Here is a 144,179-nt window from a genome sequence, read left to right as displayed (position 1 = left end):
ATAAATGATGAAGAAAAAGGAACCAAGGGATCAGAGGAAGGGCTGGGAAATTAATAATTTAAAAATGATAAGGACAGATCCAATTTTGCTTCTCAACTCTAGTATTTAATAGCTTGTTTACTTGGAGAAGCTACTTAATTTCTTTGAGCTTCAGCTTCTTTATCATGAATGTAGATTGTAAAAATAGTATCTACTGCAAATGTTTATTGTGATGATTAAATGAGAAAATTCAGGTAAAAAAACACTTATCATTGTGCCAGACACACATAATTTATCAAAAAAAAGTAGTTTTCTCTATTATCATTTTCATCATCATTGACACTAACAGGGACAAGATAAATGTATAGAAATTAAGATATGCAAAAGGAATAGGAAGAATAGCAAATTCTAGTACTTTAAAAAAGGCAAGAATCAGAAGATTCTAGAGTGCAAAAACATTGAAAGGAAGTTTAGAAATCATCTAGTCAAACACCTTTGTTTTATAAATGAGCAATGCAACAGTAAAAATATCTCATAGCACAACTACTTTTGAAAACATTTTAGTGGTCATGTCTAAAGCACAGGCTGGATTTACCATGTTTACATGGACAACCTAGTAATTCTATTCCTAAGTTTTTTATCCAAGAGAAATAAAAACGTATGTCCACACAAAGACTTACATATAAATGTTCACAACAGCTTTATTTTTAACAGCCCAAACTGGAAACAATTAAATATCCATCAACAGGACAATGGATAAGTAAATTCCATACAATAACACACATTCAACAACGAAAAAAATGATGCTTTACTGCTACACACAACAACATGGCTGAATCTCAAAAACATTATGCTGAGATAAAGAAACAGTACAAAATAGTACATACTACCTGATTCTGTTTACATGAAGTTCTAGCATATATAAACTAATCTACAGAAATCTAAAGCATATCAGTAGTTGTCTGGGCTTGTGGATGGGGATGGAAGTGAAGAAAATATTTTATATCTTGATCGTGTTTGTGGTTGTACAGCATATAAATCTGTCAAAATTTATTAAAACTGTATACTTTAAATAGGTGTATTTTATTATATTTTAATTATACCTAAGTAAAATTAATTTTAAAGGAGAGAGAGATATGGCTTGATATCTTTTTTTTTTTTTTTCAGGGACAGAACTAGAATTCAAAGCCAGGTTTTTGTTAGCTAGTTAACTAAGGTAGCACTTAGTGATCATTAAGCTGAACTTTTTTAGTAATTAGCGTAACATCTTGCCATTCTTGCTTTCATTCTGAGAACTAGCTTGTTAAAATGGCATAGCCTTACTTTGGAGTAACAAGAATGTGGTTTGGTGTCATGACTTTCTTTCTTACTAGCTGTGTGGGCTTGACCAGGTTGGTAGACCTCTCTGAGCTACCTTTTACTCATCTCTCAATTGGGGATAAAACTCCTATCATAGGATTCTTATAAAGATAAAATAATATCATCTAAAAAGTGACCAGAAAATGGCAGGCATTCAATAAATTGTAGCTATGGGTACTATTAATTTCTTCCAAGGAAAGTGCCAGACCTAGAGCTGTGCCATAGGTAATTCTTGTCTTGTGAGGTTGAGATAATGCCCCAGGCTGGATTTATTCATTAATTCAACAAATATGACTCAGTACCTATGGTGTGCTAGGCAGTGTTCTAGACTCTTATAATTCAACAAAGAACAAAAGAGTTACGTTTTAGTAGGGAGAGACCACAAATCCATAAAGCCAATTCCTGTATAATAAGTCAGGGGACAATCTATGCCAAAAATGGAAGAAAAATCAAAACAGTAAGAGGGAAAGAGATGGATTAGAAATGATAGAAAGTGCTGTTTTATGTAGGGTGCTTAGAAGCAGCTGATCTCTTGACATAACATTTGGACAGAAACCTGTAAACAGGGAGAGAGGGAGTTATACAATAAAATAGCTGGATGGAAAGTATTCCAGGCAGAAGAAAGAGCAGAGAAGAGGCCTTGATGCAAAACAATCTGCTTGGCACATTTTAGAATCAGCAAGAAGACCAGGCAAGATTTGGGAAAATGACAGTTATTTGTATTGTGTGTGATGATACATGTAATTTACTAACCATTCAGAATGTTGAACTCTATCTCTTCATCATTTGTACTTGGATCGTCCACATAGACATAAATCTTCATATCGAATTCCTATAGCTATTGTCATGCTTTGTGGACAACTTTGGTGCCAGAGGAAGTAGTCACTTATCTATGTCTACTTCGTAAATAGGAAACATTTATTAAAATAAAATAAAAATCAGTAGATACTGGTCCAAATCGGTTGCCTCTTTGAGAGAGATGTAAATCCACACACTCAGTCTAAGGATGAACAGCTGAATTCTAAGGTGCTATTATTATTCACCAACATGAGAAATAATGTTTTTCATTCCCACAATGCACTGGGAACAGGGAAGAAGCTGAAGGGGGTGGGGAGTCAATTGGAAAAAGGAAGCGCACAGTTTCACTATGTCTCCTCATTTCAATATTCATTTGTGTCTATAACAGTGAAGAGCACGACATCCAAAACACTCTAAAATAGTACTTAAATTAGCTCAGGTTTTCTCTATTGATCTAGGTCCACAAAGTACAGTGAAACAAGCTCAGTACTAGTACTGGAAGAGCAGAAGGTGAATGTCAAGGCTGAGGTCAGTCATGGACATTGTCCTCCTTTAACAAGTAACAGTAAGCTTTGAACCCAGTCCTAGTAGCAACCAGTGCTTTCTCTTACACCAACAAGTCATCTGATGTTTTCTTCCAAGAGAAATCTACAGGGAAGGACAAAGACTGGGAATTCTTCCTTATCTTCTGGTACCAGCACAATCCGCTTGAACACTGTAATACCCTCTAGCCGCATACTAGGACAGAATATAACCTCAAAAATCCTCGTGTTATTCCTAGGGAGAGCCAGTCAAAAGCCAATCAGATAATGGCCCAGTGTGGTTAAGAAGTGTAGGCAGGGTGTTAGCAGGCAAACCACAAAAATCATAAAATGTTGGCATCAATGGCAAATATGAGTAAAATCAGAATCCATAAGCAAAACAATGAAGACACAGGTGGAGATACGAGAGAACAGTCTTTCTTAGTGCTCAAGAAAGACTATTTTAGTTAAGATCCTTAAAGACAGAGAAAGCCCCTTTTCAATTATATTTTTTTGTACTGTAAAGTAACTTTTCACAGCTAATCTTATTTACTTCAGTAATCAGCATCTAAGCTCTGCTTTTATTAGTAGACTGTTAACAAATATTCTAGAAAAAAAATAATTGAGAAAGAGTACAGTGAGGGACTCACTTTTCCTGCTGAAATATTTTGAGTGTTTAGTCAATTTGGCTCACTAACATTGGCTAAACATTAAATAAACTGATTGTCTACTATTAAAGTACAAAAGCACTGAATTGAAATTCAAATTTAATTTTAGACAAGCATGGAAACATGACAGTTTAGTTTCCTGAAGTTCACTGAATGTCATCTATACCTGTCCCACACATGGCCTAACAAATGATGATCACAGTACTTCTCACATCTGTGGGTAAAGATCTAATAAAAATGTCTGCTGAATCTACATTGATTCATATATAAAGTTAGCAAAAGCCAGAAAATTCAGAGGAAATAGAATGTGATAAAGCATTACCTAAGTTCAATGATATTTATTGCTTCTATAAGAAACTCAATACATAGCAAGCTCTGTATTTAAAATTTTTAATTCGAAATTGAAAATGGTCATAATAGTATTAATGTATAGCAATAGACACTGACTACGTGTTTTACATTTTTATAAGTACTCCCATATACCATTTATCAAAAATAGCTCATATTTGTCAGTACATTAAAGTTCCAAAATGGTATTAGAGAAATTCATTCTTTTAATTCTCATAAAAACCCTAAAAGAAAAATATCATTATTATACCAGCCATTTTCCTGAAGAAACCAAAACTTCAATATGGTAAATTATTTTCTCACGTTTCTGCAGGCAAGTGCCACTGGCACACCAAAGTTCACACAAAAGGCCTTTGATCCCAAAGTCCTTTCCAGCTTTCTCATTCTGCCTTTTCAGTAAAACCTCAAAACAATTTGACACAAATAAAACTGATAAATGAAGACTCTTCACAATGCAAGTTATAGTTCATGGTCATAAATATTAAATATAATTGTTTCGTTTATGTGTGAGCAAGAAAGGGAGAGAAGGAAAGAGAGAGAAGCGGCCCACATGGGAGGAGAGAACTCTTTTATTTAGACCCTCATGACTTTCTTTGTATTCCCCTCAACTCTTTCTTTTTTTAAAATCACTTTTGTGTCTTGGAGCTACTTGTTGCCCTTGCTGAAATCCAAAGTTGGTTAGTTGGCATATTCTGGGATTCATGAAATGGTAGCCTTCCACATGAACGGGTTTCTGCTGAAACATGGGTTTCTGCTATAAATTGAATAGTACATTTTAAGACTGGTTCTCGCAAGCGATGACAATTATACACTCTAATTAACCATCCACGCTTAATGTTTTTATTAATTTCAAACATATTGTTTTTTAGGGTATATCATACACATAGGACAATATGTGAGAGGATCCTATTATATATATCATAAAATAAAATGTCATGTAGTAAAAAGACAGTAAGGAGGCTTCGATTACAATCCTATTCCAACCAATTGATAGTAGCCATCTGGAGCACTGTTTTGTAAATTATTCTGAGGCCAAGAGCAAAACCTAAGGAAGGGAGTACAGAAATTGATTAATAATGTCTGCCATGGCTTCAAGAGTGGAGAGTAACACTTCTCATCCTGACTGAAAGTATTATATCTTGCCAGACTAAGAAATAAAATATTAAAATGTCTTTCATTAAAAGGCAAATTTATAATTTACATGTCAGTCTATAAAGAGAATCACATACTTATTTCAAACTCCTTGAGGAAGACTTCTGAATGGGCTACAAGTGATGGTTTTAATCAATGGTATATTGGGTAATTTTAGAGCCTGAAACAGTCCTAGTCTGACATCTGACTGGGTGTGTTTCAGTATGTGGCGCAGTAAAACAGAGATGCTGGGAAAAAGAAAAAGGAAGGGAAAATATTGGACTTCAAAACTGAGCAGGAAATTTATAAATATGCTGGCTAAATATTGGCAACCTCTTACTTGGTTGCTGCCACATTAATTTCAACACATCTGGCCAGTCCAAGTGTTTAGCATGCCACTCATTCATTCCTATCTCTATCCCTGCCTTCTGTGCCTGGACAATTTCTCCATTTCACTTGTGACCCTGTTTGAATCACCAGAGATTCAGCAGGAAGTTCATACATTAATATATAATTATAAAACGGTTTAATTAAATGAAAATTGTAAATAACTCTATGTTTTTCTCTGTGTCATTTCATTAGGCCTATTCAATTTTGGTTTACTTTCCTAAAACTGCCTACATTTGCAGAGTTAGCCTTTAGCTTTCTTATTGGTTTGGACAGAGAGTTGTTTATTTGTTTGTAATATCTTAACACCTAGGAAACAAAGAACATCAATGAAATACTCCATGAATATCCAAGCCCTTCTTTCTCTTCCAATTACCAAGAGAATAAGAGCCTCTTTCCCCCTTTTTGGCATTCGGGAATAAGAGCAAACTCTTTTTAGGAGTTGGTATAAGGCGACAAAGTCATTTAGATGTGCCTAACTTGAGTTTTAAATGTACCACTTTGACAAAGTGAAGTTTTGGAATACATTCACCTTCTGATCATTTCAGCTTTCAAGATTTTGGATGCTGTAGGTAGTTACAGGACTATTCAGTACACAGATATGATCATTCCTGTTTGTAAAATTTCTGTAAGAAAAGAAAGCAGACTAAGACTTCCTACTATAGATTGATGATGGAAATATGTTTAGCCAATAAAAATGTGAGCCACACAAAACACTGGGGGTGAGGGGATAGTATGTATTTCTTGGCCAGAAAGTCACTGGGCCTTGAAATGCAAGGAGTTAAGAGGGAAATTTGTTCACTGCAGTCTTCTCCAATTAAAATCCCAGGAAAATACTCTCATTAATCACCAGCTACTTCAGATATGACTTTCTAGCCTATTGTTTGGTGTTCATAATCATATTTCTCTTTTCACCATACAATCATCTTTTGGGTACTGTAAATCTGGAAGCATGTTGGGGATACATAATAAACCAAAGCCTGCCTTTAAAAAAGAGATCACATGTTTTGTGGTGCAGAAAATAATGTCATTTAGTTAGGTCCATGCCCATCTATACCCTCCTCGGAGCAGCCTTCCATTACTCTGTGACATAAAAGAACAACTCTATTTTCTTCTTCTGCATTGTTTTTCTTTGATACACTTAGAACTTCCTGGAATTATATTAATATATTTATGCATGGGTTTATTGTCAGCCTTTCCCAATAGAATCCAAATGCCATGAAGGTAGAGATTTTATCTGTTTTGTTTACTGTTGTATTCCAGGGCTAAGAGGTTCCTTGTGTATAAGAAGATCTCAATGAATATTTGCAAGATGGATGGATGAATGAATGAATGAATGAATGAACTGTGGACAGCTTAAATAGTAGTGAAAATAGATTCTTAAGTCAGATGCCTGGGTTTGAATTTTGCTTAGACAGATTACCGTGGGAGAATTAAAACTTAGCTAATGTCTCAAGTTTATCTCCTATCTGAAGATCACAATAATTTTTAGCTCATAAATTGGTTGTGCCTGATTTTTAATTAGTATTCAATGAATATCAGATATTATTACAATAGAGGCATGCACACAACACAAGGAAACACAGAGTCAGAGAATATTCCAGCTGTGTCTTAAAGAGAGGGAAGGTTACAACCCATAGAGGTGACAATATAGACAAAATTACATGGACATAAAACAATTCAATGCTTTTTAAGAGCATTTGAATGCAAAACCTGAGCTGGCAATACGGAGTGCCCAATTATTCAGAGCCGTCCCAGAGCAATATCAAAATTCTGACAGCATCATAGCCTCATTACACACTTTCGTCAATCACAAAAAGAAAATTCCATCTTTTCTCTTCAACAATAGAATTCAGCAATATTCAATAGATTGGGAAGCTCTGGAAGAGTCTGCTCTATAGCTAAATTCATATTTGTTCTTAAGACTTAAGATGATGAAGTGATGGGGGTCGGTAAAAGAGAAAGGATCTGAACCTGTCCCACTGACTAGAGGCCCATTAAGCTTGCTTGAGTCTCCCCACCCCAGGCTCTAGACATCTGAAGAATGTGAGTTAAAAAGAGCAATAATAACTGAGATTCATCTAGAATTTCCTCTTGACTGTTTTTGACCTGCTTGCCCTCTGAACTGTCTTCAGCTAATTGAAGTATTTCAGTCTCAATCTCTACTTCTTGCTTCTCTGACCACTGAAGTGCGAGCCTCCTTTTTTTAATGGAATCTTGGCTTAGTCCTTTGGCTTCCAAGATCCATTACTACATTGAGCAGAAGCATCTTGCTGGAACCTGAGACTTGAGACTCCAGTCTCTACCTCCATCTATGCAGTCTACATCCAAACTACTGGCCCCAGACATTATCTTACAACCTCAACAGCAAAGAAGAATGTAGAGTGAAGGGCATAGGTTCAATTTTAGTTATACCTCTTATAATTATATTCTAAGACCAAAACGAGCTTTTTCTAGTTAAAGACTACTCACAGGCAACACAAGAGAGACCAAGACCTGAAACTATTCCCTACCTTGGAGTGTGGGAGGAGCAGGCACTGAGGCCCAAGAAGACGGACCCTAATTGTCTATGTTTAAACAAAGTCTGGTTGGGCAGGTAGAATGTGGTACCCTGAGGAACTGCAGCAGGAAATAGGTAAAGCCCAATGCATCAGTTGCTATTGGGGGACTTTAAAACTTAGTCAGAGGGGCCCTAGAAGGTTTGGTAGCCTGGGATAAAGGGGACCTGAGACACAGTACTGCTCAGATTGTGGGGCAGGTAAGCTGGAGAAACAGAAACATGGATCAGTAGGTAATAGAATTCCAGCTTCCTGCTAACATGAAATATCTTTTTTTTTCCTTGTGGGATTAGTTTCCTTGTAGGGCACTAGTTTAAGGTACCATGTTACCAAGGAAAGGACTTCAGCACAGGAGGTAGAGTTAAAATTTTTTTGCAGGATTGAAACATGTAGGTAATACACAGATGATAACCTTGATTCCTCCAGGTCATCTGCTCTGCTTCTTGGCTGTGGTTTCTAACCCCTTTGCTTCCATTTCCTTATCTATAAAGTAGACTCAAAATATTTTCTGAGTTTTAAAAGTGTAAATGATATTCATGTAAAACATTATAACGATGCCTGGATTATATAAGTACTCAATAACTATTTATCCTCTTTATTACGTTTGCAAGAAATAGTTTATAAGATATATATATATCATTAATTAATATTAATTAGCCATTACTTTTTGCCAGCCATTCTTCCAAGTGCATTATACAAATTACTTTATTAAATCCCTAAACAACTTTATGATATCTGTACTATTATCACTTCCACTATGTTGATAAAGGTACATCGAGAGAAAGGTACTTTGAGTGAAAGCAACTAGTAGTCCTAGGTCACACTGTTAGCAAAAGGCAAGCTAGGATGCAAAACCAGACACCTAATTTCAGAGCCTGTACTCTAAACACTCTGCTTTCTCTGCTGCTTTTATAAACAAAAAACATAGAATTTCCTTATGGGAGTTAAGCTATTAAATCAGCACAGAGATATGCAGAATCTTTCCAAGGAGTCAGAATGACTATCTAGATAGAGTAGGCCTTCCCTGTAAACTCATTAGAATTATTAATGTGATGATCTTAAAAGGGGAGTTGGTCAACCATGGAACACAGAAAAATGAATGTCCCAGAGACAAAGATTAGTAGTGTGTATACAGTCCTAACCAAGGGAAAGGGTTCTTTGGTCACCAAACAAAAGCAATAAAATAGTCTAGGTGATACCCCTATCAAAGAGAAAAAGGTCTCCCAGCAGTCATAGTTGAGGTATATTTCTTAAGATCACTCAATTCTCTTTGCTCTGATGTGATGCTCACCAAGTAAATATTTGATTAGTTTTCTTATAGGGAGAAAATGTGTCACTCTGAGGATTATAATATTTTGGGTAACTATAAAAAGTAGTATTCTAGCTTCAACCTCAGTCTTTCTGTATTTATTTTATGTATTCTTCCTCTAAAAGCCTTCTCTACTCACACACAACACAAAATCAGGTCTTTCAAGTGGAAGGCGAGACATATTCAATAACACAGAGAATCCACTGAGGTGAAGGCCATTTCACAAGGGCTCTTACAGCTGGATGGTCAACCCTCCGTGATAAAATGCCTTCATCCCCAACAACCGTCTCTGCGATTTCATCATGGCTCAAGGCAGGACCCAGTCAGCCACAAGATTATTAATGCTGAATCTTGATATTAGCCTAGGACATTTTAAATTCCTAAAATAGTCTGTTCTAAGATTAGGGTTGGTGAGACTAAGCCTATACATGGGTATCTGTGGCTTCAAAAATTAACTGTGACTGCAAATAAGGAGTTAGAAATTAAAATTAGAGAGGACCAGGTCCCTACTCACTGAGTGGCATTGAGAAAGTCATTTAATTGCTCTGAGCCTTAATCTTCTCTTAGAGAGCATTTTAATTGAAATATCTATTTTACTCATCTATTGGGCCACTATAAGAATCAAAGTCCATGTGAAATTGTTTTGTAAATTGCATGTAAATAAATAAAGCTAAAGATTGCTAATGTGGACCTTGAGTATATGATGTCTCTCATTTAGGCAGCACTTATATGTTCTAGTCTTATTTTGTATATTAACTTATTTTATGCTCACAATAACCCTGTAGTAAATGCTGTAATGTGTCACCTGCATGACAGACAGGCAACCAAGAAATTATTCCCCAGCTACCAAGATAGCGTTGGCAACTGACTGCTCGGAGAGACGACACTTTCAAGAAATTGCTAACAGCCAAAGAAACTGCTTCAGTAAAAGTGATGACCTCTCCCTGGGTATAGTCCACGTCCAATAACTAGTTTTGTGGTGAGAGGAGACAAAGAATTAATCCCCTTTGCCTTAACATAAGACTACTCTGGAAGGCCATCCAACTCTACAACTTCCCATAAGAAGAGCTGAGTCCTCAGTTGTACCTGCATCACAGGGCAACTTTTCTCTCTGTCCCATCCTACCCATTCTCACTCCCTTACAATGCTGTTCCTTAGAGTCTCCCCAGTGGATCATCTGTACTCTGCCTCGGAGTCAGTTGAGGTGAGGGACACCAAACTTGAGACAGAAATTATGCATTAGTAGTAGTAGTAGTAGTAGGAGGAGGAGGAGGAGGAGGAGGAGGAGGAGGAGGAAAAGGAGGAGAAGATGAGGTAAAGTAATCCTCTCAAATTCACACGCCTAATAAGTAGCAGAGCCAAAATTTGAAACCAAGCCAGCTAGAAAATGTTCTTACCAGTAACATTTGGCACAGGAATTTCTTTAAGTGAATGGGCTGTTTGTGTTTGACATGTACTTTGATTAATAGTTGGGTTAACCTGAGCCTTAGAACCTAGATGTTGCTTGCTGCCACAACTTCACAGGAAGGATAAAGCTACTCCAAAAAAAGTAGTGAGACATATTTGAAGGTGGGTATCTCCTACATCTCCCAGGATGTAGGAGATGAGAAGGAGAAAGAGTAGAAGGTGAAATGGACCAATTTGATTGGGAGGATGCTGTAGGCTATGTGATGTGATTCCTTCCTGTGACATGCCTACCCTTAAATATCTTCTGTAAAATCTAACCAATTCAGGAAATGGCTGGTGGATGGTTCATAACAAAGTACCACAAACCAAGTGGCTAAAAAAACAGAAATTTATTGCCACAGTTCTAGAAGCTAGATGTCCGAGGAGAAGGTGTTAGCAGGATTGGTTCCTTCTGAGGACAGTGAGAAAAGGATCTGTTCCACGCCTCTTCCCCAGCTTCTGGTAGTTTGCTGGAAATCTTTTGTGTCCCTTGGTGTGTAGAAGCAACACCCTGATCTTTGCCTTCATCTTCACAAAGTGTTTTCGCTGTATCTTTATCTGTGTTTAAATGTCCTCTTTTTATAAAAACACCAGTAATTACTGGATTAGGAATCCACCCATCTCTGTATGACCTCATCTTAATTCAACTGCATTTGCAACAACTCTATGTCCAAATAGGGTAACATTTGAATATCAGGAGTCAGGACTTCAACATATGAATTTTTGTAGTCTACAATTCAACCTGTAACTAGTGTAGATTGGCTTTCTAGTGAAAACCTGTGAGGGGTTTGACTTTGATGTCTAGGTTGACATGAAGTACATAGAAACTATGAGATGTGGACAATAGGACTGTGAGAAAAATTTTGGAGTGGCCTAGTGCTTTCTCATTCTGAAGCATTGGGATTAGAGACAAGCCTGCCCATGTTTCAAGGACTGGCAGATCCAGTTAAAACTGGGATGACAGTGTTTTGAAATGAAGTAATTTCAAGGGTTACTATCAATTGCCTTCCCACTATGACCTTCAGACTTTATAGAGCCAACCCTATCCTCTCAACTCACCAAGAAGATCACCTACTCTTATAAATTTTCAGATCCATTAAGAAAGTATGTCTTCTACTTATTTTATATTTTCAACATGTCTAGAGAAGCAACTTGGTAGAGACTGATTGCTAGAAGATTTTTGTGAGGGAGTTCATACAGTCTAGGTACTATGATGATGTAGCACTGCCATGTCTAGACTGATGCATATCTTTTTTCTGATTAAAGAAAAGATTATAGTACAAAAGTATAGTGTTCCATAGTATAGAAATTTTCTACTCAAATGATCTGAGCTATAAATCCAGCCCTGCTGCTTACTAGCTATATGACTTTGGGCAATTTACTTAATCTTTCTGTGCTTTAGTTCCCATGTCTGTAAAATGGGGATAATAACAGATTTCATCTCAATGGGCTTTTGTGAAGACTAAATGAGTTAAGCCAAGTAAAACAAAGTATTGGCTCTCACATGGTAAGCCTCTCAATAAATGGCAGCTATCATAATATCACAATAGCAACTGTCTTTTGCATTATCAAGATGTGATATATTTGTAACAGTTATAAGATATAGTAGAACAGAGGAAATAGTTTGCTTTGTAAGACTCATTATAAGCATTGAGTGAAGCTTTAATCATTGGTCAGAGGCCAGACACTGTTCACTAGATACTTGGACCAATGTGCATATTAAAGATAAAAACTTCCTTAGCCCAGTACCTACAGCCAAGGTAACTACATAATCAAAAATAAGAATTCAGGGCTCAAACTCTAATTAAAATAATTTAATCATATGTTTAGTCCATTAACATCATCAGACAATTTGATGGCTTATGAATATAAATACTAAGCCAAGATACAATTTCAGTGTAATCATTATCTTTTTCTCATTTCAAAAATATCTTGGGGAAAAACAAGAATGGCACCACATAGAGCTGTTATGAAAAAAACTGTAATGTTAGCGAGGTTTCTACTAGACAATAAAAAACAAAGATTTGATTTATTCACCAAATGTGGCTCTTTCAAAAAAAAAAAAAAAAAAAAAAACTCCAGAAGAGTGGCTTCCCCAGCATAGGCCACAGTGCCTGTGCTGAGACTGCAGTGATGGCCCCCAACAACCCAAACATCTGTGGGTTTCTCCAAGAGCTTTCTGCCATTGGCCAGGCTTTTTGAAAGCCATTTAAGAACAATAAGGAAACTGAAGCTTAGAAAAATAACCTGCCAAATGTAAGTTTCCAGCCAGGATCAAACACGACCAGCAACACAAATAGAAAAACCAACTGTAGAAAAAAGAAAACAAATTATTTTGACCTACTAGTACTTGTCATGAAGCTGTACCAGACGCCTTCTTGAAACACTTCTGTCTTGCTCTAAGATCTGTGATGGAACCTGCTGTGTCAGGAAGGCACCTTTTTATGGGCTCTGTGCTGGACAATACTGTTGTGCGCTAAAAACAGTGTACATTTTAAAAATGTTTTAGGCTCGAGAAGGATTCTGGAGTGGTGGCAACAGTGACATAGATTTAAAAAAAAAAAAAATTCTCCAAATCCCCACATAACGACAAGTAGAATCATTAGGTAGCAAAATCTAAAATATTTACAATAACATTAGGTGACAAGATACCTACAGAAAACCCAAAATGCAAGCAAATGAGAACAAGCCACCAAAATACACACCTGTGTATTTTTGCCACTTGTGTGGGTGAAAGCAGAATAAAGCAATAAAGCTGTTGATGAACCTGAGAACAAAGTAGAAAAAATAGCCAATGGATATTTATTGGAAAGTGCAAAAGACCAATTTGAAAATAGCAGCTGAAACTGAGAGATTTTTCTCCCACTCCAATAGCAGATGAATATAAGAGGCCTACAGTGAGGGTAGAAGGGATTAGAACAGTTTGGTACCAATGAATTCATGAAACTGACCAGCCAGGGTTCTTTTCCAGAATAGAGCTTGGCCCCAACTTTCTGAGAGTGGATTCAGAATTGATAAACAAACAAACAAACAAACAAACAAACAAATAAATACAACAGAGACAAAGGAAAGAGTAATCCACAGCCAAAAAAATTTCAAAACATAAGCAGTTAACATTTTAAACTTCATGGAAACAAAAGAGGGAGCTCTGTGAAGTTATCAAAGCTACCTTAAACCATGCCTCCTTCTAATTATTCAGAGAAACTATTCTCACATAGAAATGAGCAACAAATCAGTTACTATATGAAAAAAAAGGAATAAGGAGCAGAATGACATCACTTCAGATAATGAAAGACCATAAATAAAACATGTGCTCACAGAATACATCAAGATTATAACCTTTAATTTTATAATAATAAAAAAGGTGTTAAGAAAAAATAATCAAAAAGATATTAAGGACTTCTGGTCAAGATGCTGTACAAGGTAGCTGCTGTGCTCACAATCACATCAAAATTATAACAAAACTACAGAACAATCATCATTGAGAGTCACCTGAGGTCTGAGTGAGCCGAAATTTTACAACTGGGGACATACATAAAAGGCCATCTCGAGACTGTTATGAGGGGGCAGACACATGAAACAGGCTAGTATCACAATTGCATGTGGTGGTTGAGAACCAGGAGGGTTACCTGGGCTGCAGAGATCCCTCCAGGGAAGTGAAGGGTCCTGGCTCTACAGTGGATGCCCCAGTCCAGGGTTCCAGTACCAGGAACAGAAGTCCCCATAATCTCTGGTTGTGAAAACCAGCAGAGATTATGGTAGAGTGAGAAAGAAGGCTGCAGGAGTCACAAACATTCCTCTTAAAGGGCCCATGCATAAATTTACTTGGTGATAGATTCTCTCACTCTGAGCTCCAGCATTGAAGCAGCTGCTTGAGAAGTACCAGGGATATACAGGGAGGAACTAAGTTGTCTGGCTTCAGGGCAAGGACTGGAAGAGAGGTATTCTTACTGACTCAAGTGATGAAAGAGTCCATTCCTTTGTTGGGGCCTCCCCTCTTCCAGCATATGAACTCAGGTGATCACCATATCTGAGTTTCCATCAACCTGGCTAACATAGGTCACCCCACCTTGGTGATTTCCTGAGACTCTGCCCCTCCTAATTTGTGGGCCTACTCAAACTGCCTCAAGTGGTTTCTTCTATACAAATAACCTGTCTTGGCTTATGCTCTGGGCTTTCCTAAAAGCTCTCAGAGGCTCACAAAACACAAAGAAGTAGTACCTGGCCTCTGTATGCCCTCTTGTTGAACAGCCGCACTCCTGGCACTTGCAGCAGCTGGCCTCAGTTCCTCATTTGGCCTCTTGAGGTACCTCTAATCCCAGCATGGGTGGTGGCCATCTGCAGATTGCTTATTACTCTTGCCTGGGGGACTTAGAAATGCACAGGCTATGGCTGAAGTTGGCCTGCTGCTGGACTCTTCCCAGAAGACCCTTGGGTGAGCACACCCAGTGGCCTGCCTCTACCAGAACGGTAGACACAGCACCACTCAGGACTGCATCTGAGGAGGACACACCCAAAGGGCAGATTTGGCAGGCATCAGAATCTTGCTAAAGTGAATCTTGCTTCATAGGATCAGCCCCTCACCAGCCAGCCCTCACAACCAATCAGCCCAAGGGTCAAGCTCTTCCATCAATGTGCAACTACAACAAGGCTCAACTACAACAGGAGGGCACACATAACCCACACAAGGGATATACCTTGAGCACCTGCCTCAGGTTACCAGGGAAGACTATGTCTTTGAGACCCACAGGACACTTACTATGTAAAGACACTCTACTAAGAATAGGAGACTTAGGTGTCCTACCTAATACATAGAAATAAAAACAGGGAGACAACCAAAATAGGGAGACAAAGAAACATGCCCCACATGAAAGAATAAAACAAAGCTTTAGAAAAAGAACTAAACAAGATGGAGGCAAGAAATCTACCAGATGCAGAGTTCAAAACACTGGTTATAAGGATGTTCTATTAACTTGGGGGAGGAGTAGAGAAACTGAATGGATTAGATGAAGCAGAGGATCGAATCAGCAGTTTAGAAGATTAAGTAGCAGAAGACACCCAAGACAGCACAAGAAAAAAAAAAAATTAAATGTGGATATTTTAAGGGGCTTCTGGAACATTAAGTGTACCAACATTCACATCATAGGAGTACTAGAAGGAGAAAAGAGAGTGAGTAACTGAAAACCTATTTGAAAAAATAATGACAGAAAACCACTTCCCTTATACAGTGAAAAACAAACATACAATGCCAGGGAGCTCAGAGAGTCCCAGAAAAGATGAACTCAACAAGGTGCACACCAAGACACATTATAATTAAAATGCCAAAGGTTAAAGACAAGGAGAGAATCTTAAAATCAGCGAGAGAAAAGCAACTAGTTACCTACAAGAGAGCTCCCTTAAGACTATCAGCTGCTTTCTCAGCAGAAAGGAGCAGTATGGATTAGCATGAAATATTCCAAATGATGAAAAGCAAGAACCTACAACCAATATTACTCTACCCAGCCAAACTATTATTAAAGGACAGATAAAGAGCTCCCCAGATAAGATAAAGCTAAAAGAGTTTATCACCAACAAGACAGTATTACAAGAAATACTGGTGAGTCTTCTTCAAGAAGAAGAAAAAATATGTATCAGAAATATTAATAATAAAATGGTAATAACTACATATCTATTAAGAAGTACTTCAAATGAAAAAGAGTTAATGTTCTAATCAAAAAATAAGGTGATTGAATGGCTAAGAAAGCAAGACTCTTACATATGCTGCCTACAAGAGATGTACTTCACTTCAAATCAAAAGACACACACAGACTAAAAGTAAAGGAATGGAAAAAGATTATTTCCTGAAAATGAAAAAAAAAATCTAGGGTCACAATACTTATACCAGACAAAACAGACTTTAACACAAAGTCTGTAATAAGAAACAAAGAAGGACTTAGTAATTCCACTTCTGGATATTTATCCAAAGAAATCTAAACACTGCTTTGGAAGTACAAGTGCATTCATATGTTCACTGCAACATTATTTACAATAGCCAAGATATGGAGGCAATCTGAGTGTCTGTCAATGGATGAATGGATAAAGAAGTGGTACATATATACAATGTACTATTACCCAGCCATAAATATAAATGAATGAATGAGTGAATGAATGAAATTTTGTCATATGCAACAACATGGATAGAACTAGAGGATATTGTGCTGAGTGAAATCAGACAGTGAAAGACAAATGCCATGTAATTTCACTTGCATGTGGAATCTAAAGAACAAAAAAAAAAAAAAAAAAAAAAAAAAAAAAAAAAACAGAAACAAACTCATAGATACAATGGACATTTTGAGGTTTCCAGAAGGATTGAGGATTGGAGGAGTGAGAAAGGGGATAAAATTAAGAAGTATAAATTCGTAGTTACAATATAGTCATGGAGATGTAAAGTATAGAATAAGGAATATATTCAATAATATTCTAATAACTGTATGGTGTTAAATGGGTACTAGATTTATTGGGGTGATCACTTTGTTAGTTACATAAATGTCTAATCACTATGTTATATACCAAAACTAATATAATAGTGTATGTCAATTATAACTAAAAAATAAAAAATATTATAAAAAAGATATTAAAATATTTTTAAATCAAACTTTATTTTAAATAGAGAAATTAGATAGAACTCAGAGCATTAAAGATAACTTTAGAAATTATCTTTATTAGAAAGACCACAAGAGAATAAACATACAAATAATACCTTAAGAGAAACAGAGTTTGGAAAAATAAAAATTTTAAAAATAAAAAAAAGTTGTTAAAAGAGATTAAAAAAATTCAAGAGAATTGACAAATTAAAGGCAGAGAAGAACCAACATATAGATAATAGGAAGCCCTCAAAATAAAATCAAAATGAGAGAACAAAACACATACTAAAAAATATAATGGAAGAAAATTTTTCTGAAATTAAAAAATGAATTTAAATTGCATATTGAAACAGTATCTCATGTATCTGAGACTATCCATCCAGAACAATCAACACCAATACATAATTTAGTAAAATTATTGGACTTTAAAGAAAAAGGGGTAAAATCCTTTACACGTCTAGGCAAAAGGAACATACAATTTATATAACAAACACAATTAGATTATCATCGAACTTGTCAACACTTCATGCCAGACAAAAATAGAGTAACATATTTAAGGCACTCAAAGAAAACAAATGCAAACCAAGGATTTTATATTTGGCAAAACCGTTCTTAGGTATAAAAAGCAGAGACTAATATTTATCAACGTGCAAATCTCGGGGAAAATTGCCCTTATTTTCTCTCTAAGGAGTCTCCTGGAGAACAAACTTTAGACATTCAAAATGACTGGAGAGACATTGACATAAGCTCTGCTCATGAGCATTAAACAAATAATTATATGTAAAACTAAGACTAAATCATGACTAAAAGGGAGAGTATGGTATCTAATGGCTATCTGACAATGTAGATACAGTACAACTACTAAAATAGAGGAGAAAATGAGAGACCATGCAAAAAAAATTTAGCTGTACACAGTTAATGTACTTGCACGTTTCTGAGCCTGTGATACACACAATATGAGATAATGTAAACACTAATTATAGTATATTTGAATTTTATTTTACCCTCTGTCCTGGAGAAAGAGGATTTTGCAGTGTGCGAAACTAAATATGGAAGGGGTTAAATTAAAAGCTTATAGTCCTGAATTCAAGTTAAAAATATCAATATTAACAGATATTTTATGTTCAAAATGCACATTTTTCTAAATCTTCCTTTTTTTCCCTTCCTTCCTTCCTTCCTTCCTTCCTTCCTTCCTTCCTTCCTTCCTTCCTTCTTTTCTTCTTTCCTTCTTCCCTTTCTTCCTTCCTTTCTTTCATTTTAAAGTATTAAGGCTGTAAAATCCTTGGAAATTATCTAGATCCAACCCACTCATTATGTACATAGGAAAATTGAGGCTAAGAATAATTAATTGACCTAAAAATACAGATGGTTATCATTAGAGATTAGAACACAGAGCCTATAGCTCCCAGCCCAACCCCCTCTAGCACATTGCTACTCAGAATGTATTCTTTGGACCAGCAGCATCAGCAACCCATGAGAACTTGATAGGCCTGCAGATCCTCAAACCCTAATCCAGGCATACTGAATGAAAATCTGAATTCTAACAAGATTCTTAGTTAACTCATATATGTATTAAAGTTGGAGAAGCTCTAGGTTTCCTAACAAATAGTTAATGGATGAAACCTAAAATAACTTGTTTCATTTAGAAAATATTCCTATGGCTATCTTATCACCGAAACCATTTTCTTCTACAAAACTCTTACCAATTCATTTTTTTTAAAACATTCCTTGAGTATTTCCTCTGCCTGAGGTGTTGAAGAAACATCAAGAGCAGGTCCTTGCCCTCCTGGAGCTCCAAAAGGGAGTCATAGGCCCTTCCTTTTTTCTCAAATCCTCCTCTCTTTTTATTTATTAAAAGTATTGGGATGACATTGATTAATAAAATCAAATAAGTGTCAAGTGTACAATTTAACAATATGTCATATATGTGTGTGTATATGTGTGTGTATACATATATATATGTATGTATGTATATATATATTGCATTGTGTGTTCACTACCCAAAGTCAGACTTCCTTCCATAAACAAACATTTCACCCATTTTACTTCTATCTACCTCCCCTTTTTCTATGTACTCTCTCTGCTTTTTGCTTTCCCAACCTCCTCCTTCTCTCAGTCATGTTGATTTCATGACTAAAATCTAATTTCGGAAGTTGTTGGTTTAAGAGCAAAGTATTTTATTCATTTAAAATTCCAATTTCAGAATAGTGATTTCAGAAGTTGGAAAAATTTTATTTGGCTCACTTCCAAGCAGCTTACATTATAATATCAACATGACCCTAAAAATGTGTATAAAGAATATTAAAGTACTGTGAACACTTTGGGAGGAAGTTCTATATGATATAGTACAGGTGAGTCATACTCTTTATTTTGTGATTTTGTTTTTTTCTAATGCAGTATTTTCTTTAAGAATAGCTGAGATATGGAAACAAAAATATAATAAGATTGTATTTTTCTTCCTCAAATATTTAGAGCTAGTGCATCTACATCTATAATAAAACATTTCTTTATTCATTGAGAAGCGAAGAGAAAATATTCAATGTCAACAGATTAATTTAACTTAAGAACTTAGTATGAAAGAGAGAAAAACAGAAATCCAATAAATTAACTATTTTCCGATGAATAATGTGTAGAATTGAGTTTTTGTATTAAACAATTGGATCACAGGTAATGATTATACGATGCTACTTAATTCCTTTGAGGCTTATATGTCTGGCATTTTAAGTTCCAGTGATAGTATTCTCTCACTCTCTGCCTCTCTCTCTGTCTCTGTCTCTGTCTCTGTCTCTCTGTTTCTCTCTCTTCACACTCCCTTACAGTCCCGAGAAGCTCTGAGCTCATTTCATTTTTCTTTTCTTCCCTTGTCTTCTCACTCTTGAAAGATATTCCATAATGACTCCACTTTTCAAAATCAAGACTGCTTGAACTTAAGCTCAGAGTAATGAAATGTCAATCTTTCATACAATGGCAACTACATCCTCTTTTTGCTGTCTTGGTGTAGTCAGAATAGCAACTGCCCAGCGTGAACAATAGGACTACTTTTCAGTTCTAAGGGTTTGGCTGCTGCTGAACAGCAGTGCATAGAAATAATCCTTGGCAATCCCATGGGTGACATTTCTCATTCCTTATCACCCATGCTGCACACAGCCGGAACTTGATAAGACACCCAGAAAGAAGATAATGGCTGCTATCAAGCTGTCTAGGTAGAAATAATAATAATAATCTGTTTATGGAAAAGCAGCTGTCCTATTGTTTTGGATTTCATGAAATCCCAGAGTCAGATCCTCTCTCCCATGCCAGCTCCAACCCTATTCCTCATGCCAATCCAATCACTTTGGAGTTTTAATGATAGACATTTTTTTTTCATGATCTTTTGATACAACAGACAAGGATGCATGTAAATATCCTATAATCATATTCAGTCACAGGATGTATTTAAAGACTAGAGCAGAGGCATTTTATAGAAATATTTGGGGACTGGGAGGACTTTGTAGTGAATATGAGAAAGCCTTGTATCCCTTTTAAAAATATGTACAAAATAGAATTACTGCAAATGAACAGTTCAGTGATTATTTCAGTCTAAAATCTTAACCCACAAAATTTCAAAATAGATTTCAATTCCTCAAAGTGAAATTTTAAAGAACCATAATATTGTGGTTGCCAACAATGTCATCTATGTTCACTGCTTGTCTTTTGTCCCACAGCATCCTGACTGTAATGTCATTGTTTTTTTCCATTTGAGCCAGATTGCTCCACACTGAACCAGATTGCTGGCCAGGACTGAATAGGTGGTCACTATATTTCCCATTGTTCTGATAGAGTATTGCCTCTATCATAGTCATCTTCATGTAAGGTTGTCTGCGGATGCTATATTCCTTTATTTATCTGTCTCTCTATGTCTAGTGAAAGAACTAAGCAGTCATGCTCTTCAAGATGAAACAAGGCAATTGAAGAAAACTAAGTATATCAGTTCTCCCCTCCGCCCCCCCCCCTTGTGGTAGTAAGACATGGACAATGTCTGCATTTTCATTTTTAGGACTGTAGATACTTTCATCCCACAATTATAGTGAGCAGGGGACAGGGTTACCTTTGTCTCTCTTTCATGGGGTTTTTATATCATCATCATCTATAATTTACTCAGGCTCTACTCACTTTTTCCCTGTATATCCTTTTAGTAAAGCATGGCAATACCATGGAGAACAAAGGGGACAAAGATATGGACAGGGCAAGTGGAGAAGTAACCTTGAAAAATTTCCCACTGCTGAGTTCCTCTGTTGTGTATCATAGAATTACTCTGCAAGCTAGAAGTCTCTTCACCTTTGAATAATTCCAGATCTCTTTCCACCTAACAAGCACACATGCCAACTGAATTTCTCTCTCTCTCTCTCTCTCTTTCTGTCTTTGTCTCATCTCATATCCCATTTCACAGACGCATAGCTTAAGTACTACTTTCTCCTTGGAGCCTCCCTCTACCTTCTCCCACTTTCTCCTGTTCGGTAACAAAATCAGTTAATCATGATATTTTTTACATAGCTATGTTATAGCCTTTTTCATTCTGTATTACATATCTTTCTCACAACCAGAATGTGAATTCCAAGAAATTAAATAAATGCCTTTTTATTTTTTATTAACCTTTAGAAAGGTAATTTCTCAAAATAATAAGGGAATGGGTTTTGTATCAAACAAATTTGGATGTGAATCCTAGTTCTGGCATTAACTGCCATCTGTCCTTGAGTCCTAGGACTACGTTTACTAATATGTAATATGGATACTGGAGTGCACCAAAGAGTTTCAGAAGGAGGTTAATCTATGTTTTTCAGACTAGAGTAACTCCTTTGACTGCATTGATAATGAAAAGCTATGAGCTGCTCTTAAAGAAACGAGTGTGCCTCAGCACTTTGATGTTTCTAATAAGTAACCTGTATTGTGGTTCAGAAGCCATTTTCAGACAGAATATGGAGATCATCAGACAAGGGTGCATTTTATCCCCCTATTCATATGAATCCATCGTATTAGAAACTGGGCTAGACTCAAAGGAAAGAGGAGTAAAAATTGGTGGAAAAAATATTAACTACTTGAGATATACAGATGACATCATCTTATTGGCAGAAAGTATCAATGATTTGAAATGAATTCTGATGAAAGTGAAAGAAGAAAGGGCCAAAGCAGGACTGTATTTTAACATTAAAGAGACAAAAATCATGACTAAGAAAGAAATTCACAACTTTAACATAGATAATAAAGATATCAAAATTGTTAAAGATTTTGCTTACCTTAGTTGAGTCATCGACTCAGATGCAGACTATAGCCAAAATATAAGAGAAGGCTAAGACTCAAAAGAACAGCAGTGGAAGAATTAGGAAAGATCATTAAAAACAAAGATGTGCCATTAGTGATCAAGGCTAAGATCATTCACATCCTTACTTTCCCAAGTACTATTACAGATACAAAAGCTGGACAGTAAAGAAGGTTGAGAGGGGTTAAAAATGATTCATTTGAAATATGGTGTTGGAGGAGAGCTCTGTGTATAACCTGGACTGCCAGAAAGACAAACCAGTTGCTCCTAGAGCAAATTAAGCCTGAAACATCACTGGAAGCAAACTGACAAAATGGAAAGATAGGTTTCTTTGGATAAGACAATGATGCTGGGAAAAAATAGAAAGCATCAGAAAAAAAGAGAAAGACCGAATATGAGATGGATTGATGTCATTAAAAAAGCCATAGGCCTGAATCTACAGAAGCTGAGCATTGTTTTTGAGGACAGGACATTGTGAACATTACTGGTAGGATTGGCAGGAATCAGAGCCAACTCAGTGGCATGTAAAATGAAGCTATTTCATAGCTTTTTAAAAGAATTAAGTGAATTAAAGTATGTGTATATAAAATGTTTAACAAAATACTGACCTGCAATAAGTACTCGATAAATAGTTACTATTACTATAATTGTAATTATTTCAGTGTCCACAGCCACCCCACAAAAGACTATTAATAAATATATATTAAAGAGTAAGCTAAAAGAAGACATGAACCACACACACACTCACACAAAAATACCTATACACATACTGTCATCCTCTCACTATAAATTGCATTGCACCTTGATCATCAGAGCTCTCAAAATGAGCCACAAAACAAATCTCAACAAATTTAAGAAGACTGAAATAATATCAAGTGTCTTATCTGACCACAATGGTATTGAAACTAGAAATAAATTATAAGAAAAAAACTGGAAAATACACAAACACTAGGAGGCTAAATAACATGCCACTAAACAATGACTCGGTTAACAATGAGATCAAGAAAAAATTTAAAAATACCTAAAGGCAAATAAAAATAAAACACAATTCAAAATCTATGGGACACATCAAAAGCAGTCTTAAGAGGGACATTAATAGCAGTACAGGCCTATCTTAAGAAATAAGAAAAATCTCAAAAATGATCTAATCTTAGATATAAAAGAGCTAGAAAAATAACAGCAAAAAAATAAATAAAGAAAGAACCCATAGCAAGTACAAAAAAATAATAATAAAGATCAGAGGGGAAATAAATGAAACAGTCTAGAAAAACAATACAAAAGATCAATGAAACCAAGAGCTGGTTTTTTGAAAGGATAAACAAAATCGATAAACCTTTAATCAGATTAATAAAGAAAAACAAAGGAGCTATATGAAGAAAATTAGTAATGAAGAAGAAGTAACTATGGACCCCACAGAAATTCAAAGTATTATAAGAAAATACTATAAGCAATTATATGCCAGCAAATTAGACAATCTGAAGGAAATGGATACATTTCTAAAAACATACACACTTCCAAGATTGAATCAAGAAGAAACAGACAATCTGAACCAACCAATTACCACCAACAAAATAAAATCGGTAATTTAAAAACTTTCAAAAAATAAAAGTCCTGGACCGGATGGCTCTATAGTTAAATTTTACCAAATATTCAAAGAACTAATACCTGTTCTCAAACTATTCCAAACATTTCAAGAGGAAAGAGGGCTCTCTAATTATTTTTATGAGGCCACCATTAATCTGATTCCTAAATCAGACAGAGGTTACAAACAAAGAAAATTATATGCAGGTATTCCTGATGAATATTGATGCAAAAATTCTCAACAAAATAGTAGCAATTCAGTAATACATCAAAAATATTATACACCATGATCCAGTTGGATTTATTCCTGGGATGCAAATTGGTTTAATACTCACAAATTAATTACCATAATTCATCACATTAACAAATTGAAAGATAAAAATTTTATGATCATATCAATAGATGCAGAAAAAGCATTTGACAAAGCGCGGCATCCACTTATAATAAAAACTCTCAGCAAAGTCAGAGAATAGAGAGAACATATCTTAACATAATAAAAGCCATATATTACAAACCCACAGCTAACATCACACTCAATGAGGAAAGGCCAAAAGCATTTCCTTAAGATCAGGGACAAGACAAGGATGTCTACTTTCACCATTCCTATTCAATATAGTATTGGAAGTCCTAGCTACAGCAATCAGACAAGAAAGAGAAATAAAAGCATCCAAATTGGAAAGGAAGTAAAATTGTCGTTTTTTTCAGATGACCCTAAAGATTTAGAAAACCCTAAAGATTTCACCGAAAAACTTTTAAAACTGATAAATTAATTCAGAAAAGTAGCAGGATACAAGATTAATACTCAGAAGTCAGTTGCATTTTTATATATCAATGATGAACTACTATAAAGAAAAATTAAGAAAACAATCTACTACAGTTGCATCAAATAATAAAAGGCCCAGGAATCATATTAACCAAAGAGGTAAAAGATATGTTCTTTGAAAATTATGTCATTGAAAAAGGATATTGAAGAAGATTCAAATAAATGAAAGCCGTGCTTCTGGGTAGGAAGAATCAATATCATTAAAATGACCATACTACCCAAGGCAATCTATAGATTTAATGCAATCCCTATCAAAATACCAATGGCATTTTTCAGAGAACTAGAACAAATAATCCAAAACTTTATATGGAACCATAAAAGATTCAGAATAACTTTGGAACTCTTGAGAAAGAAGAACAAAGTAGGAAGTATCACAGTACCTGACATCAAACAATACTACAAGACTATGATAATCAAAACAGCATGGTACTGGCATAAAACAGACACATAGAACAATGGAACAGAAGAGAGAGCCCAGAAACAAATGCACGCTTATATGGTCACTTAATCTATGACAAATAGTGTTGGAAAATTGAATGGACATATGTAAAAAAATAAAGCTGGACATCTCCTCACACCATAAACAAGAATAAACTCAAAATGGATTAAAGATTTAAATGTAAAACCCGAAACCATAAAAATCCTAGAAAAAAACATAGACAGTAAACTCTCTGATATTTCTATTAATAATGTTTTTTCTGATATATCTCCTCAGCCAATGAAAACAAAAGAAAAAATAAACAAATGGGACTGCATCAGACTAAAAAGTTTTTGTAGAGCAAAGGAAACCATCAAAAGAACAAAAAGAAAATCTACTGAATGAAAGAAGATATTCACCTATGATACATCTGATAAGGGGTTAATTTATAAAGAACTTATACAACTCAACACCAAAAAGAACAAACAATCTCATTAAAAAATGGGCAGAAGGCCTGAATAGGTATTTCTCCACAGAGAAAATACGGATGGCCAACAGACATATGAAAAGATGCTCATTACTAATTATCAAAGAAACAAAAATTAAAACCATCATGAGATATCACCTCATGACTGTCAGAAGGGCTATCATCAATAAATCAAAAAGCAACAAGTATTGGTTAGGATGTGGAGAAAAGGGAACCCTCATACACTGTTGGTGAGATTGAAAATTGGTACAGTCACTAGAGAAAACAATTTGGAGATTCCTCAAACTATTAAAAATAGAACGGCCTTTTGATCCAGGAATAATTCTTCTAAGTATTTATAAAAAAAAAAAAAAAAAAACACTCGTTCGTGGTCTTTGCACCCCTACGTTCAAGTCAGCACTATTCACAATAGCCAAGATATGAAAGCAACCTAAATGCCCATCAATAGATGTTTGGATAAAGACATTATGGTTCATATATACAACAGAAAATTACTTGGCCATTAAAAAATAAAATCCTACCATTTGCAATGACATGGATGGACCTAGAGGTTATTAAGCTGAGTGAAACAAGTCAGACAAAGATAAATACTACATAATTTCACTTATATGCAGAATCTAAGGAACAAAAGAAAAAACAAATTAAATGAAAACAGACTACAGATATGAAGAACAAGCTGATAGTTACCAGAAGGGAGGAGTGTTAAGGTGAAGGGAAGAAGTATAAATTAGTAGTTACAAAACAGTCACAGGGACGCAGAGTACAGAATAGGGGATTTAGTCAATAGCATCGTAATGGCTATGTGTAGAGCCAGATGAGTACTAGAGTAATCAGGGGATTACTTCATAAATTATATAAATGTCTAACCAATGTACTGTACTTGAAACTAATATAAAATTAAAAAATGTTTTAAATGGATACCGTCTGTCGACCTACAACATATATAACAGTAGAAGAAACTGATCATAAAAACATTTACAGAAATTCTTCTTTCTAGCAGCTTTACTGCACATGGAAATCTCAAAGAGCCCACAGAATCCTCTGTTGGTGCTGAATTTGCCCCTCTCCTTGTGACATCCAGCTGAAAACACAGAAGGTGAGGTAACAAGAGCAGCATGCCTCTCGCTCGCTACCACCAGGTCTCCAAAGGAAAGAGTAGAGGTGATCGAGTCCATTTCCACTTGCCAGAATGAGTCATTGCAGAATTGAGGAAGCAAGGAGACGTGGCCTTGAACTTGTACTTCCTTCTCACAATAGCCCTTTTTTGCACAAGTCATTATAAATCATCTGGTCTTGTATCATGAGTGACTTAAAATCCTGGAAGTATCTGTATTTGTGACTTGGCATTTCCCCCATTAGACACCAAAGGAGTTAATGTCTGGCCAGTAATCAAAGTCTGTCAGCTCCTACCACACACATAATGGGCATTGTTGTTCCTGAGAGTTTGTCTGTTTTTTCTGGCAGGCTTTGCTATTTGGAACCAATTCTAAAACAGAAAAGGAAAAAGTCAGTCTGTTTTTTTTAAGCACACATGCAACAAAACATAAGGCTGGTCACAAAACTGTTGTTTTGCTAGATTTTCAAGAAACTTGTTGGCTTCCTGTTTAGAAAAGATCAATTAACGACTTAAAATAACTTTATGTCAAAAAGGAATTAATTTATACATGTACGTGAGACGCACATAATATTCTGGGGCAACTGCCTTCTCTTAGATATGAAACAACACATTACGAATATATTAGCTGATACATGAACTATGGCTGGACAATCTATCTGCATAGGAAATCCATTTGCATGACGTGATTAACGGGTTCATTCATCGACCTTACCAGGTCACTTGCAATATCAGGACCTGTTCGTTACTCCCATCTAATGAGCTCCCCACTGAACCACATAAATATGTCTAAATTACCAATGAAACAAAATTCTATTACAGAATTCTATTCCAGTGGGAAGGGCCAAAATTATTTTTTATTTTATCTTCTAATCTGTCATAAACTGACACTTGTCATAATCTGTCATAAATCATGCACTTGGATGTCAACAGCACATCAATTTGTTATAGAAGATTTTAAACACTCTTAGTTTCTGTACTTACTTTGTCACTGGTCAGTAACAAACAGTTTGTGGATCATACTGGTCCATGGACCACACTTGGCTAGGCTTAGATTTAGTTATGGTGTCGATTGACTATATTCAAGGTTCACAAACTTTTTCTGTATAGAGACAGAGAGTAAATATTTTAAGCTTTGCAGGCCATATAATCTCTCGTAACTACTCAATTTTGTTGTTGTAGTGACAAATAGTCTTAGAAAATTTAAAAGGAAGAAAGGAAGAAAGGAAGAAAGAAAGGAAGGAAGGAAGGAAGGAAGGAAGGAAGGAAGGAAGGAAGGAAGGAAATGAGGGAGGGAGGGAGGGAGGGAGGAAGGAAGGAAGAAAGGGCATGGCTATATTCCAATAAAATTGTTTTCATAAAAGCAGACCGAAGGCTGAATTCAGCTATAGTTTTCCAAGCCATGGATGAAGATAGTGGTGATGATAATGATGATGATGATGATGATGATGATGATGATGATGATGACGACGACGACGACAAAGACGATGATGTTGATAGCTAACATTTACTGATCAGTTATTATGTACCAGGCCCTTCCTATTCTTCCACTATAGACATGAGTTAGGTAACACTGTTTTAATTTTATAGACAATAAAAATGTGACATTAAGGAATCAAGAAATTATTTTAGTTCATTCTGAAAATAAGTGTATGGTCCAAGACCTAAACCATCATTCCTAGGTTCATACTGTACTACATATATATAATGAGTGAGGTGTCTTTTTCATTATGAATATGAAATTTAAAATATTAGTGTCATCTCGATCATCTTTTTTCCTTTCTCACCTCCTCACCTGTCATCAGCAGTACCAAGATCTTACTGTTCAATCATGCTGTAAAGTCCATATGAAATCAGAGTTAGGCATGGATAGTCTATAGCAACCACACTTATCTAAATATTCATTTATTCAACAAATGTGTTGAGTGCTCATTCTCTGCCATACACTGTTCTAAGCAGTGGGCTATAGCAGTGAACAAAATATGCAATACACAATACTCCGTCTTTAAAAAGTTTACATTGTAGTAAGGGGAAGTAGACAACAAGCAAAGAAATATGTATCATGTGGGGGTTGGGGATGGGTAGTCAGACTTTGAAAAAAAATAAAGCAAAGTAAAAAAATAGAGAGTGACAAAGAGATGTCTCCCTTTTATTCAATTCTGTATCTATTCATCACCAACTAAGGTATGTCAACTAGGTGTAAACATAGTATATTTTTAGGATTCTATAATTAGGATTATAGAATTCTATAGTTATTTTTCCTATAATTGTTTGGGAAAGAACACTGAAGAAGAAACTATTCCATTCATTTATGCTGCAAATATTTATTAAGCGGGCACTTTGTGCCTGGTTCTGTTTTTAAAACAGAGAATTCAACAATGAGCTAAGTAGAAAAAGATTCTATGTTATCGGCTTCCGTTATAGACAGCAGAGTTGGAGAAAAAACAAAAAACATAACAAACACATATTAGAAATTGATAAATGGAGTAAAAGGGCATAGTGGGATAAGAAGACCAGGACTGTGGAGGGGAAGGGGCCAGTTTGTAATTTTAGTAGTAAAACAACTTTTCCTCAATAGGGTAATATGTGATGCAAAATTTGGTTTTATGTTCACCCATTATTGCAGTCAGAGTGTCATTAATTAAAAGAAAACACAGGATGTTTTGTGTGTGTTCTATTTAAGTCCATAGAAAGAAATGTTATTCTTTCAAAGTCATTTTTGCCCTTCCCTTTTCCTTGCTTCAGAGAAAATATTAAAGGCCTGGCGGCTGAAACAATGTAGGGATGGGATTGGAGAAAGGAAGGAAAAACTAAAGGCCAGCATTCACACCGGTGACTGTTTTAACAAGGATGTTGCTGTGACTCAGCCCTCCTGGGTCCCAAGACGGCTTTCCTATGGAACCCACAAAAACAGAGCTGGCAGATACTTAGCATTTTCCATTAAGTATGGTATTCACTTTTTTGAAAAATAATGAGATATTAATATAGATTTTAAATTTAATCACTTTCAACTTGGGAACAGGGTGTTTTCCTGAAAATTTGAAATAGTTCTAGGCTTTTAGAAAATTGTCATTCATATAAAGGCTAACTATTGTTTTACATATAAAACTGTGATTCTTCATGGATTTTTAGAAAAGAGAAAAATATAATAATAAAATAAAATATTGCTACAAAGACTTATTTTCTCATGAATGTTAATTGTTTCTGAAGGTTTTTTTTTTTTTTTTTTATAACTCTTACAAACTAGGAAGAGTGCTTGTAAGCTTAAAGAGAGATTAAGGGATTTCAGTTCATAAATCATGAAAATAGACATAACCAAATCTATTTCTTGATTATAATAGTATTAAAAGATCCCAACAAATTATTTAAAATATTATTTACTTAGTACTAGGAATTCCAATATCAAAGTTCTGCCCGAAATCAAAAAGGATTCAAAGTCAAGTCTGCTTGCCTGAAAAGCATGTGTTACCACCACACTATGCTATCAGCAATAACAATACTGTGAGCTCAAATGTATTTCGTTAAAAATCATTCTACATAAAATATTTTGCTAAATCATCACAACCATGGAAAAGAGATACTATTCTCATTTCACAGATAAGAAAACTGGCTCAGAATGTGAAGTAACATACTGAGGGCATACAACTACTAAGGGTGGATTCTAATCCATATCTCTTTGATTCTAAAATTAACAATCTAGTCAAAACTTTCTTCCTTCTTATTTTTTCTACAGCTCTCTTTTCCCCAATAGTCTCTTCCATGGGTATGTACTTCTTTTACAATTAAAAAATGTGTTTTGAAAATATTTGTTATATATTCACTACGTTTAGCTAATCACTAGTTTATTCTGTCAACTTCAGGGGAAAAAAGTCCTCTGGGGTATTACAGAGGCAAGTTCCATTGAGTGACCATGTTTGGAGGATAGGCCTTTCCTGCAAGCTTGATTTTTTCCATCTGTGTCTATATTTAAATGTCTAAACATGTGTTTCTAACATACAGTCCTATTATTAAACATCCAGAATAATAGAACAAATGCATTGGAGGGAGGCGCATTTATTTACTCTATTAAATGATTTTTCACATAAAAATATAAATCCCTATTGCATTTGTTTGCAAAGAAAATTGCCTGAAACTATGAAATGCTGTTATTGTGTTTTAGAATAAAGTCCTCTGGGTGTTAGGGGCAGGCTGGGTTCTGGGAGACACTATTACTTCTCTTGGATAAATCAAGCTGTTTTCCACATGACAAGTCTATCCCCTAATCCATTGGTCAAACAAGGGATAGGAACTCCCCCATACACACACACAGTCCACTTCCTACTCCCGCCCTGAAATTCTCTTAAGACCACTAATTTATTTTTCCTAACCCAGACAGGACAGACAGACTAAGAAACTAAACATGGGTATTTATGGCAAAGGGGAAAGGGAATGTCACAAATGGGAAGGAGATCTGACAGATGCTTTTAATAAGCCCCTCAAATAACCACCAGCCCAAAATGTCTTAAATGAATTTCCATTATTATAAAATAAATGTATCGATTTTTTTAAATATCACACATATTACCTATAGACAGATCCACCTAGGCAGTAATTTTGAATATTTGTGTCAATGAAGGAGAACATTGGACTATGAGTGTCAAGTTCAATGTGCATCAGAACTTGGAGTGATTTTCAACTTATACAATTTGAGCATCACAGCTGAAAATTCAGATTCATTGAATCTGGGAGGATCCAGGCATTGGCATCTTAATAAGTTCTCCCCTCCTACCTACTGACCACCACACACACACATGTACATAAACATGATTATGAATCTCACCTAATTCAGAAAAGCCCTGGGCTACTTACTGGAAAATAAAATACAATCCTTCCATATTGGAGAGGATAAAGAAGACATTCCACAAGACAACTGACAGGCAATGAATCACCTCTGACTTTTCCACAATGCTGACTGAAAAGGTGTGTACAGCCTTTATAAAGAGAAACAAGGCTACACAGCTCTTTAACATAATATACTTGGTTTAAAATTAAAAGGAGTATCGGTATTCATCTCTTGAACCCCCTCTGTCGCTCACAAACTCTAACCCTAATTTTGTACTACATTATTCATTCTCCATATTTCTTTTATTATAATTTCTAATACAGAATTTTAGGTAAAGATCAATAGGCACTTCTAAGGAAAAGCAAGAAATGAAAACACTATCCCTTCTCAGAGCTCCTGTGCACTGTCAGCTCAGTCACAACAAAATAACATAATCTGGCAGCTTAAATGCCAGTAATTTATTTCTCACAGTTCAGAGACTGGAAAGTCCAAGATCAAGGTACCCTTTGGTTTCTGGTCAGGGCTCTCTCTGGCTTGCAGATGGCCACCTCTTCACTGTGCCCTTACATGGCAGAGACAGAGGGTGGATAAAGAGATCTGGTATCTCTTCTTCATCCTATGAGAACACTAATCCCATCATGGGAACCACATGAATTCTTTTAAGCCTAATTATCTCCCAAAGGTCTCCCCTAAATACCATAATATTGGGGTTTAGGGCTTCAACATAGAAAATTTGAAGGAATACAGACATTCAGTCCTTAATACACACAAGGACAAATTTTATATTCTTCAGAGGAGAAGCCAAGAGCAACTGCCTACACATGGATATGTCATTATTCCCTTCAAATGAATCATTCAAGGTGAGAATGTTGACTTATTTGAGAGACTGGAAATCAATCTTATTTCTAAAGCAAAGATGCTGGTGTCAGTTTCCACCATGCCAATAATCAAGTATTTGTAGAAACATAACAATAACACGAATGAAATTCTAGAATCTAGCACACGAGTTGTTGTTTACTTGGTGACAATTGCTTGATTAGTGGCATAGACTATTCAAAGTGAAGCAGCGAAGAATACATTGTTATCCAACCACCTTTTAATTCTGTAATCCTATCCATAAATTATCCATTCTACTCCATATAATTGTCTTTGGGAATATATACAATTTTCCTATTTCATTTCTTTCTCTTACTTCAGATACCTTATACTGCATATTTTATAGAAGTGCTATACAGGCTGATAAATTCGAAAGATGTTGCTGTTTAGACATGCCAGAGACAGGACAGTTTTCTTCTTTTCCTATATTTCCATTAATTGATACTTAAAGAGTCTAATGAAATAGTGCATATTCTGTCATTTTATCATCTGCTTGCTCCCCTCCAGCCATCACTGGGAAAATTTTGAGCACAGATGAGCTATCAGATCTGTACTCCTGAAAATGAAGAGTTTGTGCAGTGAATAGCAGTTACATTCTAATTATATTAATTCAGACTGCAATTTCTTTGATATATAAAGAACCTGCTGTCAGGGTGGTGTGGACAATGGAGAGGCTGAGCGTGTCAACGACATGACAAATTCCTCGAACAGAGTGCCAGATGTATTGTTGCCCGGGATTCTTTTCTGAAAGCAAATTCCACATGCACTATCAGTGTCAACTCCGGAGTAAGGAACTGGTTCATTTGTTATCTTTCCAAGCTGCAGGTACATCTGCCAGAAGAGTCTGCCAACAGATGAATTGGTAATTAAAATCATTTCCGTGGTTGGAGGAGTGATTCGAAAATTGTTCCTCTTTTCTTTCTTTCTTTTCCTGTGCAGGGAAAAAATCTTTGGTCAATGTTGATACTGATTTGTTATGTGCAATACCAGAATGGTGTGATTCACTAGTGCCTTGATGTCCCCTTTAGTGTTTGAACACCTTTACTGGGACTTATCTATTGAACTTTTCCTATAGAATGTTAAAGTTCTGTTCCATGCTAGTGCTGTATCCTCTTTTGTCTTGTAAAAGTTCGTTGCAGATGTTAGCAAAACCTACTATGGGTCAAATACACCTGCTAATATTGCTCAACTCATCCATAAAAAAAAAAAAAGATATATTGAATCCCTTCCCTATATCAGTTACTGTACTAAAATAAATAATAAATAATGGTAATAGATTTTTAAAATACTAAAATTGATAATAAATTATAAATAATACAGGTTCCAATCCAGTACCTGTACCTAGTAGTTACCCAACAAATATCAGTTTACTCTTCTTGTCTGTGTCCAGAGAGAGACACTACTTAGCCATTCACATATCTATAATTATCATCATCACTATAACAACATCAATTAGCATTTACTGAGCAATCTGAGCACTTTCTATGTATTCACTTACTTTATCCCTACAGGCCTAAGCTGTTTTATTCCTGTTGCACTGATGGAGAAGCTAAGGCAGAGAAGAAACTCAGGCAATCTGACACAACTAGAAAGTACCAGACCTGGAGATTTCATCCAAGCAGTCTGAATCTCAAGCCCTCAAGCTTAACCGCTTCACAATAATGCCATATGACACTGTATAGATATATTAAATCCAATAATTTTCCCAGACTATGCAATAGCTTATTAATTAATCAGCTTGTTTTTTAATACTCATTTGTGTATTCTTTTCTTCTTCCCTCCTTTGTTCTTTCCTCCTCTCATATCTATATAAACAGTTGCTTCTGTTTCTGTAGCAATAAAGCAAAGTTTTCTATCATCCTCAGAGACTCGGGAATCTTTATAAGTCAGTAAATGGAAAAGGGTGCTTTAAAATAAAATTTTAAACCACTTTAAGAATTACTTTCTTCAAATTGAGACAGCAAAATAATGTAAATTCATAGACACTGGTGGCCTAGAAGCTTACCATCACGTTATTAGTATGTATATATACATATATGTGTGTATAAACATATGCACATATATGTATATATAATAGTGCACTAAAACACATCAATTATGTTCAAATATATAAATTCTTAGTGATATTAACAATAAAGACAAAAACAATTTATGTTCACTGTAGAAGATACTAGAGAGAAGGAGCTCATTATTCTGCAACTTATAGGTAGAGGAAAAGAACGGAGTATTTATCCTGAGTTTCTTATATGAATTTCACTTCACCTAACTAAAAAGGTGGCAAGGGGGAAGTTTCGCCTCATAGGGGTATCCTAGTTAATAAATAAAAAAGAAATTATTGACAGATACATATCATCATACATTTTTAAAAACCTATTGAATATACAACACTAAGAATGAACCCTAACATAAATGATGGACTTCGAGTGGTAATGATGGGTCAGTGTAGGTTCATTTGTTGTGCCAATGATGCAGTATGTTGACAGTGAAAGAGGCTGGGGTGGAGAGATGGGGTAGGCAGAGACATATGGGAAATTTCTGTACTTTTCACTCAAGGTTGCTATGAATATAAAATGGCTCTAAAAATAAGGTCTATTTTTTTTAAATCATAAAATTAGGATATTGCAACTTTGCAATAGCTAAAAAATTAGTGGATCCAGGCAAAAATCCTCAATAGTTGATAACATTACAAACACACACATTTTTATTTATGGAAATATATACTACTGCTTATGACATAATCTTTCCAAAAACATGAAACCAGAATCTGATAAAATCTCTAGCTCTAACTGTATGGTACAAGGAATACATATATTTGAGAACACCTCAGGAGATGGAATCAAGAATATTTAGATTGTTAGAAAATCTTCAGAAAAAAACAATCTCATTTCTTCAACCAAAAATTAAAAAAAAAAAAAAAAAAAGAACTAGAGATGGAGGGGGCTTAGATTTATATTTAAAGAGACCTTAAAGTCACACCAAGCAATCACAGTATGTGGACATTTTGAAGATCTGGATTCAAACGGTCTGTTTGAAAAGATTGTAAAACAACTGTGGATAGGGAAACACTGACTGCATATTTGATATTAGTAATTATTGTTAATGTTTTTAGGTATAATAAAGATATTGTGGTTATTTTATTTTAAACAATCCTCATCTCTTAGAGACACATTACAAGATGTGCAGATGAAATAATATGTCTGGTATTTGCTTCAAATCAATGGACTACAGTAGATGTTAATGAGGAAGAAGAATAAAGTAAAATAAAGACAAAGGTTCATTATAATATTTTATCCTCTTTTGCATATGTTTGAAATGTTTTGTAATAAAAGTTTGAATTTTACAAATTTAATTGACTTGCCTGAGACTCAGTTTCCTTGTTTGTAAAATAGAAATAACAATATCTACAGTAGAGATAATATCTCCTTACAGGTTTTTCTGAAAAATCACATAATGTATTTTAAATGCTTGGCACACAGTAGATAATTTTTTTGGACTCATTTTGATCTACTTATTACTGAACTGACTAGTCTAAGCTTAGTGGCATTTTCACATTGTCTCTAGGGTATAAGAAGGCTGGAGAAAGAATGAAAGGGACGAGAAGGGCCTATGTCCTCAGGTGCCACTCTTTCAGGTACCACAGACATGCTTGTTGGAGTTGTTGGAATTTTTAAAATTTCAATCTTGTACTGAGTTACTATTTTTAGATTTGCCAATACTGGAACACATGTAGATAGCCTGGTTTTGCTAAACATTTATTAATTTCTAGGCAACTCCAGGTGCAGCAAGAGAGGGTGAAAATATATCGCATCTTTTAAAGCCATTTATTCTGGTTTCACCCTCACTTCCACAGGCAATTTTTTTTATGAAATAACAAATAGTATCAAATTATCTTCAAAACTAAATAATTCTAAACCCACCGATTTCCCCAATTTATCCAACTCTCTGTGATTCTTCTCCTTTTGCTTTGCATCCCTATTGTACTTATCCCCACAACCCATGTGAGTCTAAAGTTTAAAGGAAAAAAACTATTACAAAAGTAAAGCACAGAGGCCCCATGGCCAGAAAAGATTAGATCGCAAAGAGGCACGGTCTGCTCTCGAAGATAATAAGCCCCAAATAGGAATTCTTCTGTATGGTTTTTCAATAGCTGGGGTTTTTTTGACTCTCTAGGCCCTGCTGGAGACTTGAGTTTGTCATAATCTGAATCTGGACTTTCTCCAGCTCATGGCTGCATGTCAATTCATCTGATTTCTAATGAAGCCAATTCTTATTTTTCTAACTTGCTTCCAATTCTCAAATGTAGCTCCAAAGAAAACAGAAAGTAATTAAAATGTCAACACTTCTCTGAAAGGGAACATAAACTCTCTTTGGATTTTCTTCCCACTGGAAACATTGCTTTTCTCCAAGGAGCCGGCTCCATGAACAGCAACCAGCAGCCCCTATGGCATAGCCGGTTGATGGGTAATGCACATCAATCCCCCTCTGTCCATTATCTTGTTTGCATTTCTCCTTCTCCTTTGCCATTTCCCCAGTGGAGAGATCCTATAAATGAAGTACTTAATTCTGTCTCTTAGAATGGACTAATATCTACTCCATTGTAATATATCCAAATTGTATGCAATATGAAATCAGCTCCCACAGCAATAAGCTATTTGATCTAATGTGAAAAGAAGGAATGTGGAGTCTAACAGCCTATTATTCAGTGTGGTGCAATAAATTAACCAAACATCATTTTGCATATGGGAGCCTGATTACTCATTTTACCTTCATTTGGATTGGTTTGGATGGATTATGAATTTCTTCAGAGTTAATCAGGTTTATGTGAAACAACTTATTTTTTAAATGTGTTACATTAAAGGATGAAGTAGGAAGGAGAAAAATACATTCCATAATTTTTTGCTTTTGTGTTTTGTAAAGTTAGTTCTACAAAAGAGATTCTCATTAAAAGGAAAAATGTCATGACAATTGGCCCAAGAACTGTCTTATTGGAGATGTTCAATTTGAGAGAAACAAAAACTCATCTTTCACCCTAGCTTCTTTTCTTTACTTTTTTCCCATAGAGTCCTGACATTTCCTTGACTTGATGTTGCAAAGTACTTGTGGGGAAACTCTTGATTCTTTCTTTCCAGTATCTCCCCAACCCTGGCATCTCTCCTCCCCACACCCCATTACTTAGCACTTTGGTGGACATATCAGCCTGACCAGCACTGTTGGTCAGTCGGTGAGTGCAGAGGCCCATCTAGGACCACAGCACCATCTCCACCAAAGATCTTCGAAATTCATCAAAATATATGCCAATAATAATGGTTGCCATAAATGGCCACAACCATTATTTTTAGAAGTAAGCATGAATCGAACATCTCTTTAATCCTTAGAGAAACCCTATAAGATAGATAACATATTCCCAATTTCACAAGTGGAAACTTAGTCTGATAGAGATTAAATACTTTGCCAAATCTGCATAGCAAATGAAGGAATTAAATCAGAGTAACTTCAAAGTCTGTGTCGTATGTTACATTATCTGCTGAAAAACTTGTCAGTAAAATAGTATCTCTGTGTTTCCATATTAGTGTCAAGAGGAAAAAAGCTCAGAACAACTGCTTTATTAGCAATGAATCTGGACCTTCGTAACCATGTAATGGAACTATTTTTATAATAATTAAAATAAGATAAATATGTGGTCTACCAATTCTGCTTTTCACACACATTTACATTTCCTTTTCAAATTATAAACTGCTTAAGGCCAGGACATTTCTTTTCTCCATCACAGGACACCTGTGTGATGTGTCATTTAAGTCAAAAAACACTAGGTTTCAATTTGGGCTCTATTCACAATTAATCGAATAGTAAGCTTCAGTTCGTTTGACTCAAAAATATGTAAGTAGACTAGATAGATTTGTTGGAAGAGTTAAACGAAATAAATTACATAAACACATAACACAGAGACTAAAATCAATAAATTCTAGTTTTCTCTTCTCATATCCATCCCACCTGTAGTAGCTAAATGTCAGTTTTCCGTGCCTGGAAATATTTTATAGAAGTGTAATACACAAAAGTGTTGTGACTGAAAGATACCCTGACTGAAATTCTCTTGCTTTATTTTCTCTTACAATTATTCATTGATACACATTTACTCGTCTTACCAAAATGATTTTTTAAAATAATTTTAAGTCTAAAACGTGGAGCAGTAAAGTGAATAAAGGTAGCTGGCACTCATTTTGACACCTCTTTTTTCTAATTCCTCCTTTTTTACTTCACATCTTTCCCCCAGATTGTGACAGTGAAGTGTTGCTGATAACATAAGAAAGCTTCAGATCAATTTTATAATTTTAAATTTGTATCTCCTCACTTCTCTGACATAAAACTTTCTTTTTATTTGAAAGGGGGAAGAGATAAGTAAAATAGCAAAAAATAAATGTGAATTTTTCAAAAAATTAAAGGGCAAATTGGAGAAAAAGACAAATGTTGATCTTATATACACAAGAAAAAATTACATGGCAAAGCTTTGTTGTATTCTAAGTGGCTTCAAATTTCAAATACATATAAAGAAGGGATGTTTTCTTTTGGAAATAGTTTTACTTTATTGGGGTCTGAATGAAATGTTGATAACAAAAAATATAAACATTCATTTTTAATGAATATTTCATCTTTGGTTTTATGCTGAAGAACTTACAGAATTTGATATACTTCTTTGACTTATAGTGAACTATTACTTGATAGAATTTGAGTTGATAAAATGACAACTCAGAGAGGTTAAATAAAATATACAGAATCAAACAGCGAAAGACAATTAACTGGGTAGAACAGCTTGCTCAAGGACAGAAACTTTGCTCATGAGTCTTCTCCATATTCCAAGGGAAGGGCACTGAAGCACATATGAGATAGCACTGTCCCTAGAAATCTGGGAAGGGGCACAAAAGTGATGTTTAAGGTGAGCCTTGCAGAATGAGTAGGACTTATCAAAGTTAACACTGTGGAGTGGGAATGGGGAGGGAAGGCATTCCAGGCAGACAGAAGACCTGTGCAGTAGCATGAAAACCTAACTGTAGATGAGTGTGTTATAAAAGATGGGGGGGTGCTGTAGACTAAATACTAAATGTTTATGTCCCCCAAAATTTATGTCGAAACTTAATCCCCAGTATGATGGCATTGGAGGTAGGGTCTTGGGAGGTGATTAGGTCATGTAGGCAAAGCTCCCATGAATGTGATTAGTGTCCTTGTAAGAGGTCCCAGAGAGCTCTCTCACCTCTTCAGTCATGTGAGTACACCGAGAGAAAATGACCATCTATGAATTAGAAAGCAAGCTCTCACCAAACACCAAATCTGCTGGCACCTTGGATTCTCAGACTCTAGAACTTTGAGAAATAAATTTTTGTTGCTTATAAGCTACTTGGTCTCTGGTATTTGTTATAGCAACTGGAAAGGACTGATACAGGAGGTAGAAGATAGAACCTGATTAGTTTTGCCTTTGGGAAAAGTGAATATGGTGGGAATAAAGAGCGGAGCTAAAGTTGGGACTAAAGAGACCAGTTAAAGACCTCTTATAATCATTAAGAGTGTTGATGGGGTGGTGGGGCCCATGCTATAATACTCATTCAGTTGAATTTATGTTTCTGGCGGCTGGCCAGGACCACTCATCGGAGATGATCTTCACTCTTGCACTCATCACAACAAAATCACATTCAGCAAATTACAGACTATGTTATATACCTTTGGAATTATTCTAAACGACAAATCTGTAGAAGCCATGGTTGAAAAGAAAAGAAAACTTATCGCAAGATTCTGAAGGACATCAAACTAATGCAAACTGGACAAGAGTAGGCACTTTTGTTATCTTGTTCACTACTTTATCATTAGCAGTGCAGTGCGTGGAACATGGTAGGTGCTCAATAAATAAGTATTGAATAAATGAATACCTAAATACATAAATGATTAGGATGCTGAAGAGAAGTTTCTCAACTTTGGCACTATTGACATTTGGAGCCAGATAAATGATTTGCTCAGGGGGCTGTCCTGTGCTTTGTAGGATGTTTAGCAACATCCCTGGCCTCTAACCTCTAGATGCCAATAGCACCCCTTAACTAGTTGTAACAAGAGCAAGAATATGTACAAACATAACCAAATATTCTGAGGGGCATATTTTTCCTAACTTGAGAGCTTCTGCTTCAGAAGTTAGTGCAAGTAACATTTGGTCACCAAATTCTCCCACAACCTAATTTACTTTGGTGTGGAGAAAAATACTGCTCCTAAGATGGTGCTAACTTCATAGCACACTGACATTTTATTTATTATTTTATCAAGAAACATGTTTAGAAGAAAAGAGTATATAAATCAAGAAAGTCAAGAAAGTGCCTCTTTGGTCTCTCATCTGTTTATTGCATGTGATTGATATATATATATATTTCTTGTTGCCCCTCTGGACAAACATTAATAACACAAATAATTATCCCAACTTAGATAGTCTGGTATGATCAAAGCTAATAATGTATAATGTACAATTTATGGGCCAACACTTTAAAGCAAATAATGTCTCCACCTCCACATTGTAATTAATAAAGAATTATAAAAGCCAGAAGATACAGCTGAAGTTTTCATCTTCAGAATTCTTTTCATTCCCCATTTTACCACTCCACTGATTTGCTTTAAATAGAAATCTATTGTCGTGTATTAAAATGGATAATAATTACCTCTGAGAAACATGAGTATTTCATAAAATGGAGAAAGTTCCAAAAGTTGCTTTGGGGAGCATAAACAATAATGCCAGAATAAGACCCAGAAATTATTTGGCTCTAGGTTCTCCCCTACTTAAGCATAGACACCAAGAACTTGGGAGCAGTTGTCAGACCAACAGAGAGCTCCTGGTTAGGACACCCCTGCATCTGTGTTTGCCAGTTTATGCCTGCTATCCCAGGATGGTAATGAGTAGCAGCCTCTTCCACTCTCAAAATGTCTAGGACTGGACAATGAAGTATATGGTCACCTTACTCAGAGTTAATTAGCCTTTGACTGGTCACATAAAAAGAAAGGCAAAGGTTTAGAACTTGCTGTTTACTTTCCTATCTCTGTGCCTTGAACACGCCTCAGACTTTTCTCAGTACTCAGACAAGCCTAACTATCGGTATAGTACTTTCTGTAGCACAAGCTCCAAAATAAACTATGAGTCAATAAATGAATCAGTTCTCCATCCAGCTTATTGATGTATATATCATTTATCTCCCCACTCCCGGGACAAATGAAATGGTAATTAGGTTATCATGCCACAGAGTCTGGCTTGCTCGGGTCTTCCAGAGGCGTTTAGATTCAGGGAGGCCCAGGGAAGAGAGAGTTGACTTTAGGTCAGCCTGGCCTCAGATTCCTGGGCCTGTTAAAAGGGCCCCAAACTGCAAAGTACTGTACAAAAGAGACCCTTGATAGGAACCTCCTCACCCCATAGCCCAATGTCCCTTAGATCATGCTAGGGGCAATGTTTAGAGATAGCCAACTGAGTAAGAATGCCCCACCTGTGAGTAGTAAGATAACTCTTTCTTTTTCAGGACCAGGAACACAGCTTAAAAGATTACGTGGGGATCAGGAGTTAGCAACATACCATATGCCCTCTCAGATCAGGAGTCCAAGAGGTCAGCAGGATAGCAGGCCCTTGCTTCAAAGCCAAGCTGAGGAGGAAAGGAACCAAGAACTCAGTAATAGCTAAAAGGCAGCTTGAGATTAGACAACGCTGCCTGATGGGCATCAAGCCTCTTCATTACCTAGTAGTCCTGCTTATCCCCAGCCTCAACTCCCACCGTTGATCTCTTCAAATTCTGGAATGAGCTGCTTTCAGTTTCTCAAATATGTCATAGTCCCTCTCATCTTAATACCTTTGAATATACATAGTTCCTTACAACACACGCCAGTCTCTAATCCCAAATTTATTTATTCCTTCAGTTTCAGCATAGATGTGATTTCTTCTAAGGAACCCTTCCTGAATCCCCTAAATTGGAAGGTGGAGGTCCTTCTTATAACATATGTTCTATTTCTTGCTGTCAAAAAACTCATCAATTGGTTATAATTCTCTATCGATCTATAACCTCTACTAAATTGTAACCCCTTTGAAATTAGAAACTGTATCTTATGTTTTGCTCCCTACTTCCCCTCCATTTAACACACATAATAGCTAGTGTGTAGCTGTTCCTCAAAGGACATAGTTTGAGTAAATGAATGACTAGTTTAATTTTGGTGGCAGGGACTGGGGAGACTAATGCCATAAATAATAGCACCTGGCAATTAAATAAGTAAATACTCAAAAGACATGTTACAGAGAACACCCAATATTTCTATCACCATGTTATTTATATATCACCTATCATGTACCAGACATTTTACTCACACAGTTATTGTAAAGATTAAATTAGATAATCCATATATTTGATGTTTAATAAATAATAGGCTGATGTTATTATATTATTTAAGCCTCACCGTGATATATTATCTGACTTTTTACACATGAAGACACTGAGCCTCAGAAAAGTTAGAATGACCTGACATAAAAAGTAAAGTCAAGGTTCTAAATAATAACTATCTGAGTCTAAATCCAAGCTTTTTCTCTATAGTATACTGCCTCTCTGTGAAAAGGAAGGGAGCGAGGAAGAAAAGGAAGAAAGAAGAAAGGGAAGAAGGAAGAGAGGGAGAGAAGGAAGAAGGAAGGGAAAAAAAATAAAGAAAGGAAGATTGCCATGATTTTTCTTTTAATCCTACCTAAGAAAAATTCATCAAATGAGTATAATTATATTGCTTTTCATGTAGCATCCAAGCTCCAACAGTTACAGGTATGATTAATGAAGAAAAATTGTAGAACCGATAAAAATCACTGATCTAATCGAGCTGCAACATCACCTGGACATAATAACCATCATATAAAGACCGAAAGTCTGTCCACACTGACTCTTCTTACCAAAGTGTCCTCGGTAGGCACTTTCAGCATCTGTTGGTTTTGTCCTAACTCTGGTGTTGCTCAGGCTTGCTGGTGTGAATCACACACCATCCTTGTGGAAGACAATGAGTCAGAATGCTTAGCCAAATACCTTGCCAAATTGAAGTTACAGATCTAAATGAAGTGTCAAAAAAGTTTGCATAGAAGTAGGGAAGGAGCATCATCATTAGCTGCTTAAAACTGGTTTAGAGCCTTTTACTACAGATAACAAATGGTAAAAATAGATAACACCTAAACACTCTCTAATACCTAGTAGCTGTGGAAAATTTGTCATAGAGATCAACACCATCTCTATTCTCCAAAAAGAGAAAACCAATTACAAAGAAAACTCTTCACCATCAACAATAGAATCCAGAGAACTCAGAAAGACTGTAGGTGAGTCACCTCATTTCTTTATAGAATTTTTTTAGATAATTCCAAGATGATATATGGCATCTGATTTAGAACCTTCTTGGTTCGCCTATTCAACCATATTTCTTTCTTCTTTGGACACATACTAGGTGCCAGACACTATGCTAAATTCTAGGATTAAATTGTGAACCAAACAGAAATGATCTCTGCTTTCATGGACCCTATAGTCTGGTGTGAAAATAGATAATCAAATAATCACAGAAATACATAGGTTAGCATAAACTATAATATTAATCTCAGCGAAAATTAATCAATTTAAAATTTTTATTATATGATGAAAATATTCTGGAAAAGAGGTCTAAATGAAATTTTGCCTATAATAACCAAAAAGTTGCCAATAAATTCCCTCCCAAAAATTATATCTAAATGTAGGCTTGTTGAGTTAGAAAGGCTACTTTCCTGTGTGCTTCCAACAAATCTTTCTAACATGGCTGCTAAATATTGCCTATTTCTTGGTGAAGGTCAGTGAGATGAGAACATTCATTTTTCAGACAGTCATCAAACTGTAGAGTTAGGTGAGGTTTTTTAATTAAATCTTATTCTCTCTCATTTCACAGATGAGGAAAGTAAGACCCAGAGAAAGCAAGTGACTTGCTCAACATCACTCAAGTATGAGTCTAAAAGCTGGAAGTGAACCCAGGTTTCTTCATTCAGTGCTTTTTCCTTCGAACCAAGCTGCAATACACCCTTTACTCTTTTTTTGTAAGACTGATAATTACCAAAGGGGTCATGGTTTGCTTTTAAAAATTTCCTCCCCCTTCTGCTCCCATCACACACACACACACACACACACTCACACACACACACACACACACACACACACACACGTGCGCACGCGCGCACACACACACATCAATAAAAGAGTATGCTTAAGGCAAAAGCTATCAACTAAATAGTAATCTACTTTTCCACTACTAATGTTATATGGAAAAAAAAATGTGTTCTTTGTTAATTCAACCCCTAAAAGAGGCTTTTAGACAAATCCCAGTTTGTTTGATTTTATACAGAAGAGAGTTTAATGTTTAAATATGAAAGCCTAAGTTGAACAGACCGGAACTCTTTCAAGGACTCAAAATAAATATTATATTATTATACTTAGTATTTGGCAAGAAACATTTTTTTCCAAGGTGTCATTCATGTACATTCCATTCTGTGATTATTCAGAGTTTACCTTAGCAACTTAATTTATTTCATATATACAAATAATTTAAGCTCAGATGATCAAGAGAAAAGGCAATACAAAAACTCAAAACAAGTACAAATTTCCTCAAAAGCAAGGTACAGATTTGATACATATTATCCACATTCTAGAGTTAAAAACATGTTTAGAGCTCCTGAAATTTGGCATCATCTTAACTTGAATCATCTGGCTTAAAACAGCGAGAGGAGAGAGAGATGCCAGAAAACCTACTCCACCTACTACTGATGCTGTGCACTCCGGCTCGGTAGTGCTAGCCACTTGTGAAAATCTAACCAGGCATTTCTTTTTCTAGGCCCATTTCCCCAAGTAAACAATGAAAAATCTGGACTAAATTACCTTGTTAGTCTCTTGTAGCAGCAAAACAGCCTGTTCCTTTTAGTTCTCATTTTTATTATCTGTTCCAAAATCTAAAAAATACAACATATATTTCAGGGACAGAAAGATCTGGCATAAAGATAATACACATAGCAAAGGAGGCTCCAGGTAAAAATCCAAACATATATATGAATCATGTGTGTATCAGTACATGAATCATGTGTATTGAAAGAAATATGGTCTAAATGAGAGCCCAGATGTCAAACACATCTCTAGAGGTTGGTACAACAATGCTCCTAAAGTACAAACTTCAAGTTGACAAAAACATTAAATATGTACTGGTATTTTATTTCTTCACAAAATACTGTTGCTTATATACTGACCCATTTTCCTGAATTTACATAACTAATAATATTAAAATTGTGAGTATGTTAGAGGTGAGTTTAAAAAAGAATTGTTATTCCTTCAATCTAAGAGTCCTGCATTAATTTAGGTAACCCACAGTTTATGACACAAATATATTGCATACAATATAACACTAGCCCTAACTTTGCCTCTAATGCTACAAATGCTTAGATGAAATTTTATACGTTAACTTATAGGTTTTACATTATAATTTCAGAGATAGAATTCAATGGGAAAAGCTGGAATTGACAGCAATAAATAAGAACAATTTACCTTAAAGAGCACAGAAATATCTTTTTTAAAATTATGTGTTTTATAGAAAACAATAACTTTCAAAATATTAATTATTCTTTTCATTGATTTAAGCATCAAACAAAAAAAATGATAATACAGTTCTAGAAAATGGGGTGATTGCTAAATTTAAATGTGGGAAGAGAATGTATACATTTCCCTGAAGGAACAGACAGAGTTCTTTTAAGATGTACATTTAAAGAAAATTGTTTTGGACAACAATGCTTCCATTGTAGGTTCTTGGCTCTCTTTCAAATTACTGTATCTTTACAGATGCTGTTAGTATCAGTGGGGAATCTATGCTGGAAATGCATTCTTTGCCACTTGGCAGAGTATACATAGTAAATAAATATCAGAGTTAAGGTTTTATTCTTTTTTTTTTTTGTCTGTAGCTGACTAAAAAGACTTTTACCTTTAGGTTAGATTATACTAAACAAAATGAAGGATAACGAGATTAAAACAAATAAAAAAGACAAGACCAAAGGAAGGAAAATCAAATCAAGTTTTCTTTTTGAAAAAACAGCAATACTAGATGGCAGCATTCTTACATTAAGAAAATAAAAAATATATATATGTACGTTCATGTATATATATGTATATAGGTATATATCATATGTGCATATATGTGTGGGGGGAACTTCAGGCTGAAAGAGGTCAAGAAGCAATGGTAATGGCCATTAATTGGGACAGTGTCTTTAGAGGAACTAGGTTTTTCAGCCAACTCCTCACCTTCTAAATATACTGAGCAAGAGAGAGCATCCATTACCCACTGGCTAAAACAGATGAACGTAGGCCCCAAAACCAGAGATGGCTCCATTCATTGTCCCGGGTAGGTTAGCTATGCCCTAGAGACCAACTAGAGACACAAAACTCCTCCTAGAAGAATGTCTTCTTCTTTAACCTTCAGAATGAAAACAAATATCCAAGAGTGACAATGCAATGTACTGAACATGAGGTTTCTTGGTGTTAAAAAAAAAAAAAAAAAAAAAAAAACCCTATAGATACTTGCTAAACAAAGATAGTCATGCGCTCAGCTGCTTTATGGTAAAATAATTAGTGATGTGTCTTCTTGCAATTGATGATTTAATCAGTAATGAGCCCACATCATGTTAATTTTTCGTGAGCAGTTGAGTTCAAAAACTGTTTGCTTGTATTTCAAGGAAATACTGCTCTAAGATAAGAGGGCTAATATCTTTCACTGCTAAGACTGGAGTCTGTTTTAGAACTCCAAACATCAGATGGTTTAAGTCTGAAAACTTGCCATTATCCCAGAAAAGTCACCCACTAACTGACCTGAATAATGCCAAGAATTATTTTCTCTATCTGTCCAATTTTTATCCAGAAAGAATCTTAAACAGAGCTACAGGGACACCTTCACCAACAGCAGCACAACTGTTACCAAACATTCACTGAGTGCTTGCCATGTGAGCATAAAAATACATTAGAAAGCAGGATTATCAAGTTACAGAATAAGAGAGATGAGGAAAGTGATTGATTTCTTAAAACTTGTTATATGAAAAATTTCAAACATATACAAAAGATAAAAGAATAATATAATCAAGCCCCATGTACTCAACTTCAAACATTTCAATTCATGGTCAATCTTATTTTATTTATACTCCCATCCAATTCTCCCGACCCCACATCCATTGGATTATTTCAGAACAAAACTAAGCATCACAACATTTTATCTGTAAATATATATGTGTACATTATGTATCTGTTAATAATTTGATATGTATATATATTAAATATATATGTACATATATATTTTAGAGATAACTTTTTAAAAATCTGATAACAATTCATTATCATAACTAAATATAATTAACAATAAGTCCATAATATTACTGACTATTCAGTCAATGCTCACATTTCCCCAGTTGTCTAATAACTTTATTTTCATTTTGCTGATTGAATCAGAAGCAATTTCTATTTGATTACTCAGTGGCATAGTGTGCACAGAAAATACTGGAAAAATATTTGACTCTTTCTCTTTATTTATTAGCTTTAAAATTTATATTTAGTTACCTACCATCCCCTAAAGAAGACCAATAGGTTGGGTAGTTTGAAGGGAATTATTTGTCTATGCACTCACGTGTGTATATGTTTTAGAATAACTATATGTTTAAACATAAAGGATGTGTTTCAATCCATTGCAGTTATTATTTTATTGACTCTCAAACTGCCCATCTTTGGCTACAGAGAGCCTTTCCTAGTTGGCTCCAGAGTATTTTATACATAACCCCAATGTCATTGATAGTATCTCCGCTCTCTGGTATGATAAATTATCCCAGGCTCTTTGGTACAATTTTCTGTCCCAGATCTGGAATTATTGAACATGAGGAGTGTTCATTTTCATTGAGTGGTCATTGTTTCCAGGTCTTTCCAGTAAGGAAAGCAAAGAATACATTACAATTTCAATCGACAATATTGTCAATTTCAATTGACAATATTGATTCAAGACTACAGGGTTTATAATTAATCTCTTTGATCTTACATTTGAATTACCTTCTTCTATGCTGAGAATCCTAATTCCTAACACTAAAATAATTTCTCATTTGTTTTATCCCATAGTACACACAACAGTCCTAATCAAAAAAAAGTGGGGAGGGAGAAAAGAAGACAAGAAAAGAGGGAGGGAGGGAGAGAGAGAGAGAGAGAGAGAGAGAGAGAGAGAGAGAGAGAGAGAGAGAGAGAGAGGAGGGAGGGAGAAATAAAGCAGCCAAAACAAAAAAAGTTAGAACAAACAGCATAAATTTTTTTGAAAATTTTTTTTCCTTAAGGTATAGCTACATATATTACTTTGTTACTTGAAATAATTTCTCTGTGATTATACCAATAATTTGAGACTCAGTTTCATTTGTGTCATTGTGCTTCCAAATTTTAGAGATCATTTTGTCTCATGATTAATTTTGTTTTATAATTATGTTAAATATTTACATGTTTTTGAATTTAAAACAAAAACAAAATGTATTCAGAGAAAAACAAAATGTATTCAGAGACATCTAACTTCTAATTCTGTCCCTTCTACCTTGTTTCCTTACCCACAAATAACTATTTCCTGAGATTTTTTAAAAATAAAAGGAAATTTACTTTCAGATTAACTTCTTAGATAAATAGCAGCATACTGTAAATACCTCTTTATACCATGATTATTTAACTTAATCATAAATCCTAGAGATCATTCCATAAACTTATTAATTTTTTAAAGTGTATTATTTTGTAACTGGATAAGAAATTTGGCTATAAAATGGGAGCATAAGTAGTTAGCTGCTGGAAAAAGAAAGGTTTAATCCAAATGTATTATTTTAAAAAATATGCAGATTGGAACTTTGTAGTAAATCTTCATGAAATGACTCACCAAATTCACAGCATCGTGCTGGGAAAAATGAGAGTAGGTGGCTTTGCTTCTGAGAAGCATACACAGTGTACAATTTCACCATGCAAAATACTTTTGCTACTACAATTTTCCTTTGTTTGCCTTTTTGAAAAGTAATGTTCTGTCCTATTTTAGCAGCACCATTTGCATTCCTATTATTCACGCTGAACTGGAATTCCGTTTTTATCTTCCCTTTGTTACTTGCTTTCATTCCAGCACTTTTCTTCTTGCTCTTTGCCTGTCCTTTATCTTGCCCTTAAATGGAGGCCTCATGCTATGGGAACAGTGCCATAAATTTTCTCACCATCATGCCAGGCCTCTTCCCAATTTAATGGTATAAGTTCTCTTGAACCATTGCCAACAAAGCTAGGACATCCCACACACATTTGCTATGGAAACACCTTCATGACTAATGGTCTCTCAAATTAAGGCATTTTAAAACTGAAGCTAGAAGCGATTTCCATTTTTTAAAACATTCTGTAGCTGAGGAAAAATAATACAGCAGTTCTCTAAAGGTTGTGAGTTGCCATATTAGTATTTCCAGCTTATCTGAGGGGGAGATTCCTACCACCCTAATCTCAAGGTATGTACGTAATAAAAGCAAGAGCTTGTGCGTACTCATCCTTGTCTTTGAGCAGCCCCTGTCCTCTTCTGCTGCATGTTTATAAAATTAGATGTTTGGGTTGTGCCAAGATCTTTCCCTTAGAACAAAAGCAGAGAAATATTCAAGACCATGATTTGGATGCTGCCAAATCATCATATCATATTCCACTACGTTCCCCTCTCATGCTATAATAGTGAACTATATAGACTTCTGTAGATCCACCAGGCCCTTTTCCCTTAGTCACACATCTCTTACTCTAAGATTTCCCTGGCACGCCTTTTTCTCCCACTCAGGGAGAGCTGATCATTCCTTTTTCTGCAGAATTTCTTTTGTGCTCTTGGAACTGTGACCATCTAGAGGACAGAGACCATGTTTTATTTATTTATTCCCCACTACATGGCACCGTGCCTGACAAGTATTGGTTTTGCTCGGTAAATGATGGTTAATTAAATGACCGAATAAGTAAATGGGCATGTGATGTGCTCTCCCAGGTAGAAAAGGGAGACTAAACCACCACCTACATGCACGTTGCAATGAAGCATCTATATTTAGATTTCTTCTCTTTTGTGTCTCTGTTTGAAAGGAATGGGATTTTACTACATAACTCTGATTTCTGACTTTAAAGAGTAGCATAATAATGGTGGACACTACAGCCAGACAGAAACAAGATTTTTCTTTTTACCTGAAAGAGACAAGTAGATTTTGCCAATCTCTTGTTCTTTTAACAAACGAATCTTTACAGCCCATTCAAACAACTATCCTGAGAATTATTTTCACCCTAAACTGGGCCTTCCTGTGTGATGCCTCTATGCTGCCCATATCAGCCCAGTCACACTTCTGCTGCATCTCTAACATTCATCTTCAATTCCCTTCCTTTTGACCCTATTTGAAAGCTAGCTTGTGCTACAGATCCCAAATGACAAGGTGCTAATCTGGTTAATTCATCTATCCCAATGAAGACTAGGGTGGTTGTACCCTGTTTGATTATAAAAATCACCTACGTAAAACTATAGATGGCCAGATCTTGCTCTTATGTATTCAAGGGGTCTGGGTTTGACAATCTCTCTGTTCTTTTTAAAGCATCTTTGTGATTAAAACACAATCACAGGATGCACATTATACTCTCTAACAAAAGCCACCCAAAAAACACACCTCACTTTTGCTGTCCATCTTCTGAATGACAAAACAGTTACTTTGCATCTCAATGGAGAAGACAGAAGGGAAACACCTTCCATTGTAGTTGACAGAAGTCATTCCTATTCTAGCGATGCCTTCAGAATCTCCAAATGCAATGAACTAATTTTGGGTGAGCTCTCTGGGCACAGAAGTGAGCTTTTAATCCTTATTCTATTTACGTATTTGCAGTAGACATAATTTTTAAACACGAGTTTATTTGGAAGCTAATGAATATACTTTACAAGAACTCACCTCCTACCCCTCCAGCTTTCTAGTAAAGGGGTGGATAAGAAATCAGAAATCTCACTCCCTAGGAAGGCAGATGACTTGACTTACGCTTTTTCCTCCCTCGGTATTAGGTTTCATCACACCTTTCCCCAAAAGCCACTCTTCCTTTTCTAACTCTATAGCTACAGGGTTCAACAGAGCAGATTTCTCCTGCACTAAACAAATGACTTTTTTTTTTTTTTTTGAGATTTAGTTCCCACTCACTAAAACTCTGTGTGCTTCCAGTAAAATTTAAGTTTTCATTTCTCTCAAAGGAATTAAAAACCTTATTTTAGAGAAGACAGAAAGCACATTCTCAGAGCAACTGGGAGTATCCATCCTTAACCGTAAGAGTGACAAAGGAGGGAGGCAACACCAGCCGTTTCCTCAGTCTCACGGAGCAGCATCTTTGTGAAAAATGAGCACAGCTGTTAACAGTCTGGAGAGGGACTGCTATCTACCACATCACAGCCAGCAGAGAAGAACAGGATGTTATGAGTACAGTGTGAACCTCAGAGCTAGAGTCAAAACCATACTCACTGCTTCCCAGGCATGTGTTTACCTTGTTTTCTTCAAACCTCAAGAGAGAACCTCATTTTATACAAATGTAAGTAAATCTTACCTGAGAGAGAAGCAGTGCAGAACTGATAAACTCCTTATGTTAATTTTATTAATGAAAACAAAGCACTCCGGTTTATAACAATATATTACCAAAGTGGCTTATAGCTTCTCCTTGAGTCTTAAAGAACTCATTCTTTATCTTCACGTCTCCTCACTTGTAGCCAAAGTGAGTCCCAGAGAACTTGAAGAATGTACATCAGATCGATTAGTTTCTCCTGGACTATTTGACTATAAAATGAAGACAGTTGAGATTCTTCTGCTAACATTGCCTGGTACTCAGAAAGCAAAATAAAATAATAACAGAGCAGGGGACACTGACAAGAAAACTAAAGGTAAAGAGAGTTTAACCCTTAAAAGTAGCCATACTAAGTAAATACTCAGTGTATCCCTTTGTAAGTTGCATTTAAAAACGAACACTCAGGACAAACAAGGTACCAGCTGTCAAGTCCAACTTTCATCAGGAATTACTGTTCCTGACATTCTAAAAGCATAGCATTTTAGATATATCGGGTTTGAATCTACATCTATTATTGATTGTTGAGGGATCGTATGCAAGTTTTTTGACCTTTCTGAGCCTCAGATTCCTTTCTTAAAATGAACTACTTGAGAATTAAATAAGAGAAGGCACATAAAGGATTTATTCAAGGTCTGTATATTTGAGAATCACTTAATAAGTATTATTATTAAACCAGTATACTAATCAGGATCCACTTGATTATAAGTGAAACAAACCCCAAACAAAACTGGGTTAAACAAAAAAGGGGAGTTAATGCCACACTCAAGTGAAAACTCCAGGGGCAAATTTGGTTCAGGCACATATAGATCTGGGGGGTTCAAATAAAGGCCCAAGACTCAATGCCCAACGCCAACCCTTTCCCACATTCTTTCATCTTGTGGCTCTGCTGTGCAGTTTGCCTTCATTTTTCTGAGGATTCAATCCACAATAATTCTAGGCTTACATGCTTCTAGCTCAGAAAATTTGGCTGGAGAAACCTCTACCAAAAGCTCCCACTTTGTATCTCATTAATAGGATCCAAATATCCGTTCCTGAACCAATCACTGGGGCCTGAGAGAGAGAGAGAGAGAGAGAGAGATTGCTCTAATTAACCAGGCCTGAATCACGTATTCTTGATCTGGAGCTGGAGAGGGTATGATGTGCACCTCACTGAAGCCACAACAAATGAGTGGGAGAAAGAACTTCCCCAAAGAACGATGAGGGCGTCCTGCTACCCAAGAAAGGTGGCATGGATACTGAGTAAATATCCCCGCAGGCCCAAAAGTAACTTCTCTTTTTTAAAGGACATTTGCTTATGAATAGAGAATATGAAAATCTCACCTCCCAGTTGAAAGCAAGGTCTGCAAAGGTGGACCAAGTTCTCCCAGCTACTTCCTAAAGTGAAAAAAAGAGAAATATCAGGCCCATAATCTCTCAAGACGTTGAGTTGCCATAGGTACCCAAGAGGCTATTCCAGGAGCAAAGACATTGTTGATGTCGAGCTAAAGATTATCTAAGGACTGGCTTTTCTAGGCTGTCATATGTGGTCCTGGCATTTGTGAACTGGTTCTGATTCATTTTAATCTTTTAAATATGTTTTATCTGTGTATTTCACATTAAAAAGAAGTTCATCAGTGTGATACCTTTTTATTTGGCCCCAATTAAATCTCTTTCAGAAATAATTTCTCTTCATCATAATGTCCCTTCATCTTAGTATTTCATCATTTGGTGAATAAAGAAGAGTGCTAAAAATGCCCCCAGATTCCTAACATACTTGCCAAAACTAATAGCAGCACTTTTTTTTTTAATTCAGAAATGTATTAATTTAAAAAAAAATGTGGCATATTTTTTCTTATAAAAGCAATTTGTATACAGTCATAGAAAAGTTATAAGATACAGATAAGGATGCAGAGAGACTATAACATCATCCCCCAGAGAAGCTGTTGTTAGCATCTTCATGTTCAGCTTTTCAGAGTCTTTTCTTCATGCATGATGGGATGCAGGACACCCTACCCCAAAATATGCTGCCTTGATATATTGAATTTCTTAAGCTGAAGGGGTGTGAGAAAACAGCAGAAGCAGAAAGGTCATTCTGATCTTCTCTCCCTCACCCTATTCCCTGAGACAGGACATAAAATCCTCCTAGACTCAGAGGAAAGGAGCATTGTAACCTCCAAAGACAAAGGAAGACAAAGGGATGTCAAGGGACCTGAACAGACAAGCCTTGCGGAGTTTCCCCCGGTTTCTTACAATCATCTTATACTCCTTCACCTTTATATTCTTCTACACTGTGCACTTTTCATCAAATGGAGTATAAAATGCTCAAGTCTAATTGTTTCTTTGAGTCTTCATTTCCCTAGGATGGCTCCCAGGTCATGTAAAACTTATGTTAAATAATCATGTATGCTTTTCTCTTATTAATCTGCCTTTGTCAGTTGAATTTGCAGATCCAGCCAGAGACCCTAAGAAAGTCAAGAAAAACTTTCCTCCTTGACACATTATAGTGGTTTTATTTAGTTATTTTTTTTTAACAAAAATGAGGTTTTACTCTTTTATAATCTGCTCGTTACACTATTCTATATATCGGATTATTAAATATTATTTCTTTATATTGTGTTTTTTAACCTTCAGTGATAGAAAGTTTACGTTGAAATCTTTTTATATTATATGAAAATGTTGAGCATATAAACATTTTTCTGGGGTGTTACTTGATAGGTTTCATCAAGCTTGCCAAGGGTATCTACAATCTAAAATAAAAAAAGTCAGTTTTACATCCATATTTTAAATGGTAGAAATAGATACATCTGGTAGAACGATACACAGATAGATATTATGATTTATTTAACCAAATGTTTCTTGTAGGACATTTAAGTCCATTCTAGGTTTTGGTTGTTATAAACAACATACAGTTAATGTAACTGTCGCTTTAAAGCTTAACCACATAACCATTTCCCCCACAATACTGGCAGATATGAAATTGCTGGGAAATGTTTAAGTGTGGGGTAACACAGATTGATGAATTGTCAGAGGTCTTAGGAGGTGGCTTTTGACCCGTAGAAGCCTCTTTGTTCAGGCACAACAACTTAACGCCCTAGATCTGTACGGTGAGCAAGTTCATCCTTCTGCAAAAACCAGCTACGTGGGGGAAGGAGCAACATTTCCTGCCTTTGTCAGGATTTGCTACTGACTTGCCAGCCTGCCCATCAGCCCCAGGGGCAAAGTTGCAGCGACTCTGTTTACATTTTTGCAAGGACACTTGGGCAAGCCCGGGCGAAGCCCAACAGCACACTGCACATGGATCACAGACTGAGCATCTGGTGATTCCCTTTGGGGAAATAGAACGATTCTGAGAGTTGGGGCGCTGCCAAAGGGAAATTCACACAGATGAAAGCAACAGGTCTCATCAGAGTAGTTTCTAGGGAGTAGAGATGGGAGTAGGAGGAGAGTAGGTAAGCAAGAATGTGACGGGAAATGAGGGGTTCCACTGAGTTTGACTCACATGTATGAAAAGGGCCCCTTAAAGCAACAGAATAAAACTGCCAAGGTCTTCTGAAGCTGAGCACATAAGAATTTGCCTTTTTAAATTGTGAATGAGTTTAATTTGAACTCTCAAATGGTGTTCTCACAACTGTAGTTTTTCCCATGGAGGAACTGCAACACTGACAAACAAGCCCATATCAGAAGTCACCTCCCAATGCACGAAATATCAGAAATGACTCTCCTTGCCTTCAGATCTGATATTTCTTTGGCAAGGACTTTAGCTCAAACTAACTTGCCATGCAGTTTACAATCTAAAGATTATAATCTTTTCAACAAAAAGTGATGTAAAGTTCTTTTGCAAAACCTCTCAAGTAACATACCTTCTATATCCTTCCTAACAGCACTTTCCTTAAAAGTCCAGTGTGTGTTATCATGCTTTCACAGATGGAGAAAGAAAAACACAAAAAAAGATTAAACGGCCTATCTAAGATGACTTAGCAAGACCTCCACCAAACACATGACTTCTGATGACTTGGGACACACAAACGCTTCCATTGACAACTTGACCTCACCCTTGTCTCTGTGCAGAAAAATAAGGGAAATCATTTACTGGCCCAAAAAATCCTCACAATCTTATTCTCATTAGCAAGATCCAAATCAGGCCTGACAGAGTCTTCATTAGATCTAAAAATCCTGCCTATTCATATCACCATAAATTTTCTGTCCTGAAGTTAGAGAGAGCTCCCAACAAAGTGCTCATACATGATGGTCATCCTGCATTAAATAAAATAAAGTTCTAGTGGAAAAACAGAACAAAACAAAACGGAACAAACAAAAAATGACAGTGCAGCAGCGGCAAAGTCCTGAACAAAGAAGCAGCCTCTCTAATGCCCTAGAAATGGGCAAAAGGAAAACACAGTTATTAAGAAAAATTAACCAAAAACAGATTATAAAAATATGATGCCAATTCTATCATGAAAAAGAATATAAACTCTTTTGAAACTGCATTTCATGATTTCATGTCAGCTAAGTTCCATTTTATGTATTTTATGTTTCAGGTCAGAAAAATGACAACTTCTACATCTGAAAAAGTTCATCTGACCCTAGATAAGTCTAAAAATGTTATTCTTTTCACAATAGAAATCAAACTCCATCACTATTTTCTTCAGATAAGCAGAGTCAATGTCCATTGAGTTGATGTGACTTGAGAGGAGTCAAAAAGCCTGCCTGCCAAGATGCCTAAAGCTTCCACCATTTAAGTCACTCCAATGAGTGGGGCACTGCATTTTGAAAATGCTCCTGTCACAGTACCCGGACCATCACAGCCGCTCAATGTTTATTGAACAAATAAAAGAATGATTGTTGCCTATGAAGAATAATAAGCTGCGATTATATTGGTTTGATTCTATGTCAAAAATATGTGAGTATCTGGAACATATTAAGTCATTTGCTCCCACTATATATGGTTGTGAAGTAGGTTCTCCGATTGGCCATCTGCTAACGAGCTCTGAGATAGTTCTTAAAGAAATGGAGCATCAGAGAGTAAAGTGTGTGACTGCAGCAAAGGATATGAGAATAAGGAACTGGAAAGATCCTGTGGTTTGGTAGAGGGAGAAGAAACCCAACAGGTAAATTCAGTGTCCTTGTAGCCAACACAGCAAAGAGGCCCATACCATTCTCCCTGACACCTAATCAAAGAGTTTTTCCAACTAGGGGCACTATTAATTAGTGATATCACACAAGTTCAGAAGTTCAAATCCCTGTTCTCTTGCTTCCTAGATTTAAAACAAAATATTTAACTTTTGTTGTTCTGAAATGAGCATAATAACTCTCTCCTTGGGCTATTCTTAAGGATTAAATAAGATGATACACATACAGCTCTTAGAAAAGTGCCTGGCCTGGCTTAGGAGACACTCAGTGTTGTTATTATTATTACCATTAATATCTCTACCATCTACTGTGTGTATAGTAAGATATTGGGAGTGTAAAATTTACTTCACTTCTCATCATTACTACTTCTACAAATACACAGTAGATAAATTGGTTAACCGCCTCAATAGCTGTTACCTCCTGTTAGTAAGCATATGGCTTTCTGAAAGAAATAGAAATATACATTTCACATTTATACTTCTGCCATGGGCAAAGTACTGGACTTCTCCCTTCCTCAGTTGCTCAACAGAAAGAAAGTGGATAATAATAGTGTATGTCTCATTGTGCTGCTGAAGAAAGGAGTTAGATGAGTTAATTCCCGGAAAGAGTCTAGGACAGTGTCAAACAGAAAAAAAGTATGATTATTGTTAAATCGTGTGTGTATGTATATGTGTGTGTTTCTCTTCACATTTTTCTAAGGATGAATACAATATTGATAACCACTTTATTATTATTATTTTTTTAAATCTCACACATGAACATTTACCGTACTTGATTCTTTCACAGCTGCAACTAGTATGATGTGGTTACGAAGACTCCGTATCTTCAGCTTTTCAGTCCCACTGATCTGGTCTGAGTAATAAAATCTTGCTCAAACCATGATTCTGTGATCAAACTGCTGTTTAGTGCTGCAGCAGTGATTACGGTCACTCAAAAAGATTGTTAAATATATTATGCTAGGGCTTGTCAAAGAGGGTAGAGATGACCACTAAATTAGAAGTCCTCACACCCTGGGTACCAGTCTAGAATTGCAGAAATCAGTGTCTGGTCACATAGCCTTCAGTGGCCCTTAGGTGATAGACTAATATACATATTTATTTCCAAATCAGTAAAGTGGAAGGGCTCCTTCTGACACTAGGAAGACACAGTCAGGAATGAGGCAATAAGCAGAAAAAAATAAGCTTGGGGTTTTTCCTTTGAATTTTAAAGTCAGAGAGTTTCCTATGTAAGCAATGTTATTTATGTATTTATTTTTTACTAATCTTACTGAAGCCTACCTCATCTGATGCATCCAACTTTAGAAAACCAAAATGACTATTCGTAGTATACTTCTGTAAAAGAAATATACACATATACATTCATAAGATATTGGGGGTGGACGATCTATTTCTAACCCTTACGACTTCTATAACTACACAACAGATAAGTTGTGTTACTGCCTCAGCAACTGCTGCCTATACCTAGTATATCTGCATCTGTATGAAAGAGACAGACATGTACATTTCACATCTCAACTCTCCAGTACAGTTCCCAAGTCAGAGAAGTAGCAATGCTGTGTAATGACAACAGCAGAGAGATGTCTGGTCATTGATATGCAAATGACAATAGCAGGCATTCTGCTGTGTTTAAGGAATCCCATGACTGGTATGACCACAAGCAGGTTTTTAAAGAGAAACAAGGCTATTTTGTCCATTATAAAAAGGACTGTCTTACCCCAGTGAGTGGCACACTCAGGCCTATTTACATTTCAACAGACAACCAACAATAAATCAATACAAATACTCCTCAAACCCATTTTCTTTTCCTAGAACAATAGCTGTTCAAAATCAAGGGAGTAAAACAAGAATCAAGCAGAAATAATTTTAAAAGTTCCAATATTTGGTCAATCCTATGTATGCTAAATCATTCATAAGTAAATGGCTTCAAAGCCCTGAAGTAAAAAGAAATCTCATTTTGCAGTCCTAGAAATTGAGGTCCAACTCTGAATAATAACAATAATAGCAAGTAACTATATGTATCACATAATACATTTATAAGTATTTACTATGTGATGGAAAATACTGTATGAAAGTTCTCATTATTGAGATTAGTACATTACATGCATTATATCATTTAATCCTCACAATGACCCCATGAGATATATAACATAATAATTCTAATGTTAAAGGTAAACCGAGGCTTAAAGAATTTCAATAATTTTCCCAAGACCAGAAACCCAGTATGCGAAAGATCCAGGTTTCTAATTCAGGATTTCTATCTACATTGAAATGGAGCTCTTAACTCTCACCCGCTTATCCTCTTTACAGTGATTTAGTGATGGCAATGGGATTACATCTAGTAAAATATCCTGGAGACTCAGGATATTTTGCCCAAGTTGGACCAAAGATTTTTTAAAAAAGAAAAGAAAGAAAAACTCTAGTCTGATATATAGGAATACTATTAACTTTAATTTAAAAGTCACTGTGAATGATCAGGCTGTCCTTAATAAATTCTACCATTTATTCACTTTTAATCCAACAAATTTTTATTGAGCAGTTAATAAGTATGAGATATGTGCCAGAACCTGGGGCTAGAGCAGTGGATCAGATAGACATAAGCCCGACTTCAATTAACTTACAGCCTCTGAGAGAAAGAGACATTTTTAAAAAATTATCTTTCGTATCAGTTATGACAAGTATGCAGAAGGAAAACAGATTAAATGTAAAGAAAACATCTTAAAGGAAGACCCAACCTTGTTTGGGTAAGTCAGAAAAAACTTCTCTGAGAAGGTAGTATTTAAGAGGCTTGGAGATGGGGTAAAAGTTATCCACATATAAGATCAGTGTGGAGAAGGAGGGATACTTTAAGCTGTCTGCAAGTCAAATTAAACCCAATGCAAGTTTGCTCAATACGCTAAAAAGTATTTATTGGAACAGCCTCAAGCATAGTTTGATCAAGGCTGTCTGGCTTTGTTTCTCTCAGATTCTAACTGCCCTGCCAAATTTTGTGTCTTGGTTTCAGTCTCTTGTTTTCTATCATGATAAAGTATACCAACAACAACCAGAGTTTTTGTTTACATTCATGGAGAGAAAGAGAGTTCCCTCTTTATGCTGATTAGGCTGCCACAAACGAATTCTTCTAACCAGTGGATACCTCTTGGTTAACTTAGATCTTGGTTACCTGAACCTATCTTTTGGTAAGGAGAATGAGATTTGTGTTCCCTTGGACCTTAGAGTGTATCTGTTCCATTAAATTATATGGCTGCTAAGTATAAATAAGATATACATGGAGAAAGCAACCACAATTTCTATACTAGGCAGAAAGCTATTCTAATCAGAGATAGAAACATGTGTAAAGAACCTTAGGTGATTAGACTAAATATTTGAGAATCCGATATAAGTCAAGTGTGAAAAACAGAAAACAGATGCGTAAGACAAAGTTCCACGGTCAGGGACAGGCCAGATCACACAGGGGCCTGAAGACCATATTAAAAATTATGGACATTTTTCTAAGGTTAACAAAGAGTTTCTGTTATACGTCATGATCAAATTTATATATTGAAAACATTCATGTATAGAAGAAAAAATTCATCAAATATATATATGCATATATTTTATATATACAGACTATCTCCAAAAAATATACAGTAAACTAGTAAATGTCACTGCTCATAGGAAGAGATCCTTGGGGACTCGAGGTCTTACTTAATAGAAACTTTTCATTGCATGCACTGTGAACTTAACTTCTTTTTTGAACCTATGTTCATACATTGCTTTTAAACTTAAAAAAAAACAGTAAATTAATTGTTTTAAGTTAATATTCCATCTAATGTATGTAGAGAAAAATTAAAGATGGGAAAGAGTACAAGGAGACAAGTGAAGAGGCTTCTGCAACTGGCCAGGCAGGAGATGTTGGTCACTTGGCTTCTGAAGGTACAGAAACAGGATTTGAGCCCCGTCACCTAAAACTGAGGCTCCTGGCCTTCTCCACCACTGCAGCTCAGCCTGGTATTCCTCTCAAAAGCACAGAGAGCTGGGGTAGAGCGAAAGGGCTGTAGAGACAAAGTTATTTCCGAGCATGAGATGAAATAGGGGGAGAATGTCTGAAAAAAAGCCACACCCCGAGGGATGATTATAGGAGTATGATGGGGGCCTAGGGAAAGAAAACAAGTTTTTATTTGTGTAAAGGTGCAAACTTATTTGATTTACCTGAGCTACTGGTATCCTCAGCTGTAAATTTATGCAAATATAACACCTCAGAAAATGAGGCTCTGTATCTGAGTTGAACTCTCAAGATCCCAGATTGTGGACTGAAGCCTTGAAATCTCTCTAACAGGGAGTGTACACCCAGCGAGAAAATGGGAAGCTGCAATCTACTCTCACTCTGCTGCCTGACTCCAAGTCCACGTTGAATAAAGTTGAACTGAATGATATGCAATGTGTTCACACTGCTGGGACGAGTAAATAAAGAAATAATTACCAAAAGAATGAATGAATGCTAATGGCAATTTTAGCTATAATTATATACCCTTAGCAAAATATAAATTGAATTTTGGGAGAACACACTCAGTCCATTGCAACAGAGAACTATGTTTATATATCATGCTTCTATGTCACTGTGTTTAACCCTCCCCATCTCACAATTCACCTCCTCCATAAAATTCTGTTCTTATCCCTCAAATTGATGCAATCATGTCTTTCAAACAGTTTATCATTTCGTGATACTTCTTTTATCTCATTTATGGGTACACTACAGCTTAGTGCTAATGAGCAAGCCTTCTTGAAATTGGGTTTAAGATTTTGATCTACCACTTCCTACCTTTACTAGGTGTGTGACCTTGAGCAATTCCTTTAACCTTTCTGTGAATCCATTTCTTCATCCACAAAATGAAGATAGTCATGTCGTATAAGTCATAGTGCTGTGAGCCATAAATGGGTTAATATATATCTATATTTATATATATTCCTGTGTATATATATTTTATATTGTGTATAAATTTATATGTATGTGTGTATATATATTTATAAAATGTGCACATATCACTTTGAGACACAGTCTCACCTCTGTATAGGAATTTGTTATTATTGCTATTGTAATGTGCATAATAGTAATTGGTATATTTGTCATATATTTTGTTTATATTATACATGCTTCAAATGATTTGTCTGACTTAGGTTCTTTTTGCAACATTTGTCGTCTATTGTTGACTAATAGCTGACTACAAACTACCTCAAAATTTATCAGTTTAAAATAACAAGCATTATCTATGGCCCTACTACCCTGAACAAGCCCAATCCCGTCTGATTTTGGAAGCTAAACAGGGTCGGGCCTGGTTAGTACTTGGATGGGAGACCACCTAGGAAGACCAGGTGCTGTAGGTGTAAAAAATAAAAAAGTAAGAGATTGTAAACTGACAAGGTTTTTGCAATCTGTGAGGTCAACCAAGGGTTGTCTCATCTAAAAAAATAAAATAAAATAACAAGCACTTATTACCTCAGTTTTTGTGGGTCAGAAATCTGTGCATGGCTCAGAGTCTCTTGAGAGGCTGCAACAGAGATGTCAGCCAGGGCTGAAGTCATCTTAAGGCTTGATTAGGGAAGGATCCACTTCCGAGCTCACCCATGTGACTATTGGCAGCCTCAGGTCTGTGAGATATTGTATGGAGACATCAATTTTCTGCTACGTGAGCTTCTCCATTGGTCAGCTATCAACATGGCAGCCAGCTTCCTCAGAGCAAAGAACATCTTCAGAGAGAACAAAACAGAAGTCATAGTTTTTTTGTAACCTAATCTCAGAAGTGATAACCTATCACTTCTGCTATATTCCACTGGTTAGAAGTGAGTTAATATGTCTGGTCTACACTCAAGAGAAAGGGGCTACACAAAGGCATGAGGACTATGAGGTGGCAGTCACTGGAATTCATATTATAGGTTGCCTTACACATGTCGTAAGAAATCAGAAAAGGTGCAATTATTAAATGTGTTATCCTCACTGATAACCCTGGTAATTCTGAAATCCATCTATCTAATGGACTGAGGAAGGGACCTGTACAGGTAAATTATGTCTAAGAGAAACACTCATTCATTTGTTTATTCATTTAATAAACACTGGCTGATCACCAGTTTTATATCAGACACTGTGTGAAAAATTAGGTATTATAAGATTTAAAAAAAAATTAATTTTAAAGCTGGATAGGATCTGACCCAACTCTCTCATTTAACAAATAAGGAATTTGAGGCCCACAGCAGACTATTTGTCCCAAGTCATATAGTAGGATTACTGATGCCAGGACACTATCTCCTGATTTGGGGTTTTTATTCCTCTCATAGAAGTTTTGGGGTCCCTGCCACATTGTCCTGTACAACCAATCCCCCTTCTTCTATCTCTATGAATTAAATCATAAAGAAGAATGGAACCAATGGAACATCCATTCTTTTTAAATGCTTGTAGTTTTATTAAATTCAGTCATTTATATTAGGACATCCTTTAAATAAAAACAAAGTATAATCTTTGCAATTTCTACATTCATAACATATTTTCATTGACTCCATTTTTTCCATATTCCTTGTTGTTCTTTTTAGAGATATGTCATTGAAACTTCAACATATCACCTGACAGATATCACGAGTTAACTTCAAAGAGAGGAACAAGCTCTATTCTGCTACAGACACAAACACTCCCTCCAAGGTGTGTAGCCCCCAAACTATCCAAGCTATAATTCTCTCCTTTTGCTTCCCTGTTAAGGCTGATATTTCTTTGATGCCTTTTATTCTTCCTTTTGACCAGAAAGTAATGCTTGCAATGCTTCAGACATGCCACTTCCCCTTCCTAGAAAAATAAAGTGACCCCCACCCTAGTCATATCTGGGAATGGAATGCACTTCGAGAAGCAAACACAAGAATTTCATGCGCTATAAATAGACTCCATCAATTCAAGGAGCAGGTGTTGATACTAAAACATTGACAGGTAATTATCAAAAGTACCTTAGAAAAGCAAGTTTCTGCGGACAATAGTTACAATATATTATTATTGTTATTGTTGTGAGCTTCTGTGATGTTCTTCATTTGCGATTCCTGTAATTTTGTCTCCTTTGATAAATATACCGTCTGGTTTTTATTAAGGTGTCAATGCATTAGACAAAAGGCCTACTGAGTATGACAAAACCCATGGTCACCTGACAAAAGAAAACAGAACTTTATACTTATAAGCCAAAACACAATTGTTCTGGCAGGATGGAAATGTACACGTACAGAACCACATGAACACACACATATACATTGTTCGTCACAGTCCTATAGACTGTGTTAGGAATCTTTCAGCCAAGTTAAAGTGGAATATGTCAGGTTTGACAGTTCCAAACCATGCATAACTGAAACTTTCCATGCCTACTGACATTTTTTACATCTGTTTTCTTATGATCTTGCTGAATCAATCCCTAGACTGACCTGAAAAGAGTAAAAATCTCTATCCTTTAAAAATTCTTGGTCCCCTTGCTCTAATTGGAGATCCTGAGCTATGCTTGGTGTGCCTCAAGGCATTATTTATTACTAGACTGTCTGTCTCAATGGTTGAGCATCTACTTTTCAAAACCTTCCCAGCTCCTATGGGGTAGGGAGGGGCGAGTAAAGTCAGTCAGTAGGGATACCAGGTGTACATGCCATAGGAGCAAACCAGACCTACACCAGGTGTTTAGGTATGCATTTCACTAGGCTCTTAAGAAGTCAATTCACTAGCAAACTCATGAATACATAAGAAAAAACTGATGGTTGCCAGGTGGGAGGGTGGTTGGGGGCTGGGTAAAAAGGTTAAGGGATTAAAAAGTACAAAGAGGCAGCTACAAAATAGTCATGCAGATGTAAAGTACAGCATAGGAAATATTGTTAATAATATTGTAATAACTATGTAGGGTGTCTGGGGGTACTAAACATATCAGGGGAATCACTTTGTAAGTTATATAAATGTCTAACACCTGAAACTAATATGACATTGAATGTCAAGTGTAATTCAAAATAAGCATTGTTTTTAAAGTCAATTCACTAAGATATGTATATTTTTTATCAATCTAGTATTCTGGGCCAGTGACGCAACCTTGAAGAATTGTCAAGACTAATAATCTTTCACAATAATACCCTCAACAAAGAAGAGGAAATAGGATTTCCTCAGAACTCAGAGCTGAATGATTATAAATAACAAAAATAATAATAACAATTCAAAAAACACTTCACATTAGAAGGAAAGATAAATGTAAATCAACTCCTCCCACTCTTAACATTAAAAAAAAAAAAACCTGTGTCTATGTGTCCCAGAAGAAAAAGAAACTTTTAAAAGTAAAGCTCAGATTTTAAAATACAACCAGAGCATTCATTTGAAAAGGTAATTAGGAGAGGTTATTTTCTTTTTGTTAGAAATCAAAGGTATGTGTACTCTGGGTAAAGATTTTGCTATTACACCATAAATAGCCATGGAGTATGAAATATGCTGTTCATATTATGTAGCACTTTGACACCTAGTTGGTCCTAAGAGAAAACATAAAAGTGGAGAGCAGATTTTTAAAGGAAGCTGTTTTTTCCCTTATGCAATCTCCGTTCCCATCCCTATGTACTCACTCAATGTTATATATATATATATATATATATATATATATATATATATATATATACATAAAACTAGTAATTTTATCTGTTTTAATAGTTGAACTTTATTTCTGTTCATTCACACATTCATTCATTCACTCAGCAAGCTTTCCCAGAGCTTCCTTTTTAGCTAGGCATTGTAATAGGAAGGAAAAGATGAGTAAGTTATTCATAGCCCCTACCCAGGGGAGTTCACTTCTTAATGAGAGGGACACGTACACAGACAAATAATTATGCTCGAATGTTACGTAAATATGCAGCACTATTGGAGTCCAAAATGATGAGTAGCTAACACTGGGGGACTTGAAACGGTCTTTACAGAGGTGGTGACATTTAAGCTGAGTCTTAAAATATGAGTTAGCTAGGTAGCTAGGTGGGAGCTTCACACATATTTCAGAGAGGATGAGGAACTTGCTTTGATCAAAGCAAAGTATACATGAGATGATGGAGGAGATGCTAGGAGGTAAGAAAAAGTAGGGGCCAGCCTTTAATTGAGTCATATGTCATGATGAAGTATTTGAACCTTACCCCACATGCAATAAAAATCCACCAGAGATTCTTAATAAGAAAAGATTTCATTTTTATTCAAATAATTCCGGTGATATCACAGAGTACAGATGAGAAGGCCAAGTTAGAATCAGTATTTTACATGACTACACAAGCTGCCCCAATTAAAGTCAAGCCTTGTTTCTGCACAAGCTGGATCTCATATATCACATCTCTGTTTTTTGTAATCTCTACCTCATTCACCTTTATTTATCTGCTGCTAATCATTTATTCAAACAATCATTTCACCATTCAACAAATATTTATTGAGCCCTTACTAAAATGGCTGTCACTGTGAAGGGACCAGAAATTAGCAGCACGTAAGGGCAGTGTCTGAATGCCGACAAAGCTTACAGTCTAGCACAGCAGAGAGATTTGTCTAAATACAAGCAGCTGCAATGGTGTGTAAGGGGCAAGCTGATGGGAAACTGTGGGGGGTTTCCCTGAGGAAGTGATGGTTAGCTTGTGACCTGAAGAATGAGTAAGATTTAGTCAAAGTACGTGTGCTGAAAGTAGGAGGGGGAAAAGGCAGACGCATTGCCCAGCAAATGGGAAATAACCAAAGGCAAGAGAAAGCAGATGCCTTAGAGGAAGTGAAAGGCATGCCGCATGCCTAGAGAGTTAACAAGCTGGAGACAGACTGGAGTTAGAGCCTGCAGGGCTGTCCTAACTGTGTGCATTACTCCAGAGGCTAAGCTGTGCTGCAGAAATAAAATCCTAAAGCTCAGTGACTTAACTGACAAAGTTTTTTTTCTTTGTCAGGTTAACTCTCATGCAGGTCAGATGACATTTCAAGGTAGTTCTTCTCCTTGGGGTAACTCAGACACCCCGGATCCCATCATTTTTTCATGCTGCCATCTCAGCATGTGGCTTTCAGAGTCACTACAACAGATGAAGAGAGTATTTGTCAGTTTCACACTAGCCCTTAAATGCTTTGGCCCAAAGGAGACACACTCTTCTGCTGCTATCCAGAACTAGTCACAAAGCCCAACTAGTTGTGAAAGAATCTAGACAACTTAGGAAGCACGTGGACCATTCGGTGATTTCCAGTATCTCTACCAAGGATTAGTAGGCTTTATCCACTAAAAGTTTACAAGCAAAGGACTGCTAGGATCAAGTTTACTTTGTAGAAATTACCCTAGCCATATTGTAGAGAATGAAACAGGACAAAAAGACCAGTTCAGAGATTTTCCAGAAGTTCAAGAGCATATGATGGCTTAGAATATGGTAATACGAGTGTACAGTTTAATAAATACCTGAATCCATAAAATTGATAAGAATCTCAACAGGATATTGATTTAAACTGGTACTTGTAACAAAGAAAAATTTTCTTAAGAATAACAATAACAGAATGTGAAAGATATTAACTGAATTTACCTGATAGTTTAACAGATTATAAAAAAAAAAAAAATGGTTGAGTTTTCCTCCCATAGTTGGGGGGGGGGGCAGGAGATGCTTGTGACCTGAAGGATGAGTTTCTTTGGTCTGATTCCACGTAATGGTGAAACAGAATAGGAATACCTAATAATATCTGACCAAGTACCTTGAAGCTGAAGCTAATTCTGAGATCAAGGAAGGATGCAGAGCAGAGATTCAGATGGGAAAAAAAAAGGATACATGATTTTTCAGAACCAGGCAGGTAGGTCAGAAGCCAGAGCATGAAAGAAGAGAGCAAAAGGATGGGCAAATGGCCACAGAAAATAGTGAGTAAAACCAAAAAGTAGAAACTTCAAAATGTTTTTTATGCTTTCAATAACCTGGAACCTTGGAGGCATAACTGCAATTGTAGAGCTAGAAGTAGGAGGAACAATAAAAGTGCCTCTAAGTCACTTCTCCATCAGTCATCCCCTGATCATGTCCAAGGCAACACTTTTTTTCTTTTTTTAAATTTCAGCCTGGTTGAGGTATAACACTTTATTTACACATAGTTTCCACTCTACTCCATCTCAATAAAATAAGCCACCATCCACTGAAGTCCTCCAGCAATGAACCCTTCTTGATTCTTCTTTTCCTCACATACCACCTCTCCATGTCTAATCTAGCAGTATGTCCTTTGACTCTGTTCTGAAATATGGTCTTATCCATCTATTTCTTTTCATCTCCAATGCAGTCCAAACTATACCATCTCTTATTTAGACTACAGCAATAACTTCTTAACTGGCTCTCATCTTTTGCTCAGCCTCCTAAATTATATTCTCACAACAGCCAGAATGATCCTTGTGAAAAATAAATATAATCATATTCCTCCCTTCCAGTGACTTCTAGTGCCATTTATAATAAAACCATGGCATATAATGTCAATATTTGGACTGTGCCTTCCTTTCTGATCACATCTCAACTCTTCTTATCAATTACTCTGGCCTTCTTCTTGTTCCCCAGGCATGCCAAACTTCTCTGGAATCTATCACACTATCCCTTTCCTCTTTTTGGAATCTCTTATCAGTCTTTAAACAATTGTCTGCTTCTTGTCATATAGGCCTCAGATTAAATATCACTCCCTTAGCTCACTGCTGAATATCTGATCTATAACAGCTACTCACCATGAAAGAGTGAATCTATTTTGATGTTCCGATTATATTTTTCCTCTCAATTCTTTCTTTTCTCCATGATTTACTTTTGTGGTGGTGTTATTGCATTGTCATCAAAGTTTATTTTCTTTATTCTCGTAGTAGATTACTCCCCCATGAAATACATGACTTAAATTGCCTTGAATATCGCAGTGCATAGAATGGATTTTAGTGCACAGTAGGCACTTTATTCTCATTTGGTGAATAAATAAATGTACAAATGAGTGAATTACCTTTCTTTACTGTGTCTATAATCTCTCCTTCTTGACTTTTTTTTCCCATTAGCCTAAAACCTTGTTCAAGCCTCTTGTATATTTTAAAAGAAAAATTCTCCCTTGAACTCCTCTAGCTTTTCTCCACCCTTTCTCCTTCCTTATTTATACTAACTTTTTAAAAGTATATTCTACAATTACTGCATATCCTTCTCTAGCTTCTGACCCTCCATGCCTTGAGAACTGTTCCAACCCAGGAGACAAAGGCCTTCCAGTTGTCAAATCAAATGGCCATTTTCAGACCTGGCCTGAGTGCTCCTCACTGTTATATCTGACAGTGCCTCTCCTGCCTCCGTTCTTGACCCTTACCTGTCCCTTCTTTATCCTGTACCTCTCTGATTATTCCCTGTTCTCAGAACAATTCCCTTCATTTCTCCACACTATCTTCATACTTCTTCTTTCAATCTTCTACATCTGTTCCTCATCAACTGGCTTTTGTACATCCCTCCCACTCCCACTGAATATTGGTATGCCCAGATCACTTCAAAGTTCTGTCTTTCTCTCTCCACTTAGCTGATTTCATCTCCTCCTGGTACTTCAAATGTCCCCTAAAAACAAATTTTTAAAACAATCTACACCTTCAGTCTAGAACTCCCCACCCCAATGTACGTACTTGTATATCTCACAATCACTTCAAACTCAGTATGTCCAAATCTGTAAGGTACTTATTGGTTCTCCTACTTTATAATAAGGAAACTGAGACTCAGAGGTTAGACAGCTTACCTAAGAGCATTTAGCTAGGGAATGATAGAGCTGGAATTTAAATATAATTCTCCAGAACAGCAAAGCCCATATTGTTCCACATCCCTTTGTCATTGTGTTACAATAAAAAAAAAAAAAGAAAAGAAAAGAAAAAAAACCTAAAAACAGCCAAGACGTATTTCCAGAGAGTAGTTAGAATAGCCAAAAAATTAAATTTTATGCTGCAATAGAAAAAAATGCCTAATGAGAAAATGTTCATGACATATATATTTTTTTTAAGTGAGCCATAAAACTACATATAGTTAAATCTTAATCTTGTTCTTAACATTATGACCAAAATAAAGACTGGGGGGAAAAAATCAATTGCTATCTTCATGCAGTGGCATGATTATGGTTTGAATACTTCTCTCTCTTTCTTGCTCACTCTCTCTCTCTCTCTTTCTTGCCCTCGTGCTCGCTCTCTCTCTCTCTTTCTCTCTCTCTCTCTCTCTTTTTTCTCTGCCAGCATGCATTTCTGCTCTCCACTAGTACCCTCAATTTCTTTTGGGAAAATAACCTCTTCCTCATGTGTGTATCTTGATGGAATAATAATTAAGTTTCCTTACTACTCATTAAGGAAGCTGAAGAGGGTCTTTAATGGTTCCTTGGCCAGATCTTTCACTCACCAGCTCAGTATAAGCCAAGAAACTTGCATGCATCCTAAAATGGGCTAATGAGATATTTTAGCTGAGTTACATCAGGACAGAAAAATGTCAGATTCCATTCAATCTCATAGTGGCACTTGAACTAAGCAATCAAGTTCTTCCTATATTAATGCCGAGAGCTGCCCTTCTTACTGTCCTATTTCTAAACTGGCTCTCTGGCCTCCTGTCCATTCTGGAAGCTTCTCACATCTTTTTAATAAATTTTATTTTCTTGGCGAAATTAGGTCTTGTTAGTTTCTGCTACTTATAAGCAAAAAATCCTAACTGATGAATGTCTGTATTTTCTATTTTCTACAATAAACACATTTTGTCTTTATATTCAAAATTAAAGAGATAAATGAAAACTAAAAATCTAATAATAGTAAAAACAATAAAAGATATCAGTCTGAAACATGCTTGACTACAAGAAACTTGGGCTCATTGTGAGATTTGACCTCTACTACTCCATCATTATATCTAGTAAATCATCCGTGTTGCCATTTCATAGTGACAGTAGATCAATAGTATTACTTTCCTATACAAACAGAAAATATTTTAATTTACATGTTTAATAAGTTTTTGGTCAATAAGAACCTACCAAAGCAAGCCTTGGCTTATACTGGAAAAACAATAGATTTGTTTCTTTTTTTCATTTGACACATTTATTAAATGTTTCCTCTGTGTCATCAGTGGGTATACAAAAATTAATATTGAGGCAAATGCACAGTTGATAAAGTGCAATAAAATGTGCTAAGTGCTATAGATATTTTGTTCATATCTATAGAGATATGAACTAAATGTTGGGGAATCTAGAAAAGCAAAGATTTGAGTTGCCAGTTAATAGGTACAAAATGCTAGAAAGAAAATAACAAAGGTCCATCACTTACAGTTTTAGTTAAAAAGTATGCTATTGCCAACTGCAAGCACAGTTGCAAAGAGAAAGATCACTTCAATTGTAGATATGTAAAACGCGCTATTATTCTTTTAGTGGCAACACCATATTAAGGTTGTGATTTCCATTTCTTTTTAAAATGTATCTAATAAACTGTCAATAAAATTATCATTTTAGTGTTAAATCCCTTTCAAACGCATTGTACTACCCTTACCATTGATTTATTTTAATAAAATAAATCAAATTTATCTTTGGCACCTCCTGCTAATCAAACCTTATTATAAAGGTATTTATCTTACCCTTTCCAAAGTTTATCCCCTGTTTGCTTAGTACCAATGGTACTAAAAAATTACCTAGAACTTCCTACTGAAGAACCCACCCAGATTCTGTCTCCATATCATGCTTTGGGCAGGATGAATAGATTTCTCCAAAATATATCTTCACATCAGTTCTTATCTATTATAAGTTTCTTGCTCTCAAGATATAATCTGATACCTACCCACGTCAGCATATTGGCAGAGATAATGACTCACTGTGTCACTGCTTCCAGGTAACATGTTTGCATTTGAACCGAAGCCTTCTGGAGAAAATATTTTAACCAAATGAAAGAATAGTAACCCTATTAGTGAAAATGTTGATACTTACAGATCCCCCTCCCCAAAAGAAAGCAATCCTATACTATCCTACCCCCAGATATTCTAATTCAGTAGTTCTGATATGAGGCCTTAGAAAATTAAGTACATCTACAGAAAAAAAATTTTAAACCCCCTGCTTCAGAAGACACTAATCTTTGGGATACTGAAGGAATGAGGAAATAAATAGGCACTGCATCTTAGTCCAATATAACCTTATACGTTCCAAGCAAAAATCAAGCCCAGGAACATGAAATTGTAGGAGTTTGGGGACAAGAATCATGTGAGGTATTTGTGTCTGGTTGCCTCTTACTTACCCTGTCTCTTTCCTTTTAGAGTCACTTCTAGTCCTCATCACAGGAAAGAAGTAATAATGACAGAGGATAAGCTTTGGAATCAAAGAGTCCTGATTGATAAGTAGACACTGTCACTTACTAACAGTGTGATCTTGAGGAAGTTACTAAATGTCTCTAAACCTCATATGAAAAATGAAAATAGGAATTTCTTCCTCGTTGTGCTCTAGGGGAACTACATGATGTCACATAAGCATCTGACACAGAGAAGATGTTCAATAACAGGTGGCTATGAGTACATTTGGAGTCATGCTTCTACAAACATGTAGCAACACACCCAACTTTGCCTTTCCCCTAAAATAACTTATGGTCCAAACTCCATGATAAACAAACAAACATGTCTATATTTTCTTTGCTGGTACTCTGTAATTTAATTCATACAAACCTGAAAATGTCAGGTGATGGCATTTGTGTTACAACGAGTCTGCTGAAAAGAAGATGTTTGGGGAGTCGATGCTTGAATTTAAAGAAGTGTGTGTGGTCTCCTGCTTTCAAAAACAACTGGGATCATCCCATATCTACAGAATTATAGAAAGGGTAAGAGAAGCTGACCTCAAGTCTTATCATATGCACACCCAACCACTCTTTGTGGCCCATGGGCATAAAGGTGTATGCATGCGTGAGGAGATCCTAAGGAGAATCATCATTTTCTACATCTATATTCATCCTATGCTCAGGCAGGAACTCTAAGTACATTTGTTACTCATCTGCATTTTTATAATTAGAAAACAGGATGGCTGATAAGGGTCTTAGAAGCTATCCGGTGGAGCATTTTTCAAGGTGTGCTCTGTGAACTGACTACAAGATCTCTAATGATGGGACCAGAAAGCTGCCTTTCTTAACAAGCATCCCAAGGCACTCTCAAGATAGAAAACCACTGAGCTACCACAAGTGCTCCCATTTCAAAATGAGGATATTAAGGCCTGAAGAAAACTAAAACAGTGTCTTACCCTTGGCACTATTGCCATTTGGGACGGAGTAATGTTTTGTTGCTGAGGGCTGTCCTAAGCATTGTAGAATGTTTAAGAGAAGCCCTGGCCTCTACCAACTCGATGCTACTAGCAGCACCAAGGCGTGACAACCAAAAATGTCTCCGGACACAGCCAAACATGTCCCGAGGGGCAAAATCACCCCTGATTGAGAACCACTGTCTAAAGTCACACCAATAATCAGAAGTGGAGCCATGATGGCACTCAGATGTCCTGATTCACAGCTCAACAAGCTCCCTGTATCTTCATGTTGTGCTTCTTTCGCTGTAGGAAGTAGAGGTTGGGGAAGGGATATCTAGGCCATAAATGCTGCGGGGTAAGAAAGCACAGGTTACAGCACACTGCTTTCTCCCGGGAACCTGGGATATTACTCCTGGCTTTTTCCATGACTTACTATGCAGTTAGTCATCCCTATTTCTATTTCTCCACCTGTTCAAACTATGATCTTTCAAGAGAACTGGCAGGATTCAGATTGCAACATCTTGGAAACCCACACAGAAAAGTGCCGTCCGAAATGCTTTTTTAACCGAGACCGATTTAAAGTGCCCCTATGTGGAAGCCAGGAGTGTCTTGTTCTAAAATTAGTGCTGTGCCAGGAAGAGGAATGTGGTAGGGAGCAATGCAAAAGAAATCAGGAAATGTGGCTTTCAGTTCCAGCTCTTTTAAACTACCTTGTGGCCTTAGCAAATCATTCCAGCTTTCTGGTCTAGAAGCAGTTTCCGGTCAACTGATGGGATTAAAATAGGCTTGGACATCTGGACTTGAACTCATTCTCTGCCTCTGTCCCATCGCTCGCTGGTCATCAAAAATTCAAACCCCCCCTTTGCTCCAAAATCCAGCTGAGTCATTACTTTTTTTTTTTTTTTTGGTGATAATGATATGGTTATTGGGAGAAAGTCTTTGCTCTTAAGAGACGACCACCCAAGTATTTATGAAGTGTCACGATATCTGCAACTAACTCTCAAATAGTTCTGAAAAATATATCATAGTATATTATATGTACACATATGGTATGCACATATTTTGTATACGTGGAGGGAAAGCAAATACCAAGATATTAGTAAATGTTGAATGTCACCAAAGAGCATACTGGTGTTCATTTTATGATTCTTTCCGCTTTTCTATTTTAAAATTTCTGAATCAAATGTTAAAGAAAAAAACAGCTTCTGTTCTATCTCCCCCACAAAGCCTTTCCTGAATTAGCTGCAATAATCCCTCCAAATTCCCACAGCACTTATGTACGCTGTGTTTATTACTTCTACCTTGTATTATAGTTAAGTACTTGCATAGTGGGTCATAAAATTGCTAATGCAATACTCAGCTATGCAGAGAACATTTGTTCTAAAATTGCTCTTTATTTAGTCTACAATTTCTTTGTTCTTCATCATAAGACCCCATGCTGCTGAAAGCAGGAAAAAAAAAAAATCAAAGTAAATTTTAGTCCAATCTCGTAATCACAAATTAATCACAGAATTTAAACAGTTGGTTTAAGTAGTCAGTCATGTTTGGAAAAAGCCCAACCCCTACATTTCCCTTCTCCCCCTTTTTCCCCAGGATGCATTTGGGTGCAGGAGAGGAACTGAACGGATTCAGGAGACAACATAGGAAATAGTCTCCAGGATCAAATGACAAAACTGGTTAATAATATTATTCACATTATGCAGACTTTTATTCTACACCTGGTAGTCAGGACCTTGAAGAATGTTTCAATATTACGAGAAACAGTGCCTGGAAGTTTCATCTCTGTGTCTTCTAGAAGGCCTGGGTGGTGCTTTATACCGATAGGTTTTCCACAAATATTGACATCCAAGTGTCTCTGGTCTGGTGCTTCTACCTCCACAATGTGACTGCCACTATCATTATTCCCTGAAATGTCACAGTGATAAGTAATAATTTAATATTAATAATAGCTAATGTACTGAGTGCCTGCTATGTGCCAGGAACTGTGCAGGTTCATTGTATGTGATATGTTATTTAATTCTGATAGCAACCAGATGAGTTAGTACTGTAATTATCTTATAATAAGGACAATCAGTGGTCTCTCTCTTTATTGCCTGATTATTAAATGAGCCTTTCTTTTAATTCTGCAGCATCAGATACTTTTGACTGCCATACTATATTCAAAACTCCCATTTTCTGTGACCTCCCAATGTACTTGCCCAAACACATCTCTTCTCTAGTTATATCATTTTACTTTCTGTCTTCCATAAATGCTATAAGTGTTCTGACCATTGTATCTCTTTCAATCACCATATTTATTCCTCCCAGTCTCCTTCATGCCCCTTCAGAATCTATCCTTTAAGGACCAACTTTCATTCACTCTTTCAACACATTTTTATTGAGCACTACTTTGTGCTCAAACCCATTGTCCTCTAGTCTAAAAAGACAATGCCAAGGAAAAGAAAAGCAGGTTCAATCCCTACTATCGTGAAATTTGCAATCTAATAAGTCTATGCTTCAAACTTGCCCCGTTAGTCAAGCAAAACTCCTCTTTCTTGCACTCCTTTTCAAATATGCATGCTATCTGTATCTCTTATTTGACAAGTATCAAATACAGCTCTTCTGAGTTAAACATTTTTGCCAGGAATTATTGAGGATGACAATAATAATAATTCACAAGTAGCTTTCACTGATTGAGCATCTCCTCTATGCCAGGCATTCATTCTACTTACATTGTCTCTAGTTCTCACATTGCCATTGCCTGAAAAGGGTGATTTTTTTTTTCTTTTCACTAATGAAGCACTTGAGACTCAGAGATAAGTAATATGCCCAAGGCCGCAAAATTAGTAAATGACACCATTAGCTTGAGAGCCCAGGTCCCCTGGCTCCAAAGACTCTCTTCACAGCACACCAAGCTGCCAAACATCTTTGTTGCATCATGCACTTAGGTGATAGTCAGTCAGTACAATGAGGTAACATGAGGGGGGGAAAAACATGATTTTGGAGTTAAATAGACTTACATTCAATTTTCACCTAAACCACTTACTGATTATGTGAGTTTGGGCAAATTCACGCACCTCTCTGTACCTTAACATTCCCATTTAAAAATCACCACTGTGAAAAGTTAATAAATAAATACAATCATCTCACTGGGTTTCTTCGAGAATTAAATGAATGATAAATACTCGAAAAAGCAGCAAGTCTACAATAAATGTTGCTTAGTCAAAGCTCCTTCTCTTCACTGTTTGTTGATGCAGATCACTTAAAAGTTTTCCATCTACCTTATTATAGCAGATATAAGTTTCTAAGTTTGATACTAAGGAACACTGGCAGAAGGGCCTCTCAAGGGCCCGCAAGTATAGTGAAGAGGCAGCTAGTTACCGGCCGGAGATAAAGGCAGTACAGTGGAGAGATGAAAAACCAATCTAGAAACCAGGCAATGGGCGGTGGTGTGGTTTCTTTTATTAGGAAAGCTTTTCTAAGTCAGAGCCCTTGAAGCCTTTGTGTATCAAAAGCATTTTAACTGCTTTCCTCAGATGCACTCATAGTATTGCTTCTGTGGCAAAGAAAGTGTGGTCTTATCAAAATGCTATTGATTTTTTTCAGAAGAAATCCAGAGACCTCATTAATGGAACTTTGCAAACAAGCTCAAAAGCCCACTTTTTTCCCTATAAGCTGGCCACCCACTCTAGGACATAGTGTAGCTAATAAACTAAATTTTCACACTTATTAAATTTTTATTAAACACTCTGAGAGATCTCATACATCTACCACTTTATTAATTCTTTTAAAAAATCTCTATGTGGTAGTGTTTATTATTATTTCATATGTCGCGAATGGGCACACTGAGCTCAGAGAGGTTAACTATCTTGCACAAGATCACACAGCTAGAAATTATTGGTGAGATTTGAATTTATTTATTTATTCAATAAATATTTATTGAGTGACTGACTACTATGTGCCAGGTCTATAGGATTCTAAAGCTAATATTCTTTCCTCTATCTAACTCTTCCTAGTGTAATAAATGATAAAGTAGCATTCACTATCATTTATAATGTTCTCTCAAAAAGGGAAAGCTGTTTGGCCAGAACATGAGATAATCACAGTTCAGAAAAGATAATCAGGTTGATTGGCCTGGCCAGGCAGTTTTCCACATGCCTCAGCACTACTCCATGTGTGTCCTTCTCAAAGCCAAATGCTTAAAAAGAATGATCCTCTACACCCAGAAGTACTGTTCTTAGACAAGTATATATATGTAAACATCTGTGCTTGACTTCTTATAAAACTGTATGAGGATGATACACTTCAGAACATTTATTTATTAGAAGGTTGTAAAGAGGAAAAGGTCAGTGCATACAACTCACTTAAGCAGGAAAATCCAATTGTAATAGTGCCTTACATTTATATAGGTCATGATCCTTTTCAACATAAATGATACCCCATTTTAACCTCATACCAATCCTATGAGATCTGGAAAGTGATAGTTCTTGTACTCATTCCTAAGGAAACTGAGATTCGAGTTCCGGGCAAACAGCTTTCCCTTTTTGAGAGAGCATTATAAATGATAGTGAATACTACTTTATCATTTATTATACTGTTACATAGTAGAAAGAATATTAGCTTTAGAATCAAAACGTCCAAGTTCACATCACTATATAATGGCAGAACCAAGATCTGAACTTTAGTTCTTTCTGCTCTTTCTAGTATGCAATATGCATTGGTCAAGATGAGTTGGGTTATACTGCAATAACAAAAGGCCTTCAGATCTCAAGAACTCACAATAATAAAGCGTGATTTCTTACACATGTTCCATGTCAGCTGTGGCTTTGATTGACTTTGTGTTTACAGCTGGACCCAGCTGACCGAACAGCCTCTATCTGGAAAAGCCAGTCACGTGGCAGCGTGAAAGTGAAAATGGTGGGCTCCACGCTCTTAAAACCTCTGATAGAAAATGACTATTATTTTCAGTTCATTGGCCAAACTGAGTCACATGGTCTTGTCCACATATAACATACCAGAGATTATTATCATCATTCCATAGGAAAGGGCCCCAAATAGGAGTAAAAATGTTCCAGTTTATATTAGAATAGTAATGCAAAGTAGTCATGAGCCGCCCTTCCTTGCACCATGAAGTTATTTACTCATAAATGCGGTACTGATTAAGAAATATTTCACATACAATCACTCAAGCAGTCAACTTAATGTAAAAATTAAATAATTAAACAAATTTAATATTTTAAAAAGCAACAATTCTAAAATATGCCTGTCAGGCATGAAACCTCCTGCATTTGCAAAGAAAGCAACTTTCACCCTGAGAATAAACTTTCCATTTCTGGCAGGAGAACTAGATAACAACACTGAAGTTATCCTGTGAATGGGCGTTAGGGTGTCATATTTGAATGTGTAATGAGTAAACATTGGCAGAAACTCCCTTTGCCACATGACTTCAAAACATACACCAGTCAGTAGGGAACTACCAGCTGAGCCTAGTAGAAAAAAAAAAAAAAATGTGTTCTTACACTCTCCCTCCCCGAAGCAAAAATCCCCTGCTGAAATCACCTACTCAAATGTAGGGCACAAGTGGATTCTCACACATGTTCAAGTACGAAGCCCCACCCCTGGAAAGTCCTCCTGGCAAAGCCATTTAAACAAAGTTCAGAGGAAGACAGAAGTAGGACATGAAACAGAGTTGAACCATTCACAGAATCTTGCTTTCCCTTAAATCAACTGGTAGATTTTTTTAAAAAAGAAGAAAAAAGAAAAAAAAAAGGAGTATTTAGCAAGAGTTTAAAGTAGCTGATTTCTAATGTTGACTGACAAGGTCCCTTGCAATTCTAAGATTTTATGAGTCTATAAATTTCTGTGATGAGAAAGAGCAAATATGTTTTCTTATTTAAGTACAGTGGGAAAAAGGGGGGGGAGGCTATGCTTTACATAATAAAATTTTGAAAGTAATAACACCAAAAACAAAACAAAACAAAAAATTCCTAGGAACTTGAAACTACAACATTGTCTTAGGTAATCTGCACACGGAATTCTATTCCTTAAAATTTTTTGGCTTTGAGTTGGGACTTGATTTGTAGAAATGACACTTCTCCAAATAATTCTTTTAGAGCAGTGAGGGGGAAGAGGAAGAAACTGAATTAGAGCTTTACTTTGGACTTTTTGTAAAGGTCATCAAAGAGAAAACCCATAAAAGAAAAAAAAATCATTGCCCTTTAGTCACAAGTATGAAACACGTTGTCGTAGGATAAAGGAGAATCATTAGTCAGTGTTGCATTTTAGACTAACTAATTAAACTATTACGTCTTGTTTTTTCCCCCCATTACTTTAAATAGAATTCAAGTTGAAATGAACCTGGATTATTAGGAAACGTTTCTAAGTACATCTAATTATGCTTTTCTGAAGTGCTCTATAATTTTACTGTTATAATTATTGCTAGCAAGTCTTCAAAACTGATATTCAAATTTTAATGTAGCTATAAGTGAAGTTGGGTCAAAACAGGATATCTGAGTAAAAAAAAAAATGAAGAAAAAAAGATGGCTATATTAGCTCTTTTTTACCTTTTCTGACAACCAATTGGTTAGCCTTCTATTTCTCTAGCTACTTTCTATAGAAAGACTAAGTGGGCGGGAGATGTATGAAATCTTTAGAGTTTAACTGGACATGAAGAAACTTCTCTAATGGCAAATACAGGTAAATCGTACAAGAGAAAAATTCATGAGAAAAGATTGTGGTTCATTTTGAGAAGAGAGTGTGAGTTACATTGTCACAGGATCAAAATATTTGAAAGGGAGGGTTTTGGATCGATGAGAACTTTAATATAGCTTCTTCCCTTTCATAACTAATTCAAAGTTTTTGCCTCTTCAATCAAATGGTTAATGGGGTCTACATCTAGTAGTAGAAGCCAGTAAAACTATATAGAAAATCAATAATTATATATGCATATATAGGAATATATGTACATATACACATATACATATATGTAGGGGCATATATAAATATATATGGATATATGTGTGGATATGTATTTATACATATACATATATGAAGATAAATAAACTCATTTTATACACGCATGTACACACACACCATACTTTACTCATCATATATGGACATATATACACATATATACATAAATATAGATGTGCACACATTCATATATGTATTTAACTGTTTGTGACAGTTATTCAACTCTATTTTTTAAAAACTGAACCCCAATATTATGCCATCCATGAAAATAAATACCTCTTGGATTAAAGACAACTCTAAAAAAGCATATTATATGTACATACATATACAATCTCCAGGAGACATTCTCGACCAAATGCAGAAGCTATGAAAAAGAAAAAAAGACATATTTGATCATATAAAAATTTAAATTTTTTTGGTAAAAGAAAGATTACATAGCAAGATCAATAACAAATGATAGGTTTGGAAATAGTTTCACCATAAATGGCAACATTTTCTTTGTTCTGTTTGTTTTCACAAATCAACAAAAACAGACAAACTTGTGGAAAAATAAAGAATTAGAATAGGAAATTCATAGAAGAGCAAACCCAAATTGGCTAACAAGCAAATAAAAATATGCTCACATTAAATCATAGTCAGGATAATGCAAATTAAAGTAACAACAATGTATCTTTTTATACCCATTAGACGGGCAAAAATTGAAATAATTAATAACCTCTATCGTTGATAGGTATGTAGAGAAATGGGTGCTCATATTGCTGAGAAAAATTTAACCGTTAACAACTTTTTTGGCAAGCTACTGAGCAGCATATATAAAAAATTAAACATATGTGTGCCATTCAATGCTGCAGTTCCTCTTTTTGACACCTTTCTCATCACCAGTGCACAGCGGCCTTTGTGAAAGGACACTTAATGTCATAGTGTTTATAGTGACAAGAAATGGAGAAGGACACAGGGATCAAAGTAAATGCTAATCAGTGAGAATGTCTAAATAGATTACCTCTTGTCCACACCAGGGGTTATTATGCAGCCATTCCAAAGAATGAGTTACAGCTAACTAGCTGTTTTTGAAAGATTTCTATACAGTGACACTTCACATGAAAAAAATAATAACAAGACACAGGAAATGTGGATTTCAATACTCATAAAATGAACAATAGCCAAACCTCCCCCATACATATGTATATGTGTAAAATGTGTGTATGATTATATGAGCCAGAGGGGAAATGTACAAGTACGTATTAAGTCACTACCAATAATTCGATGGCAGGGAGGGGTGCAAAGGGGATGCAAAGGAGATAAGAAAGGAAAGCTGAAATCTAAATATAAAGAAAAACAAGATTTCTCTAAATGACAGATAAATATGTATATGGAACATGTATGCATTTATATAAAATTGCATGTATATGTATGCTTGTATATCAGAAAAATTATGAAAAAGAAAAATCTATTCCAAAAACAAGCTCAAAGCATGATAATATTAATAATGATAATAAATAAATCCAATTATTTACTGAGCCCTTACTATTGACAGGCACTGTCCTAAGCATATATTGACTAATTAATACTCACAACAATCCTACAATGGAGATATTAATATCTTTATTTTCAATAAGTCCAACTTAGTCCTCCATAACTTTAGAGTAGAACATTTGAAAAATTTAAATGAAACCAATCATCTCATTTGCTTCTTTAGTGATCTGGGTTCATTTTGTTTAGTGCCTGGATCTGGAAGATGGAATTTAACAGGGTTCTATACATAAATCCATATCTGCCCAATGAGCTAAAGTTGGTGTGAGTCATCTAAGTCAAGAGTAACTGTCTTCATAATTGGCTCTTTCTGTCATTCATTTGTTCCACAAGGACCCACTGAACAACTTCTATGCTATTCAATACCCTCGGAATTTGCTAGTGGCCATGAAAGACTCTGAGTGTTCGATAGCTTGGGGTAGATAATAACTCACACTGCTCTGGTGCATGTTGACCTCTTATTTTGAAACTGACTGGGAAAAATTACCTTGCCTTACTTTGACAACATCATGGGCAGGATCCCCATCCTTCCTGAGAAAAGGGCAGCTTCATGAGAAGAGACTGGGCAAAAAAAGCAGCCTTCATTTAGCAGCTCATCACTGGCACATTTCTTCATTAATATTTTAGAGAGAAGTTAGGGGTTGCTAGTTTCTTCTTCTTTTTATATTTAATATAAGCATCCTTTAATCTCCAATCTCGATGAAAAGATGCCAAGCACCAGAACATCAACAATAATGTGCTTTATGTTCAAACTCCACTACTCATTCTATTTGTCAATGCTCTCTTCAAAAACCCACCATGTCATTCCTTAGTAAGGTCAAGGCGTTAAATCAGAGACTGTGATTCAGATAAGGCTACAGAAAGTCGCTAATGAATTTATTGAGGAAGTAAATAGGGCAGAGAAAACCCAGAGCATTAGTACACTTCTCTGAATTTAGATACTAAATGAGATCTTGAATCTGTAAGTACACGAATACAGAAAGCACTCCGGTGTCTCACAGCTCTCTGTCAAAGAGCCAAGATGTCCAATTGCACAAGTGTGTTTTTGGAGGCCCCTGGCTTTCCCTTCTCATCCTTACTTTGGCTGCCTCTCACACCATTTTTGGCAAGGTACACTCTAAAGAGTATGGAAAAGTTTCCATCCAGTCACTCCCTTTTGTTAATTATTAACAGTTCTGGTAAAAGTTGTTGGTGAGGCCTTTGGAAACAACTATCTGAAAAGAGGTTTTTAGTTTAACTACAGCGTTCCTTTGTTTAGAGATTTTGAGAATCCTGTCTTCCAAACACTGAGATCACATGGACAAAGGTGAAACACCAAACAAGAAAATGATGTCTAGTTCCTTCTCTGGGACTAATTAGCAGAATGACCTTGGTCAAAGTCGGGAAGGTAATTCACAAAGTCAGACATTAGAAACTCAAACAGTGCTCTCTCATTTAATCCCTATAACAACCTATAACCTATACATATTACAAAGTTAGAGACTTGAACCCAAACTCCCTTAACTTTGCATTAAACCATACAGACTAATGCCATTTAATATATCCAAGTTTCAGGCTCCTTACCCACAAAAACAAGAAGGATGAATTGGTAAAAGAGATCTTTCTAACTCTGTAAGCCCATGCATCAGTTGACCTAGCAGGCGATAAACAATTTCTTTTTTATAATTTCCACAAAACTGTTTCCTTCTCAGGCTTGATTTCTCAGGAAACTTTGGGGGAAAGTAAACAAAACTGTATTCCACACATAAAGATGCTAAAATAGCATCGTTAGCTGTCAATATCAGATGGCCTTTTTTCTGCTGAAGCTATTGCTTCACCCTTGTTTATGTTACTCAGTGCCGTCAGTTTAGAGCACATTAAAAAGCAGAACTGGGTTGGCTGTTTGACGTTGGTGGTGAACTTTGTGCCTCAACTGTATTGCAACTCCAAAGTTTACTCAACTCAACCTGGCAGTTCAGCTCCTTGAGATAAAGTAGGTTTTCTTTAGGGGAAACCAGTAACAGTTTATCTTTTTGCTCCGCTACTGACATACAGTTGGTTGGATATCTAATAGACACTCATCTGCCACTGGAAGGTAGTCTAAAACAACAACAACAACAACAACAACAACGACAACAAAAAACAAGAGGAACATGAAGGGAGTACTACCATACGAGAGGAATTAAAATCAATACTTTGTTTAAATAGACTTATTTAGGACCAAGGTGAGAACTTCTTTGGGGAAACTATACTTTGTGTGTGTGTGTGTGTGTGTGTGTGTGTTCACATGTGAATGCATGTGTGTACTTTAGGATTGCGTAGGTGTGTTCACGAAAGGGGTTGAGAAACTGTGAGTGAAAAGATCCTGGAGAAATAACTAGTGAGGACCCAAAAAGCAATTCCCATTTTCTATACCCCTAAGTACAATTAACTTTGGATAAATTTCTTATGATTGAAATGGAAAGTTTCATTTTGTTAATTTTTTTTCCAAAACTATATGTAGTCAGACTCTTGGAGAAAATTATACCGAGAGTAATTAAAAACATTTATATAATAAAACAATACAGTGTGAGACATGCAGAAGAGAGGGGCCTATATGCATTGGCAGTTTGATAGTAATGCTAAGCAACAAAAAACATTGATGCTGCAGTCTATACAACTATGATCAGAATTATTTCCCTTCAAAATGTGTTGAAGTCCTAATCCTTAATATCTGTGAGTGTGACATTATTTAGAATAGGGTTTTTTGCTAATGATCGAGTTAAAGTGATCATTAGGGTAGGTCCTAATACAATAACACTTTGTGCTTATAAACGGGAGAAAGTTTGGACACAGAGTTAGATATGCACACAAGGAGAAGGCCATGTGAGCATGAAGGCAGAAATCAAAGTGATGTTTCTGCAGGCCAAGAAATGCCAAAAATGGCAGCAAATCCTCAGAAACTAGGAGACCAGAAAAAAAAATATTTTTCCTCACAGCCTTTAGAAGAAACAAAGCCCGCTGACAACTTCATCTTGGACTTCTACCTCCAGATCTGTGACACAATAAATTTCTGTTGTTTAAGCTACCCAGTTCCTCATACTTTGTGATGGAACCCTGAGCAAATTAATATGCTTTGGTTTTCTCAAGGGCACCTCCTACAATCACATATCTTAACTCTTACCTCTTTATTTGCACAGTGTCTCCAAAAGAGAGAAGAAATATTTGAGGAAAGTTGGGGTTTCCCTCCATTTTTCTCTCCTCCTAGAATTCTGTCTTTTCTAATTTCCAAAAGGAATATATAAAAAGACTTAAACATAACAATAAGTGCCTCATTCTGCCCAAGGGTCAAATAGAAAGAAAAACAAAGAATAACTATCAACCTGGAAACTTTTCTACCCAAAGAGCTTGAGCTGAAGACTCTTGTGTCTGGATAATCCAATAGCAGTTGAAGAAGGTGAGAATAGAATAAGAATTTTCCTCTAAAAGAGTCTTTCAGTTCAAGTCTGGTATCAAATAATCTAATTCAATTCAGATATTCTGTTTAGGAATATATACTCGCAGCACTGTTTTTAAGCATCTAACTTGGGGCATACATTTAGAAAGGTTTTGTTTTATTGTTTTGTTGCTGGAAGAATCTTAGAGAATAGTAGATGGATCCTGATACTTGGAATAACTTTGGAGTTAGCTGTTGCCTAAAGGACCAGCTAGAGGACTGGCATTTGAAAGATACATTTCAGCATTAATTTAGGAAGGAGGATTGGGTTCAAACAGCCAAGAAGTGAACAGATGGCAGTGCATGATGGGAGTTGCTGGCAAGGAGTCTGTCACTAGGAGGAATGGTTGAATAAAATGCTTTTGTGTCCAGGTTGCAAGAGGACAAAGAAATTGCAACTATGTTTGACAGCTTTTAATACAAAATTTATTCAAGAGACATGAATTTGGTTATAAACAAATGACAATTTTTCCATCCTTGTTCAACGTTCTCAGAATTTTCCTGTAAGAATTGAGCCTCTGACGTCACTATTCTAAGTGAATAGAAGGTTCAAATAGGACAATGGGGTTTCAAATTATCCATGTCAATGAGCTTTGAAAAGATGGCAGAAATTTAAGAAAATGTTCAAAGATGGAAAAGATTCATTCCTTTCTAGCCATGACAAAAATCACAGAAAAAAATGCCATGGATGATTTTAATAAAAGGTTAAGATATTGATCTGTCAGTAAGAAAACCAGAACTTAACAACTACTCTAGAAAGAGGAAGCTGTTGCTCTTTTTGATGAAAGTCTCTTCTGCCAAATAACATGGCAATTGAAAAGCAAGTTTTACCACTTGGCTGGTCACTCTAACCATACCTCTGACAAGGATACTTTAGAGGTAGCCACTACTTCTGAGTTTCGAACTCAGTGAGTTTTAAACACTATTCGTTGACCAGTAATGGACCACATTTCCTTACTTACTATGATGGCTAATGTTATGTGTCAACTTAGTTGGGCCAGAATGCCCAGATACGTGGTCATACATTATTCTGGATGTTTCTGTGAGGGTGTGTTTGGATGAGATGAATATTTAAATTGGTGAATTTAAATAAAACAGATTGCCTTTCATAATATTGGTGGGCCTCATTCAATCAGTTGGAGGCTTGAATAGAACAAAAGGCAGGACTCGTCCAAGCACAAAGGAATTCTGCCAATGAAAGACCTTTAGACTTCATCTGAGATATCGGCTCTTCCTGGATCTGCAGCCTGCCAGCACACTTTGCAGATTTTAGACTTGCTAACCTCCATAAACTCATGAGCCAATTCCTTAAAATAAATCTCTTTCTGCGCGCACACACACACACACACACACACACGCACGCACATCCTCTTGGTTCTGTTTTCCTGGAGAAACCTAACACACTCACTTAGAAATTTATCCCCAGAAGCTGTCTAATAAACCTTCTAGCAGATATCAAAGATAATTCAAATTCAGTTTAAATAATGCTTAAGGATCAGCTGGCATAGAGAGCGGTGCAATGACATGTGCACATTTCGGATAGCCGAGATGCTTTATTGAGGCTTTAAAACCTTAGCTCTATTTGCAAATGAATGATAGATATGTCTACCAATTTTCTCTGAGGTCATCATGTTGCAGCACCCAAGGAGAAAACTACCACAATATCTGTCTACTCTATATTTGTCATCTATCTCCATATCCCAGAAGAATGCCTGGAGTGTAACAGCTAATCAATGAAGGGACAGAATTCGTAGGGAAAGGTACACTGATGTAAGTGATTTCCATTCTACTCTTCTGCCAATCACATTCCCAGAAAACAGACTACCGTGGTAGAAAAAAAAAAAAAGGATATTTAGTATTTATTGAACAATTATTGTATGCCGGACTCTGTTAATAATCAAATGCACCACTCCAGTTTTTCCTCATAATAATTTTATGAGGTAGGAACTTTTATTATCTCCATTTTACAGATGAGGAAACAGAGATACAGAATGTTAACTAACTTGCCAACGCTCTTACACATATCTAGTAAGATACAGAGCTGGGCTTATTTAGTCACATATCTAGTAAGATACAGAGCTGGGCTTTGAACATCAGTAGCAGATCTAGAAGATCGGCAATCTCCAGAAACTCCTAACCCACTCTGTACCCTGACAACACTGGAGACTGCTATGAAGGATTAGATTCATGCTAGTAAGTAGAACTACAGGAGCCTTCAATCAGCATTCAATACAAGATCAAATCATCCTTTGTGTGGGGAACTGTCCTGTGCACTGTCAAACATCTAGTAGAATCTCTGGCCTCTACTCATTCACTACATGTTTGCCTTATTGCCCAAACTGTGACATTCGCAATTGCCTCCAGACATTGCCAAATGCCCCCTTTGAGGCCAGGGAACTCTCTCCAGTTGAGAATCGCTGGCTTAAATATACTAAAATTCATCATCCCATAGTATAGCATTTTAATCTAAACCCAGTATAATTATGGTATCACTTGTAATAGTTATTTACAGAAGTTCCTCAATATTTTATTCAGTATTTCCCTAGGGACTGTATATTCAGCTGCACCTAAAGATGCGATTTTTCTGAAAGTGGATAGAGGCTGAGAGGAGAGGTGAAATAGAAAAATGGCAAAAGAGAAAACAAGGTAAATTACCTACGATTCTGCTTAATGACCTTCTTCATCCTTAGGTTCAAGTCATGCTACCTAGAGGCCTTGTCCCTAGCTTTGAAACATCAATTGACCAGAGGTACCTGCCCCCTCCCTGGTGATGTTAGAATTTCTGCCCTGGTTCCCAGAAACCCTTTGAGGCTGATGAAGAAAAAAGTGGAAGCAACCATTCATTGTCTGTCACTGTGTTTAATTCATTTTCTCTTCCCTATGCCTGGAATGCTCCATTTAACTTCACCTTCATCACTTTTAATCATAACTCCTAGGTCTATTTCCTTGTAAATATTACTATTGGAAATCATCTATTTTGTTTTATCGGCTTACCAGCTAAATATCTGTCTTCACCACTCCCTATCCACCACTACAATGTAAACTTCATGGAGCAGGCACCCACGACTCTATCTCTTAATTCCTAGAAAAAAACATGACTGATGCATAACCAGTGTGCCACACACAGATGTTGAATTAATTAACTAACTGTAGAAACAACTTTGCACTATTTGGATCTTTTACGTGTCTCTTTCCGAACCACAAACACTTCATGAAATAATTTTTATGGGGCTGTGAGACATGTGAGTTAAAAGGAAGAGTCTAAAAGTTGAGCTGCTGAATGTCATATTATTTCATGACTGAAAGGAGTAGTTTAGGTATCCCAGTGACCTCAGAAAAGACTTTCAGACAATTTCTTGCCAGTCTGCCATGATCTTCTGATCCTAGCATGGAAAACTAGTTCATATGTGACTCAATCACTGTTCGGTTCTGCTGTGCGTGAGCCCCACCCTTGTTATTCCTTTATGTGTGAAGAGTCTTGGGACTTGGCCCAACTGACTCTGTGCTCAACACTTTATTGCTTTGTCCTGTCGTCTTTCTCATTCATGAATTCTCTTGGGGAACAGAAGATTAAATGTGGGAAGAAAAGAAGCATATATGTAATAGAAAAACAAAACTGTTAAAAAGAATGTTTTTAATGAAACTGAAATGACTATAGGAAACACATGGAAACTATTATCTACAAATTCAACAGTTATGAAACCTGAAACCCTCTTCTATATTTTTGTTTAGAGTTACATATTTGGCGTTCAAGAATTTATGTTAATTGTCTTCTCAAATACCAGGGAAAACATCTAATTGGTTAGTTAAAAGACTCATAAATAAATCCGCTTTTTTTCTGAATTAGTATTGGAGAAATGAGAAACAAACCACCTAAAAGGAGTCTTGAGTTAATGCCTCTGCAGCTGGAAAAATTCCAGATTAAGCTTGTCTTTTTATCCAAAGGCTAGAATGAGGTTAATAGGGAAGTAGTAACAAGGGACAGTTGGCTGTTCCTTAGCCTATTCTAGGTATGACTACCATCATTCTGAAACTCAGGTCACATCAGGCAGTCAGAAACTAAATGTTACTTTGTAATTTTCTTACTAGTTTTGATATCTAATATGTATTTCTCTTCTGAGATAATAACCATAATGATATAATCTGGATAGAGTTGACCTGGTTAACCAGTGATTCTACAAACTATCTCCAAAGGTCACACAGTAACCATAACCAAAATCTTTTCCCATTATAGTGTACCAACATAGCAACAAATTTCAAGTTTCTTCAAAACCATCATGCATAAAAGATAAAGGAGTACTCATGTTCTCCACTGTCTTCATCAGGCAACTAATAAATTCATTACATTTAGTGTCTCTCTCTCTCTCTCTCTCTCATTCCAGATGAATTACTCTTGCTTCCAACTAGGCAAAAATAATTCTTTACAATCATGAGCTTTTTGCACACAGGCCTTGGATTCTATGCTTCGGTTATTCCACTGGATGTAAAAGGACAAGCAAAGTACTAACTGCCAGTTCATGTTTGTGAAGTAAACTAGACTATCTAAGAGAAATAATAGGAACTATAAACTTAGACAAAACAGCTATTTGGTAGTTCTGCTAGGCCAATTTTTTTTTTTTATAGTACACTTTTAGGTATAAACATTTTTAGTTAATCAAAAGCCAAAGGTCTTACTAAGTTAAGTAAAATTTTTTAAAAGCATTGTTAAATTTTGGTGTAACAAACATCATGCACGGGACTGTATTCCAGGAATGAGCTTCTGAGGCCTGACTAGACAAAGGGATCTAGAAACAAGTTTGTTCAGGGGAGAAAGTGGAAAGGAGAATGTGCAGTTGATGGATTGAAACAAACACTAAAATCCTCTGCTCCTTACAAAGTTGAAGAAAATTATATGAGTAATATGTAGACCTTAGAGAGATAAAAAGCACCCTGATAAAAGGTGCCTGCCAACCATGTGGTCTGGTGGCTCCCAGAGTATCTGGAATAAAATGTAACATATTAAAGGCATCAAGTTATCTCTAATGAGGGTACCTGAGTGGAAGTATCTCTGATACATGAGATAGTGCTCATGAAATCCAAAACATATGGATATCTCGGCATTCATTCGGCAAGTATTTACTAAGAACTCTCTATGTTATAAGCACTGTTCTAAGTTCTTGAGACATAGCAATGAACAACAACAACAAAAAAAAAAAAAAAAGCAAGGAAAAAAAAACAACCTACCATCATGCAGCATATATTTTACTGGGAGGAGATAAATGATAAAAAGTAATAAGTAAAGTAAAACATGTAATAAATATGATAGATGCCATGGAGAAAAATAGATGACTTGGAAGGAAATTGGGAAGGTTGAAAGGTTGGGGGTATAGTATAATTTTACATAAAGTGGTTAAGAAAGAATTCAGAGAGAAGATGACATCTTAATCGAGGCCTGAATGAATCGAACCAAGTGATTATCTGGGGGAAGAGGTAAATAAATGCTATTGGTTTAGTCCTGAACTAATCACTGATTTAAGGTTAGGGGCTCTGATTTTGTTGACTAATCGCATACATTCTTGTCCTCTTCACCTAGCTATCTTCTATTCATTCCCCAATGTTTCAGCTTAACATTGATTTCCTTGGGGAAGGATTTCTGATTTTCCTCTTGCCCAGGTTAGAAACCCTTTCCTGCGTCCCCACAACTTTCTACTTCCTCAATCAAAACAGTTATCGCATTTCACGGTATCATGTGTTGAATTGTTTTCTTTCCATGTTATTCTGAAAGGAGTGAAAAAGCCTTCTGTCCCACTCAACATTGTATCCCTACTATCCAGCAAAGTACCAAGGAGGAAGTGTCGGGTTGGGAATCAGACCACTTTGATTCATATCCTGGCTCCACCACTTACTTAAGATGTGCTTTTGGTCAAGTTATTTAGCCTGTCCATGCCTCGGTTTTCTTATTTTTAAAATGAAAGAAGAGATCTAGTAAGTACCTGGCACATAGTAGATGTTTGATAAATGAATCTAGCAATTACTACATCCTCCAGGAACATTTTAAGTCTCCAGGGAGAATATCCTTCTGTGATTCCAAATCAAAGACAGTGTGTCCCAACGAAATGAGCATAAATTTTAGACTCAGATAAATCTGAGTCAGTTGGAATACTGAGTTCAATATTCTGTAATTACATAAATGGGAATAAAAAGTCTGTCTTCCAGAAGTTTGTTGAGGATTAAAAGAGATAACATACACAAGGGGCCTGGCATAAAGCAGGCACTCAACAGATGCTCATTTTGCCATCATCATACTCAAAATTATCTATTATTATCCTTTATTTGCAATACATTGTATGACGTTTGATAAACATCTCGTGTAGTCATTTAACCTTCTCTTTAGGCCCAAACTCTGTCATTCCCAGTAGATTGTAAGTTCTTTAAAGTAAGACTACACTTTATTTCTCAGAAATTCTCATGATGCTTTGCACAGGACCATCCTCAAAAGACATTCAGTAGAAATTGAATGAATAATAAATAGGGGGAAGAGAGAGAAAGAGAGAGACAGATCTCATTAAGTCAAAGGTTAAATGAAGAATAGAGACCTAAGAATGGTTCATGGAAATCAGTGTAAATGTTCATGCAAATGAACTGATTGAAATACATTTAGGGCTCTCTTAGGGGGGAAAAAAAGTTCCATTTCCATCCCTAGGACAGACATTTATCTCTTCAGAATCTCTTAGATATAGTCCTGCCTGAAGAAAAAGATAACTTCTCTCCAGATCCTTTCTTGTCCTATTCTCTCTCTCTCTCTCTCTCTCTCTCTCTCTCTCTCTCTCTCTCTCTCTCTCTCTCTCTCTCTCTCTCTCTCTCTCTCTCTCTCTCTCTCTTTCTCTCGTGCGTGCGCACGCGCATTTTAATCAATTTATCAATAATTTAGACAGAAAAAGGACAACAACATTGTCTGAGTAAGATGAATATTTTCCTACATGGTACAAATGAAACAGTCCAAAAGATAACACAATTACACTTTAAGGTATTACTAAGCTAAAACTAGCTATATTTGTATTAGATTTTTTAAAAAAAATCTCACTGCAGATAAACCAATATGTTATTTTAATCCTAAACAGAACAACTTTGCATTATGCAAAAAGTAATACACAGTCTGGTGACTATAAAATACATTACTAAAATCTTATTACTTATTACTAAAAAATTTATTTGGTATTACTAAAGAATTGCTAGATGCCATGATACATCATTTATAGGCTACTATTGGTAACCTGAGCGCTAAGAGATGAGAAATTTAAAGGATATAAGGGAAAGTGGCTCAGCACATGGGGAAAGATATTTGTTTCACAAAATGGCCCCATCAAATTTGAATCAATGAATTAAGGAATTTACAAATTCACCCAATAAAAGCCTAGATGAAAAATAAATCTATGGAGCCCCTCATCTATTTCTTCTTAAATATTTAAATACAGCAAGTCTTTCTCAATCTGAGACCAAGGACTCTTAGAGGATCCACAAGCATCTTTTCAATTTTATAAATTACCTAAAATTTTTAATTTTTTCTTATTAATATTTCACATATTTCTAGATTCTTTTACAGTTTAACAACAGAACTGTATTAGTTTTCTATTACTGCTGCTACAAATTACCACAAACTTAGTGAGTTAAAACAACACAAATTTATAATCTTATAGTTCTGGGGGGTCAAAAATCTGACCTGGAAATCACTGGGCTAAAATCAAGGTGTCAGTCAGGCATGGCTTCTTTACGAAAGTTTAACAGGAGAAATCCAGTTGCTTACCTTTTCAGCTTCAAGAGCTCACCCACATTCTTTGGCTGTGGCCTCTTTCTTCAATCTTTAGAGCCAGAGATGGAGCATCTATCTGACCCTGCTTCTGTTATCACATCTCTTTCTCTGACTCTAGCCGGGAAAACTTCTCCAAGAATAACGATTTAAATAATTATTGGTTTCAGCTAGATAATCTCCTCATTTCAAAATTCTTAAACTTCAACACATTGGCAAAGTCCCTGTGGTGGTGCAAGGTAACATATTCACAGGTTCAAGAGATTAGAATGTGGATGACTTTTGGAAGCTAATATTCTTTTTAACACCAGAACATTTTTTCATTTATAATTGGCAACTGAAAAGTTTTTAATATGATTTTATCTCCATCGATCACCTTTTTTCAAATTAGAGTAAGTAGACGTACAATCCAGAATGTCTACAATGTTTTTAAGCTATTTCTTAGTTTGAAAAACCCAGACATTTAGCTTTTTCCATTAGTTCCAGAGCCATTGTCTCATCAGAGAGAAGATTCCTGTGGAAACCGCTTAACCTTGTTCAGCACTACCACCAAAGACTTCATCTGATAAGGATGCTAGCTTGCAAATATGTACTTTAAATTTCAGAGATTCCATTTTAAGGAATACAGACAGCATTATATAAAATCTATTGCCATTCTTGGAAAAAACAACTCAATAATCATTTTCTACTATTGTGTATCAGTATCATCATCACCAGGTAAAAAGAAGAGTCCATTAGACACCTCTTCCAGAATAACATAGGAGAAAGATTCTTACTAAGGGATTTTGGAACTAGAGGAACTCACACTGCCTGCTCTTGTGTCTCCAACACTTTATGATGCAAAAGAAATGGCACAACATTAGAAACAGGGCAGTTAGGCAAGTTGCAAGTGAAAGATATTATAAGAGGACAAGAAGCACTGGGATGGTATTAAAGAAAAATGGAGAAAGGGGATCATAGAGAATGGTGGTTCTTAACCAGAGATCCGTTGATGATCTTCTGGGGACCTCTGAACTCTAATATTCTCTGAGTATTTGTAAATTTTTCTTAGTAAAAAGATTCTACTATCCATAGGATTTTAAAGGTATATGACTCCGAAAAGACTGAAAACCACTGTTCTCCCATGGGGGGGTGGGGAGGAAAGAAGCTATCTGAGAATTTTGAGAGATAAGACAATCAGCCAATCTAATGAAAACCAGAATGAATGAATAGGAAGAGGCCAGAAAGGGCAGGAGGTATTTATATGTTTATATAAGTAAATGCTTATTAAAAGATTGTTTCAAAAATGAGTATGAGAGGAAATGGAAAGCTCACAGAGCTTTCTAAATCACCAGCTGCATTTTTCTCTTTTTCCTATCATGCTGCACAGCCCAACCCAGTCACCAAGTCCTCCTAGCAACGTGGCATTTGGCCTTTGCCTTCAGTTCTTGACATTGTTCACAGTAGCAGCTTCAAATGTAAAGGTACCGCATTTATGAAGCCTTAGGAACTCAGATATTCTAAAGGCATATTTACACTCACACACACACACAAACACACACACACACACACACACACACACACACACACACACAGAGCCTTTTGTAAAAAGGATATTACTATGTAAAAAAAGTAATGCGAGGCTTATTCCCAGCTCTCTGTCTCTTTCCTATTAAGTTAACACAAAATAGAAAGAAATAAAGATAATACCACTCTGAGAAGTACTTTTTTACAGCACATTGTTAATGGAGCAGTTTACCACACATCCCACAAAAGAAGAAAATATATTACCAGTAAAATGCAGTCAGACTCTACCCCAGAAATAGAAGGGGTATGAGACCAGTCTTCTGGAAATATTTACTCACATTTACCTATGTTTACTGTGTCAAATGCCAAATTCTACAACTGAGTCAGCACACTCGGATCTTTCATTGTGTCTTTTTAATCAGTTTAGGTTTCCAAATCTCTGCCATTCCATCATAAATACAGCTCATTCATACATATTTTGTTAAAACACTTCATGCTACTTCTTGGATTTCAATTACCCAACAGAAGGTGCATTGAATTTGCCTGGGAAACAAGGACAATATCTGTTTTTAAAAATGTATGCATTCCTTCCTCTCCTCAGAGTGTTTTAGACATCTAAGAAAGTCAAACCCTAGGGGAAAATATAAACAAGCTGCTTGGAATATACACACAATTACATATCCTATTTGCAAAAAATACTGCCACCACCTTGCCAGGCAGAGTAAAAAGGAAACATTTATCCCCATGTAACTCACACAAACTTTTTTTTCCTTCATTTCCCACCCCAACACCTAAATGGTTTAAATGATGAATACATTATTTGGCTGAAACATACCATGATTGCAAGTGTTAAGCTTCCAAGTGTAAAATGGTAATGTTGCATCCTGCTTTTATTGATACATGAGGCAATAAATATTAGATTGATCAATAAGCCTCACTGAACATAATGACACCAAAATTCTAAGAATATCAGAGCAAGAGAATCTATTTAAATAATTATTTCTGATGATGAGAAAATGCATTTAATTCCCTAGCAAACAAGAGACTTCATTGTATAGACATATGCATGTGCATATACACATGTACATATATTTCTCACATGGGATCTTCACCAAGAAACACTTCATAAATTAAATAATTATTACATAGTGTGGCCAGAGAAACGAATTCAGGATTTAGAATCAAACAGACGTGGGTTAGCATTCTGTACTTGCTACTTATTAGCTGTTCAATTTGGAATAAAAGATATTACCTCCCTGATTCTCTTTTGCTTTCCTCTAGTATAAAGGAGAGAAATGCCATTCTTATAAGACTGTTAAGAAGATTGGCTTGTACCTGGCTTATGGCAGGCACTAGAGGAATGAAAGCTATTAGCATTAATCATGTAATTACTTAATTCATTCACGAGACACTGAGTTCCTAGTCTCTCCACTGTACTCAGCAATCACGAGACCCTAGATGTACTTGAACTTAGTGCACTATGTACACATTTCAACTCACAAAATGTTTTCTTCTATTGCTCAATTTGATTTACATTCTGAACCCTCATCCTGCAAATCTGAGTCCTTCCTCCATCTTTTCTCTGAGATGATGCCAGAATTTAGAAGGTAAAATAAAGAAAAGGTATAAGTTCACAGTTTAGTGAAGAACAAAAACAAATGACTTATTTTAAAATAACATGACAAAAACTATTACAGTAGGATGATGATAATTTGAAATATGAAAACTCTCTCTTCTTTAGAGGTCGTTGTTTTGCCCCATTTAAGCTATGTGATTCATTGCCAAAGGGCTATTATAGCAAACAGTAGAGTAAACTTTTTGAGTTTCGAAAGCTTAGGCTCTAAGGAAGTCAGGGCATAAAGAGGACAGGATGAGGTTAGAACTAGATTCCACACACACTTCCTCCCACCCTGCACCCATCTTACCAACTACTGAATGACATTTTCTCAGTCTGGGGAGGAAGAAGGGTCAAAACAGAGGATGACTTACATGCAGCCAGGCTTGCAAGAAGGGCCCATGTGCAGAGGAAGAGAAAATGGCAAGAACTCCAAAGGAAATTGAGAGGTCTAATAAAGAAGAAATTTGTGCTTCGCTCTCTCATAGAGCAATGAAGAATCACGCAGATCCCCGAGAAGAAATATCACCACACTGTATCAAGAAGGATCAAATCTCAGACAGCCTTATTTAGTTAACAGAATAGTGTCAGGTTTCTGAGAGTGACTGAGAAAGAGGCAGGCCTTGGCACTCTAAATTTACTTATTGCCCTGTAGAGCCTGGAACGTATATTTCTGGAGGGCACTGAAGCAAGGAATTTTGCTAACTCTGAGGGACTTTCAAAGATTTATAGCCACCTGTCTGGACTGACAGCCACAGGAAAAGAGAAGACAATGGACTTCAAGTAAAGGCAAACAAGAAGAGATAATGGCCAACGACACATTCCCTAATTCGAATGCTTTAGGTCTATATGAGCCATGTAAGTCACATGGGTTTAGACATAACCCAAGAGAAAAGATGGGGAAAACATTCTGCTTTCCCTGAGCTTACCTATGCAACAAGGGGCAAAATGAGGTTCAAATGTAAATTAAATTGATCAATAGAAAAAGAGCATGCGAGCCGAAGTATGTACACATTGCACTAAGGCTAAGTTATGTCTAGGGCCTCATGTTTCCAAAGATAAAAGGTTGGAGGAATCAGAATAAGGTCACTTGACTTTAGGGCTGAGGATGAAAAGGAGTTCCATGTGGGATCATGAGTGCTCTGGACTGAAAGACAATATGTGCAATGGTACAAAGGTAGAGATGGTGAGTTTCAGGGAAAGCAAGCAATTTGGTGTGGCTGGTCTTAGGGAACAAGTTGGGGAGTGGTAAGAGGCCCAGCTGGGAGGGAAAGCCTGAGTCAGACCATGAAGACTATTATCTAGAATGTTCTAGTACTTCAGAAGGAACATTCTGGTAAGTGTGTATGGAATGATATGGGAGGGAGGGGTGAGAGGCCAAAAATTAGAGGCTGCAAGTTCAAACTAGCCCAGAGAGTAAACAAAAAGAGAACTGAGCTTAAAAAAAAAAAGCACCCATAACACCTAGGAGGAACAAATATTAAAGAACAGGCGGAAATAGATTTAAATGATGTTTAGTTCACTAAGGGAATCTGGTTGTGTATTTAACTTAGGTTTTGTTTTTCAGTCCGGTTGTGTATTTAATTTAGGTTTTGTTTTACAAAGAAGAATAAAGTCCCAAAATCAGAAATCTTATTAGAGATTCTTATATAAAAGATATCAAATTCCAGAAATGGCAGAATCTAGCCCCAGGACTGTTCTCTCAGACCAGCTTTAGAGGCTTAGGGAAAGGAAGTCTCCAGTGCCTTCTCTAAAGTGATAGGGAGCTGGGGCTCAGGCCTTGCTGCTGCAGCTGCATGATGGAGCACATTAGCATTAGCTACATCTGTATTCGTGGATAGAAAGCACTTGGCTCTTCGTGTCATGGTGAGGGCTGGCGTCTAAGCCTCTAGAAATCAGTGTTGGATGATGATATCTTACCTCTCGCTCCAATATTCCTTCTCCAATTTGTCCATGCTGATGGGGACTCTAATTTTTGGTAGAGTGTTTGGATTTGTAAGATAGAGACTGCATTTTTTCAGCTTCTTGCAGGTGGATGTAACCATGAGATTAAATTCTGGACCATGTGATATAAGCAAAGCACCACATGAGAGCCCCTTTCTAGAAGCCTGCCCTGAGAGTAGAATGTGTGTGTGCTCTTTGCTGTCCCTATAACTCATTCTCCAGCCTCCTTCTGAAACACTGAAATGATTATCTTGGTCAATAAGGTCGAGGCTATGTGGGGTGAAGTATCAAGATATAAAGGGAACATGGGTCTCTGACACGATGTAACATTATGCTGGTTTTGGTCCCACCATGAATCCAGACTTTCACATGAATTAGAAATAAAGATCTATCTTGTTTGGAATTTTTTGTGTGTGTCATTTACATTCAAATAATTCACATGGGCAAGTTCTGTCCAGGGCAGACCATACACTGGCCAATTTTTGACTTGAGCCCAAAGAGTCAAGCTAGCTGCCTCTTGGTGTGTGACTTCTCCCTGCAGTGGAGTTGAATGCATTCATCTCTCATACCTTGAAATACTTGAATCATAGAAAAAAATCCCCATAGTCCGATCCCATACTCATATAACAACTTAATTATAATTCGACTTCTGTAAAATTTGTCTATAAGGCGGGCATGTTCTTATCCAAAGATAAGAGGCCCTGGAGCCCCTGACTGTTACAATTTTCATTACATATTTGGTAAATTAGGGTTCTGGTATTTGCTATGCTCTCCAGGATCCCATCCCAGAGAGGCTAAGCCTCCCATTTGGCTGACCAAATCAAGTTTCTGCAAGTTCATAGGCTAGTTCCTATATGGTATAAACTCACCAAAATTATGACAGCCTTTTAAATGTCTTTGGATAGTTATGCCACCTCTCCTGCCACCTCTCTAACCTTGTCCCATGTTTCCTTATCTAAATTTAACAATCACAGTCACAGTGGGGCACAAACACCTAAACTGATTAAGAGTGTGCAGTATAATTTGTTATGCTAGCTCTCATTAGCCAAGTACACATGATGCTCTAAGAACATGGGGTAAAAACATGTATTTACATTGTCCTGTATTGGATTTTTACATGCATTTTATTTTTAGAATGTATTTAGAGATAAAATTGTAATGAATCAACTCTGCACAACTATGATTAAAAGATTATTCTGGAGTCCTGCTGTCCTGAGTGTGATTACTAGCTTTACCACTTAGCAGCTGTGTGATATTAGGCAAGTGATTTCGTTTCTCTAAGCCTTAGTTTCCTCATCTGTAAAACAGAAAAGACAATGCTACTATCTCATTAGGTTCTTATCAGGATTAAATTAGTATAATATATACAAATCTCTGAGAATAGTGCCTGGCATATACTAAATGTTACTAGCTATTATTCTTTTGAGGATTGAGACAATCCTTTCAAAATAGTGTTCTTCCTGGTACAATATGTACAATCATTATATGCTGGTCATTGCCATAATTATTAGCCAAAGTCACTCAATGTACCCTTCTCCTTATCTAGCCAGCAAGGGGTAGTGATGATAGCAGCAGGGAAATAGGCTCTTGCTGCTACAGCAGCTGCACTGCTAAACACAGCATCAGCTGTTATTGAGTCGTCCTCCCAGATAAGACAGGCCTTGATACTGCCCAACTCTAATAAGGGAGGGGAACTATCTCCTATGAAGGCCTTTTAGAAACTCAGAGTGAAAAGCATCCCTCTCCCTTTCCATCCTTAGTCTTGCCGGAGGAACAGATGCAGCATAGGGCAGGCCCAGGAAAGCTTACCTGGTAACTGAACGGCTCTTAACAGGCTGATAGTGCAAAGATCTTATAGAGAAGCAACAGCAAGGGCTCCTCATGACCATGGAAATCAGGCCTTGCCTGCATGATTTCTTTCCTCTCTCCTCTATAGAGTGAAATGTTTGTCTTTTCATGCTAGGTGATGATGCCTCTTATCGTGTCCAAGAACTTCATCAAGTCACTTCAAAGATCCATACAACTTGTAGAAAAAAAGCCTTGCTTATATTATGAGCTAAATAAGTATTTGTAGAATAAACCAAAAAAGGGGAGGGCGGGGGGAGAAAATCCATACAACTTGCATTTTTAAATAGAGTTCATTTTTTAGAACAGTTTAGGGTCACAGCAAAATTGAATGCAAAGTACAGAGATTTCCCATATACCCCCTGCTGCCACACAGGCAGGCATAGTCTCCTCCACTATCAATATCTCTCAGAGAGTGCTACATTTGTATAATCCATGAACCTACATTGACACATTGTTATCATTCAAAGCCCATAGTTTACATTAGGGTTCACTCTTGAGGGTGTACATTCTGTGAGTTTTAACAAGTATGTAACAACATGTATCTACCATTCAGAAAGCCTGAGCCCTTGAGTTGGGTGTACTGTTGATTCTCTTCTCCTTCCTGCCAACTCCTGATCTTTTCACTGACTGTGTCCATGGTTTTGCTTTTTCCAGAGTGTCATATACTTGGAATCACACAGTGTATATAGCCTTTTCAGTTTGGCTTCTTTCACTCAGTAAAATGCATTTAAGTTTTCTCCAGGTATTTTTATGACTTGAAAGCTCATTTCTTGTTAGCACTACATAATATTTCATTGTCTAGATGTACTACACTTTATTTATCCATTCACCTACTAAAGAACATCTTCGTTGTTTCTAAGTTTGGATAATTATAAATAAATCTTCTATGTGCAGGCTTTTTTTGTGAACATAACTTTTTAGCTCATTTGGGTAAATACCAAGGAGAGCAATTGCTAGATCATATGGCACGAATATGTTTAGTTTTGCAAGACATTGCCAAACTGTCTTCCAAAGCGGCTGAACCACTTTGCATTCCCACCAACAATGAGAGTTCCTATTGCTCCACATCCTCATCAGCATTTGATGTTATTGGTGTTCCAGATTTTGGCTGTTCTAATAGTTGTGTAGTGATATCTCATTGTTGTTTTGATTTGAAATTCCCTAAGGACATATAATGTTGAGTATCTTTTGATATGCTTATTTATCATCAGTATATCATCTTTGGTGTAGTCTCTTTTGGCTTTTTTGCACATTTTATAATCTGTTGTTTATTTCCTTATTGTTGAATTTTAAGAGTTCTTTGCATATTTTAAATAAGTCTTTTATTAGATATGTCTTTTGTAAATATTTTTCTTTTAGTTTATGGCTTGCCTTCTCATTCTCCATTAAAACGTGTATTTTAATATCTATTCTAAATATCTTTTTTCCCTTGCAGAAAATCTATTGCTATTACTTTTCGTTGGCCATGAAAAGAATATTAAGAAAAGAAAGAAAGACCACAGTGAAAGAAAAAAACACATTGCAGACACACTCAACTCAGGAAGTACAGAACAGTTGTCACCAATCAAGCATGTATAGTACAGTTTGCTGGGTCAGCTCTTACGGGATGAGAGCATATGACAACTAACTCAGAGTATGGGAACAATATGTGATCACAGCGTCCTGTAATAGATTATTACATATGTTTTATTTTAGGAATATATTTCAGAGACAAATATCATCTTGATGAGTCAACCATGTAAAATCTACAATAAGGAAAATATTCTGAGTGGGTAGGGAGGGAGTTTCAGGAACCCCACTTCCTTCTGAAGTGTTACCCTTCCAACTTGAAACAAAGGCTGACTGGAGAAAAGCAAATGGTCTTCAGGGGGGCCTGAAGACCTCCTGAGACTAGATAGGGATTTATCTTGATTTGGTTAAGGAATTCAAGAGAGCATAAATCTCTGAATCTGTCATAGAAGGAGGATATTCTGGGTCTGAAGTGGTTTCTGTGTACTGTGTTGAAAAGCATGGAAGTTTCCAACAGAATATTCACAAAGGCACATTTTGGGTTGCCTCAATACATTGTTCCTGACATGGAGAAATTGTTCATAAAGGTATTTTAGGTATTGCCCAAATCATGCAGGAACCTCGAAGGAGATAACTGCAGCTCTTATGCTGTGCCAAGTGTCAGACACACACATTCACAAATTTAATATAGTTTAGTATAAAATACTGAGCTCTCATATTAAATACAGGCAAAACACTTATGGAGGTCCTTTGTTGATTTTGGAAGTACCAGCTGTTAGAAGAGTCTAAGGCTCAAGATGCTGCATTTGGGAGAGGCCATTTCCTTTGGCCATTCTCTTTCCAATCCAGCATGAAGGAGGAGCTGTTTAATCCTGCAAGTCCATAAAATGAATACCATGGGTCTTCTATCTTTAGCAGATCCTATACACACATTATCATAATGTCGCATAGGCCAATATAAAAGGGTACATAGTCTCTCCCCTCTCAGACTCAAATATAGAAACCTGTGTTAAATATGTTTGATGAGCTGGCCTTTCAACTGAATCTCCAAACTCCAGGCTGGAAATTGGACCAGCAGAGAATCCTGCTACACACACTTTCTTTGTTCCTTTCTTCCCATAGCTCATCGAGCAGAGGAAACAGTGAATTAGAGTACAAAGGCATCTGGAATTGATTACATCAGATTTTAAGAAACTTGCATTTTAGGCCTATACTCAAAAATTCATGCTGACCCTTGTGCCCAATATTAATGACCATTAGAAAGGCTAAATATATTCTTTCAATAGATTATATTTGCAGTATCATAATATAATATTATTTTTAAGTCTTTAAATAGTACACTTAGTATATATTAAAATGTGACCTTAAAGTTCATGAGTTCAACTTCTTCTTTTTAGAGAAAAAGAAGTTGGATTCAATAGAGATGATTTTCCTCAGCAAGGTTTTGATAGGTAAAGCTCAATCCAAGGTCTTATTTAAGCTCAAATGCATGGTATAATGTTGCTTTTGCTGTTTCAAATCCATTTTCCCTTCTTTTGGTTCCTCAGTTTTCCTTAGAGGAAGCTGCCCCCCCAAAAAAGACATGTATATACTTCCTAAGTCTATGCCATTCCAATGGAGCAAGCGTAAAATAATCAGCACACAGCATTTTCTCTGATCACAATAATTGGTTTAGAAATAGGAATAACCAATTAGAGCAAAAGAGACAAAGGTCTTTATTCTTCCCATTGAGTTGAAGTACAAGGGTATTAGAACCAGAGACACTATAGCTTTCCTACAGCCACAAAAGACCAATGTATGTAAGAATGAAACCATCGCATAAAGGAGAACAGAAAAGAAAATATCTTTTCCCAATCCCTTTATCAAACCGTGCCTGAAGCCAGACTGAGACCTTGAGTTTTTGGACACACTGAGCCGGGAAATTTCTTTTTAACCTAGTTTCAGAAGTCATTGTTGAACTTTGTTTTCCTCTGCTCAGAACATCCTTTTTCCAGACAACCACGCAGTTAGCTCTATCTCTTCCTTCAAATCTTTACTTAAATGTCACCTTCTCAATGAAACATTTCTTGACTTTTATGTTTAAAATTGCAAACCCCACCTTCGATATCTTCTATCCTTCTTCTTTCTTTGTTTCGTCAGTAGCACTTATCAGCATCACATACTTTACAGAATTTTGCTTCCTTCATTGTCTATATTTCCACTAGAATTTCGGCTCAATGAAGGTGCAGATATTTGCTATGTTCACTGTTATATTCCCAGGCTCTGGAAGAACCCCTGACATAGAGTAGGCACTCAGTAAAAACTAGTTTATTTAATTCATTAATTCACTATATCTAACACGTTGCCCATAAATTGTTTTTATTTTAAGCATTTTACTAGTGGTCATGATAAGGACAGTGAATGACCACAATGACAAACATGGAAAGTTACAAAAGTGTCAGAGCTTGATAATGGTCTCATTGTCTTTCTTTCTGATGTAGATCCTGAGTCCCAACTGAGCAGGTTACCTAAAATTTCAGACCTCAGCTCTTTCTTCTAGAGCATTGAAGTTTGACTTGTCCTTCTTCTGGCCCTTATCTTTCAGGAAATTCCTCTCTTTATCAAAGAAAAAAATAAGAAACATACTAGGTGCTGTGCTATCAAAACTGAGTTGTTTGTGCTTCTGAGCACCGACAAAGATCAAAATAATAACTTTTCTGATTCTTAAAAGATTATCTCTTAAGAATTTTCTCACAATCTTCAAGAACAAGAAAGAGAAATGAGTGTTTTCTATTATAAAAACCTGTCCCTCACTCCCCATCTTTCTAATGGCTAAAAGGAGAAAATACTTAGAATGTAGCCCTGCAAGATGCCATTAATATCTTCCTCCTCCACAGCACCAGGACTGAGTATAATCATAGCTTTTTTTGTCCTTTCCCGTGTTCTTTCCTGTGACTTCAAATTAACACATAGGCTCCAGGAAATTCTCTAAACCCTCTCCTGTAGTCCAAAGCTAATTGTGCTATATCACTTTTAAACATTTTTTGATAATCTTTTTTGAAATATGCCATCTCTTTGTCCAAATGAAATACTTGGCAAAACCAGGCTAAAGAATAATTCATTTTGTTGTGAGCAAAATTAAGAGCGATAAACCTGCAGGCTCAGTAAAACTCAAGCACTACCTATCCTTTGTGAAAGCAGATTTAAATAGACAAAAGCCAAATTTTTCTATGAGAGTTTATGTCCTCAGCTAAGGTGCAGTTGACAAGATAAACACAGACCAGTTAATTATTATTTCCTGATTGTCATTTTTCACTAGAATTTATTAACAAGATTATTAAATTAGGTGTGCAAAAGAAAACCAAATAAAAATGTAAGAAGATATCACTAACCTGCCGACACTAGGGCATGGATTTCTACTAGTGAGTGTGGATTCCCAGCAAACTCATCACATGTTTCGCCCAGTATTCCTAATTAACATCCTCACATATTTGTAAATTGACTGGCTAAGGTTAAGATATTATCAGAAGATGCTGGTTCAGATAAGCTTCTGACTCAAAACTTTGGTGTCATTAGAAGCATGATATAATACTCTGAACATTTCAAACTTAATCAACATTTCAACTTTTGTAAAGCTTTATTACTCACTTTTATGTACAAGCCTTAAATTAGTGCTCATTTTTAAACAGAAACCTGACCATTCTCCTGACTTTCTACAGTGTAGATAAGAGTCTCTAGGGACTACCACCTACTGGAGAAGAGGTAAGGGTATAGGAATTAGAGGAAAGAGAGATAAATTCAACGAGGGGTTGGGAGAGTCTTGGATATTGGATAGTTTCTGAGAAGAGATGGGGTAACAATCATGGCCAAGAATTTTATAGATGTTGGTGCATTCATTCATTAAGTATTTAGTATATGCTCCTGTGTTGGGTACAGGGGATACGATGGTGAGTGAAGTGGTCCAGATCTCTTCAGTCACAGAATTTAAAGTAGAAGAGACAGTCTCTAATCAAATGATGCCAAAAAATCTGTGTGAAATTATAAACTGTACATCTTTTAATACAAGAGCTATGATGGTGTTTAATCTAACTAGTATAAGAGTGGGAAACAGGGAAGGCTCCCTGAGAAAAGATCATGGAATGTTTCTCTGCAAAGTAATTTTGGAGTAACATTGTACAACTAATTGCAGCTGGCAGACAAGCTGAAGAGGACACCGATGGCAAAGACTGTGGTTGGCAAGGGCATTCAACTGAAAAAAAAGCCTGTGTGGCTGGAGCACGGAGATGGAACAAAGATCAGCGGCAGAGAGGTGGTGGGGATTCTTCAAGGAATGACAATATACTATCCTGGCTAGAGAAAAAACCTCTATGCCAAGATACAGATTGAACTGTAAATAATGTTTAAGGTCCTTCATATTCCAGAAGAATATGCAAAGCAAGTTAGAGATTTTGAACTGTATTCTGTAGGCAACAATAAATCATTATAGGTAAATAATGACTTGGGTCAGATCTGTTTAAAGATGACTGTTCTAGTAACAATATTCAAATGGATTTTGGTGAAGAGAGAGAGTGGGGAGAACCCTTGAAGAAAGGAATAATAATTAGGGGAAAATAATAAATAAGGGTAACAGCCAAATGAGAGGGAGCAATATCTTGAACTAAGGCAGTGGGAATGGAAAGAACTGAGCAACTGTTGAGATACTGTAAAGTAGAATCAACAAATTTTGTAGCTAATAGCATGTGGACGTAAAGGGAGTTGGGGAGACAGAGAAGAAAGGGAACTCCAAATGATTGAAAAGTGTTAAGCCTAAATACTATGAGGACACCAACATCAGAGTTCAGAAATAAGAAGAATCAGAGGCTTTGAGGAACGTCAAATTTTTTCGGCTATGCTATAATGACATCTAGGGCAGACAAGTAGCTAATTCTGATAATCTGGCATTCTTCAAAAGATGTGTTTGGAAATAAAGGTACACAGGTCAGTCAATCAACGATGTTTAATAGGTGTCTTCTATGTTATTTTATACCCTGAACATAGAATTAGAAATTAGACCTAATTTCTGTTTTCATGGAATATGACTTGTACATGAGAGATAGTTTGTGCAAAACTCACGGGAACCCAAAGGTAACATGATTAATCCAAAAATAAATCATAAACAAATTATATATCTATATATCTAATAGATATATTATATATCTATTATATATAGATATATAATATATATATAAATGAGAAAAGAGTTCAAAGAATTTTCCATTATCTGGTATCAAATTCTCAGAGTTTAGCATTGTGAAGGTTAAGGCTCTCCTGTTAGGAAAGACATTACAATGCAAATTCAAGTCACCAACTACCATCAAAGGAGAGGTACAATTTAAAGGCTTCCTGTGAATTTCATCCAAGAATATAGAGAACACAGCAAAGGACAGGATAAATAATAGATTATTATTCTTTGGAAAAGAGATAAAAAGAAGACATAGGGAAATCCTGCTACCCAGGACACTTAAACATCTTGACCCTTCATAAACACTCAAAGTATATTTTGAATTTCAGGGAAAAAAAAAGAATCTTTGCCATTTTTACTTTTAAGTAGGTGCCAAAATTATGTCATATTAGAGCAGCAAGAGCGCTCAGATTCTCAGACCCAATCATTTTTTAAAATAAATAATCAACAAAATATAATATACCAACTAAAATTATCTTCATAAGAAAGGAACAACAAAGGACTAAAGATTAAAAAAAAAAACCTGAAACCTAAAATAAAATAAATAAATTTGATTAATTTAAAAGCTAAAAACAAACATAGATATGTATACACATATATCTACATATACAGATATGTAGATATATAAAGATTATATAGATAGCTAGATGACAGATGATAGAAAGATGATAGATAATGATAAAGAGATAAAATTAAGCCAAAATATTATTTAAAAAAATTAAGCAGGAAATTAGATTTGAAATGTCTATATCATGATATCATGTAGTTTGTCAATTAGTTATTAAATATCTGGTCTATTTAACTAGCTAATGCTAAAGTACCTTGGAAGAATAAATATAAGAAAATGTTGAAAAATAATTCTAATAAGAGGGGAAAAAAAGGCTTACATAACTAGTAACTACTTAAATCTGCAATCATTAAAAGTAGTGCAGATTAGGCAAGCAGATCAATGAAATTAAACAGAGTCCAGACATAAACCCAAATATAAGAATTCAATAATTGAAAAAGGTTCATTTCAAACCAGTTGTAAGGATTGATCAATGTTTACATAAATGGCATCAGAATAATAAGAACTCATTTAGAAAAAACAAGTATGATCACTGCAGAAAAGGATCATCTTGATTTCATTGATTTTGTTCCTAGAACTCTTTTCTTTGATGTTATTAATGAAAACAATTGTAAAAAATTGTAATTTTACCAGTTGATTAATTTTCCTGAATAAATTTTCTGAAATTAAACTATTTTTTATTTTTCTTCAATTTGCTATATAGCATAATTAAAACATTTCTCTAATTATCATCGTTTTCATTTTTATCTTATCGAAAATTATTTTGAGACCAAGATTTTTTTCTCATGTAAATCTTTTTTTTTCAGTTATTGCCATTCTTTATTTAGACTTTCAATACATATTTTTTCTTCTTCTTAAAGAAGTCCCTCTAACATTTCCTGTAATACTGCTTAGTGGTAATGAACTCCTTTAACTATTTCTTGTCTGCTTAGTTTTTTATCTGGTCTTCCATTCTAAATGATAGCTTTGCTGGGTAAATATATCTTGCTCATAGGTCCTGGGTTTTCATCACTTTAAATATTTTGTGTCAAGCCCTTCAGGCCTGTAAAGTTTCTGATGAGAAATCAGCCAACAGTCTTATGGGCATTCCTATCTATGTAACTAATTGCTTTTCTCTTGCTGCTTTTAAGATTCTCTCTTTGAATTTTACTCTTGGCATTTAATCATGATGTGTCTTGGTGTGGGCCTCTTTGGGTTCATCTTGTTTGGGACTCTCTGAACTTCCTGGAGTTGTATGTCTATTTCCTTCACCAGGTTAGGGAACTTCTCCATCATTATTTCTTCAAATAGTTTTTCAATTACTTGCTCTCTGTCTTCTCCTTCTGGTACACCTATGATGTTAATGTTGTTATATTTGACACTGTCCCAGAGACTTCTTAAACTATTTTCATTTTTTAAAATTCTTATTTCTTATTGCTGTTCTGATTGAGTGTCCTTTGCGATCCCATCTTCTGTGTCACTAATTCAAAAGTCCGTTTCATTCACTCCATTGATTCCTTTTAATGTATTCTTCATCTCAGATTGTATTTATTATTTCTAACTGACTCCCTATTATGTTTTCTGTCTCTATTTTCCTGTGTTTTATCTTTTTGTTAAAGTTCTCATTGAGTTCATCTACTTTTCCACCAAGTTCCTTGAGCATCCTTATAACCAGTGACCTCTGTATCTGGTATATTTCTCCTCTCCTTTTTGGTGAATTCTTTTTCTGGAGCTTTGTTCTGTTCTTTCACATGGGACATACTTCTCTGTCTCTCCATTTCGGCTGCTTCTTGTGGCTGTTTCTATGTATTAGATAGGGCTCCTAAGTGTCCTGATCTTAATAGAGTAGCTTTATATAGCAGATGTCCTGTGGGGCCCTTTGGCATAGACCTAGGAGGGATACAGCTACAGGCCAAGTTCGGCTGCAGCCCATGCACACTCTTACCAGGCCAAATCAGAAACAGAGGCTGGCTGCCACTAGTGCAGGGCCTGGGGCTGCTCAGCAAGAAGTATAGGACTCACTGAGGCCAATTGTTGCTTTCTCGGGTTTTGTGAGCCTTTGAGGGATTATATAAAAGTTCACAGCAGGAACCAAGACAGCCCCTTTGTATGGAACAAATCACTGGAGGTGGCTTGGGTGGGCCTACAAATTGGGAGAGGCAGAGTCTCAGGGAATCCCCTGGGCAGACTACCTGTGTTGTCCAGGTTGATGGTGCCTGCACCTGCAGGCTGGGAGGTGGGAGGACTCAATAAAGGAACAATGGCTTCTGCCTGCATCTCTGTCCAGGAGCAAGCTGTCCCTCCAGCTCTCGACCTGAAGCCTGACAGCTCAGCGCCTTCCTATATGTCCCTGGTGCCCCTCGTGCAGCTTCCCCAAAGCTGGAGCCCCCAGCCGGCAAGTCTGGGTGGGCCCTTTAAGAGGAATGTCTGTGACTTCCTCAGCCTTTGTCTCAGTCAGCCACAACCTCCACTGGTTTTCACAGCCAGAGATTGTGGAAACTTTTCTTCCAGGCACTGGAATCCTGAGCTGGGTAACACAGTGTGGCCAGGACCCCCTTGCTCCTCAGGTGGGGAGACAGCTCTGCAGCCAAGAAAATCCTCCCGATTCTCGATCACCACACACAGTTGTGGGAGTGGGCCATTTCGCATCTCTGTCCCTCCTACTGTTTTGAGGTAACTTGTTATTTGAGGTGACCTAGTTGTAGGGCTTCTGTTCAGCCAGACCTCTGGTAACTCCATGTATTAGTTGCTCTGTAGTCACTAGAGGACACATGAACAGTAACCACCTTCTATACCATCTTGAATCTTCCAACCTCATGTAAATCTTATGATGGCTTAGAGCAAATTGCTTTCCTTATCATATCTTATCAGTTAAAACTTCTGCCACTCTTGGTTTTCTGCTATGACTATCATTTCATCAAGTTAAATTTTTCCCAAATCAAATACCGAAAGCATAAATTTGTCGAGAACACATTCTTCTAGAAACAACTAGTTAACAACTTATTTTACCATGTGCAGTTGTAACTGTCAGCTTTAATTTGTACTAATTACAAAATGGTGGGCTCAAAACATTCTATATTGAATTCCTATGTCACAATTTATACACAAATAAATTGCAGATGGATTATAAGTTGTATACTATGTACAAATAATAAAATAGTAGAAAAAACCATAGGATATACATATATTACATATATTTTATATAATATTATGTATTACATATTTATATATGTATATGTATGTATATTTATATATAAAACCTTGGAGCAAAAAATAAATAAATAAAATATAAATAAAAAAATAAAAAAAATCTTTCCATGAATAACTCAAAAATCTGAAACCATTAAGGAAGTTTGAATTCCTTTACCCATCCCAGATGAACCATAGCACTAACATTTTTCAAATATCCCATGGCAGGTGATCTAGGGGTCTAAGAGTCAGGATTTCTTGCTATGGGAGGCTGTGAGAGTAAGGGGTTGATTAATAACAGATGTGGGTGGGGGCAATGGATAGTCAAAAGTCTGTAGAAACTATATGTGGAATTGGAGCTCTTAAATGATTTTCAAATATTTTTATTGTTGCAAATATAATATACAGCATCCCAATGTAAAAATTTAAAATATCTAACAAGTTTAGCATAAATTAAAAACACCCATTACCTGTAAACATACTTAGAGAGATAACTACTGTTGATAATTCGATGACTATCATTCCAGGTCTTTTTTTTTTTTTTTTCCAATTTGTTCATCTTTTTACTTATTGTCCTTAGATGCTGGACCCAGACACTGTAAGTCCAGGGTTTTGTTTTGTTTTTAATGCAAATACAACCACCCTCAGATACACACACTCTCTCTCTCTCTCTCTCACATGTAATTTTTTAAAAATGGAATCATAATGTACAGAGTTGATCTATCTAGTTGTATAGATTTAAATGTCATCTGTACATATCTGGGCCCACTTCAAAACGAGTTGGAAGGAAGGAATTGAGACACTCATCAGTAAGTAAATATTACTATTATACTGGCACGTCTAGGAATTTTTTATTTTTTACTTTTTTTCCTCTTTGATATTAAAGAAATATATGTTCTCCTTAGGAAACACAGAAAAGCACACACAAAAAAGAACAATCTCCCATAATTCACCGCATCAAGCCAGCCACTAAAACTTTTGATGAAGAAAGATTTTGTGTTTAATAGACCCAGAGAAGCCGTGGACAGCAAGCTTGCGAAAGCCAGAATTCAATAAGAAGGTCCCAGTGCCATAAGATAAAATGGAGTAGGTAGGAAGCTATAGAACACACACCAGCACCCTATGACAAATAGGATAAGAAGGAAACAATAAATGACCAGCGACTTTTTCTATTTTTGAAAAACATACTTTTCAAATTTAGAAAGGCAGAACTCCGAACAGAAGCCACAAGACGCCAGTTACAGGATAGGCAGATCCATTTCTGTCAGCTCGGATAAGCTTAATTTTGATCTATAAACCTGTACAACACTGTGGATTGGCAGACAAAGTCTGGAAAATGAAAATGCCACACTAAGAGGCTTTATCATCAGATTCCTCCCACCCCGACTCTTCCCCTTAGATTTCCACTTAAATTGAACAGACACCCTTGGGACATTTCAAACCTGAAGTATTTGTTTAAAGGCCAGCACAGGAGGTGACTGTTGGAGAAACAATACAGAAAGGAAGACTTAGCAAGAACTTCAAAAATTGGTTTATTTTAAGCTGGAAAGGAAGGAAAGTATCTCAAATGGTAGCACTAACAACTTCTTTAGATAAAAGTGATGGTAATACTGGAATTGTGGAGAACTCCCCACTCAGCTAAACACTCTCAGACTTTAGAAGTAGTTAGAAGGGTGCATAAAACACCCACTCTGTGGTTCTGCAAAAAGCTTAAGGTAGGGATCAAACTTTCTCTGCAAAGGGCCAGATGACAAGTATTTTAGGCTTCACGGGCTATCCTAAAGCCTCTGAAGCAACTACTCAACTCCGCAGCTGCAGTTTTACACTACGGGCATAGACAATGCATAAAGGGTGGAGGTAGCAATGTGCCGGTAAAACTTTAATTTTTGGACATTAGCATCTGAATTTCAGAGAATGTTCATGTGTCACAAAATATTCTTCTTTTGATTTTTTTCCTCAGTCATTTAAAAATATAAAAACTCTTCTTTGTTGGTGGTACGAAAAGAAGTGCAGGCTGGCTCCGGTCCATGTGCTGGCCAGTAGTTTCCTGACCTTTGGTCTAAAAGCAGAGTTTCTGCTTCAAGTTTACATTCTAACAACATAGATAAAAGCAAACTGGAGAACCAGGAGGCATTTATTTTATTTTGTCTTGTTTAATTTTGTTTTTGTTTTTTTTTCTTTTCAGGCATTTTACGTGGAGAGGATTTCTGCTTAGGTGAGTGGAAGTGGTCTTTGTGGCAGAAGGATTTTTGAACTTTTGGAGGCCAGCAATTAGGCTAGGATTGGGGTAGGATTGTGGGGCAGAAGGTGCAGGAGCACAGAAAGATTTCCCTAAGGGCTAATACCAAGGATGTGTCTCCATAGAGTTTGCCCATAGCATCAAGGGAGAAAGGGGTTAGAAAATGCCTCCCTATTCCATTATGCATGCTCTACTTTCCCGGTGAATCAGACCAGTGATAAGATTAGCAGCAACAAATTCAAATTTAATTTATAAGACCTTTTTTTTGCATAAAGATGAGGCCCTACATTGTACACAAACAAAAACATTTCTCAGATCACCTCTACATTGGTAGTCCGTCTTTGTTCACCTGTGTGGACAGGCTCTTATGCAAATTCTGGCAGCCAGTTCAAAATAATCCTGAGCTTAGCCTTGATGGATTTATTTCTCATTTACTACAGGCACTGACCACTTTATTGAAGAGAGAAAAATACCAGCTCCTCCACAGCCACTTGCCCAGGAGTCCTGAGCCTGCCTGGCAACTAGCCTCTTTGCTCCCTCTCCAGCTTGGGCCTGACATTACCTTGCCATTGAATAGTCCAGTGCAAGAGTTCAGTGCAGGGTTTGCACTTTCCCAGCCATTAGCCAGCTGCCAAAGCATTTTATTATCTTCGGAGTGTTTTGTACATCAAAGAGAGCCTCAAACAGTGTGATCAAGTGGAAGTAACAGCGCCTGGTCAACATTATAACTAGCAGCATTTTTTTTCATGGATATAATGCCATCTGGCACCCAGGAACAGCGAAGGCCAGTGATGGAAAAACCCTGCTGCCCTGTTTTGCTTATTGGTGTAACAGTTAATCCTGATAAAGGCCAAGGCCCCAAAGTAACTGCCCTGTTATTATTGTACGTATCTATTGTCTTACACAGGCCTAGCTGCCCTGAACCTGCGAAAGGGAAGGTTGCACATGAGGTTGCCTGAGGGGAAAAATATCCAAGAGTCTTTTTGTTTGTTAAATTACTTATAAACACACACACACACACACACACACACACACACACACACACACACGCGGAGGGGATAACGATTTAAATCCTTCTCCTTTCCAAACTTAAAGACTTTCTGGGGAAACATCAAGTAACTGGCTTTGAAATCCCTGCACTAGGCTCTCTAATCTTCTAAAGGCTTAGTATCTTCTCCTGTATCGACTTACTTTCGATAATTTTGAGAAATCTCTCCAGCCTTCGATTCTCGGTCAGAGACCACCAACCCTCCTCCAAATCAGAGACTCTGAAGTTTATTTCTGGTAACGAATTTCTCATTGAGTCTTTTATTGCTCTCTTACAATTAAGAAGAAAGAAAAAGCTTTTTTGTAATGGCGGCTAATAGAAAAGTACTGAATAACCTCATCTGTAGTACACTCAAAATCCTGCTTTATGGGTAGCTGATTTTGAATTGGCAAATTAGGAAAGACAATACCGTGAGTATCTTATTGTTTTTATTTTGACATCAATCTTCAAAACACAGAAGACCAGAACACAAAATGAACAGTCTCCTTCTTTGCTGAAATGAGAACAATGATGGGGTTTATGGTATTTTTTTTCCACATTCTCAAATGTGGTTGCCTCAATGCACTGCAACTGTTTATAAACTCTTCAATGATTTTTCCACTCATTACACAAACTCCTCCCTCTTCCTATCTCCTCCCCCCTTCTGTCACTGCAGGAGGGAAAGCCTGAGTAGGACATTTCCTTCTTTGGGTTAATTTCACATGAAGGGAGGATTTTGCAATTGCCACATAAGCAATTATGTAAGGTTTTCAAAAGCATGGAAAATTTCTGGGGCAATTGCTACCTATACCGAGTTTTAAGAAACTAGATGATTTTAAACATAAGCAGACATCACCTAATAACCACCTGGTCATTTGAAATTTCCTCAGAAAATCCAACTTGATCTACCTTCTTCCACTGTTTTTCTCTTCACTGTCACATATTGTAGTAGAATTATAATACGCATAAGGGACTAGATTGCTATTTTAGGCTGGCATAAAAACTGAGCTCAGTACTTGAAACTAATAAAAAATAATAAAAAGTAAATTTTAAAAAACTGAATTCAGAGAAATGAAGCCTCCAGCAGCCAATATTAAGAACAAAGTTCTGACTTTCAATATCTTCAAACAATGACAATTTTCCTCACTTCTTTTCTTTCTCTAAGAATCAATGGGAAATTTTAAAAAATGAGCTAGAAAAGAAAGCAATTAAACCTTCAGCAAAGTGAAAAAAAAAAAAGGTACATGATAGCCAAGTTTCCAAAACATGGTGTGTTCAGGTATCAAAATTTGAACTATTTATTCACAATATATGTGTCACGCTTCACATTTAAAAAAAATGTGTAAATAGAAATAAAGGTTTGCTGGAAGAAATTTTCAAAATCATCTTTTATAGGCAAAGAAACATTAAATCAACAGTTCGAAGTAGCATTTAATGGCAGAGCTTAAATAAAATTCAGGACTTCTAACTACACTGTATTGCTTTTGCCATGGCATGTATGCATTCATTCATTCATACATTCAGCAAACATTGGTTGACTGCTTACCATATACCAGGTACAGTGGCAATACTGAGAATACTTTCTACAAGAATAAATAAGAAGAGATCCTACTTTCCATGAACTCATAACTGGATAGTAGAGACAGGCATATAAACTAAGAATTGTAACAGAGAGTGACAGATGCCAAAGTAGAGGGAGCAGTACAATAGTGGCAAAAAGAAAAAATAGATGAGTTATACCAGAAAAGGTCTTCACTATTCTGACTTACCCCTAATGTTAAAATAGTGACCTGCTATTATGTTTAAAAGTAAAATACGCCTTTGTCCTTAAATTATCGTAGATAGAGAATCAATTACTTGTGGCAGATCTTAAATTTCACTTTAGTAAAACTTAATATGTCTTGTGCTTCCTCTAATTATTCTGGATTTGTCGATGTATAATTATAAAGAACTAGGGCTCTCTGGTTTCCCATTTAGATTGTTCTAAAGTGACATTCACTGCAAGATTTGGCCTACATGCTAAGTAGCTGAAATTTGGAAAGCAATGGCAAAAGGAGACTAGTTCAGATGAGAAAATTACACATAATTTCTTTCCTCTCATTTTGTGAAAATCTTAGACCCACAGTTGCTAGGGATTAAAAAGAACTTAAAGCAAATTTCTACATCTGAGATTTTTTTGAATTTTGAATTTTGAATCTAAGTCCAAGATTTAAATTTCTAAATTGACTATTCCATAACAATTTCCCTGTGGAATTAATTCCAGTCTTAAGGACTTGTTCATTGACATCTTCCAATAGTACTTTGTTAGCCTCATATGTTCATTCTATTTTTCCTAACAACAGGTCAATGTTCCTGAGAGGACAGTTAGTGACTGTCTTAAGTTGGTGCCTGATTTTGTGCAAAGGTGATAGGTAGAGAGAGGAATGCTATTATGTTATAGTGTTTACTTTGAATCTAGCTTGATGAGCAGACAGAGAAGACAAACTCTCAGTCTGCTCGAAACCCAGTGTATCTTCCAGAATCTCTAATCTATCAATCTACCAATCTCAACCTAGCAAAATCAGCAAGTTGGAATAATATTCTTATATGATAGAATTGTCTTTATTTTTTTCTAAATAAATTTTTAAAAGAAAAAAAAATCAAACTGCAATGTTGGGAAATATCCTAAATATTTTCCCCTTTCCTTGGTTCTCTCTCTTCTGTATTCTCTTTCCTTTCCCCTCCCCTTTGTTTATCTTTGTTTCTCTCTATCCTATATCATAAAACTAGAGAAAAGATGGGCATTTAAGGAAAATAAAAGGCAGATAAGGCCTAATGTAAACATTGTAAACTAAAATTAATTTTAGACTGTAATAAAAAAAAATAAACGTTGATTTGAGTAAAAGGAGCCCCAGCCCAAGAGACACAGATTCAGGTAGCAACCTAAATTGACTTCTCCAGAGGCAAAGGAGAGGTCATTTTTTTATAGTTAAAGTCCCCACTGAGGTTCCCAAGTAGATCTAATTTATGTAAATGAAGTATCAAAATTTGTACACTTCTGATTGGTCTGAATGGTGAAGTCCTGATTGGTCAGCATCATGCATCTTGATAGGTTATGATAAAGCATTGAATGGAGTGGGTCTTAGTCCATTGGTCAAAGGATAAAACCAAGAATTCTCTTATAATAGTTGGTTCAAGTGACTGTGTATTGGAGTTGAGCATAGTATAGGAAGCCAAGAGTTCAGTCTTGTTTGACCATGGGGAGTCCATTGCAGCACATAAATTCCTTCTTGGGGTTCACATCAAATGAATCTTTCTTCTTAGAGTCACAACATAAAGAAAATAACATAAACTACCACTACCACTGGTATAGTGTCTTTACTAGTTTATAAAATTTTTTTCTGATATATATAATAATAGAATCTGCCTCCAAGAGGTGTTGTAAGATAAATATGTTGATAGAACTAAAAGAGTCTGTAATAGTTTCTGGCACATAAGATACTATCGGTAAATATTTGTTGGTATTATTATTACACATGCTAATATTTTTATCATTTTTAAAAAGTACAACGAACTATACTTTATATGACATTTGTTGAAGGTTTACTATAAAAGATTTCCTTTTAAAATAATTTTGAATAATTCAAAATTCCATGGAAAAGCAGTCACAACCTAACTCTGGCCTACTTCTCCAGCCTTCACAAATGCCACTTCCCATTCTGTCTACCTGATATACCCAACATAACGTCCAATTAGCCATTCTCCAACCATGCCTCATAGTTTCATGCTACGCTGCCTCTGTATTCATGCTATTCTTTATGCCTAGAATATCCTCCCCTCCCTTTCCTTCCAAATCCATTGTAAAGCCTTCTACTTCTTATCCAGCCAGAATATACAGCAATCCTCCTTCTTTGCAGTTTCACTTTCCAGTTTTAGTTACCCATGGCCAACTGCAGTCCAAAACATTAAATGGAAAATTCCAGAAGTAAACAATTCATAAGTTTTAAGTTGTGCCCTGTTCTGTGTTAGCATGATGAAATCTCATGACATTTCACTCCATCCCATCCAGGATGTGAATCATCCCTTTGTCTGGAGTCTCCATGATGTGTGCACCCTCTCCCATGAGTCACATGGTAGCCATCTGGATTATCAAACTAACTGTCGTGATATTGCAGTCTTGGGTTCAAGTAACCCTTATTTTACTTAATAACATCCCCGAAGTGCAAGAGTAATGATGCTGGCAATTAGAATATGTCAAAGAGGAGCCATAAAGTGCTTCCTTTAAGTGAAAGGTAAGTATGTATAGAAAAAAACGTAGTACATATAGGGTTTTTTGGTACTATCTTTGGTTTCAGGTATCTACTGAGGGTCTTAAAATGTATCCCTTGAGCATAAGCAAGGACTACTATAACCCTTTTCTCTGCATGCAAAGTGCATTCTTCATCCTACATGCTGGAATACAACCTTCCTCTTATTAGCCATATTCCACTGCATGGAAATCCTTTAAGGAAATTCTTTATTCACAGGCCTGTGATCTACTTCAGGGTTACAGTCTGTGTCCTACTGGAGAATATTTTCAGTGCCAAGCAGAAGGCCCTCATATAAGAAGGCCTCCTTCATTGTTTGCCAGATTTTAGCAAATATATTTCAAGCAGGAAAGATTAGACCCATGAAATATTACTAAGTTCCTGGTTCAGAGTTGAGGACAGAAAAAGGCTGTTCACTTGGTGTCCTCAGACTTACTGAATAAATGTTTAATGTAGATACCAAAAAATTTCTCTAGTAAAATTCATAATTATAATAACTATGCTCCGGCCACTATTCTCAGATTCATGAATATTAACTCACTTAATTCTCAAAAGAAGCCTATTTGTTAGGTTCTATTATTTTCATTTTATAGATTAACGAAAAGGGGGGTGCAGAACAGAGAGATTGAGTCTTTACCCATGATCAAACAGCTAGAAAAAAAACTGGATGCAGAATGTGACAGCAAAATTTGAACCCAGGCAATTTCTGCAGTGCCAGATTCTCTAATCACTACCACCACACTTTTTGAGGATAAAGAGACTTTAACACTTATCATAGATAGTAACCAGACTTTTTCCAATAATTTAAGAGCTGTTATTGGGGTTGACAATGACAAGTTTTAAATTCTTATTTTTGACTAAAACTAACAACAGACATATCAGCTTTCATTGATTGAAGTCATGACCAAGTTTATAATGTAGAAGGTCCACTGAGTATTTTTCAGGTTTTCCCTAATCTAGCCTCATCATTTCCATTCTATATTTCCTCCCACTAGTTTCACCTGTCTCCAATACTCGACATTTACCACGCCATTCACCCGCTTCTGCCAGCTGCCCTCAGTAGAGAAGCAGGCTACTTCAGAGACTGCTTACTCTGCTTGCCTCATCCCCCTGTCCTCTTACCCTTGACAGCTTTTCTTCATCACTTTCCATAACCTTCTTATAATAATATAGTAATAATAGCTTTTTAAGTTAATTTTCACATTACATAACTTTTTCCATCTTTTTACTTTCAATCTCTTTTGTATATTTCAGGCATTCCTCTTATATATAAAACATATAGATGATTCTTTTTCTTTTAAATCAAGTCTGACAATATTGGTATTTTAATTGGAATATTCAGTCTATTTATATTTAATGTAAGTATCGATATGATTGGGTTTAGGTCTATCATTTTGCTATTTGATTTTTATCCGTGCTACCTGTTCTGTACTCTTTCTCTTTCTTTTGATTATTTTTTATAATTCCATGTCCTCCTTCTATTAACTTGGTAGCTATATATTTTCTTACTATTATTTGTTACCCTAGAGATTGCAGCACGCATAGATAACTTATTGTAGCCTAAGATAAATGAGTATATTTACCTCTTACCGGACAATGCAAGAATTTTCAAACCTTTTAACTGCTTTCATCCTCACTTAACACATGTTATTTATAATACATTTAGCCCTACTAGATAATATTATTATAGTTTCATATCAATATTAAATCTTCATCCTTTTCAAGACTTTAAGGCTGTCCTGTGTTTTTGAGTTTCCATCTAGAATAACTTTCTTCTCTCAGAATAGAACACATTAGTATTTCCTTTTGTATGGTACTGTGGGTGCAAAATTTCCCTGCACTACTGAAGAATACCTTTATTTCATGCTTATTTTTGAAGAATGCTTCTTTAGCTTACAGAAACTCTTTTGCAGGTGTTTTCCCAGTATTTTTAATATGTCAATCTATTGTCATCAGGCTCCCTTTTTTAATGTAGAGAAACATAGTTTAATAGACTTTTTGTTTATTTCTTGATGGTAATTTTTCTTTTTTCTTTTTTCATTTTTTTCCCTTCTAGCTACATGATGCTTTCTCTGAGAGCATGCCTTGGTACAGTTTTCTTTCTTTTTATACAGCATGGATTCATAGATTTTTTTCCAGGAAAATGTCATCCATTGTGTCTTCAAATACTGTTTCTCCTTTATTATTTTTCCCTTCTTCTTTTGAAGCTCTGTTAACATACAGGTTAGAACTCTTTACTAGTTTCACTATGTCTTGTACATTGTTTCCTCTGTGTGTGTGTTTATAATTTTATCTTTTCGTACTTTATTCTGAATATTTTTGTCACACTGATCTTCCAGTTCATTAATTCTCTCTTCAATGTGCCTAGCCTCATGTTGAACCTGCCTGTTGGGTTCCTGATTTCAGTCATATATTTATTTGTTTTAGAATGTCCACTTTGTATCTATTTTTTAGTTTTCTGTTATCTGTTGAAATGATCAATCTCACACTTTATTAACTCAGCTATAATAATCATATTTACTTTAAAATTCATATATGAAAACTTCATTTTTAAGATTCCTGATGGGTTCCTTATACTGTCTGTTGCTTCTTTTGATTTTGCGCTACACTGTCTTGATTTCTTATATGTCTGGCTATTTTTGTCTGTCATATATTGTACATGAAAAATGATAAGAGATAATTTGAGACTAAGATGTTACCTTCCTTCAAAGAGGATTTTGTTTGCTTCTGACAGGTGGCTAGGGACATTAGCAATCCTGGATTATCCCAATTCAATCATAAAATAATGTGATTAGAAGCGGGGCTTTAATACTTTCAGGGAGATATCTATTTCAGGACCACCCTTTAGTTTGGAGTCCCAACCTAAAACCTGTGCATTTACCAATGATTCCATCTATGGCAGCATTGAACTACTTTCTCTCCTTAGATCCAAGAGTCTCAAAAGCTCAGTTCATCCTCTCAGCCTCCTATTTAAACTTCAAAATTGGCAGATGCCTCCCAAGTAAAAGCACTCCCAAATGCAAAGCTCCATCCTCTGGGCTTCCTTCTTTCTTTGACTTGTTGGCTCTCTGGAGAGTTCAGTGGTTCTTTTCTCTTAAAATTTTTTCTAGATTTTGTAGTTTTCTTAGCTGGAAAAAAAAGGCATTTTTACTAATATGTTTGTTTTCACATACGTAAATTTAAAATATATATAGTCATATTTCTGGATTGTTTTTCCCATCATTCACAGAAAAGTTTACTCAAACTTATAACTTAATTCCATCTAGTATTGATTTTAGTATGAACTGTAAGATAATAATTTGGCTCTATATTTTCCCCCAAACAACTGAATATTATCTAATTATATTTAAATAATTCTTATACTCTCTTGAATTTCAGACACACACACACACACACACACACACACACCTTTCATTAATATATTAAGCCACCTTTATATTACTTTGGTATTTTCCTGGATTTTCTATCTGTTTTACTGTTTTCTCTAATTTTTTGCACCCATACCATTATTTTTAATTACCATAACTTTATATTATATTTATATATCTGTTGAAAAAAGGCTTCCTTTTTCCATATTGGCCCTTCATGCATTTTGTTGTTGTTTGTTTTTGTTTTTGTTTTTTAATTTCCTGGCTAGTCTAACATAATTAATTTTATCAGATACATTTTAAAATCTTTTGTCTCAAATGGAAAACCTCCCTTCCCAAACAAATATACTAAAGAAAAATGTCATTGGGATTTGATTAGGTTTGCCAATAGTTTAGAATGTACTTTAGGAAGAATAGACATCTCTACGATATTGTTTCTCTAGTTAAAATGATCTTAAATCTCTAAGTTAGAGTTTATATATTTTTATATAAATACTGCATGTTTCTTAATAAATTTATTCCAATATATTTTATACTTGCATAATAAAATACTTTCGATTATATTTTCTAATTGGTTATTTTTTGTGATAAGAAAACTATTGCTTTTTCCCATTATTAATATTGTAAAAATAAACTTGCTTATTATTTCAAATTACTTTTGGTATGTTTTATCAGTTGATCCTCTTAATTTTTGAAGGTATAGAATTATATTATTATCCAGTAGTGAGAATCATGTTCACTTCTTTATAATACTTATACTCCTTACTCTGTTGTCTTGAATGATGACAAATTAGCTTAGGTGGGAATAAATCTCAAATTTCGGTTTTAGACCTGAGCCCTAATTCACTCCGATTAACAATTTATCATAATACCAGTCTCATCACCAGAGCAATTGGTTCAAGGATAAGTAACACAGGCCAATAATCAATGGGGCATGGCATACCACTTACTTGATCAGAGTGATTTTTTTTTTTTTTTCAGCGTTTGGCATGTGGCTAAAGTGTTTTCAATGTTTTTTAGGAGAAGAGCTCTCTCTCTTTTTCTGGTCTGTAAAATATAAACAGATGGGTGGCTTGGAACTTCTGTGGCCATTTTGTTCCCATGAGAGAAGCAGCCCGACACACAAAAGAACGCAGAACTGAAAGAACTGAGAGAAATCAAGCAACAACGCTATGCAAGTTTCTGTAAAACGAAACTTGAAACTTTATGAGAGTAAATATATCCCCCTTTATTTTTTGAAATCAGTGCACAATATTTGCAACCCAAATTATTCTAACGGATATACAAGCCCAATGCTATATTCAAGAAACACACCTAAAACAGAATGACAAAAAAAGTTTGAAAATAAAGTCAAAAAATAAAACTAAAACTCTATTAAGACTGATAGGTAAAGTTAGTAAAGCATCAAAATACAAGAAAACTATAGGCAAACTAATAATTTTCTTTATATTAATATTATAAAGTTAAAAATGGACATATATAATTATCCCATATACAATACAGACACAGAGTATAAAATATCTAGATATATATTTAATTAAAAAACATGCAGGAAAATATGTGAAGTAGTAAGATGTGAATGAATATAAAGATATAATTTTTCTAGATAGAAAGACTTAATATTATTAAAATGTTAATCTTTCCAAATATGACCATGAATTTAATACAACTATAATTAGAATTTCCAAAGGTTTTTCTTAAAACTTGTTGTGTACATTAAACAGTTTATAATAGAAAATTTTAGGATATAATAGAAGAAAAATTTCCTGAATAAAGTGATTCCTGAATATGAATTTTAAAAATGTCTACTAAAATGTCTAATTATTATGTTGTATACTTGAAACTAATATAACATTGTACATAAACTGTAATTAAAAAATAAAAATTTACTTGCCCACTAATCTCCATAAATAAGTTAATAGAACTCATATACCTATCTATTAGTTATAAGGCTTGTTCTCCCACAGTCTCATCAGCATAAAACAAAGGGTTATAAATAATACAATGAACACCCATCCTCCTACTATCTTACCAAAAATAGTAAAATAAAACATAACCAACACACCTGAAACTCACTGTGTATATATTTTAGATCCTTTCCCCAATCCTTTGAGATAGCCACTCTCCTGAATTAGTTTATCATTCTCATCCATTGCTTTATATTTTCATACGTTGTACATATAGAAATGTTTATATGTTTTTAAGCTTTATATAAATAATAAAAACCCTCATGCATTCCTCTGCCATTGCTTTTTGCTTTGGAAAATGGTAAGTTTATGAGATGTTAATGCATTATTTAGCTCCAGGCCATTCTAGGTTTTCATCTTCCAGCACACAATTCATCATCCCTTGTTGGGGCTCCATATCTATGAGTTAATTTCTTTCATCGCCTTGTATTTTTTCACTTCCTTCTGTGTGGTTTCTTTTCATACCTACCGTCCATATCTCTATTTTATTTCAATGTTGTTTCTGCTTCTCTCGGCTTCTCAAGCAGTTTTCATTTTAAAACTAACCATATTTTTCCCTTTAATTTCTTTCTTAAGCATGTCAGATCTCCTTTCCATTCACCATGTTAATTCCTTTGAAAGGATAGAAGAAATATAGTATATCGTTTTCATTTTCTAAAGTAATTATTTTAATATATTGTATTTGCCACCTTTCTTTCTTAACATGTCACTTTACTTTTTTTATTATTTTTTAATGATTTGTAAGGAAATCTATTGATCCTGCTTCATATTCAACTTTTATTGGGCACAATTTTACCTGGTCCTGATTTCTGCCCAGTAGTATTGGTGGATGGCTATCATAGCCCTTCAGTGTTTACTTGGCCCCCTCGAATGGTCCCTTAGTACTCAGGCTAGAAATGTGGACATTTGAAAGACTGTACTATGTTTTCAGTCAGAAAATTGAGGAGGGAAAAGTAGAGAAAGTACACATAGGTGTTGAGTAGCCAAAGGTATGGTTATGTTGTCTATAAATACTTTTCCAAAAAATATCTTGATCCTCACCCTAACCAATATCATTAAAATAAAATGCCTCTTAAATTTTTGTCATTTCCCCCCTTTCATGGTGAAAAATTAACTCCATTAGAAATCAGATCAGTGTGAGAGCTCTTGGCTCAAAAGCCTTTTGTTAATGGTTAGCTCGTACTTACCTCTGCTTAGCCATCTTTTCCCTGTAGATGTTTGACTCTCAGGTACTCCTCTCTCTCAGCTTCCCCTGATCTTCTTCTAGCTTGCCTCTTTTTAAGAGCAGGGTAAAGAATACTGTCCTTAGTTAAAAGGTCTCTCCTCTCCTCCAGCACCCTTATTTCTCCATAGTGTAGTAGCGTGCTCAGAATAGGGATCCATCTCTCCATTCCTCAGCTCTGTGAGAATTGTTACATAAGCCTTAAAAATCCTAGAATTTATTTCCCAATAACTGCAACATTTGACATGGGGCTAGGTCTTTGTTAATACTGTGTTTTTGCTGAAATTGTCATTGTTTAACTGGCAGATTTTCTTCAAAGTCTGTCATAGGAAGTGGTGGCTGTTCCCTATTTGATGGAGCAACAATATAAACATGGAGTTTTCATGAGGAATAAGGGACTTGAGTATTTGAATCGCTCAGAGATCTTGTTAAACTTGCAGAGATGGAGCCTGAGAATCTGTATTCTTAAAAGCTCCCAGATGATGACTATGCTGCTGGCTACAAATTATACTTTGATTAGAAAGTCTGTACATTAGTCAGGATTCTCCAGAAGAAAAAGAACCAGTAGGATATATATCTACAAAGAGATTTATTATGAGGCTCATGTGATTATTAAGGCTAACAAGTCCCATGATCTGTTGTCTGCACAGCGAAGATCCAAGAAAGCTTATTTTTATAAACAAAGATCTGAGATAGAGAGCTGATGGTGTAGATTCTAGTCCCCGTCTAAAGGCCAGAGAACTAGGAGTACAAAGAAAAGACTGATGTCTTAGCTCGAATAATTAGCAGAACATGAATTCGACCTTCTTCAGCCTTTTTGTTATAGTTCACATCCTCAATGGATTAGATGATGCCCACCACACTGGAAAGGGCCATCTGCTTTATTCAGTCCACCTACTCAAATGCTAATCTCTTCCAGAGTTACCTTTTTAATGGATACACCCAGAAATAATGTTTAACTGCCTATCTGGATATCCCGCAGTCCAATCAAATTGACACATAAAATTAAGCATCATATGGACCTGAAGATAAAATCATGCTAAACGAAATAAGCCAGACAGAAAAAATTGAAAACCACATGATCACTTATATGTGGGATATAAGCCTAAAAGCAACAAACAAACAGGACAGAAAAATAGAGACTCATGGACATGGACAATAGACTATAGATCAGAAGGAAGTGGGGAGGGGAAAAAGGGGTGGTAGATGGGGTAAAAGAGATCAAATGTCTGGAAAGAAATCTAACCATGGGCAGTGAACACACAATGCAATATATATACGACTTACAATTGAATTATACACCTGAAACACCGTATTTCATTAACTAATGTCACCATAATATAAACAAACAAACAAATAAATAAATAATAGAAAGCACTTTGAAAACGTAAAAAGAGAAAACATTTACCAACATTATACAGCTAATATTTGTGCATTTTAATGTATATAAATTTTCTTAAGAAATAATGTCAAAAATAATAAAAATTGAGTGGGTGAAAATATAGTGAAGTAAGAATGGCACAGTGTGATAATTTCTGAAGTAGGATGCTGAGTACATAGGGATTTACCTTATAGTATATTATTTATTCTGTGCAATTGTTGAAATTTTCCTAGTAAAAAGTGTAATCAAATAAAAGGAAAGAAAAGAATAATTATTTTAAAAAAATTAATCATCGAAGGCTGTAATCACATATGCTTTGTGACATACAAAGTAAGAAGGCACTAAATAAATGGCTGGCTGAAGAATTAAAAATAATAGCTAACATAATAATACCTATTAAAATGCAACTGCATCCTAACCACAGCACTAAATGCTCTGCATGGATTATCTCATTTAATTCTCACAACGCCCTTGTGAGGTAGGTACTATATTATTCCCACTTTACAGAGGAGGACATCGAAACATAGAGGGATTGGATAATTTGTTTGAGATTAAACATCCAGCAAGTGACAGAACTGAGCCATAAAGCTCCACAGCCTCAACTTGAAACACCATCTCCTGGTGTAAACCTGGGGCCATCTGTTATTCTGCTTTACTATGGAAAGCAAGGGTCTCATCATGCTGTTATAACAAGTAGAGTTTTGCTCAATGAAATTCATGGGATACTGGGTAAGCCGGCCTGGCAGTTTTCTCTGAAATGTAAAACAGTACTGATGCTTCCTTCAAGGTCCAGACTTAGAGAGAAGTGGATGTAGCTTTACTGAGGAAAGGAAAATGATAAATACCCTTAAAAATAGTGAGAGAAAAAAAGTAAGGAAAATTAGTGAGGAAACAAAAAGCAGAACTTGAATCCTTACACTTCAATTTAGAAAAGAAAGAACTACTATCTAGCAGAATCTTAAAATTTCCTTAGAAAGGCCCAGAAAAGTTGTGTGTTTGTTACAAGTCAAAAGAATAAGGGAAATACATATATGCTTTCCTCATATTTCCATGGGTAAAATACTACTCCTTCAAGATTCTGACCCTGTGAAGCTTTCCACCAACCCCTACCACAGTTTGGGTTTCTTCTTGTATATTCCAAAGGCCTTTGTGCATAATTCAGAGTGCAAAATATACTCTTATTTATTTATTTATTTATTTATTTATTTATTTATTTACATTTCTTCCTCACTAGATTATGATATTTTTTTATCACGGAGTCTTGGTTTATGGACATAACTTACGTTTTGCATACACTAGACTACTCTATTCACTGAACTTCAGCTTTACAATCTTGACATGATTCCTTTTCACTATTGGCACCCTTCGACCCATCACAGTTCATACAGATGTCACTCTTAATTTGGTGAAATCTTCTCCAAATTAAGCATTTCACTCTGTCTCTTTACAGTGACACAAAATATCCTGCCTATTGGTAGATATTGTAAAGCTCTTTGTTAAATTATAGACTCCTCATTGTTATGACTATGTCTTCATGACCTTTGAATTCTCAGAGCTGAGCAGGATCCTGCATATTAATTGATACTTATAAAATCAGACATTAAATACATATTTTAAAACAAAGGAAAGGAAAAAAAAATGTTTAGGCACAATGTACCTAGGTTGGCTAAAATGGACTCAACAACATCTTAAAGTTTAAACACCTCAAGGCCCGTCTCAAATAATCTCCCAGATCTTTTCACATATATGATCTTTCTAGACCCTAACTCCTTTCCCTACTGAACATACCACTCAAGAATGAGCCATTTTTCTCCTTGTTCTTTGGAAAGTTATCACAAACATGTTTTCAGTACAGAAGAGGGAGAATACCAGGAACTAAATTTACCTCTGAACTAAGATCAAAATAAAATTAATGAATTAAAAAAATTAAGAAACAAAGGATTCAGAAATTCAAAAAGAGATTAAATTCTATTTTGTTTGAAGAGAAGATCAGACTTTGCCTGCTGTGGTACCATACCTGGAGACTGAATAAATGGAAAGTTCCTGACCAGGGATTACTGATTTATTCTCAAGTGGATTCCATGGGCCATGAGCGCCTTTAGAGAAGGCCATTAAAAAAAAAAAAAAATGGTTACTTGTACTCTTTCATTAAAGGATAAAAAGACAGCTTTGGTGATTTCCTTTTTTCTCCTAACACCAATTGTGAGTGTTTTAATTTTCTACAAATTCTCTATTTCTGTCTTGAGACAATACTGTGGAAGAGGGTGAGTGGAGGAGGGAGCTGTACATTACGTAGAACTCAGAAAGCCATGACAATTACAGATTTAAAAGAGGATTTTATTTTTAAAAAATTCATAGTAATTGTGCTCAAAACAAATTAATTTCTTTGGCCTCTAAAATAACTGTCAGCAATAAATGACTCGTAGCTGAGTTTACAAAGTAAACATAAAATGTTTATGAAAACTTCAGATTCTCAGTGCTCTGTTTGCATCTCTTTTTCACTTAGAATGATTTATTTTGTTTATTTTTTTTTTAATCAAGACAACACAGAAATTTAGGTCTTAGACTAGGTTCAGAGATCTAAAATCTTAACAGCAGAACAAACACAACAAAAACAGAACAAAGAACACTTCTAAGAACTTAAAATATTTTATAGACTGTGTACTCAGAAAATAGTCTCCATTTAGCCAAAGTTTGGAAACTGGCATATACAGGCAAAACAAATCCACAATTTGTTGCCGGTTTGGTTTTTCTTTTTCTTTCTTTTCTTTTTTTTTTTTTAATTGAACATCAATATTTCTTACAATAGAAAGATGTTTTTATTATCTTATCACCATGAGACAAAGATATTTAATGTTTTTGTTTTTTTTTTTAATTTCATTCAGTCAAGTTCTTCCAGCCTAGAACCATGTATTCTTCCTCATACTCAACCTCCTAAGTTTATGTGCAGGAAAAAGAATTATACTCATCTCAGGTAAAAAGACCTTACAATGGAGAAAACACCAAAAAAAAAAAAAAAAAATCACTCTCTCCAAATCACCTTATATTTATAGCCTAAGTCTTACACATGTGTGTTCATTTTCCGCTCCTCTGCCCCTCCAAGGTTGTCCCTATTGAGAAGTTCTTTGCACTAGGCTCCTGAGCAAATGTCTTGAGAGCTTTACCAAATTAAGGTTTCACATTTAACCACTCAGAGGAAAGTGCTGCTTCACCAGCAATCAGCTTCCTGGTTCCCTGTAGTTAGGGAGAAAAGACAATTAAGTGCTTGGGGGTAGGGAACAGGAGAGAAGGAGGAAGGGACATGGGGGAGGGGGGGAAGGGGGAGAGAAAAAGATAGAAAATGCTATTTATCCTCAGATTTAAAAAACGGAGTTAAAGGGCATTGAGAAGGCATCTAAAAAAAATAAGCAGAGGCAAATCAACACTCAAGATAGATATAAACAACAGATATAAAATAAGCCAATTTGTAAAACTGCGGGGTTTTCTGTACTTCCTAACAAAATTTTGTAGCTATTCCTGGAGTAGACATGCAATAGTCCCTGCTTATCCACCCCCAGTGGAAGCCTGAGACCATGGTTAATATTGAACCCTACATATATTGTTTTCTCCTATATACATACCTATGAAAAGTTTACTTTATAAATTAGGCACAGTAAGAGATTAACAATAACTAATAATAAAATAGAACAATTATAACAATATACTGTAGTAAAAGTTATGTAAATGTGGTCTCTGTCTCTGTCTCTGTCTCTGTCTCTCTGTCTCTCTGTCTCTCTCTCTCTCTCTCTCTCTCTCTCTCAGAATATCTTAGTGTAGTGTACTGCACTCATCTTCTCACTTAAAGTTAGCATTTTATGGTTTCTCTGAGGCACATCCAAATTGCCAGTGTCACTACTCTTGCACTTTGGGGCTGTTATGAAATAAAATAAGGGTTACTTGAAAACGGCACTGCGATACCATGACAGTAGACCTGATAACCCTTGAGACGTGATCAAGGGTCGTAGCTTACGTGCAGTGGAGACACTGGACAAAGGGATAATTCACATGTAGGGGGGATGGGAGTGCTGAGTGGGACTCGTGAGATTTCATCACTCCTGAGAACGGCAGGCAATTTAAAATTTATGGATTGTTTATTCCAAGAATTTTCCATTTAATATTTTCAGATCCTGGTTGACTACGGGTAACTGAAACCACAAAAAGTCAAACTGTGAATAAAGGGGACTACTGTACACAAATATGTTCATTTAAGAGCACAGTACTATGGCAAAAACAGCCAACGCTTATCGGGTGGTTATTCCTGTGCAGGGTCCTATTAAACCCCTCACCATCATCCCATTTAGGATCCCAAATACTCTCTTAAGTGGATAACTTTATCCCAAACCCATAATGCCATTTGTAATTCTGCAATTCAGCATTTTTCAGATTTTAGAAAGTCAATATGGAGCATGTGCCATAGAGTAGGAATCCCTTCCATGGAAGCTGGAACTCAACCGTGTTAACATTCCTACAGCAAACTGTGTAGACAGATGCAGAAGTAGGAAGAAGACTATTTTTCACTAGGTTAGGTCAGGTTTTACTGCCAAAAGCTTTTTTTGCCAAATTTAGACTTAAAAACAAAAACGAGCAAACAAACAGAAAAACCCCACCTCTTTTCAGAGGTTGAATTTCAGAATTGAAGATTGAATGTATTAAAAACTCCATTTTACACAGAAAGAAAGAAACAGGGACTCAAAGAGGATAAAGTGCCTTGCCTCTTGGCACCAATCGACAGCAGGGTTTGGGCCAGGTTCAACCAGGAAATAGATTCTAGAGCCTGTGCCTGAAACCCCATTATCCTGCCCTTCAAGCTTTCTTTAGGTGTCTAAGTAAATGCAGATGTGCCTGAAGTATTTTTGCCCGTCCTGAAGACTTAAGCTGGCCATTCTGTTCATTACTTGTCTTTCTCTGCAACCTCAATTAGAAAATGATTGTAGAAAGAAGAAAAAAGGGAAAACACTATTTTTCCTTCCGAGAGAGGAGAGGGGAGGGGAGGGGAGGGGAGGGAGGAGGAGAGGAGAGAGAGTAGAGGGAGGAGGAGGAAAGAAGGGGAACGGTGAGGAGAAGAGAAGAGGGATAGTGCGGGGCAAGAGGAGGAAAGGGGAAAGAACCTGAAGCCTGGGATCCAGAAATGACCAAAGCGTTTAAAAATTCCTAGTAATTCACGATGTCTTTGTTCTTGCAGTGTCAGTCTCTTTACCTCCTCACGCCTTTGGTGGTCACTTCTCCTAGGAGTGAATGTTCGCCCAAATGAGGATGTAGCCAAGCTTCACATCTGGTTAACATGCAAAAAGGACAGCCCGAGCAGACTGGTAAAATGGTCACCAAACTGATCTAATCCAGCAGAGGCTGTGGTTCAAGGGGAGAGTTCAGAGGTGATGTGCTGCTATCTAGGGATGTGCAAAAACTTGAGAATGATGTTGGACTTTATCAGGCCAGAATGGGGATTTGATCTAACTCCCTAAGGTATAGGGCGATCCTGGGTGAAATCGGGTTACATTAGGTACGAGAGTTCGTGGGTGGTTCACTTTTGCATGCATGCATAGAGCGTCTTCAGCACTGTTACTCTTACCCTCCTACATTTTAATATGATTTCTGCTGGGAGCAAAGGGAGTGTCTTGAAATTACACATAACCCTGAAATGCCTATGGGAGCGTGTGGTTTGGGAATGTCCTTTGCCGTGCCTATCAAAGCAGGAAAAGGGTTGGCACACATTGTTTATGTTTTCAATTTGAAATCCTAACAGCTAAACTTGAGCATGATGGCTAAACTAATGCCAGAAAAAAAAAATCAAGTCACAAATCAGTCTTGCACGGCATGGCAGCTTCGGTATCTCTTTTTCTGTCTTTCAAACCCGGGCAGCTATGCCCTATAATCAGTGTTTCTGCATCAAAATCTTCGGTGCTAAGTTCATAGATGGGAACTTAATCTAGGTCCAAGTATAAAAGTTGGATTGTAACATCACCCCTTCTTTCTATAACGTGAGGTAGCTCGGGTTGCTTCATCCTTTTTTAATGTTGTAGCTTTTGGTACTTCACCACCAATGCGTGCCTACGGCCTTGTCAATGCACTGATTTGTATATTGCTGTTTTCAACATAAATAGAGAACTCAATTCCAATAAGAGTCCCTGCACACAGGAGGCACTCCCTAAATGTTGGACATTTGAAAAATTTATAAAAAATATACCCTCCTAGCTCATGAATTTTCTTTGTGTGGTGCCTTAACTCAGAATAAGGTTTTAAATGGTATGTGCACAGGGGCTCACTTTTCTGGTGTGATGATAGAAATATTTTTTCCTACATTGCAAACTTGCTTTTACCAAAATCGGTGCCCAGGTATCAGAATATCAGAATAAACTCTCTCTCTCTCTCTCTCTCTCTCTCTCTCTCTCTCTCTCTCTCTCTCTCTCTCTCTATATATATATATATATATATATATATATATATGATTAGCTTTTTTTAAAGCTAATCATCACATTTCTTTCTCTGCACTAATTTAAGAAGGGCAGACATGGGTATACATATGTGACACTCGAATGTATGTAGAGATTTTCCTTTCGCACCATTTCTTGAATTTTATTCTCTTTTCAAAACTAACCCTCTGCGCCCTAACCCCCAAACAAGCACATATGTAGCACACACAGTGCTTTGTTCTCCTGAAATAAAATTCTAGTAAAATGAAAGTTTTCACACACACACACACACACACACACACACAAAAGTACTATATTAGGCTAGAGAGTCGTAGTCAAGATACTTAAATATATTTTCACTCTAATAACACCCTAAAACCTTTTAACTGTGAAATAGTCAACTAAATAATTCCATTTCAGTTAGCTTCATCAGAGCTTTAATTATTGCCTAACACAAAGTGTTACACCAAATGACTCAGTTTAAAAACAAGTTTCTCCAACCATATTTAAATGTTTTTATTTTATTCTACACAAGTAGAGTGTTTTCTGATCTAAATTGACAAGTTCAGAATGAGTATGTTGAAGGAAAACAAAGGAATTCTCATTAAAAAATGAAGACAGGAGTTTTCTAATGAAAACAGAAAGGCACAAAAACGCACCTTTCATAGCCAGAGAATCTTGCTAGCGTTTTGATAACAGAATGAACTTTAATCTGCACATATGATTCTGAGAAATCTTTTGAAGGATGACATAGATTATTGAAATAAACAGTATTAGCAGAGTCATAAGGCTATGATCACTTTCTGTATCCATGATACTGAGTTTCAGATTAACATGGTTATTTTACTTGTGTTCCCAAATTTAAGGTTAGGAAATTTTGGTTGTGGTCCTATCCTGATTAGGAAAACATGTATATGTTTATAATTTTGAAATAATTAGACAGTGTAGACTGGTCAGCATTTACAAGAATAAGTTTAGAGGTTGTTTAAGGGTCTACTCACAGCAACTTTGGTAAATGTTTGCTTTGGATAAAATTTCTAGTTCTGCACAAAACCCTACATAATATCATTATTGTTTTTCAAAGTGTATATTTCCTTTTTTTTCATTCATTCTCTTCCCCTTTCCCCACCACCCCACCCCACCACTTTTAGTCAAGTGGCCAGAATTATCTGGTTAATTTGGGGCAGCTTTGAAAGGGATACTTTCTTCAACACAGAAACCTGGATTTCTGCTCTTATTAGCTTTGCTTGGACTCTCAGATGAGGAAGAATCATCATCAGATTTGGATTTAACCTCAAAATGCCTAAAGCACTTATCCAATTTTTACACAGAAAAAGGAAGACAACCTAGACTGGAAGGATACAGCAAATTTAAAATATTTGCAATGAGATATTCTTATTTCCTGGGCTAGAAGCATGGCTGGGGTAGAATTCATGATGAAATATCTTTAAGAAAGTATGTTTTCGCTCATCTTTGATAAGGCAAGTATAACCAGGGAAATCCTAACACTGGGAGCTTTCTGTAATTCAAGAATAGGTCAGATACTTGCCAGCACCTGAAAAAGAATAGTAGTAGTCCATGATTTTTGAGTGACAGTATGATGAAGGTAACATATCTTTGCTTTTATCTCATCTCATACATGAATGGCAGGGGCTCTAAATGATAACAAGTCTCTGTACTTTAGTCTCAAATTCTGTAAGAAATAAGCATTTTAGATAACTGAATTTTCCAGTTATCTAAATGTCAGCAAGAAAACCCATGTCTTCAACGCTTGTCTGTTAGCTTGCCTAGCTATACATCCTGACAAAATATTGAGCGCCTTGCTGAGCCTGTATTATTACAGTGAATATCAATTCTCATTTCATAAGTATCGTAGATATAGAATTCAAAGAAATCAGATTTCTTTTTGTAAAAAATTGAAGTTTTCTTATCAATTTGTTTATTATGATCTGTAATGCTCTCTAAAATGAAGAGGATAAAAAAAAATCCAACTGGGTATTTCAGTAATCAAAGTTGTGCTGATCCCTGAGATATGATAACCAGAAAACTAAGTAAAAAGTGGTCAGGAAACAACTGCCATAAACCAGGTGTGTTGAAATTATAATAGTGTCCAAGAATGCCAAATTACAGTTATGTATCTGGGGAGAAATGAGCCTGGCAGGATTTTGGAATTCAGTCAGTTATTTGCATGGTATGGTCTTTTTCCGGATACCTCAGGGTGTTTCTCTGGTCTCCTTCAAGTTTCTGCTCAAATATCATCTCATCAGTGAGGCCTTCCCTGATGATTTTACTTAAAATAGCAATATGTCCCTCCACCTCCACTCAACCCCCCCCCCCACACACACACACTCTATTACCCTTTCTGTGGGGCCTTCTCGCAGCATTCCCAGCTCCAGCACATCAGCCCTGCTCCTCAGCACTAACACTGCCTGATACATTTTACTGTCTTATTTACCTCCCTCTCCAAGGGCAGGAATTTTTGTTTGGTTCACTGCCGTATCTTCAGTGCCTAGAACAACGCTGGCCACATAATAGGTACTCAGTAAATATTTATGAGCGAACAGATTAATTTTAGCATCTTCTAAAGCCCTGCTTGAAGAGTCCCTGACTTCAAGGTCTTCCTGTCTAATGGGAAAATCAGACATGAATGAAAACAGTTACAGTACAGTGAGATCTGAAGGTAGTGCACCAGGATGATATTGGTGGGAAGCTGGTGCTTGACCTCAGACAAACCTGGATTCTAGCCTTAAATCGTCCCACTGATCTCGGTCCTTGGGGAAGTCGTAGTATAACATCGCTATACCATGTGTTTTCAAATCAGAGATAACTGTACAAACAAATGTCTCCTCTTACAGGCTTGTGATGCGGAGTCAGTGAAGGGATGCACATAGGTGTTTAGCACAGTCCTTGCACAGTCAGAAAGTCTACAGTAAGTGCCTGCAGCATTGGGTCAGATTTTTATAGAGGCAAAGAGCAGAGCACAGGGGCTAAAGCTGTCCAGTGCTCCTGGGAAAGCTTGCCAGTAAGAGGACTGAGGTAAGAATGGAGGAAAAATTGTCCTCAACAAGCATACAATGAAACAACATATTAAATTTTCCTGCGTCGAATGCATTAAACTTTTTAAAAATGAAGAATGAATCTACTAGTAATATGAATATGTAATCAGTGTAGGGGCTTCTCCAGCTGAAAATGGGTTACTGACAAGTCTCTCCACTAACTAGATCTGGCTTCACTGAGTTGCCATTCTTTCTAAAATGGAGTGCGGGGTGGGGGGGGGGGGCAGGGGGAGGGAAGAAAGCCCACTTGGTACTCAAGTAGTAGGTATTACTGCCCTGAGAAAGAAACATCTAAGCCACTAACTACCTTCACCCATCACAACCCATCACTGCTTTGGTAGCAGAGGTTTTGCTAAGCAGAATACAATTATTCTTCTCAGGAAAAAGAGTTAATTCAAGATCTGGTTCCAGATCAGGTTCCAAAACAGAATTCTAAATCTACAGGGAAAAAGAGAAGTTAGCCCCCTTTTCAATCATTGGTGAATTATCTATCCCTTTCCCTAAGCCCCAACAGATCCCAAACTCATTAACAGTCTCTTTAGGACAAGTCACCTTATCTCTGCACTCAAGAATTTTTAAAGACAGTGACACACAGCTTTTAAGTTCAATCAATTGCACAACTAATTGTGCTGTAACTGGGGTCAATTGTCTAACTGCCTTTTGGCAACTGGAATTGTGAATTTTCAGATGGAAACAGGTCACTTGTCTCCTCTTTTTAGCTGCAAAATCTCCTATATATGACGTAATCAGACTAAAAGAAAAAACTGGGGGGAGGGGAGTTATGCAAATTTTGCATTATCATAATGTTTTCAATTGTTCAAGATTGTAAAGTTTCCAGCCTAATAATAAATATCGGCTAATCCTTAGTAAGCTTGTTAGTCAGCGATAGGAATATGACTCAAATTTTACTACTCACTTTAAAAGACTAAAAGCCATACCAAACTGGGCAGAGATGTACTATATTAGTAATCACTAAATCAGAACTAGTCAAAAGGCAATTGTTTCTTCTGGTACATTTTGTTTCATGTTTAAAGTAACCATTACCGCATGTTTAGGAAGCAAAAATAAAGTTAGAAAAAGAGAGGGAAAACAATTCATTTTTAATTTGAGGCCTGGCTCCACAGCCTTATTACTTAATTAAATGTTAAGCGCACCCAAAGGGAGTTTTCTGGGGTGGTAGAAATATTCTACATTTTGATTGGGGCGTGGATTACATGGGTGTGTAAAATTCTCTAAACTCTATACATTTATCTATAAAATTTTTACATCAATTTAAAGGAAAAAAAATGTGTGGCTACACCTTTAAAGTTATGTCCAAGTGGTACTTAACACTCAAAATGTAAAGCTAGAATAAAACCATTTAAAAAATTCTATTTAAATAAACCCTCATTGCAAAATGACAAGTGCTATAATAAAATAAAAAATATATATTTATATATATTTACATATATATATTTTCCATATATATTTATATATATATGGAAAATACTCAAGATTTGGTTGGTTTGTGCTATCTCACACACCACGGAAGTGCTTCTAATCTGTTAGCTCACACCAAAATCCAATTTTCCATGCTAAACCTTTAAAACATGAAAGTAATTAAAGTCTGTACCAAAACAAATCGTAACAACTTAGCTGTGCCAAAAAACACTCTGAGTTCTGTTTGGGTTCCTCTTGGACTGGATGTGGTGTCCTAACTCCTTCACACGTCCCCCAGGAAGTAGAAGCACTGCTGTTTGCCATGCCCTTATTCAAAAAAATAATACTCTTAACATACATAGCCTATAAAAGTGAGATGGCTGTGTTCTTGCCGATGCTTATAGTCTGGATTTACCTTTTAAAAGCACCCTGTTTTCCTCTCAAAAGTCAGTTTGATCGATAAACTTATCACATTATATGGTCACTCTACCTAGTGTCCCTTTCCCTGCGAAGCCTCTTTAGGTCATCACATCTATTATAGATCTCAGGAAACCACTTCACAATTTTCCTTTCCTTAGCATGTCTCAGGTCCAGTCTTTACATTTGTTGGTAACTCTGCCACTAGGTTTGAAGCTTCTTGAGGGCAGAGAAAACAATTATTTTTGCTTAGCACAGTACTTGCCACACAGAGGAACTCAATAAGTATTTAAGTGAGTGTGACAGAAACAAAACACCAATTATACTATTTTAACCATTAAAAAAAGATCCCAGAAGACTTTTATTTTTTTTTTATTTATTTTTTTAGGTGAGGCAACCCTTGGTTGCAAGGACCTTGTCAGCTTACAATCCCTTATTTTTTTTATTTCTTATGCCTACAGCACCTGGTCTTGCTAGGTGGTTTCCCATCCAAGTACTAACCAGGCCCGACCCTGCTTAGCTTCCAAGACCAGACAGGATCGGGCTTGTTCAGGGTAGCATGGCTATAGACCAGATGACTTTTAAAGGATAGGACAATGGGGAAAAATCATGAATCCGGGAGTTAGGTGAAGAGAACTGGCATCTACTGTTTCAATATCACATAAGTGCTCCACTTTAACTTTATGACCATAACTACTATCTCAAGGGATAACTATTCTGACAACACTGGCCACCTAAACTTTGTTTTAATTAGTCCCAAAGTCTTATTCTTACATCACAATCTTAAACATTAGAGGAACACATTGACTAATTCATAAGGCTACACACAACTCAAAGCAGGGCCTGAACCACCCAAGCGCTTTAAGATGAAAGACTTCTGGAAAGGTCAAAGGAGTTTTGCCTGGAAGTCTCTTGAGGTTCTTCTAAGAAACTTTGTTTCCTATAGTATTGCAAAATAGATTAGCAAGAAGCTCTGCTGGCTGGCTGAGTACCTACTTCACAAAGATATGCAGTAATGCTATACAACCCAGCAGCAAGCTACTCAAAGATTATCACAAAGAAAAAGGAACGTGAGTTTATAAACTAAAAAAGGACCCACGGTTACTTATTCATCTATGACTGACTAGGAGAAATTAATTATATTAGTGATTCAAGCAAAGATTGTATCAAGTTACATCACAAGAAGAAACTCAAACCCAAACTGATAACTTATAAAAAGGCTGCTTTTCTTTGCAGTAAAGGAGTACTCACACCATTCTAGATTAAGAAGAGATAACCGCTGAGTTCTGTTTAAAAACCACTGTTTGAAGATCTCTTGTAAAAACAAAACCAAATACAAATAGCTTGAAGGGCTGCAAACCCTGTGAAAAGTCAACTTTATATAGCAGAGTTGTTGTGAGGTTTAAACAAGATAATGGATGCAAACATGCACTGTACAGGTCTGTATTGCTATACACATTTGGTAGAGTCACTCCACCTCCCAATTTAAGGTGCCTTCAATATAGACAAAAGGTCTGAAGAATTCCTTTTTCCTTTACTGAGAAAATGGCTCCAAAAACTACAATGCTAACGACAGTTTGGGAAAGGCTATAAAATAAACATGCAAGGAAGGCCTGGGTTATCTATTTCCACCCTTAAAAAGTGTGTGTGGAGGAAAGGGGAGAAGCAGTTCATTTCCTTCCTATATTATTTCAAGTACATTTCTTGCATCTATTGGCTAAAACAGACTTTCCAAAAAACTCCAAACACAATCACAGTAATATTACATTTTCAAGAAACCAAGAAAACAAACTGCTATATTTAATTTGCCTCCATGATACTGAATTTGCAACTTCCAAGAATCCAACCATTCATTGCTAAATGTTTTCATGTATTTGACCTCGACCACAAACTTATTTTTATCCCAGTTTACATATGGAGTAATGGGCTCCGAAAGACTAAGCAACTTGTCCAGTCACAAGCTGGTAGCTGGTACAGACCTGGATACCAACTCATTCTTCTGAGTCCAAGACTAGTATTCTTTATACTAAATCCCAACTGCCTCCTAAATAAAGCCTAATTTTAAGACAGTTCTGTGCCTAGTGTAATGGACATGGAGAGTAAAAGGGTTTCAAGGATGAAAATGACCAAAGATGACCAACTAGCAATAAAAAGTTAAAACATTCATGTTCCAACAATGTGAAACAGGTAAATAAATCATATACCAGAATATAATAGCAGTTAAGAAGTGGGATTCTAGGGTCATAAAGACCTGAGTTCAAATTATGAGTTTGCTATTACTAGCTATTTACCATTAGAGCAAATTAAACTCCCTAAGCCTCAATTTTCTGTCCATAAAGATTAAAAAATGCTGATCTACCTGCCAACCTCACCCGGTTTGGGAGATCAAATAAGAATAAATATTGGTAACTTGAAGGCTCACAAGTGCAATTTATAAGAAATACAACTCTAATTAGTCTATTGACTTCTGGGGACAAAACTGCCATAAATCAAGATTGGAAAATACATCTGATCCTATTAATAGTGCAACTGTCGAATCTTATCATTTTAGGTTTATGCCTGTTCACAGAACCTTCTCAAAGTTCAATTTGTTAGTCATCTTTCCTTCCTAAAAATTTAGGGATTCCTCTAAACAAGAGGAAGATACAGTGGACTACTGGTTAAATATTAATGCTAAAACGAATTTAATGCCAGAAGTGCAACTACGTTAACTCAGTTCTTTGACAACCATGCAAATAAACTAAATGCTACAGAAGTCTTAATACTTAAAAAGAAAATTTCTAAAAGAAATGTGAATTTCAACACGTAGCAACACAGTTTAATATATAGCTACACGCAGACTTTGAACCGGTATAACATGTATTTTTGATATCTGTTGGCTGTAAAGGATATCTCAATTTTACAAACAAGGACTCAGACAGATAAGCTAAAATTAGACAAGAAAACCCTCTCTTGTCATTTTACAACAGCTTCTCATTTTAAGACATCACTTAAAGAATATGATCATTAATTATTCTTGGGAGAGTAAACATTCATCTACTTTAGTGATAATCTAGAGAAATAGTCTCTAAACGTTTCTGTTCATTTACCCCATCAATAAAATTAGCGTATTCCCAATATTATGTATATTTATAAAATGTACCATGTGGTTCTGCATACACACATGAAACTGCATGCAAAATATTTTAAAAGAATGACATAAAATAACTAGAGATGGCTTACCTGGAAAATTATTTAAATCAAATATACCCATGAGTGAACATGTTTTCTACCAATGTTACAATTTGAAATATTAGTGTTTGATGTAATATTCTCAAAATTCAGGAACGCAGTTAGCTCTACTGTTTTTTCCTGCCTGGTGGTCACTCTTGTGATGTTAGGTGTCTCACCTATACTTAATCATCCTTCTATCCTCGGAAATGGGGTCATAAATGGCCTTCACAACTTAAAAGGTACGAGAAGAGGCTATAATTATCATATGGTTTATAACAGCTTAAAAAAATATTCTCTCTTTATAAAATACGGAGACAAAGGCATTAGTATTACATACAAACTTTTCAAAAACGCCTTTAGGAGTATACTTTATTCACGCTCCCATTCACCCCTCCCCCAGGCCCAGTTTCCACTTAGTATAGGCCATAAACCTTACTAGCACTTTGACCTGCGTGTTCACAAACAAATTGAGTGCAGACTTTGTTCTAGATTCATGATTTACGGAATTCCTACAGTAGTATTACCCAAACTCTCTGCCAAAAGACTATGCTGCACAAGCCTCTTGATAAACATCTACGACCACAGCAAATGCGGTTTTATTACCAAGCCTTTAAACTCCTCCATCTCAGCTGTTTCCCACTTTTCATATCCCTCATCCTTTTTTATCCAACCCTAAACTCGAATCACTTCATCTTTCACTATTACTCTTTATAATTATACTTAATTCCCCAAGGATCACTGCATCTTCAACACTAAAATAGTAAATATAAAAAAGCTCATATAAAAGCCAGAAACAGAAGTCCAAATATTCCTTGTTAATCAACTATGAGATGACAAAAACATTTCTAAAAAAATGGAGACTCCTATGATTGGAAGCCTAACCATTTGTCTATCCCTGCTTGATACTTTGATGGCAAAAGAAATTGGTAAACCAAATTAAAACTGCAGTCAAAAAGACTGGTGTCAAGTATACTTCACAGATTGTTGAGGAAATGATGTCAATCCTATTATACAATCTAAGGCTTATAGGAGTATCTCAGAATTTTAGCTATTCTTAGAAAATACAAAGATCTATAGAAAAAAAAACAGAAATTTTAACTCATATAAATTCCTCTGGCCTATTTATATTAATGTAAATGACTTACGGACTCAGTTAAACAGTTTAGTTAGTAGTATAGACTATTTCACTAGAAAAGATTTTTTCACAGTTATGTTCCAAATATGAAGAATAAACCATTGTTATATTTGGCAGCAGCCACATACAAAAATTCAACTGCTTAGACTGGGATGAGACCAAAATATTTGCAGTCCATATACCTTCAGATAAGTAAGAAATCTATTGTTTCAGACAATCCAGAAAACACTTTAAAGTCCCTTGTGTATGGATAAAACTACCAACAAATTTTCCCCAGTTTATCAACAGCATCTTAGCAGCAGAAATAGGGGTCCAAAAGGGAAAGGGAATACCTTTAAACTTCAATATACACAATACTATTTCAGTTATTGTATTTCTCTTCTGCAAAGAGTTAGGAGAGTATCAGGAATGTTAAGAAATCACCAAGAGAAAAGTCTAATAGCAGGCCTGTACATGTAGTCATTTTTGTTCCTAAGATTAGAGGACGCCTGAAAACCTTTGAATACTCGTCAGGAATACCACGCTTTTAACTTGAAGGACAATTCCATGATCTCTAACAACTTACACAAAACTTGCAATTTGTGACTTGTAGTGACTTAAAGAAATCATTTGTGCAATAGTACCAGAAAGCATTTTTCTGGTGGCCTTTCCAGTCTATTATTAGAGAAATACTGCAAATTAAGGGTAAGGATATGTGATTCCCTTTCCAGATTGCCAGGGAAACAGCCACATTATCCTGCGTGAATTAGGATAACACTTGTGATACAATCCACTTTAAGCCTTACTTCAGCATTAGAGCAAGATCGTTACTTACAAATGGAGAAAAGGAAATAATTGTTACAACTACCTGTTAAAATCAGTAACATTACTAATCTTATTGGCAATAACTAAATTCTCAGGACCGTAGCAACTAATGATTTTGTAAGGCTACCTTTTTCAAAAATGGTTTCTAAGAAACTACCTTTTATAAGTTTTATCACTATTAAAAGTACACAATTAATCTAAATGATATGTACAGGCCTGGCACACATCTGCATGTGCATACAGCAGACACTCAAATATTTTATCAAAATAGATAGGCAAAACATTCTCCAGAACCAATGAACAAGAAATACCAGCTACTGTACTAGACAATTGTCTGGGGAATATAAGGTTAAAGTCACAGGAAACAGCTGGATGGATGGTAGGTCTCAGTAATGCTTGCAAGCCCTTTAAAGAGGAACTTAACAGCTCCTTACATGTCGGACATCACCTGAATTCTAAAAAATGTTTTTATTGAGTTCTCTTTTCACCAAATTTAAAGTACTGGAAAGTCTGATGTGACGATCTTCAAAAACAATTCTACATGTGAGAAAAGGTCTTAGGATAAAAAAAAAATCTTGGTCTGGAAGTCATCCTTACTTTGCCTTAGGTCCCCTAAAGATTTAATGTGCAAAACTTTCACCTATCAAAGGAATTACCAAATGAAATGCAGTCGATATACAGTAGTAGTCGGCACTGGTGTGAGACTTGTGTAAAAATGATAGTACCAGTTGTTCTACTGTAAATTCAAGTTTGAAAAACAGGAGATTTTCAAAGAATAGTCTGAAAAATAAAACCATAATTGGCAAGGGGTATATAGTCCACGAGTTGTTATATTTCAAATGCCCCAGGATAGCCTAGCAATGAAGCAAACAGATATCACTTGTATTCTAAATACCTGCATATTTAGCTGTGTATTATTGTGTAGTCTATAAAATCAGAATTTAATCTTAGTTATAAATTGTATTTATTTGGGAATACTGATTTCAAGTAACTTAATTGCATATTTCCAGTATGAACTTTACATTTCTAACCCCCCTCTCCCCCAAAAAAGTCACCAAATGTTAAGTTACTTAACTGTGTAGAGAAATACCATGCTATCCTCTACAAAGAATTACCAAGCCTTTATCACATGGGGAAGTGGAATAGACTCCAGCATTGTTCATGTTTTAAGGTCTTTGAATTTAAGCGAAATAAGTTTGAAAATTAGGAATCAAAAACTCAGCATTTCTACTTTTGAGAATAAAAATTTATAAACATACCTTTTGTTGAATTCCAGGTTAAATGGTTTTTTAATGTAAATCTTGCAGGTGATGAAATGCAAAAAGCGACCAATCTTTCTGCAGTGATTAACCTGTTCTTTAAGACTATGGGTCATCTGCCCCAGGATTTTCTATTTGAACAAGGAATATATGGGGCAAAATAATTGTTTTTCAAAGATGGGCCAGAATGGAACATATCTTCACTTCAACCGGGAAGCAATGAAATGTAATCCTTTGAATATCACTTTTGGTAGATGTTACCTTTTGTATCTTATCCTTATTTCATGCATTTAGCCTGGGAATGTGTCCATGTTTTGACTTTAAATTAAAAACTTGTT

At 36.0% G+C, this 144,179-nt stretch overlaps 1 protein-coding gene, 1 long non-coding RNA gene and 2 pseudogenes across 3 annotated transcripts in view; 1 reads left to right on the top strand and 3 right to left on the bottom strand.

Moving 5' to 3' along the window:
• Window positions 1-30,239: 30,239 nt before the first annotated feature.
• On the bottom strand, window positions 30,240-97,761 carry LOC107518654. 2 transcript variants are annotated; one of them, XR_001598930.2, is made up of 5 exons: window positions 96,737-97,761; window positions 62,784-63,034; window positions 53,523-53,576; window positions 45,462-45,532; window positions 30,240-33,475 (listed from the first exon to the last, which is right to left on the bottom strand). It is a non-coding gene; the product is annotated as an uncharacterized LOC107518654 (long non-coding RNA). The 2 variants fall into 2 exon arrangements; XR_001598929.2 differs by lacking the exon at window positions 96,737-97,761 and adding an exon at window positions 72,535-77,328.
• Window positions 62,553-62,671, top strand: LOC118614329 (annotated as a pseudogene).
• Window positions 97,762-137,882: 40,121 nt separating the features above from the next.
• Window positions 137,883-138,001, bottom strand: LOC118614756 (annotated as a pseudogene).
• A 5,528-nt stretch (window positions 138,002-143,529) lies between these two features.
• The window catches only part of BTG1 (BTG anti-proliferation factor 1), a 3,517-nt gene continuing 2,867 nt past the window's right edge, over window positions 143,530-144,179 (bottom strand). Inside the window, exon 2 of the mRNA XM_016160517.2 lies at window positions 143,530-144,179. This exon is cut by the window's right edge and continues 1,468 nt beyond it. The gene's annotated coding sequence lies outside the window, so the exon portion shown is untranslated.

The sequence above is a fragment of the Rousettus aegyptiacus genome, unplaced genomic scaffold (genome assembly GCF_014176215.1).
Source record: "Rousettus aegyptiacus isolate mRouAeg1 unplaced genomic scaffold, mRouAeg1.p scaffold_m13_p_2, whole genome shotgun sequence".
In the NCBI taxonomy this organism is placed as follows: domain Eukaryota; kingdom Metazoa; phylum Chordata; class Mammalia; order Chiroptera; family Pteropodidae; genus Rousettus; species Rousettus aegyptiacus.
The sequence above is the reverse complement of the archived record's forward strand: the minus strand, read 5'-3'. Positions and strand labels throughout refer to the sequence as shown.